This window comes from Thalassophryne amazonica, chromosome 18 (assembly GCF_902500255.1).
Source record: "Thalassophryne amazonica chromosome 18, fThaAma1.1, whole genome shotgun sequence".
NCBI classification, from domain to species: domain Eukaryota; kingdom Metazoa; phylum Chordata; class Actinopteri; order Batrachoidiformes; family Batrachoididae; genus Thalassophryne; species Thalassophryne amazonica.
Window position 1 is genome coordinate 26554014 of NC_047120.1, and position 144179 is coordinate 26698192.

Genomic DNA, 144179 nt, shown 5'->3' on the forward strand with positions numbered 1-144179 from the left:
AAATTTACAAAATGAATATACAGGAAATTTTGCTGGTACACAGGACGGGACGGTTGCAGAAGTAGACACCACACCCATCTCTGGATGGAGCCGCTCCTCAAACAGAGAGAAAAAACAGAATCAGGCATCAGAAAGACAACAAATACAGTATAATTTGTCAGCATTAAGCAACAAGAAAAACAGAAGAAATACTAAGATGATTGTCAGCCACTAGCCCAAAGCTTCACTAAAAGACCCAAACTTTAGGTAAAGCTGAGGCTGCGGCAGTTCACTCTGTTTCCTAATTAAATGAATTTAAAAGGGTAAAAAGCATAGTAACCTGACTCTGTTAATAAAATCAAGCACACCCTCTCTTCTTCTATGGCGTTTAATGGCAGCTAGCATCCTTATTGTTGCATTGCTGCCACCTTCTGCATCAGTCTGTTATAGCAGTACTAAATCCTCTCCATCCGCGTTTCCCGCAAAACCTCTGAGAGGTCGCCGCGTTGCGAGATGTCAGTAACATTGAGAACTGCATTGAGACACTCTGATCACGCTGCACTTTAACCGCTGCACACGGACAACAGCGTTAACATCGCAACATAAAACTATTTTTATATTGTGCCTAAAACTCTCATGAATATATTCTCTGGGTTTATAGACATTGTTATTGCGTTTGTTTTATGTAAACATGCGACAATCACAGGCTGTCTCTCTGTTATTTTCAGTGGGAGCTGCTGTGAGCGACGCTCGCTTCCTGTTCATGTTCTGGGGGAAAGTGAAGTTTCCTCTTTAACGTCTTGATTATTGTTCTTTACAACACTATTTGTCCTCTTTGTTCCAGACTAATATATATAATATGTCTGAAATTCGGTTTGCGTTTATTAAATTCCACGCAGATTAAACGTAGCAGACACAGATTATTTGTTATAATTGTTTTAGCAAGTTTTCATGGTATCATGCAGCAGTCTCTTATTAATGTGATGAAAAGCAAATAAATAAATAAAAACATTTTTGTAGTATAATATTCATTTACAATTGTCATCATGTGGATTCTCTATGTTGTTTTGACTGCAGCGACTCTCTGGCGCGCAAGGGATTATGGGATACATGAAAACCCTGGATGAGTCCAGGGTCTTTTAAGTATTTAAAAAGCCAACACGTCCCCCTCTCACTTGACCTTATGGCTAAAAAACTTCCTACAGAAACTTCTTTCAGGCCTTACAATTGATTTCCTTCAATTTTTACTCTTTATTAGATAAACCATTCAAAATGACAAGATATAGTTTGTAAAACATCATTGTTTTAAACACTGCTGTATTTTTTTAAAGTGCTATATTATACAAATAATGAATGTTTATGAATTCAATGGTATTAATATTTCATGAGGTGAAAGCTGGAACATACCATTCATCCAGACTCTGGAAGCTATTGGAAGCGTTTAGAGGCTGTTATTTCTGCAAAAGGAGGATCTACTAAATATTAATGTATTTTTTCTGTTGGGGTGCCCAAATTTATACACCTGCCCAATTTTGCTTAAATAATTATTGCACACTTTCTGTAAATACTAGAAAGTTCGTTTCACTTCTCAAATATCAGTGTGTTCGTCTGCTATATATTTAACCCCTTAACGCTTGAATTTATATAGCTGTATATAAAAAAAATGTTTTGTGTGTGTTTTTGCCTTTAAGTAGATGGTAAATAATGTTGAGATTATCAATTTCACTTTTGCACAAAAAATAGATAGTAATTTTGGTATTTTGGTAATAATTTATGTTATAATGTTATAATAATAGTAATGGTATGTTGCAAATTTGCGACAACAGGCATACTGGTCAATTTGGTATGTTGCATATTTGAGTCAAATATTGCAGCATATATGCGACAATATGTGTTAAGGGGTTAACTGAAATTTCTGATCCAGACAACCAATGATTTAGAAAGGAACATCATGCAAATTATCAGGGGTGCCCAAACGTTTACATACACCTACCTGTACGTGCTTCCAAAAAAAAAAACTTTGTGTAGTTCCTCAGTCCAGTGAAAAATCATGTCAGTGTTTCAGTTTTACAAACCATGTTTGTTTTAACATCAGAAATTAGCCATTTTTTCATTCTAACTTGCTCCTAACAGGTCTTAATGCCTCCAGACGGCTTACAGCACAGTTGATTTGTTTTGTGTGTGTGTGTGTGTGTGTGTGTGTGTGTGTGTGTGTGTGTGTGCGCGCGTGTGTGCACAAGTGCTTGTGCACACGAGTGTGTGTGTGTGTCCGCACACAGAGTGCAATGGTACCGAACGTATGGAACCAAATTTGCATTCTAAATGCAATGCAGCACAAATGGGACGAATAATCCATGTCACATCACATACAAAGCACCAATCAAATGACAAGGATCCACTCAGCCGTTATATAAAACTAAATCTTGTTTGGATTGTTGTTTCAGTATTTTAGATGGATGTATACTGCCAAACCAGAGGGGGTCTGGTTTGGGAACCACAGAATCTCATCTCTGCTGTTTGCGGACGATGTGGTTCTGTTGGCTTCATCAAATCAGGACCTTCAGCGTGCACTGGGGCGGTTTGCAGCCGAGTGTGAAGCATCCGGGATGAAAATCAGCACCTCCAAATCTGAGGCCATGGTTCTCAACCGAAAAAAGGTGCTTTGCCCTCTTCAGGTCGGTGGAGTGTCCTTGCCTCAAGTGGAGGAGTTTAAGTATCTCGGGGTCTTGTTCACGAGTGAGGGACGGATGGAGCGTGAGATCGATAGACGGATTGGTGCAGCATCTGCAGTGATGCGGTCGCTGTATCAGACCATCGTGGTGAAGACAGAGCTGCGTAGGGGGGCAAAGCTCTCAATTTACCGATCGATCTACGTTCCGATCCTCACCTATGGTCATGAGATTTGGCTCATGACCGAAAGAACGAGATCACGAGTACAAGCGGCCGAGATGAGTTTCCTACGCAGGGTGGCTGGGCGCTCCCTTAGAGATAGGGTGAGGAGCTCAGTCACTCGGGAGGAGCTCGGAGTCGAGCCGCTGCTCCTCCACATCGAAAGGAGTCAGTTGAGGTGGCTCGGGCATCTTTAACGGATGCCCCCTGGACACCTCGCTGGAGAGGTGTTCCGGGCACGTCCCATTGGGAGGAAGCCCCGGGGAAGACCCAGCACACGCTGGAGGGACTACATGTCTCGGCTGGCTTGGGAATGCCTTGGGGTTCCCCCAGAGGAGCTGGGGGAGGTGTGTGTGGATCAGGAGGTCTGGCGGCTTTGCTTGAGCTGCTGCCCCCGCGACCCGACTCCGGATAAAGCGGAAGAAAATGGATGGATGGATGGATGGATGTATACTGCATGAATTAACGGCTAAAGAGTCAAGCTGCTATATTATACATTGTTCTCATACATCGTCTAACTGGCTGACACCATTTCAAATATACATGTGGCTTTTTATCCCGTACACAACCCCAAATCCTGTGTGGATCGCGCAGCGCTAATCAGAAAGCTGTCCACTTGTAAATCAATAATGATACAGCTAAGTCATACAAGGCTGCAGTGGTGGAGGGATTACGGTAGAAAGAAAGAGTGAAAATAAGCTCTAAGAGGGATTTCATGCATAAATCTCTCTCTCTCTGCAACTTAGTACAAATTGAATTCAGGCACACTGTTCAAAAAAATTAATTCAGCTTTACAAAGCGGAGAGAGGTTAAACACTTTATGTGCTGCTCAGTGATCCAAATCATGGCGAAAACATTCAGAGGCATTCTCACTGCAGCGCCACGTACAATGTGATCTTTATACCCGAAAAGGAAACACATTTATCTCAAAGCAGCCTCATTAAGTGAGTGGAATTGTTTAGGAATATTTTTATTTCAACACTCTTTTTCCACCCAGGCTGAGCTGGTGTCTCGAAGTCTTAAATTGATTTGTTATTCCCTCTGCCAAGGAGGTTTTGGTTTTGCCCTCATCTGCTGTTTAGGATTCTTTGCAGAATTACTCTAAAACAGATTTTTACTATTTTATACAACCAACTTTGTGATCACTAGTATGCTGCAGTTAGTAATGAGGCTTGATTTGAGAGGCTTGTTTGTCTTTATTTTATGTTATAATCATTGTGAATGTTAAATTAGACCATCATGGACCAAAATAGGAGGTTCACTGGTCCTCACCTGTAGGTACCATAATCCAAACTTTTGCTGAAGATGAAGCAGTTTTCATGAAGTTACTGAAAAGTTGCAGCCTCTTATTGACACCATTAATTCTATGTTTGCTGCTGCGAATGGCAGTGAAAATGATTGGTATTTACACTGAAAAAATATGTGGAAAATGTGTTTGCCATATTTGCCTTTGTCCTTGCCCTTTTTAACCTCTTGTGTGTAGTTTGTCTGTTTTCCCTCCAGGTGGCGCACTGCAGAGCCGAGGAACACCTGGCGCTCATCTTCTCCTCACAGCTGACACTCATGAGCTCCTGATCATGGGCCGAGTACTTAAAGCTCAGTCTTTGCCAGAGTTTTCCGTGACTCCGTGAGCCTTCCATGATCAATCCGAGACCTTAACCATGCCAAATTCTACGTCGTCATTCCTGCCGCTTCCATGCGCTCTGATGTCTGAGCTTCCCGCAGCTCATTTCCAGGTAACCTGGCCAACTCTAATTTCCGTATTAAAGCTTGTTGATGTTTTGGTGTTTCCAGATACTTTCCTGCGCGGCTCCCATGCTGCATGCTCCTAGCTCCCACGCCACTCTCTGCACAAAGTCACTTTGTAACTCATCTACTCTCTGCCTCAGAACGCATAGCTCTGCCAATGTTCAGCTAAGTTCCTGCATGTTTTTAAAATCTCGTTCTCACGCTGCTCCTGTTTGTGACTGTGCATGACTAAGAACTGTTTCCAAGAACTAGTACCAAGAACTATTTCCAAAAACTGTTTTCCAAGAACTGTATGACCTCTGTTGCTGAATTACTAAGAACTTTCCAAGTTGTTTCTGAAGCCAAGTCCTGCTTTGTTGGAACTGCGTCATAAGATGCGCAACATCTGACCTCTGACCTGTGAGGACAATTCATGAACTGTGAACGTTCCTGCCTAAAGCCTCCAGTGAACTGTTTTTGGTTAAAGGCTTCCAGTGTTATGAGTGCAATCACTCACTTCTGTTCTCCTCCGTCCCCCTCGTTCCTCGTCCTCAGCTCTCTGCATCCCACCTGGCTCCCGTTGCAGCTCCATATACTTCAGGACTCCAGCTCATTCTCAGACTCCAAAGTCTGGCCCTGGCCCTGTGGCTCCCGAACCACCACCACTATATGTGGGCCCGGTCTCGGCTCAGCAGGCTTCCTCCAGCTCAGTTCAAACCGAGCATCAGAATATGGTAGAAAGGGGATTTAGGTGACTTTGTTGGCATGGTTGCTGGTGCCAGATGGGCTGGTCTAAGAATTTACGAAAATGCTGATCTACTGGGATTTTCACGCACAACCTTCTCTAGGATTCACCAAGAATGGTCAGAGAAAGAGAAGATATCCAGTGAGTGGCAGCTGTGTGGAGCAAAATGCCTTGTTGATGTTGGAGATCAGAGGAGAATGAGCAGATGATTGAATGGGCGATTGTGTGATGGTATCATGTCAATATGGACCAACATCTCGATGTTTCCAACATTTTGTTAAATGTATGCCACAATGAATTAAGGCAATTTTAAAGGCAAAAGGTGTCCAACCCGGTACTAGCAAGGTGTACCTAATAAAGTGACAGGTGAGTATGTGTAGAGAGAGAGAGAGAGAGAGAGAAAGACAGAGACGCAGAGAGAGAGAGAGAGAAAGACAGAGACACAGAGAGAGAGAGAGAGAGAGAGAGAGCCCAGAAAGGGCACATACTTAGAAACTGCTCAGTGCGGCTAAAAGGCCAGCGCTCACCAGTAGATTTTGGATTACTTGTGAGCACAGTGGCCAATTTTGGGTCATCCAGAATACAAATCCTATACAAACCAAGGACTAAACTTTTCAGACCTCTGCATTAATTGATTCCAGGACTGACGCCAGCTTCCTTAACCAACATGTTGCTTCACAACTACCCACTCCATTGGAGAAACTGCCATCACCAGTTGGTGTTAAAGCCTTGGATGACACCAGCATTACCACTATCACTCACAGAACTATCCCCATTCAATTGATAACCTTGGGTAATGATCATGAGAATATACAGTTTTTTGTATTTGATGCTGTCATTCTGGTTGTGTTGGGTTTCTTGGCTCCTTCAGCACAACCCAGTTATTGACTGGTCCGCTGCATGTATCTCCCAGTGGAGTGACAGTGTGTAGGATCCACGTTTCCATCTGCCAGGGGCGTTACATTGTCTCGGCCCGTGGAACCTATTACTTTGTCGTCCGTGCCTCAGAGTTATCATGACTTATGTCATGATACTACTCATGTTATTGTGAGGTCTTTAGTAAGGACTGGGCTAAGTCCTTATCCCTGCACCGACCTTACAACTTCTGCATTGATTCCCTGCCAGACACACCTTTGCCCACCAGATGGTTGTACAATCTTAGCTGTCCAGAGCACAAGGCAATGGTGCATTACATTCAAGAGTCCCTTGTTTGTGGGATCATTCCACCCTTGTAAGCTTTGTTGGGTACCAGCTTGTTCTTTATTGGGAAGAAGGATGGCACCCTTCGTCTGTGTATTGATTATTGCATCAAGTCCTTCACTGACTTTGGGTTAACAAATTATTTGTTAAAGCTGAGAAGTGCCATTTTCATCAGTCCTCTGGGTCATTCCTTGGGTTCATTATAGAACAAGGACAAATAAAGGCTGACATTGAGAAGATTTGGGTGGTCAGTGAGTGGTCCATACCATCGTTCCACAAACAGCTGACAACAGGCAGCATCCCTGTGCATTCTTTTCCAGATTTCTGTTTCCTTCTGCTGAGGCCAATTATGATGTGGGCAATAGAGAGCTGTTGGCTGTCAAGGAGTGGCAGCTCTGTAGGGTACCTTTGTCCTGTTCATAATCTGGACTGACCATAAAAAACCTAGCCTACTTGAGAACAGCTAAACACTTAAATCCACGCCAAGCCAGGTAGGCTCTGTTCTTCACAAAGTTCAACTTCACCATCACCTAGTGGTCTGGTTCCAAAAATACAAAGCTGGACTCCTTATCCAGACAATTTACTGTGGATTACAAACAAACTTCCTCAGATACCATTCTCCCTCCTCACACACCTCACCTGGGACACTGAGAATCAAATCAAGGAGTCAAAGAAGGCTTGTCCTAACCTGGGTGGGGGTTTGCCAGGCTAGTTATTTGTTCCCTCGCTCATTATTTTCCCAGTTCTTCAGTTCTGTCACGCCTCAATTTTCTTGTCACCCAGGTATTCATTGGACCACTGTAACAGGCCATAAGCACTTCTGGTAGCCTTCATTGGCTGCAGACTACAGGGCATATATCCTGGCCTGCTTTGTTTGCACCAGGAACAAAGGCTTTTATCAGCCTTCCAACAGCTTCCTCTGTCTTCTCCCCGTGCCTCAACATCCCTGGTCTCATATTTGTATAGACATGTCTAATGGCCACAACACTATTATGATGGTGACCGACAAAGCACACTTTGTCCCCCTCAAGACACTGCCAATGGCCCTGGAGACCACAAACCTCCTGGTCCACTATGTTTCCATTTGCATGCCATCCAATTGGACATAGTGTCTGACTGGGGGCCCCAATTTACATGCCAGGTTTTGGAAGGTCTTTTGTGATTCCCTGGGGGCCATGGTCAGCTTATCTTCTGTGTTCCACCCCTAGTCTAATGGGCAGGCAGAATGGCTCAACCAGGAACTCCAGTCGACTCTGCGGTGTGTCACGGCCAATCATCCAGCCTCCTGAAGTGACCATTTGTCCTGTGGGTAGAATACTCACAATTCTTAGGTGAGGGCAGCAACTAGCCTCACCCCCTTTGAGTGTTCACGAGGCTACCAGCCACTGCTGTTCCTACCCCAGGAGGAGGAGTTGGCCATCCTTTCAGTCCAGGCACATCTTTGTTGATGCTGCAGAGTGTACTTTTCTGCATCAATGCTGTCATCATGGAAGTGTAAATTACCTTTGTTAAGGAGACTGACACAATCTCATACCCTTGCAAACTCTGACATTTGCCCACAATCTCAATTCTCTTTTGTACCCCTTCCCCTTCCCCTTGGCCCTACCCCTACCCCTATGCCTACCCCTTTAAAACAAGGGGTAAGGCGAAGGGGTATGCCTCTAGCCCTATGAATTGAGACACCCCTCCGCCTTAGGAGAAAAAAAAAAAAACTGCCGGTGTCAAACTGCCATCTTCATTGTTTGTTAACATGGCAACCGAAATGCAACTTGTTGCAGTAGCCTGTTTACTCTTTGTATTTTCTCGCCTTTCTGCATAAATGCAAAGAAATAGAAGTCGCAGATTTCTTTGACGCATCGCAATCATGTCCTGTTAATTAATTTAATTAATTTGTAATTTATAATAATAATAATAATTAATAGTATTAATAATTAATTGATTAGTAATTTATTAATGTTAATGATACTAGTAATTAATCAATAATAATAATTAATATTCTTTGATTAATCATTAATTGATTGATTAGTAATTAATTAATTAGTAATTAAAATAATTTATGATAATAATTTATTAATTTATATAGCGACAAATCACGACTAATCGCCTCAAGGCGCTTCACAAACATCATTTAAAAGCAGAATAAAATGAAATAAGATTAAAACAAAAAATTTTAAAACATAAATAAGTAAAAGAAGTAAAATAATAAAAAAGACACACAGTCATATAAAATACTGATAAAACAGGAAAAGTTTATTTATTTAAAATAAATAAACATGAAATATATCAGTCTATGTGCAATGAATGTATACATTATACAAGTTTCACTTTTTGAATGGAATTACTGAAATAAATCAACTTTTTCATGATATTCTAATTATATGACCAGCACCTGTATATATGTTTTGGGCTGCATCTCGTTCGGTTAATATTTCTTTTTCAAATTCTCCCATTTTTTGCATCCAGCTCTATTTCCTTTAGAAATTTCCTTGACAAGTAATAGCAGTACACATATACATGTGTGTCTGTATATATTTTCCAACTTATTTCCATTGATGAAACTTCTCCTCATTTTCTGCCTGAAAGTTTATTAGGAGTCGAGTGTGTTCAGGGCTCCTGTTTGTTTACTAAATACACACACGTGTTACAGACCTTGAAATCCAACAGCAGGGGTTGATATTATATAAAGATTTATGAACATACAAATTAACGTGCTCATCCTTTCTCATGATTTTCTCCATTGTGAGATATAAAAGTCTCTTATCGTAGCGTTCGTGTGTATGTGCATTATAACGCCTCAGCGCACAAGCGACGTTACAATATTCTTCAGAACGACAATATTCGCAACATGCATCCAGCAGCATACATGTTGCTGTCACAGACAACTGCCTGTCAAGTTTTTTGGCAAGTTCTAACTTTCTAAACAGCGTAATTTGTAATGAAAGCCGCTTCATTTGTGTGGCTCTTTCGGCGCCATGTTTGTTTTTCCGGAGAGAGCAGTATGCTCCTCCTACCCCTCCAAACGGAGTGTGCATCCAGAATCACTCCAAACGGAGGGGTTTGTAGCCCTTCGCCTACCCCTCCGCCTTGCTACTAAAAGAGAATTGAGACACCCCTCTGTCTCTCGTGCCCACGCAAAACGGAGGGGAAGGGGTAAGGGGAAGGGACAAGGGGTAGAATTGAGACTCAGCCTTGGTCTTCTTGATGAGAGCAGTCTAGATACTTTTTGTGTTTTGGCCAAAACACACGGTATCCATTCTTTCCAGATATGATCTAGAATACTGATTCATCTGACCACAGTACATGTTTTCTCTATGTGATGGTCCAACCCAGATACTTCTGAGCCTAGCAAAGTCGACGCTGCTTCTGCACAAGGTTAAACATTAGGCTTCTTGACTGCACAGTTAAGTTTTATGTTGCATTTGTGAATGCAACTCTGTACTGCAGTGCTTGATAAAAGTTTTCCAAAGTTATCCCTTCCACATGTGGTTATATCAACTATTGTGTATCAAAATCCAACCCCACGTCCATGTCATGACACCTGGGTAATGGATCAAGTAGGGGATTGCCTGTTGGGGGTGAAATGCTGTGGAGACCTTGTGTGCTACCATGGCTGCTATGGTAACCATGAAGGACCAACAGGAACCTTGAACATGAGATGGCTATCAGAATCTGATGAAACAAGAAGTCCTCAGTGGTGAATCAGGGAGAGGAGGTGATGGCATATAACCCAATGGCTGTGAAGGTGGATGAAGGCTGCAGCAGGTCCTCAGAACACGATGATCTGGGATTTCCCAGCCATTGGTACAGGCTAAGGATCTGTCAAGCACTGTGTGTTTGTTGGTGCGCATTGACATTCCCACATTAAACAAATCCACAGACAGGTGTCTCTTGATTATGGATGGGTATTGATAAGATTTGATTGATATCAATGCCATTATCGATTCCGCTTATCAATCTAATTCTGTATCGATTCCCTTATCAGTACCTCTTGTGAATTTTCTGTGTACTAAAAGTAGGCTTTACAGGTTTTCTATGTCAGCAACATTTTACTGAGTCTTGAAGTAAATAAATATAAAATTAGTCACTGAGTGATTATTTCACTCAAATAGAAATAAACAAAATCTGTAGTTTTTGTCAAAAGCATTTCCTTTCAGATATTAATGACACAAATGTAACTCCATAGCCTCTGAGCTAAGCTCTTGCAGCCAGCTGCACTTCACGTTAACATCAATGTTTCATAAAGAACGGAGGTCTTATTTTGGGAGAAAAAACAACACTTTGGTTGGCTGTAGTTTATTGTTTGTATTACAACATTTGAAAAGATGTGTCGTTGATTTCAAATGGCGATTTGCTTTGAAGTTATTAATTATGACCAAAATCTGCGCGACAGTGAGCTGCGCAGCGTTTGGAGCTGTTCCTTAGTCCCACAAAACAGTAACGGAATGGAGGACGGTTCTCCTTAGTGACTTTAGTCCACACAAAGGTGACTCATGATTGACTCATCTTTAAATGGCTTTGAGAGAGTATAGTGAAAAAATTGCGAGAGCCAGCGAAGCAGAGGGTTGCAGCACTGCTTCAAGGTTCAAGCAGAGCCACTGCAGAAGCAGCGGGTCTCCAATCAACATAGAGAAATTATCATTTTCCCGATAAACACCCTCAAAAACAGTGGCCGCTCAGGTGTAATGTGAACTGAAGGACTGACAAGGGAATCGTTACGTAAAAAGGCGATTGATTTCAGTGGATCGAACAATTTCTTAACAGTTCTTAAAAGGAACCGGTTTTTGATACCCATCCCTACTCTTGATTGACCCTGGATGTAGATTTTCTCCAGATCCGCCATCCTATTACAGAATCAATGAAGTGACAATCTTCCTCACCACCAATGGACTGCCACAACTATATCAGCTATTGATGAATGATGGGTCTTGATGCAATGCCATCTAAGGTATCGGAGAGTATGGGTGTTCAGCTTTAGCTTTCACCCTCCAGATTCCTTGAATCATTTAATGACATGATTCACTGTGGAGGAGGAAATATGTAAATCCCTTCCAATCCTTCTTTGAGGAACATTGTTTTTAAACATTTCAACAATTTTTTCACTCATTTGTTAACATACTGAAGTTTCTCTGCCCATCTTTGCTTCTCAGAGACATGAATACTGCTTTTGTATGTTATCAAGATTACAATCACCTGTTAGCATCACCTGTTTAATTAAAATGTTTTTTATTTATTTCACCTCATTACTAGTACCAAATTACCCCATCCCAACTTTTTTGGAATGTTACACAAAACATGAATTATCTTCAGTCATTCTGTCTGCAATGAAATAGAAGTCAATGTAAATGTAACCTGGTGCTTCACTTTCCAAGCATATCCTTGTGTTCTTGCAACAAAACTGAAATGGAAACACATCGTAGACTTCAGTGCTGACTGACATCCTGAACATACATGAAGTACCTGATTGTATGGTTTGCCAGTTATGAACTATAACACACTATGAAATATTAGACTTCGAAAGATAGCTAGTCTTGCTACCACTGTCCACATTTCACCAAGGCTCAGCTATGTCTGCAAAGCTCAAGTTAATGTTAAGATGAATGACAAGCACACTTGAATCGTGAGCTAGACGCCGCTAACCCTATGGTCACATTAGCTACGCTCGTATAAATGACGCTGATGCACATTTGTTGCTTGATGGGCGTTCGCGGGGCATGTCCACTACATCTCTGTAAGATATCTTGTATATCACTTTAGTGGTGTTATCTGGTAACAAAAATGGCATTTTAAGATTTAGAAGTGTTTATTTCTTGCTAACATTTACAAAATATATGAGAAACATATTAGAGTTATACAGAAACACAATTGTTTCAGAGCATAGTCTGCCATCTTGGATTATTTTGTTCAAGAGAACAACCAGCTGACATTCTGCTGCCTATTCACTTGGATTGGCAGTTGTTGTGTCTCATCGCTCAGTATTTGCATTAAATAGACTTAAGGTCTGTTTTATGCAAATAGAGCAAATGTTGTCTCTTGCTACAACAAAACGCCCACTCTGATTGAAAACGAATGGCAAGTTGACACTTTGCCTCTGTTGCTTGCTATTGCTTGTAGCTAATGTGACCGTAGCTTTAGTTTAATCCAATGTCTATTATAAACAGTACAATATAGTGGCTAGAAGAGTACCATCTGAGTCCATGCTGTTAGCTGCACAAGCCTCGCTGGCTCCATTGTACAGGAAAAGGAACTCATAAGCATGCATTAACTTAGAGTTGACATACAATTTCAGTTTATTTCAATTTATTTCAATTATATAGCGCCAAATCACAACAAAGTTACCCGAAGGTGCTTCACACAAGTAAGGTCTAACCTTACCGACCTCCAGAGAATGCACACAGGCGACAGTGGTAAGGAAGAAACCTCAAGGGGTGACCCTCTGCTTGGGTCATGCTACTGAGGCAGCATGAATTGATTTCCCACCTTAGTCGGCTTGCGTCCTTTTTGAAAACAGAACGGTAGGGAATTGAATGAGTTCCATCATATTGCCTTAAAGTTAGGGTTATGGCTTTTATTTTATTTTATTTTTGAAAAACATAAAAATCTTTGAACATTTGAGCAATACCTCCAGATCTATGCAACGCACAGTCAAAATTTTATGCCCTTTAGAACATCTTTAGAATACCTCTGCAGTGAATTAAATCCAGTTGCAGTCAGAAACACAACACAAGCGTTTTGCGTAAAACATTTCAGACACTTTTATTATTGTACAGGTGAGATCAGCATAATGAAAGTGATAATACCCATGAATATGAAGGACATTTTTTCTTACTGTATTTACAGTGTCTTCACATCACACGCAAAAAGAAACAAAAAAAATTCTACAAATGAACAATTTGCAAATAACATAACATTAAATAAACTCCACCTACCTTTAGGTTTACAGCTGAATATGCATACGATGACCATTTCTGCTCTGCATAGAATTTATACATATAACCTCATAAACAATGTGAATTTTCCTAATAATACTGCTCTCATGATGCATCTAGGCAGCCTGTAAATAAATGAGAACTAAGTCTTTGGCAAATGCAAATACATTCAAATGACAGATGAAGAACCTAGAATTCCAGTTTGTCATTTTAAAAGAATGAATTAAAGTCTCAGCCAAACATGAGGGAGCCGACACTGGAAGGGAAACGTGTTTAAGGCATTTAGCTGAAATCATCGCCCTTTTTACTGAACTCTTCGATCTTATTGACGCTGTCCAATGAGCCAACTTGAATTTGACAATGAACTTCAGCAGATGAGATAAATTCAAATATTGGTTTGACTTGAGGTGTCATAATGCCAAAGACTTGTGTCAACTTAAAACAAATATACAGTGTTTATAAAAAGTACTTACCCTTTTGGGTTTTAAATATTTTTTAAATTTCACGACATTCAAAAAAAAGTTGTCCAAATTGAATAAATATATGAAACTCAAAATAAATAATGCTTGATCATCACTTTTATAGTCACTTGGCTTTAGACAAGTAAGGACATTGATATAGAAGCATTTCCAAGTCACTGAATATCTCTTGGAGTTTAGTTACATTAGTTAAGTCATTTAAAATTTTTTTTGCATTGTGGCAAATCTGCCTGAAATAGGTTGGTCTCAAAAACGTACTGAGCTTCCACAAAGGAGAAAATTAGCGAGGGAAGCCACCAGTGTTACATGACAACTCTAAATTGGAGTCTTGGTATTTTCCCTCACTAGTTGCTTAAAGCTGTGGCTGTTGAAGCAACTGGCTCATATTCTTGAATGCACTCTCTCCAGTCACAGCCAGTACATCTTTAACGCCATCAGAGTTATAATGTGCATCTTGATAGCTTCCCTCACTAGTGTCTTAGAGCTGTGACTGTTGAAGCAAAAAGTCTAAGTTGTTATATGCAGTCTTGTCAATCAGTCAGTGAGGCTTTAATGCCTTCAGAGTTCTAATAGTTGTCTTGGTAGCTTCCCTCACTAGTCTCTTAAAGGTGTGACTGTTGAACTAATATATTCTCACTTCCACCTCATCACATTTTTATACTTGTTCAGTGTCCCTTTCCACAACAGGGTATCCGACTCATCAGATTGATGTTCAGTCAAAATGAGCTGATTTCGTTAAAATGTGAGTACATGGGTGAGGTAAGACTCAAGTACCTATTTTCACACTGTTTCTCAACCACAGTGACATTTAATTTAACAAAAAAGTAGAAACTGATTACGTAAAGAATTGTATTATTATTATTATCATTACTATTTTATTAAATTAACTGTTATAAAGCGTGTCTTGACAGCTTCCCTCACTTGTGGCCTTCATGCATGGCCACTTATTTTTTGAGTACCGTCTGCTCCAGACAGGTTCACCAAACTATGTCATGATCTTTTACTTCAATTTGTGTTTTACTTGAACACCAAAATCTATCCATTAAACTGGAAATGTTCTGGTTTTCACATGCTGGCTTGCATAAAATCATCTGTTTGTAAATGTGACAAATTAAATATGCAATTACTGTGTGTGTCTTTATTTGTATTTAATTTAGATGGTTTGGTTAACTTTAAGAATAAAGACCACATTTTTAAATCATCATCTAAAGAAGCTTTGAATTTTTGATATTATAAAACAATAAAAACGTAACGGAGTACTTTTATAGACACTGTAAGTTATGATAAAATGATGCTCGTCAAGGCAGCAATATGATAAAGAAATCCCAATAACAGAAGAGGAAAATAGAAACTGTAAGTGGCTTTTGTGACTGAGAATGAATACACCATCTGCTATAACTCAAATATGCGTCATTTTTCTGCATAATAACACTCCAGATCTGCAAACCTCCAAAATAGTGCAAACTTAAGAAAAACAACAAAGGTTTCGCCTGATGACCTCTTGTCCTGACAATAAGAAATAGTAAAACACTCGTCAAGCAGTCTGCAGTTTAGTAAGACGTTATTATGAATTATAAAAGTCAAATAAAAAAATTATTTTAAGAATATATTTACTAGCTTCTTGTAATCTTGCAAACAGCGAGCCATGGCTTGCTCTATTGTCAAACCAATGTTTCTTTATGTAATTTATTCCATTTTTATGATTTTTTTTTTTTTTTACTTTGATTGTGTATCACAGAGGAAATGTCCTAATCTTGTCATGGCATCAAAGCGATCATTTTAGTCATGCTGAATGTTTGGTCGACGGCTGTCGGGGTGATACAAGGACTTTATACCGCCGCAACCTTGTGTCGTCGCTAATCGTCTCTGCCGTTGGACTTGAGAAGAATAAAGGGGTAAAAAAAACAAACAAACAAAAAAAACAAAAAGGGGAAAAGGCTGCTGCTACATTTGAAGCTCTGGACACCATCCCTGCTGAGATTCATCAGTAAAGGAATGTACAGTATTGATCCGTGATGGGATATTGACTCCGCAGTAGGGGGGAAAACAAAATTATGGATTTTTAAAAAAATTATTTTTAAAAGTCCAAGTTTTCTTCCCTCACTCTCTCCGACGATGTTGCGTGCCTTGTTGATGTACAGATTTTGTTTGTAGTTTGGCTTTGAAATGCCCCCCCCCCCACAAAAAAAGATGAAGCTGGGATGAGTGTTTGGAATTCCAAAAGAAATGTTTTGTGTGCACTTGCTCAGTGTCCAGTGGAGGGTACCGTTCACACCGGGGCAATATGGAGGCTGAGGCCATGGTCCTGCAGGTTGATTTGGTTTCCATGGTAACTAGTGACGGTCATAGGCAGTGGCAGCAGTGGGAGGGCCGGAGCCTCTCGATGCGGCACTATAATAATAAGGGGAACCTGAAAGTTAACAAAAAGAATGAACCATTTGAAACAACAAATACAGTATTTACTACTATTTAGCAAAACATATTATTACATCACGATGACTGCTGATCATGCTACTACTACATCTAGAGAGATGTGGTGATTAATTGATTGTTATTCATCTATTAAATTAATCAACAACCATTTAGACAATCAACTGATTTGAGCCAATTAAAAAAAAACAACTATATCCAAATGGTCAGATTTCAGCTTCTTAAATGTGACTATTTTCTAGATTATTTCTTTATGACACTCGCAGTAAAACAGGCATCATCTTGGGCTCTAGAAAACACAGATTAGCATTTTATTGCACGTAGCAATTAATCAATTCATTGAGATAATAACTAATCTATGAATCGATAATGAAAATGATCCTTAATTGAGGCCTTTTACCACAACTACTAATACAAACATTACTGCGATAATGATTTTTGCTGATAGTAGAGGTAACAGAAGTAGGAGATGCAGCAGAAGTAGTCATATTATTTGTTTGAATAGAATACACAGGCCCAGTAGTAGTAGTTGTTAGTATTGGTAGTGATAACAGCAGTAATATCTCCAGTCATAGTAGCTGCAGGACAAGGAGGCATAATAACAGTAAAAGGTATGTTATTATCGTACTACAGCAGTTCTGAATACAAGACAAAGTTTCTTATTTTCTTAGAAATACTTCTGAAATAATTGGGCTAATCTTACATTCAGGGTCAAAAGTTTTAACTATCATATATTCTCACAAAAGTAGGTGGTGCCAAATATACTTGAACCCCTTACTAGCGTACAGTGTTGCATGACAGAAAGAAACAATGATTGTCTTGAAAAGAACATGCATCAGAAGTTGGGTAAATTAATCAACAATTGAAGAAATGTTATCATGCAAACGTTAATTCATGGTGATGAATGCAGTCATCAATCAACGATCAAGCAGCCCAGAAATACAAGTGTGAGCATGTAATCGCAGAAGATAGTGACTCTACAAAGACTTAAGAATCCTACCAGTCAGAAAAGTTAAGAGTTGTCCTAAAAGCTGCAGTGTCTCAGCATGTGGTTAAAACAAGAAATACTAGGCTGCTTGTAAAATGTGCTTTTGTTGGCATTTATTTAAAATAAAAGCCTTTTCTTCAGGACATCTTTTTTCAAAAACATGTCTTAAAAAAGTGTGGCCTGTTTTGTAATCCATTAATGCTGTAACTGTATGTTCATTATGTATTCATTGTACATGATTATATCATTGTGAATTCACTCTGTCATTATGTGTTCACTCACTTGTTGTGCATTCACTCTCATTATTCACCCTGTCACTGGGCATTATCCCTGTCATTGTATTCACTCAGTCACTGCTCATTCCATCTGCCATTGCACAGTCACTCCGTCTGGATTCACTGTCATTGTGTTTTGATCTTGTCACTGAGCATTCACTGTTATTATGTACCGTCACTGTGAATTCACCCTGTCATTGTGCAATCACCATATCTTGGGTTCCCTCTGTCAGTGATCATTCTGTCATCATGCTTTCACTGTGTCACTGTGCATTCACCTTATTTTGCATTCATTCTTTCACTGGGCATTCACCCTATTATTGTGTGTTCAGTCTTGTGCATTCACTGTCATTACTCACCCTGTCACTGTGTTAGGGTTTAGGCTTTCCCTTTCCCTTTCCTTGGGTGTCTTGTCCTGTTCCCTCTCTGGTGTGTCATGGTTGTCTCAGTGTGTCTCTGTATTGCTGGGCGTGGACTCTGGGTTCCCCCCTTTGGCCTTCCCATCTGATCCTCTGCAGCTGCTGAGTCTGCTCACCTGCATCCTATCTCCAATCAAGCCACTGCAGTGTTTAACATCCAGATGCCATCAGATCTTTCAGTCTCCATTGTGATCCTCCATACCTGATCCATTGGAGTCCTGGTTGCCATCTGCCTGGTTTCAGTCTTCAGCTGCCTGTTTAATTCACTCATATTCAACTCCTCTGCCTGCCCTACCCAGCTATTCCTGTCCTCTGCTGTCGGTCCATTCCAGCCAAGCCTGCCTACGTCTCACCTCAATAAACTGTAAAAACCATTCTCCTTCTTCAGGTTGCGTCCACACCCTCTCTGTCCATTCCTGGGTAAACCATAACAGAAATATCTGGCCAGCATGCAGGTCACGTCCTGGGTTAACAATGTCCGCCACCGGTGCTATTGCCCAACAGGGTGCTGGTGGAAATTGGGCTACTGCTGGGCGAAGACGACGAAGAAGAGGAGGAAAACGTTGCCACGAACAGCGGGAGAAGAAGTAAACTAGAAGGGTGGAAATGAGAGTGGGGACTTTGAATGTTGGTAGTATGACTGGTAAAGGGAGAGAGCTGGCTGATATGATGGAGAGGAGAAAGGTAGACATATTGTGTGTGCAAGAGACCAAGTGGAAGGGAAGTAAGAGCAGGAGCATCGGCAGTGGGTACAAGTTGTTGTACCATGGTGAGGACAGGAAGAGAAATGGTGTTGGGGTCATTTTAAAGGAAGAGTATGTTAAAAGTGTGTTGGAGGTTAAGCGAGTGTCTGACAGGGTGATGAGTGTGAAGTTGGAAATTGAAGGGGTGATGATGAATATCATCAGTGCATATGTCCCACAGGTAGGTTGTGAGATGAAGGAGAAAGAAGATTTCTGGAGTGTGTTAGATGAGGTGGTGGAGAGTGTGCCCAAGCATGAAAGAGTGGTGAAAGGAGCAGACTTCAATGGGCATGTTGGTGAAGGGAACAGAGGTGATGAGGAAGTAATGGGTAGATATGGTATCAAGGATAGGAATGGGGAAGGACAGATGGTAGTTGATTTTGCAAAAAGGATGGAAATGGCTGTGGTGAATACCTACTTTAAGAAAAGGGAGGAGCACAGGGTAACATATAAGAGTGGAGGAAGGTGCACACAGGTGGACTACATTCTTTATAGGAGATGCAAGCTAAAAGAAATCACAGACTGTAAGGTGGTAGCAGGAGAGAGTGTCACTAGACAGCATAGGATGGTTGTTTGTAGGATGACTTTAGAGGTAAAGAAGAAGAAGAAGAGAGTGAGAGCTCAACAAAGGATCAGATGGTGGAAGCTGTTGTGTGAAATTTAGCGAGCAGGTGAGAGAAGCACTAGTTGGAGAGGAAGCAATTTTGGACAACTGGAAAAGTACTGCTGATGTGGTGAGGGAGACAGCTAGGGCAGTACTGGGTATGACATCTGGACAGTGGAAGGAAGACAAGGAGACTTGGTGGTGGAATGAAGAGGTCCAGGAAAGCATAAGGAGAAAGAGGTTGGCGAAAAAGTTTTGGGATAGTCGGAGAGATGAAGAAAGTAGACAGGAGTACAAGGAGATGCGGCGTAAGGCGAGAAGAGAAGTGGCAAAAGCAAAGGAAAAGGCATATTGCGAGCTCTACAAGAAGTTGAATAGTAAGGAAGGAGAAAAGGACTTGTACCGATTGGCCAGACAAAGGGACAGAGCTGGAAAGGATGTGCAGCAGGTTAGGGTGGTAAAAGATGCACATGGTAATGTGCTGACAAGTGAGGAGTGTGTGCTGAGAAGGTGGAGGGAATATTTTGAAGAGTTGATGAATAAAGAAAATGAGCGAGAGAAAAGGCTGGATGATGTGGTGAGAGTAAATCAGGAAGTAAAAGAGATTAGCAAGGAAGAAGTGAGGGCTGCTATGAAGAGGATGAAGAGTGGAAAGGCAGTTGGTCCAGATGACATTCCAATGGAGGCATGGAAATGTCTAGGAGAGATGGCAGTAGAGTTTCTAACCAGATTGTTTAATAAAATCTTGGAAAGTGAGAGGATGCCTGAGGAGTGAAGACGAAGTGTTCTGGTTCCTATTTTCAAGAACAAGGGTGATGTGCAGAGCTGCAGTAACTACAGAGGCATAAAGCTGATCAGCCACAGCATGAAGTTATGGGAAAGAGTAGTAGAAGCTAGGCTTAGAAAACAGGTGAAGATCTGTGAGCAGCAATATGGTTTCATGCTGAGAAAGAGCACTACAGATGCAATGTTTACTCTGAGAATACTGTTGGAAAAGTACAGAGGAGGACAGAAAGAGTTACATTGTGTGTTTGTGGACTTAGAAAAAGCTTATGATAGGGTGCCAAGAGAAGAGCTGTGGCATTGTATGAGGAAGTCTGGAGTGGCAGAGAAGTATGTTAGGGTAGTGCAGGACATGTACAAAAATAGTGTGACAGCGGTGAGATGCGCAGTCGGAATGACAGACTCATTCAAGGTGGAGGTGGGATTACACCAAGGATCAGCTCTGAGTCCTTTCTTGTTTGCAGTGGTGATGGACAGGTTGACAGATGAGATCAGACAGGAGTCCCCATGGACTATGATGTTTGCAGATGACATTGTGATCTGTAGTGAGAGTAGAGAGCAAGTTGAGTCTAGTCTGGAGAAGTGGAGATATGCTTTGGAGAGAAGGGGAATGAAAGTCAGTAGAAGCAAGACTGAGTACATGTGTGTGAATGAGATGGAGCCCAGTGGAATAGTGCAGTTACAAGGAGTAGAAGTGGTGAAAGTAGATGAGTTTAAATATTTGGGGTCAACTGTTCAAAGTAATGGAGAGTGTGGTAGAGAGGTGAAGAAGAGAGTGCAGGCAGGGTGGAGTGGGTGGAGAAAGGTGGCAGGAGTGATTTGTGACTGAAGAATATCAGCAAGAGTGAAGGGGAAAGTTTACAAGACAGTAGTGAGACCAGCTATGTTGTATGGTTTAGAGACAGTGGCACTAACAAAAGACAGGAGGCAGAGCTGGAGGTGGCAGAGCTGAAGATGTTGAGATTCTCTTTGGGAGTGACAAGAATGGACAAGATTAGGAATGAACATATCAGAGGGACAGCTCAGGTGGGACGGTTTGGAGACAAAGTCAGAGAGGCCAGATTGAGATGGTTTGGACATGTGCAGTAGGGAGAAGGATGCTGAGGATGGAGCCACCAGGCAGGAGGAGAAGAGGGAGATGAAAGAGGAGGTTCATGGATGTGCTGAGAGAGGACATGCAGGTGGTTGGTGTGACAGAGGAAGATATAGAGGACAGGGTGAGATGGAAACGATTGATCTGCTGTGGCGACCCCTAACGGGAACAGCCGAAAGACAAAGAAGAAGAATGCAGCCAGTAGACACAGCTTCTGAAACCACAAATTCACAGAAATCCATCTCCAGTCATGGACAGTTATTAGGACAACATGAGCAACTTCTCCGAGCTCTCTCTCAGAAATTAGCCAAGAACTGGTAAATCAAATATCTGAACTTAAACATCAAATGTCTGTATTTATGTCTCTGCTCACTCCCTCAGTCCACCCAACTCATCCTGCACAGTCCTTTCCACCTGCTGCTGCCCCTGTGTCACCTCCGCCTTGAGTTTCTCATGCCACTGACCCAGAGCCTTTTCCGGACAAATGGATAAATGCCAAGGTTTCCTCCTGCAATGTTCCATGGTGTTCCAGCAACGGCCTCAAACATTACAGATATTTACTAGGATAACTAAGGGGACGAGCTTTGGTTTGGGAAGAGGCAAATTATTAAAGTCAGTCGATGGGAACCTGGTGCATTCCCCTGTCATAGTGTCCACCCTGTCATTGTGCAGTCAATCTGTTGTATTCACTGTGTCATTGTGTAATCCATCTGTCATTTTACATTCACTCTATCCGCATTCACCCTGTCACTGTGCATTATCACTCCTATTGTATTCACCCTTTCATTTTTTGTTTGCCCTGTCATTGTGCATTAACCCCTTCATTGTATTTATCCTTTCATTTTGTGTTTGCCCTGCCATTGTGCATTCATCGTGTCATTGTGTTCACTCTGCCAGTGTGCATTCTCCCTGTAATTGTGCATTAACCCCATCATTGTATTTATCCTTTCATTTTGTTTGCCCTGCCATTGTGCATTCATCTTGTCATTGTGTTCACTCTGCCATTGTGCATTAACCCTGTCATTGTATTCATCCTTTCATTTTGTGTTTGCCCTGTCATTGTGCATTCATCATGTCATTGTGTTCACGCTACCATTGTGTATTCACCCTGTCATTGTGCATCCCCGATCAATGTCATTGTGCATTCATCGTGTCATAGTGCATTGCCTCTGTTATTGTGGTCACCTTGTTGCTGTGTTCATGCTGTCAATGTGCATTCACCCTGTCATTGTGCGTACACTCACTTAGTAGCGCTGGGTTGCTGAATCGCCAGGCTTCGTTGTAGGTTGTGTACTGTGGATGACTGTAGGGGTTCCCCGAAAACTCGCTCCCTGCGACACAAAACAACAAATCAATTAGCATGTGAATGGATGAAGCCATTAAGTCGTCCACATGCAGTCATTTCTCATCATTGCAACAGGACAAGGTCTGAGCGAGGAGCGATCGCCGTGAGGCCAGTCAACCAAGTAATTTATTTCTTTTTCATTTTGCTGAAGTTATGCAGCAGTGAGCAACACAGGCTGCGACACTGAAGGCGGCTTTCCTGTCCTGTTTATGGATGTGTGCGCCACAGCCTTTTCCTCCACTAGTTTCAGGGCGGGGCTAATAAATACTGTTGCGTGCATACATTTTTCATACCCTGCAATAAATCCTGCAGCTGCATGTGGAAGAATCTTACCATCCCCAGTGTGAGCGCTGCTGCATGGCGCCACGGAGTTTGGAGCGTATCAGCAGACACTGCTATTGGTTCAACACGTTTCTTTCTTTTATGACACAATAAAGGTAAGATTTTATACGAAGCTGGTGAGAAATGGCTTTGCTTTAAGAGTATTTTGTGCCTGTCACTAAATCTTTGTGGTTGTGTACAGGACAAATGGGTTAGAAGACAAAACCACAAGCCGTGGGATGAAGGCCATCATCTTTTGCTTTGTGCCACGTGAGAATAAATGGTTAGCTGAAACATGTTTGACTTGATGCTTTTCTAAAACCACGGGTTAACAGTTTTATTAGTTAGTGGTCTGACTCATTTGAATGCAGAAGAAGGTCAAATCCTGATGTTAGGACTTTCTTTTTTAAAATCCATACGAGTAAACTTTGAGATGGCAAAGCTTGATTGAGAAAAGTTGTGTGTAAAATCTTTATGGTAAGAACAGAAAATTTTTAGAAAATCATTAAAATATTCTTAAGATAATAATAGAACCACAGACCCTAATGGTTTCACACAGTCAATGAAACTATAAAAATATTTATCACCTCAGACCTTAATTTGTTACTTTAATATCAAATCAAATGAAAAACAACAAACAAACCAAAAAAAAAAAACAAATTTGACTTAATTTTATATTTTTAAGAATTGTGCTCTTCAGACTTCATGCAAAAAAAAAAAAAAAAAAAAATCTACGCATTTGAAAATATATAAAAATATAAAGTCAACAATAATAAACCCCATAAGGATTTATACTTTACAATATAATAAAAAAAAATATCGCCACTTGTACAGTCAGCGGAATTCAGAAATCACACAATCATAAAATAGCTTTTCTGCGTTTGTAATACAAAGTAGCTCTTTTCTGTTCATGGTGCTGTGGCAAAGCCATGAAAAAAGAAAGAGCACTTCAAACATCTCTGTGAAAAGGTGTTTGAAAAGTACAAGGCAGTTGATGGTTTAAAATGAACACATCCTGCATGCTGTAAAAAAAAAAAAAAAATCAGTTCTTATGTGTTTTTATGGTTAAAAAATAAAACCGGTGCTGTGGTTGCCAGAATGAGTCTGTAAAAAAAGATATAGTAAAAACACAGAAATTCCTTTACAGAACAACCTGTAAATTTTATGGTAAAAAGTTTAATTAAAAATGTAAACCACTAAATCTAAGATATTTTTTTTTTTTTTTTTTTTGCCAAAATAACATTATAATGGTGTTTTAAGCGTAATTATTCCCTCAATGAGATATTTTAATTATATTTTTATAGAATATTCCAACAACCACACCTGCGGTCTCACCACCTGTAAAAATAATGGAAATTTTTGATTTTTTTGAAGCATGTAAATTTATGAAAAGTAATCAAGTAGCTATGACTATGAAGCAGAGCACACCCCCCCCCCCCCCCTTAATCATTAATGAATAAGCAAAAACAAAAGTAAAAAAAAAAAAAAGTTAAAAGAAAACAACAAAACAAAAAAACAAGTAAAAATCCAAATTGCTTCCAATGTCCATTGTAATTTTGTCAGGAACAGTCAAAGTGTCAGGTGGGGACGACAACAACAACAACAACAACTACAGCTTGTCTTGCCAGACAGCTTTTCAATGGAACGATTCAACATTGTGTCCATTCTATTAGTTCCAGACAAAAAAAAAAGAGAAAAAAAAGTGAATTTACAGGATTTTAGTCCTAACTTTGACAACAATACTCATCACAAATTTAGAGCCATAACAAGTACAAGAAAATACTTATAAAATAAATAACTATGGAAAAAAACAAACAATTTTTAAAGTAACTGATTGAAAAATGCTCAGTTTGCCAAATCAAAATCATATTCTTGTGAGAATTGAGCCAAGCCAAGCATTTTGTAAACTTACGTGTTCTAGTTAAGGGTCATGGGGGGCTGGAGCCTAGTCATGGGGTGAGAGACGGGTGTTAACCCTGGACAGGCGACACGTTTAGACAGAAAAACACATTCACACTCGCACCTACAGACAATTCAGAGCTACACATTCACCAAACTTGATGAATGTGTTAATAAATATTAAAATTTAGAATGAATAAACAACTTTATTAAAAAAACATATTAATTACATTAAAATAATAAAATATATACAAAAACCCCCCATTTATAACAAACTCATAACTGAATATAAATAGAGTAATATACCTGAATCTATTAAATATACAATTTTTTTTCTGCTCAGAAATCTAATCCCTTTTTAATCAGCAGTTGGAATAAATGTATAAAATACATAATATATGAAATATTTCTGGGTTTTCAACAAAGAAATGGGACAGGAATCCTCCTTGACTGTTGATGACAGCGAAACATGTCGTGGCAGCCGAAGGTAAGGTAGAAACGATGTGAACAGCGGCGTGTGATCGCTCAGTGATATGCTAACACAGAGCACACTCCGCTGGTTTCCCCATCCCACTGATTTTAATCACATGGAAGCCAAACATGGGTGTCGGTGTGTGTCTGGTGAAAATGTTGATGCTGGAGCTCATCGCCAAAATAGGTTACATCCATCCAAATGTCTGAGATATGCTGATTACAATATTTACCAGAATCCTCTTCTGCCTTTTGAGCCAAAACCATTTGCTGTGAACCTGAACGGCAGGTTTAATGGGAGGGGGGAGGGGCGTTCATCTCACTTTTTGATGACTGTTGAGATAATGTGCGACCAATAAGACCAAAAAGAAAGTAAGACCCTGTTCAGACTGGGGTTGGCAATCTGGTCTGAGGTGGATTCGTGCAGAATTCAACTTAAACTCCAAACTGCCGGACGTTATGGACGATGCCAGTCACCCTCTGCACACCGTCATCAGCAACCAGAGGAGCCTCTTTATCCACAGACTGCTCCTTCCCAAGTGCAGGACCAATAGACTAAAAACTCCTTTGTCCCTCAGGCCATCAGACTGTACAACTCCTTACTCAGCAGGAGGAGGAGTAACAGGAAAACAGAGGATGGGAATGAGAGGAACAGTAGTAGCCAGCAAGGGATCAATAAAGTTCTATCTAATCTAATCTAATCAATAAACCAGATAGGTATTTTCTGAATGTGAATAGCGCTATTCAGATTTGAGCCAGAGTTGACGAGGTCTGAACGCAAATGTGGCTTGAATCCAGAGAGCTTGGTGATCATAACGTCATACTTCCGGGTTGTGGGGTCAGCTTTCAGATCGTGTGCACAAACTCCCACCACATTCTGAAGTTAACTTTTCCCAAACTTTGTCTAGTGTCTTGTTTGTCTTTGGCAGTAGCTGGTGATGGCTGTGAAAAAAACCTCCACTTTGAGTTCATTCTGGTTAAAACTCCTCGTACCACTGTTTGGAGATCAGGCAAGGCAAAACAAGTTGGGCAAAATGTATCGTAATCAGAACATATTCAAGAACACCACTGCCGCACGACAAGTACATCAAGCCAGTGCAGCGGCGAGAAAAAGAACTTCAACACCAAGTACAAAAAAAGGCGAAGGATCACAATGCAAGAAGCAGAAGAGTTTGGCTTGAGCCAGATTGATTTGAATGTGTGTGTACGGCGAGTCAGAAAGCAATCCAGATGGACTCTGACTCCAGATGGATTGCAACCCCAATCTCAATGGGTTCTAAGACGTACACGATTGGCATCTGATAACTTTTTTATCCTGGCTGAACTTATCTGACACACATGTAAAATGAAAATGTCTGTAAATGTGAAGGAGTAAATACTCATTGTCTTCCTGTTTGGCACTAAGTGCCATTGCCCTACTTCCTTTCCTACACTTTTTAAAAATGTCATCCGTTTGAGTAGACTGCAGTGGCAAAACAAACCAATGAGTCAATCTCTTGCCAATTATTCCATGTGGTTAATGGTAGTACTGGTATCACATGGAGAAATCTGAGACAAGATAAAGGGGATAAAGAAACCCCTGTTTCAGAAAGTAAAAGTCCTACCATGTATGTTCCATCCTGCTAATACACCAGCTGATTGTAATTGCTGGTATATTAGCTAATTCCTGAAATCACCTGTTTTAGGTATACAGGTGGAAACAATACACGGTAGAATGTTTACTTTCTGAAACCAGGGCTTTCCACTTCTTGGGATCTGATATGAAATTTGGCTGGGAATGTACAGTCAGGAAAAAGTACATCTTCCTGACCTGATATCAGGCCATTTGGGTTTAGTCATGGAGTTTTGGGCTTGTTTGAAGCCCCAGAGTTATCGTGTCTCGCTGGCTAAGCTCATCTGGAACAGGAGATATCCGGGTAGACTTTATTATGAACAACATTCTTTTTCAGCTTAACGATCACTCACATAATATCCATAGTCTGGATGTGCACAAATCCAGAGTCCAAAAAAAAATTTTCTTTTTTTTTTTTTTAAACGAGGGCTACTCTGATGGTGACCTGTATTTACTGTGGTTATTTTCATGTTTCATATTTTTATGTTTTCATTTGCCTCAGTTTCATGATATCCTGACACACATGCGCTAAGAGCATCCAGAACAAACTGACATGTCCTGATCATGGCATGATGTGTTGGATGCAGTGGACACACATCCAGTAGCAAAGCCTTTTGCTTTCCACATCTTTTTACACGTATAGTTGCCAAGTCCCTAACCCAAACCTCAGAGATCCCACAAATCAAGAAAAACTGAACAAGTTTCACAAAGTTTAAGTAGTTCTACAAGTGTCTCTGCAGCTCTTACAACTCAACACACACAAAACCCACAAAATAAATACATGAATGATAATAATGTAAGTACTTTGTTATCTGTAGCTTTTACAATTATTTTTATTTCATATTTATTTATTTTGTTGGAAAAATACACTATACTGCAATGTTGATGAAAATCTAAGGAAAATAATTCATAGACAGAACCTTTTATGCTTCACCAAGTTTCAGTGTAACTGTTTCAATACTTTATTTTAATAATCCTGCTAACAGATAAACATAAATAAATAAGGTAAAAGATGTCTGAATTCTTCAGGGATAAGGAAATTTCCTACATATTACTGAGGTATATAATTTTGCAGCAACAAATTCCTGCAGCATATCAACCATGCAGCAGAGAATGTGATCGACTGCAGTCTGCCATCCCTACAGGACCTGTATGCCTCCAGGGCCCTGAGTCAAGCAAGGAAGATTGTGGCCGATCCCTCTCACCCAGGTCACAAACTTTTTGTCACCCTCCCCTCTGGCGTGAGACTGAGGTCCATCAGGACCAAAACCTCAAGACACAAAAACAGCTTTTTACCATCCACAGCTAGACTCACAAACAATGCCAGAGACCCCCACTTACCCCCCATCCCCACTACCACAACATACAGACTGGTCATCACTGCACTGAAAGGTACTGTACATTTCTATTCCAATCAGCTGTTTTTGCACTGTCCCATTCCATTCTGTTATTTATATCTATTCAACAGTGAATATCATTTTGCCTGACTCTTTTACTACTTACAGAACTGTTTTTTGTCTTCTCTTTCTTATTGTTTATGCACCAATAACATCAGACCAAATTCCTTGTAGTATGTGATTCTGATTCCGATTCTTTTTTTCCCCTCCAAAAACAACAAAATGTCAAACGCTGTTCAGTTTCAGCTGGTATCAGAACATTCTCCTTTAAAATGTCTCATAAGGTTTTTATTAGAAGGGCATTTCAAAACACAAAGAAGGGACTAGATTGTTAATTTTTTAAAATGATAAATGATCTGATATTCATAACCCATTCACAGATCATATATAAGCTGCTCTCAAAGTGCAGTCTATATAGAGAGCCACAGATGGTGAGATTTGGGCACAACTCAGTCTTTCTACCAGGTATCCCCAGTGGTCAAGCACAGAACTGCTACAAAGACAGACATTTATCACAGCCTAGCTGTGGGTACATAAAACAAATTTACACGATTTATTTGGAAACATTTTATGAATTTTTAAGTATCAGTAAGAGTTACAGGGACTTGAAAAGACTCCTTTTATGTGTGTTGCATCACCTCAATGTGACCATGTCTATATTAGGCAAATGATGCAGGACAAAATAAAGAAGAATGTGGATGTACTGCCAGACAATACAAGAGCAAATTAAGAAGAAGAACATTTTATCTTATATAGAGGTGACACATTTCTTACTGAAGAGAAGTCCACTATTTAGTTCTTCTAATAGATCCATGCACAATAAAAATATAACGCAATGCTAAAATACTCTCGGTCGTATGGGCATTGCGTTCTTTATAATTTGCACACAATTTGCACATGTTCAATAAAGTCCCTCTATCAATCAATCATAAACAATATTTAAGTATTAAGAGCAGAAGTTGTGCAAATCAAGGAATATTTGTACATAAGTGGTAAATGGACTGCATTTATATAGCACTTTTACATCTGCATCAGATGCTCAAATTAAGCGCTTTACATTTATGCCTCACATTCACCTATTCATACAGACACACTCACACACTGATGTCAGGGTGTTGCCATGCAAGGCACCCTCTGTGCATTTGCAAGTATTAATCAGACAAATTTAACTCCATAGGTAGTTAGCTTTGAGTTAGTGGAAGATAGCATGCACGCTAGCATGTGCAAAATGTCTTGTAAAAGATTCCAGAGGTATTATCAGGTTACAAAAACAGTGTTTTCAGTTTTAGAAGTGTTTATTTCGCACTGGTTTTTACATACTATACGACAAAGAGGATATATTCACACACAAACAAAACAGTTTTGCAGCTAGCTATCAGCTTGTGATGTCACCATGCTAACGTCTGTGAAATGTCTTGTAAATAAGTTCAGAGGTGTTATTAGGTTCCAAAAACAGTGTTTTCTGTTTTAGAAGTGTTTATTTATCACTAGCTTTTACATAATATATGAGAGACATGTATATAAACACAGAAAACGAAGTGATTTTGGAGAGACAGCCACTGATGTTACAGTGCAGCTCTACTCTGATTGGATGTCATGTCCGCCAGTCAAAAACAAAACAAAACAGATTGAAACAGAATGTGACTTTTTAACTTCTTAAAATAGGACAAGGTTAGCCATCTTTGAACTTGTCAAAGGTCTGTGTCCTAAGAATGTTCCCTGTCAATCTGAAGACCCTGGCAGTAATAGGACTGGACTTATCCTGAACGGACAGACAGACGGACGGGTGAAAAGCCTTCGCAATACCCGATGGCTATATTTGATGGCCTCTGGTAAAATGGAAAAAAAAAAGTTGAGAACATTTTAAAAACTTTAAGCAACAAGATTCACAGACTTTTTCTCTTTCTTAATTTTAAGTTAAGGAAATGACTTTATTCAAGTTAAGTTTTGACACAGTGAATGTTTTTAAACTGAGTAAACTCATAAAGTCTGCACAACTGGTTAAGTAAAATGTTGTCATTTTCTCAACTTTTTTTTTTTTTTTTTAACAATGCAGGAATCATTGATGTCCTCATGTCACTCACCAGGAACCATTCCAGCGAGCGTGGAAGTCGGGTAGCTGCCCTGGCCTGTAGGGGGAACGTGAGGGGGATACCCGGGTAAGGTTGTGTTGGCCATGTCCCGACCTGCAATCACACAAAACAAACAAAAACACAACATCAGTGATTCTAGTCAGTGCTGGAACAGTTTACAGACACATGGTTACTGTCATTGTCATTCACATGCCAAACAGTGCCCAGTGCCAGTGTGTCATTGTTTATGTGTTGTTTCATTGTTTCAAAATAACAACAATATCAGAAAGATAAAAAGTTACATTTAGCTCTGACGTTTTGCAGTTCAACAACTATAAAGTAGCGCCTATAAAAATACACTCATCAAAAATATAAACACAACACTTTTGGTTTTGCTCCCATTTTGTATGAGATGAACTCAAAGATCTAAAACTTTTTCCACATACACAATATCACCATTTCCCTCAAATATTGTTCACAAACCAGTCTAAATCTGTGATAGTGAGCACTTCTCCTTTGCTGAGATAATCCATCCCACCTCACAGGTGTGCCATATCAAGATGCTGATTAGACACCATGATTAGTGCACAGGTGTGCCTTAGACTGCCCACAATAAAAGGCCACTCTGAAAGGTGCAGTTTTGTTTTATTGGGGGGGGATACCAGTCAGTATCTGGTGTGACCACCATTTGCCTCATGCAGTGCAACACATCTCCTTCGCATAGAGTTGTTCAGGTTGTCAATTGTGGCCTGTGGAATGTTGGTCCACTCCTCTTCAATGGCTGTGCGAAGTTGCTGGATATTGGCAGGAACTGGTACACGCTGTCGTATATGCCGGTCCAGAGCATCCCAAACATGCTCAATGGGTGACATGTCCGGTGAGTATGCCGGCCATGCAAGAACTGGGACATTTTCAACTTCCAAGAATTGTGTCCAGATCCTTGCAACATGGGGCCGTGCATTATCCTGCTGCAACATGAGGTGATGTTCTTGGATGTATGGCACAACAATGGGCCTCAGGATCTCGTCACGGTATCTCTGTGCATTCAAAATGCCATCAATAAATGCACCTGTGTTCTTCGTCCATAACAGACGCCTGCCCATACCATAACCCCACCGCCACCATGGGCCACTCGAGCCACAACGTTGACATCAGAACACCGCTCACCCACACGATGCCACACACGCTGTCTGCCATCTGCCCTGGACAGTGTGATCTGGGATTCTTCCGTGAAGAGAACACATCTCCAACATGCCAAACGCCAACAAATGTGAGCATTTGCCCACTCAAGTTTTGCAGTTCAACAACTATAAAGTAGCGCCTATAAAAATACACTCATCAAAAATATAAACACAACACTTTTGGTTTTGCTCCCATTTTGTATGAGATGAACTCAAAGATCTAAAACTTTTTCCACATACACAATATCACCATTTCCCTCAAATATTGTTCACAAACCAGTCTAAATCTGTGATAGTGAGCACTTCTCCTTTGCTGAGATAATCCATCCCACCTCACAGGTGTGCCATATCAAGATGCTGATTAGACACCATGATTAGTGCACAGGTGTGCCTTAGACTGCCCACAATAAAAGGCCACTCTGAAAGGTGCAGTTTTGTTTTATTGGGGGGGATACCAGTCAGTATCTGGTGTGACCACCATTTGCCTCATGCAGTGCAACACATCTCCTTCGCATAGAGTTGATCAGGTTGTCAATTGTGGCCTGTGGAATGTTGGTCCACTCCTCTTCAATGGCTGTGCGAAGTTGCTGGATATTGGCAGGAACTGGTACACGCTGTCGTATATGCCGGTCCAGAGCATCCCAAACATGCTCAATGGGTGACATGTCCGGTGAGTATGCCGGCCATGCAAGAACTGGGACATTTTCAGCTTCCAAGAATTGTGTCCAGATCCTTGCAACATGGGGCCGTGCATTATCCTGCTGCAACATGAGGTGATGTTCTTGGATGTATGGCACAACAATGGGCCTCAGGATCTCGTCACGGTATCTCTGTGCATTCAAAATGCCATCAATAAAATGCACCTGTGTTCTTCGTCCATAACAGACGCCTGCCCATACCATAACCCCACCGCCACCATGGGCCACTCGAGCCACAACGTTGACATCAGAACACCGCTCACCCACACGATGCCACACACGCTGTCTGCCATCTGCCCTGGACAGTGTGATCTGGGATTCTTCCGTGAAGAGAACACATCTCCAACATGCCAAACGCCAACAAATGTGAGCATTTGCCCACTCAAGTCGGTTACAACGACGAACTGGAGTCAGGTCGAGACCCCGATGAGGACGATGAGCATGCAGATGAGCTTCCCTGAGACGGTTTCTGACAGTTTGTGCAGAAATTCTTTGGTTATGCAAACCGATTGTTTCAGCAGCTGTCCGAGTGGCTGGTCTCAGACGATCTTGGAGGTGAACATGCTGGATGTGGAGGTCCTGGGCTGGTGTGGTTACACGTGGTCTGCGGTTGTGAGGCTGGTTGGATGTACTGCCAAATTCTCTGAAACGCCTTTGGAGACGGCTTATGGTAGAGAAATGAACATTCAATACACGAGCAACAGCTCTGGTTGACATTCCTGCTGTCAGCATGCCAACTGCACGCTCCCTCAAATCTTGCGACATCTGTGACATTGTGCTGTGTGATAAAACTGCACCTTTCAGAGTGGCCTTTTATTGTGGGCAGTCTAAGGCACACCTGTGCACTAATCATGGTGTCTAATCAGCATCTTGATATGGCACACCTGTGAGGTGGGATGGATTATCTCAGCAAAGGAGAAGTGCTCACTATCACACATTTAGACTGGTTTGTGAACAATATTTGAGGGAAATGGTGATATTGTGTATGTGGAAAAAGTTTTAGATCTTTGAGTTCATCTCATACAAAATGGGAGCAAAACCAAAAGTGTTGCGTTTATATTTTTGTTGAGTGTAAATGTCACAAAAATCCAGTGCTTTATTACATCATAAATAAAAGGGTTTTGTTGTTGCTGTGGTAATTTTTAAATCAAACTTTAAGTCAACTTTGAACTTTAATTAAATTTTTGCTTGGGTTGGTGAGGGGCACTAGACCTAACCCTTGTGGAGTGCCTTGGCATGACTTATGTTGTGATTTGCTGCGCTATAAATAAAATGAATTGAATTAAGTGGCCATTGTGGAGTTTTGTATTACAGAGCACCTCTTACATTTAAATTTTTGGTGTATTAAAAGGGACGTTCCCTGAACAAAACAAGCATTTCCAGTCTGGTGTTGGTGGGCCTGACCATTGACAATGCATTGCAGCCCACCTTCCTCCAATCACAAATGTTTCTCTACAAATCAACTGTGAATGTGGTTTTATATAAATAAAATTTAATATTATAAAATTATATTACAGCAAAAATATTTATATTTATTATATGTTTAAAATATTTTTGTTCATATAGAATGGGATGTTTTCAGACAAATATTAAAATACATATAAGGTTATCTGTATTCTGACCAATTAGCTTCCCTGTTTACATTCTTGGTACATTTCTGACAATGTAAGTGAACTAGCTTGCCAAAAAGATACTGTCTTTCTTTAATGTTAATGTTAAACCTGAAAGTGGGAAATACGACAGAATAAACTGCAGAAACAGGCTTAAAACAAAACACCATGGCTGATAAATAAAGTGGGTGCTCCTGACAGTGATAGCCTATGTCTAGTAATGGCATTGCTAATACTAGCCCAAATGCCAGTGTTAGGGCCCCTTCACACATAGTGCGATTTTGGAAGATTTGTGCATAAAGTGCACATGAAGCAGGAATCGTGTGCAAAATCGTAAAATCGTAGCTGCCTCGCACACCTGTTTCTACAACTGTTTGTGCACATCAGCAGATGAAAGACAGAGTGTGCGCTGTGCGAACCCATCGATCCCTCTCACGTCAGGTGTTGGCCAGATTCGAGGTGACACACACGAACATCTAACACCACTCGTTTGGCACTTAGAAAATGTGTTGCCATTCGTACTATTAACACAACAACGTCAGCAGAAAATCAAGGGCTGCTGGCACTGTGTTCCCGTGTGCACGAACCATTGCACCGGCATTGTGCACACCTGCCCATCAGCGCAATGTTTCGTGGTGCGCTCATATGAACTCTACCACCGTGAGTCGTCCTGCAGATGTACATATCCGCACTATGTGTGAAGGGGCCCTTAACATTAACATTAGCAGATCACTGTGAATGGCACAATTAGGCAGCAAAGTTAACACTTAATTTTAGTGCTGGTGTTGAAGCTGACAGTGTTGGAGCTTCAATAATAAAAAAAATAAAAGGCTCTCCTTTGACGTTGGACTGGCATCATTTCAAGGCTTGAGGCTTATTTTTCAATGCTTTCACTCATGACAAGAAATATATTCAAAATGTTTGTTACTATGGCAGCCAAATTATAAATTAAACCTTCCAAAAGCAATCTGAAGATCAAGTACCCCAGTAGTAATAGGCTTGGATGAGATAGGATTAGAAATGTATAGTAGACAGTGTTGCCACAGCTACTTTAGTTACTTTAGTTACATTCAGCAGCTGCCCAAAATTTGTCAGCAGCTGCTGAATGTAACTAATAAAGTAATAATTAGTAATCAAACTTAGGTACTGCTGTATAATTGGGGATACAAAATGAAAAACATGCACAATGCACAATTTCTCCAATCACAGCCAGAGAGGCCTGTAACGTCTTCTGGGTTGTCTGGGTATCTTGGTGGCTTTCCTCACTCTTCTCCTTCTTGCACAGTCACTCAGTTTTTGAGAACTGTCTACTCCATGTAGATTTACCATTGAGTGCCATACTGTTTGTATTTCTTCATAACTGAGGTAAATAAAGTTCAAGACATACTCAGTGACTTGGAAATGTTCATGTATCCATCCCCTGACTTGTCTGAAGAAAACTGGCAATTAAACTGATTATTTACAGGTATTATACCAAAGGGGCTGATTACTTATGCAACCCATCATCTTGGATTTTATACTTTTAATTAATTTATATCACGTTGTAGAGATTTACTTTCACTTTGAGTCTAAGGAAGATAATTTTAGAAATTTTTATATTGAGAAGCCTGATTTACTTATTGTATTTGAAATGCCATAAACAAATTAAAATACATGAAATACCATATATATATATATATATATATATATATATATATATATATATATATATATATATATATATATATATATATATATATATATATATATATATATGTCATTTACAGTGATCTTCAAATGTCATTTTATGAAGACAACATATCCTAGTTTTTACAAAGTCTTCCTATGTATTATTCAGTCTTTATGCTGCTAGTGTTAACCATCAAACTACAAACCATCCCTTGCAAATAAATCATTGAAGAATAAGTACTGCTGACTGTATAAGTCACCAACACAACAACCGTCTGTGACAACATGGTTTTTCCACTGTCCAACCTGTGTTAATAATGATAAAATAAAAATAATCTTTTTGGCTAAAACCACAAACCAGAAAACACCTGTCAGCCTCAAACAGACAATTAAACATCATCTGTCTGCAAGTTGAATTCAGTGCTTTAAAAAAAAACAAAAAACAAAAAAACAAAACTCCATAATCCCCCTCTGGTTCCCACTGTAGTTGTAAAAGTTGAGCGCATTGGCCATTTTGCAGTGTGCCACTTGTTACTTGCTCCGCATGCAGCTTTGTAATTGGGAGTGATGGTTGGGGTAGTCATCACTGGCAACATGGACATTTGGACTGTGGCACGTAGCCTGAATCTGCACGGGGGCCCCTGATGTGCTGTCAGCATGAGGGTCACATGCACCCAAAACAGAACTCATTCCCCTTTATGAAAACACATTTATAATTATAATAATAATAATTCATAATTCATTTTATTGTGTTAAAAAGTATACACATTTGTATATATTGACACATCATAACAACAGCAACAACAAAAAGATGGAAAAAATACATTACAACAAAGAGGTTCTGCTATAATACAAATCATAATTTGTTTTAAAAGCATCCACACTAGGCGAGGAAACCACATACCAAGGGAAACTATTCCACAACATAAAAACTCTATTTTTTCCCCTTATATTCAATCTAGACCTTTCAACCTCAAGGCTCAGCCTTGAGGTTGAAAGCTAAGCCTCTAAGGCCAGTATATCTTCTCATTTCAAAGAAATTTCAAAATTAATATTTTCATGTCCATGTAAGATTTTGTACATTTCAATTAAATCACCAATGGTGCGTCTGTCTTCGAAAGTAGTTAAACTGAGTCCGGCAAGTCTATCCATATAGGACATATGTAGCAACTCTGGTACCAACTTAGTGGTCTTCTTTGAACCTTTTCCAATACATTTATATCTTTCTGAAGATACAGTGCCCAAGCCTGTACACAATACTCAAATTGGGGCCTTACAAAACTATTGCATACTAAAAGAAAAGATTCTTTATCTATAAAAGATCTCGCGCCAAGATCTCTTTCCTCTGTAGCAGTCTTTAAATTTTTCCTTTCATAACATAACTGTAACAGGGATTTTTCTTTCCCTTTCATAACATAATTGTAACAGGGATTTTTCTTTCCCATAGAAAGAACTGACATTTTTGTTCATTAAAACCCAACAGCCAATTCTCAGACCATGCAACAAGATTATTAATATCATCTGACACTCCTTCCACATCAAGAAGAAAAGTAATGGGGTGATACACTTTAGTGTTGTCCGCAAATATCTTACACTTTGATTTGATTAATAAATAATAAAAACAAAATTGGTCCAATGACTGATCCCTGAGGGACGCCACTAGTAACTTGCATCGATGTAGAACTAACACCATTCATACAGAACTCGTTGTTTTCTATCACTAAGAAAATCTTCAGTCCAGTTACAAAGCTTTCCCCCAATGCCATACTTGCGTAATTTATACACCAATCTACCATGCAGCACAGACTCGAAGGCTTTTTGAAAATCTAAAGAAAGAACATCAGAGGGTAGGCCATCGTCATACAGAGTTGTCCATTCCTCTAAAGTGACAAGTAAATTCATAAGACAAGATCTGCCTCTTCAAAACCTGTGTTGTTAATTTTGGATAGTATTTTCTCAGTAATACTCACAACTGTGTCCCCAACAAGTTTTTCACATAATTTTCAAACAGACTCACCGGTCTGTAGTTACCTGTAGTTTTCTCCCCCTTCTTATAAATAGGGGTAACATTTGCACACTTCCAAATATCAGGCAATTTGCACTGGTCTCACGACAACCTCAAAATACAGTACAAAGGAAAATAAATAACCTCAGCCAATTCTTTAAGTACTTGAGGGTGAACTTCATCAGGACCCATCAGTTTGTTAGGATTTAACAGTAACAGTAGTTTTTTTTACAACTTCAGGAGAGAAAAATATGTCATCTAATACAATATTGTCACACATTAAACCATCAAAGTTGAAAGTTTCACACGCTTCCTCACTGTAAATGCAGAACGTAAAATCATTAAACCAAATCAAACTTTTATCATCTTCTTCATCCTCTCTGGCTGAAAAAAGTTCATCAGCAATATCTTGGTCCTCATTAATGTCAACACCATTTTGACCTTTAAGTTTAAAGTATGTGGTGTAATGTGGTGTTGTCTTCTTATTTCCAACCACAGGAGGTTACAGCCTAATTCCAAAACCATAGACTTTGAATACTGAACATAGGGCTTTGTACCTTATAAATGTTAGTGCTAGACATCAACTTCATCAATGTTTGATGGTCAGGCTAATATGTAAAGTGAACATAGAAAATATAACCCCAATTCCAATGAAGTTGGGACGTTGTGTGAAATGTAAATAAAAGCAGAATACAATGATTTGCAAATCCTCTTCAATCTATATTCAATTGAATACACCACAAAGACAAGATACTTAATGTTCAAACTGTTAAACTTTATTGTTTTTGTGCAAATATTTGCTCATTGTGAAATGGATGCCTGCAACACGTTTCAAAAAAGTTGGGACGGGGTAACAAAAGACTGGGAAAGTTGATGAATGCTCAAAGAACACCTAATTGGAAACTGGTGAGTGTCATGAATGGGTATAAAAGGAGCATCCCCAAAAGGCTCAGCCGTTCACAAGCAAAGATGGAGCGAGGATCACCACTTTGTAACCAACTGCATGAACAAATAGTCCAACTTTCTAAGAACAATGTTTCTCAACGTTCAATTGCAAGGAATTTAGGGATTCCATCATCTACAGTCCATAATATAATCAGAAGATTCAGAGAATGTGGAGAACTTTGTACACGTAAACGGCAAGGCCAAAAACCAACATTGAATGCCTGTGACCTTCGCTTCCTCAGGCGGCACTGCATTAAAAATTGACATCATTGTGTAAAGGATCTTATCGTGTGGGCTCAGGAACACTTCAGTAAACCATTGTCAGTTAACACAGTTTGTCGCTACATCTACAGGTGCAAGTTAAAACTCTACCATGCAAAGCAAAAGCCATACATCAACAACATCCAGAAATGCTGCCACCTTCTCTGGGCCCGGGCTCATTTGAAATGGACAGACGCAAAGTGGAAAAGTGTGAGTCCACATTTCAAATTGTTTTTGGAAATCATGGACATCGTGTCCTCTGGACATAAGAGGAAAAAGACCATCCAAATTGTTACCAGTGCAAAGTTCAAAAGCCAGCATCTGTGATGGTATGGGGGTGTGTTAGTGACCATGGCATGGACAACTTACACATCTGTGATGGCACCATCAATGCTGAAAGGTACATCCAGCTTTTGGAGCAACACATGCTGCCATCCAAGCAACGTCTTTTTCAGGGATGTCCCTGCTTATTTCAGCAAGACAATGCCAAACCACTTTCTGCACATGTTACAACAGCGTGGCTTCGTAGTAAAAGAGTGCGGGTACTAGACTGGCCTGCCTGCAGTCCAGACCTGTTGCCCATTGAAAATGTGTGGCGCATTATGAAGTGTAAAATACAACAATGGAGACCCTGGACTGTTGAACAACTGAAGAACGGAAAAGAATTCCACCTACAAAGCTTCAACAATTAGTGTCCTCAGTTCCCAAATGCTTATTGAGTGTTGTTAGAAGGAAAGGTGATGTAACACAGTGGCAAACATACCACTGTCCCAGCTTTTTTGAAACTTGTTGCAGGCATCCATTTCAAAATGAGCAAATATTTGCACAAAAACAATAAAGTTGATCAGTTTGAACGTTTGCAAATCATTGTATTCTGTCTTTATTTACATTTTACACAATGTCCCAACTTCATTGGAATTGGGGTTGTAGTCAGCCAGTTCTATTTAGGCTAAACAATGCGTTCAGCATAGCCTGTTAACTGCAACGTTACCAAACAGTAAGCCCCTTCGGCTGCTCCCTTGTTTTCACTCAGGGTTACCACAGCAGAATTGAAGTGGATCTACATGTTGATTTGGCACAAGTTTTACACTGCATGCCCTTCCTGACGCAACTCCACATTACATGGAAAGACGCCAGGGGTGGGGTTTGAACCGTGAAACTTCTGCACTGAAACCAAGCATACTAATCACTTGGCCACCACCATAGCCAAAATCATATAGAACATCTGAAAGACACGTATTGCTTTATCACACAACTTTACATGGAATGTTATTATCTGATATTACTTTGTGGTGGAATACAAATCCAGAAATGTTAAAATGCATATTCTAATTTAAAATAAATAAATTAATAAATCTTATCTTGATCAACATATAAGTAAGTAAAATGTGCTTTTGAAAAATGTCTATTTTTTTTATCAATGATTTTTTTTTATTTATAAATGGGTGTGTTTTTATTTCATTTTGTTTAAAGACTATTTTATTTAGATTATAAATACAAAAAAACTTGAAAACAGATTTTCTGTAGACCCACTTTTGAAGAAAAAAAAATACCCCCAACAAATATAATATTTTTAAATCAAAATATGAGGACATTTTATTTTATTTTTATAAAAGCAACAGATTATTTAAGTTGTATCATTTGCTCTGTGTGCAACGGAACCTACTGTGTTGTAAGTCACTGCAAAATCTTGACAAAATTTATGGGTGATTGACTTGACTAATTGTTCACTTAATTACCTCAAACACATGAACTGTTTGTGCACTTTGCCTCACAAAACACCTTTATTGGGCCAAATATTGAAAACTGGCCTCTGCTGTCAATTAAAAGGGCTAATGAGAGGGTAAACCACAGGCACGTTTAGCTATTGACTTAAAAATCCAATTTCTATGTATGGAACATCACGAACAAACTTTTCTTTTACTGAAAAAGCCATCAGGGAGGGACAGATATTGATGGAGAAAGGAGCCGTGGAGGCTATGACTTTTTCGTTCGTGAAGAAAGTTGATGAGGATGAAGGCCTCATTTAAAATGAAATAAATCTGGATGGATGCAAACAGTTACACACCAATCATGGAATCAATTATCAGGAAAGAAAATGTCAACAATTTTGCTCTTTGGTTCATTATTTAGAGTAAGACTGTTTTCATGTAAAAATCACAAAATCTCCATGATTTAAATATTTCAGACACAACATTTTTTTAAGTCGGCTACAAACATTTGCATTAAATATAATTTGGTTTTGGACTGCTGACATGATACAGGAATAATAAAAAAGGAAAATTCAAATCTTTTTTTTTTTCAAATACTTGCAAATTCGGAACTTTCTAGCTTCAATACAAAATCAATCTCTACAAATTCCAACCCTTAATCCCCTAGAAGAGTTTACTACAAAAAGTTGCACAAAGAAAGGGTTGATTTCATCGTTTTATAACTGGCTTTAAAATTAATACAATATAATTGGATAATGCAAACATATGTAACCCTGGTGAAACTGAATAAATACAATTGTAGAATTCCTAACATATGTTTCAAGTGTGCAGAAGCTAGAGCGACATTTGTGCATTGTATTTGGGAATGTGAAAGGATTCAGGACTTCTGGCAGGAGGTGATGACTATAACTAGCCAAATTGTTGGCATGCGCATCCCTTTTGATGCCAAGATGATCATATTTCATTTACATTCAAAACATGCTAAACTGAGACCATCAACTTAAACTGGTAAATTACGCTATTTTGCAGGCTAAACGTTTGATATCATTAAATTGGAAAATGTCTCACCCTCCTGCTATTGGAGCTTGGATTAAGTACATGGCAGACTGTATGGCTATGGAAAAAATTACATATTTTCTTTAAAACAGACTGGATTCATATGAGGACATTGGGAAACCATTTGCAGAATTTATCAAAAAAGAAAATATTGGACAATTCCTACAGAAGTAAATTTTAATTTGTTTTTATTTACAAGGTGTGTCTTCATCAATGTACACAAGATGTCATGTAGCCTCTATTTGTGTGTGGTTAATATATATATATATATATATATATATATATATATATATATATATATATAGTACTATCTATATGTTGAATTGAGAGCGCGGGGGGTGGGAGGGATCGGGTATAATTTGTGTAGCAATATGTTATTTTAACCCAATATGTATCCTAGAATTTGTATGCATTTATTTTATGGCTTTATGACATTTTATTAGCCTAAATGGAAGAAGGATAAGATGTAAAAACTGACATGTTCCCTACAATTAGCGGGACATGCATTACTGCACCGGAGTCTAGTAAGTGAGGCAGAGAGTGAGTGGGTCTATAAAATAACACCCAATAACGCCATAAAAACAACTGCATATTCAGCTTTGAAATTTTGGATTCTGATCAGTACAGGTGAGAACCAGTGAACCTTGTATTTTGTGCCATGTTGGCATCTTTTAAGATAACTTAGATTAGTTTAGATTCGATAGAACTTTATTAATCCCTTGATAATACTCCCTCAGGGAAATTGAGGTTCCAGCAGCATTGGACAGTAGCACACAGGGTAAGAAGTACACAAGTAGAACATTTGTTAGTGTTCTTTAAGATATGTTTAAATAGGATTGCTGGAACAATGGCACATATATGGGCTTGTTCAGACAAGTGCATGTAAAGTAGGCCTTTAATTTTCATGCAATTTAAGAAGCACTGAAATAAGACTACACAAGCAACTTGGTAGGCCTATGTGCATTTATTTTATTTTTCATGTTAAAAGATTCATAATTCACCAGTCCTCGCCCATATCTATCAGAACCCAATTTCAGAGTTGAATATGCTGTTGTTTTTTTATGCTACATAAATTTACTGACTCGCTGACTGACTCCATGAATCCTATGTTTATCATTGTGTAGTGTGCAATACACCCTCTGCTTGTAACAACCCAATCTCATGGCAAGTTTGTGATGGCGTCATGAAAAGTGATTTAATCTATTAGTTTGTGATACCATCACAAAAATGTAACATGTTGTGACAGTATCACATTACTATTTGATGGTATCACAAAATTTGAGTTTGACATGGGTGGGTGGGGGGGGGGGGCTTGGGGTTATGGTAAGGGTTGTGGTTAAAATAGCAACTGAAACTTTACCACGTCACGAAAATGTGACGCATTTCGTGATAGTATCATGACAAAAAACAAACAAAAAACAAAATCCGTGTCTTGGCTGGGTTGTGATTAAACACCACAAAACTGAATTCATAAAAAAATACAAAACTCCGCCGTACTGCTTCACTTTAAGGACCATTTTTGGTCACTGCTTGCATGCTCTGGCCGTTCTGACATTCTCCCTTAACTTGCCAGAAAACCTCTCTCTTTAGCCCTCTTTCTGAATGGCAATGCACTCGCCTGCTCAAAATATGTCCATGAATAATTAAGAAGTAATTCCTACCACTTTGACAACTCATGTTAGTAAGATTGGTGTGGACACGCCTCTTGCACCGTACATCTTAGACCATGTGCCTTAAACTGTCAGTGTAAAGCTCTTGGACACTGACTAGTGATGTGAGACCAAGAATGGATGTATTTGGCGCCAAGTGCATCTGAAGTATTCTTTGGTACTGCTGGAATGAGTTTGTCTCAAATGAACACTGAGTTACAGGGACTAAGATAACCAGTCTCACACCATTAGGTGATGGCAAATTAATCTATTAATTTGGGATACTGTTACGAAAGTGGCCCATTTTCGTGATTGGAGCATGAATTAATTTCATGACGGGTGCATGAAATGTGGGGTGATGGGGGAGGGGAGAGGGTCTGGGGGCTATGGTTAAGGTTAGGGGAAGGGAGAGGGCTAGGTTATGGTTAAGGTTAGGCCAATCACTGGGTTTGTGGGCAGGACTTGAGGGCTGGTTAATTTCCTTCTATCAGGGAGCGGGCAAAGATGCATATTCAAGGTTTTCTCACCAGTTCATTGAAAACAAATTCAATAAGAAAGCAACATAAAATGATATGTTATTTGAAAAAGATTATTTTCTTCCATCTTCAAATGGAGATGGAGAAAATCTTTAAAACCAAGACCGAGTATATGATAACAAAAAATATGCAAGTGAGTGCTTTTTGTTTTGGATTCTCCCATAAAACGCTAAAAAGAACATTTCCAATTGTGAACATTGATTGTGTGACAAAGAAATGATTAAATCCGTCGTGGGCAGCAGCTTTCTATTATTTGCTAATCTTGGCGTACTGAATTTTGTATTGTACAAGACCTGGTAAGATGTGTCTTTTTGATAAAAGCGCAGAGAGTTAATAGCTTTGGAGAGACGGGTGAGGTCATGTCGGACCTTTCATTTATAATAAGAATTAGTTAGCCACAAGCCAGTGCACACAAGTAAAAAGGAGCCGTGGGAGTACTGTAGGTGGGGGGTCCAGCAGGGGTGATGCCATTGTCTATGTGTGTGTGTGCATGCGAGGACAGCAGCAAGTATTAAAAAAAAAAGCTCAGCATAGACTGACCCAATCTGTCTTCATTGTCACTGCAGCTCTTACAGTCTGGATGGTAAATCAGTCACAGATCTTTTATCTTATAATTTAACAGATTAAATGCATAATGATTACAGGATCCCCGTCTGTTCTTAACAGTCATAAAGGACATTTTTGTGGCATCATTTTTGTTTTAAGTGACAGATTCTAATAGTTAAATTTAGATTTTTATCCCCTACCTGAGGTAAAAAATATGTGTATCAAGGCTCGGTTTCCTAAAGCAGTCTAATCTTTTAGTCTACTACGCTTACTTAGTCGACTAAGATTAGTCACCCAACGTTATCTGTCTAACCTCCATTTCACATCGACGGCTAAACTTGTAGATTAACCATTTTACGTTAGTCGACAGTTTTCACAGTCATAGCGGCCTCGCGAGTGCCTATGCCAAGAAATGCCTCCAATGCGCGACAGTTTTCTTTACATCCAGGTTGGTCCAATTGCTACAAACATGGCCGTCCTCCACAGCAGAGGAGAAGTGCTTCCGGTCTCCATATCCGTAAACATCTCCAATGGATTATTCCGATCCCAGAACACCTGCTCCTGCCGCAAGTCTCCCCTTCCTTCCTCCTTCATCAAGTGCTGGTACATGATAGTTGCCTTTTTTGAGATAAGACACTGAAGTTTTGCCAACTAAAATAAGATTAGCGTCCAGGCTAAAAACTTCAATTGGCTAATGCGAAACTTTAGCCGACTAAGCGCTTTGCGCAATGACTGTCTAAAAATTAGTCAACTAAGTGAGTTTAGTTGACTAAACAAGATTAACAAGACCGCTTTATGAAACCGGGCCCAGAAATCAAACTTTGGCTCTTTTCAGACACCTACGAGCAAAATCTTTAGGGTTCCAATTAGGGGTGTCGATCTGATATTTTGGATCGATATCTGCCTGATATCTCAACTGTTTGTCAGTGTGCAAACACCCATCAAAGGAAAATGATAGATGTAGCATCAGTTGCCAAAGACATGGAAAGAGCGTCCCTTTAGTGGTAGAGGCATGGGGAAAGAAAGGAGGAGGACAGAATTTCCAAAATGTCTTCTGCTTCAGACCACAAGGGAAATGCTCACCAGGCAGGCCTAGGAAAAGATGACGTGACAATATTCAAGAATATTTTACAAAATACAGAGTCAGTAAATTGAATAAATTATGAGAAGGAGTCTTCCTGGGCCCTGATGAGTGGAGATATTCTTGGCTAGTTGGAGAAGATGCAAGACCTGTCTGATATTGGTCAAAATTAATGGACTGGATGTTGGATATTTTAAAACAAAAAAATCTTATCCAGTCTGGGTTTTCTATCGCACATCTGAGTCATGTTGTTGAATATTAGATTATTTGTTTCACAGTCTGAGTTGATGTTTTGTTAGATGGCTAGGTTACCAAGCTACATACAGCCAAGTACAGATGTATTCATGAACAGTTTAATTGTTTTAACGCATGGAAACTGGTACTGGATTGTTGAAGGTTCCAGTATTGGTATTGTATGAGCAAGATTGGGTAGGATTACTTTGAAATGTAATCCAAAAGTAATCAGATTACAGGTAATCCAAATGTATGTACATACATACATGTAATCCACATGTAGTCTTTCAAAGTAATCCTACCCAACCTTGTGTATGAGACAAAAAAGTGGTATTGTGCCAACCCTTTTTCCAATGCCAGCACTTTGGATCCTGTCTGTTCTTGTGGTGTTCAATCAATATTCATAAAACAAACAAACCACAACAAAAAACAAAACTGTACTGCCACATGGAAAAAAATGTAACAGTAACCCGATACCCATTATGGATTTAAGATACAAATGTGCTTGGAGACCAATAAATAAATTCAAAACAAACAAATAAATAAATAGGCAAACCTGTACAATGTATGCAAAGTGCAGTACCAAATTCCTGCAAGTAAATCTAGTAATTTATGTGTTCATCAAATTTTGAAAAACATTGTTTAGGCTTGACTTGTATATAGATGTCATATTGGTCAACCATTGTTTGTCCAACTTATCTACCAACCCAGTCTCACGTTTTTTTTTATCCTCCTGTCACGAAATGATTCATATTTTTGTGACAGGATTTTTTTTAACTCAGTATTACTAATCATACTCCTACCCCCCAACCCTAACCTTAACCATATCCTAACCCTCCTCCTTCCCCTAACCCTAACCATAAACACCCGACCCCCCCCCCCGCTGCACTTTTAATTACGTGCAGCCATCACGAAATTAAAATGAATTTGTGCTCCCATGACAAAAATTCTGCACTTTTTGTGACAATATGATGAAACAATAGCTTAATGTATATTTTGTGCTGTTGAATCATGATCACGACAATCTGTGAGACTGGGTTGTATCTACACATATGAAAAAGCTAAATATACCAAAAGAAGTATGTTATAATTTAGGCAACTGATAATGACAAAGAATTCAGCTTGCAAAAATGACTGTAGGGCAGAATAACTTGAACACAGTGGCAACAAATGAAGTTATGGATATTATAAAGTCATTGCTTTAAAATTGACTCAAACCTTCAATGAACACTAAAATGCGTATGTAATGGACCATCTCTGTTACCAATGCATTTAGAATGATCTTTTACAGATGGAAAAGTACCAAATTTCTGCACAGTGGGGAGATTTTAGCATTTAGCATTAGCAAGTATTTAGCATTAGCATGTCCACTTTTGTATGAAGGGAAACAAAACATGTGGACATAATCTTTCCATCAGTACATATAAGTCAAGATAAATACCCAAAGTATCTTTCAACAGTTTCTGCAAACAACAATTTTCCTCCAAGCAAACAAACTGAACAATGTCATTTTTTTCAACACCAGCTCAGGATATCTCTCCGCTGATGTGGAGAAAAATAAAATAAAAACCAACTGTATAATTTGTAAATATCACGGGGTTGATATAAATAATAAATAAAAGGGGACACAATACAGAACCCTGCGGTTAAATAACCCTGGTTAAATAAAAAAATAAATGCCACTCACAGGATTCGAACCTGCAATTTACAAAAGCTCTGATTACCAGACAGAAATGTTACCACTGTGCTACAATCAATGTCAGGAGCGTGACATTGACTAAAATCAGCAAGGACATAAATGTATTTTTTTTAAAAAGAGAAAAAAGCATTGTGATAACTGACCAAGCAGTGTTTGTTACGGCGTATTTCTGATGATACGTAACTGAAAGTGGCGTATTTGTCGCACTGTTGGCTTGTTATATAGTCCTACAGCGCTCCACTCACAGGACACGCGTGTCAAGCCAAACACATGCATCTGTTATGATCGTCTGTGTTTCAACTGCTAGTGTGTGCAAACGTTTGTAGCAACAGGTGTGCGAGGTGTTGGAGGCAGCTGTGTGCGCTCTTCAGCCTGTTGTAAAAGTGATATATGTTTTTATGTATTTCCATATGAGGATTCCAAGCGCACACACGTACGTGTTCTGCAGCTGTGATGTCCAGGACCAGAGATAGCCACACCCCCTGTCCGTTCAGCGCACAGAACAAGGTGTCACTCTGTGGTCAGATGAGAGGCGCCTTACCTGCAGGGTGGGGGCGTGATCCACATGTACGCCATGTGTTGGGGGGAGCAGGGTGGGGCGTGCAATACACACGTACACGTGTTGTGGGGGAGCTGACACTGCGGCACACCACATGTGCACTTGGTGACTCCACAGTTGTGGGGGCACTTAGACAAATTTCACATTCAGCTCAAAAGTGATTGTCTGCTGACTGTTTTTGTGCTAACAGCACAAATGGCCACACATTTTCTAAGTGCCAAACGAGTGGTGTTGGATGTACATGGGATGTGTCACCTGGAATTTGGCCGACACCTGCCACAAGAGGGATCAAATGGACTCTCACAGTGCACACTCTGTCTTTCAGGCGCTGGTGTGTGCCTTACAGTTTGAAAACCACTGGTATAAATAATATGAGTTTGGTCCTTCCCGCCTGCTTATATGATTAGTTTTGATCAGCTATGGGGTAAAGTCAGGACCACACACACTCCACATTATCGCTTTACTGTGAGGAGGAATAATCAACTAATTTTCATAAAATTTGCAAAAAAGAAAAAAAAAGGGTCTAAAAGCAAATTTAAATTATTGTGGCCTTACATTTTGCACAACGCATTAGTCAACTCCAAAAATAGAGCATCAGTGACACTATAAGATATTTTTTCTGCTGTATTTACATTTCTAAACGTTGCTATTATTAACCATGCAACTAGCTTGCCAACATTAGCTACATATATTTATAATTTTAAACTTTTTGTAACATACATCACAGCTGAATGAGAAATTTCACATTTGCCCATGCAGATTAGTGAATTTTATTTTTCTTTGGTCTCAATGGGAAACTAACTTGATGTTGCATAATTATGAAAATTCTGACACACATGTGATTAGGTTCTCCTGTGTTGTGCGTAAAGTCACCATTCTATTCTGCCAGTATTGGCTCTGTGGTCAGAACAGTGCAAAATTCAACAAGTTTTAACTTTCAGTTAAAACCTGATTTTGTGGTACAAATTTCATTCATTCACTATGATGAAGACTTGCAAAATATAATTTATCACAATAATTTAAGCACATCTTAGCATGGGATAGAAATCATTAAAGAGACAGAATTACAAGATAATCATCATGAAATAAAAAACCTTGATTGGATTAAGTGGGTATAGAAAATGAAGGAATGAATGAATAAAATTGACAACGAATGCTAGCACAAGGAATATTTAGGAAACAAAAGAACAAATGAAATTAATGGAACAGATTCCATTGAAATGATCTGGATAAAGGGCCAGGTCATTTTTATTTATGTCTAACATTAAAACATTTTTTTGCACAGGAATTTAGTGTCATGACAGGCATACCGGGTTGGGTCTAACATGGGCCATCCATCCATCCATACATTTTCTATAGCCTATCCCAGCAGTCATAGGGAGAGGACACCTGTCTATTGCAGGGCCACATATAGAAAGACAAACACCTGCATGCATGCCTATGGTCAATTTAAATTTTCCAATTCACCTAACATGAAAAAGTCTTTGGATGTGGGAGGAACCCGGAGTACCCGGAGGGAACCCATGCAAACACAAGAACAACATGCAAACTCAAAACAGAAATGCCGCAGGTGGGATGCGAACCCATGATCTTCTTGCTGTGAGGCAACATTGCCCCGGATTCTGTAGCACAAAGCAGATGACAGTCTATGACTCCCCCTGGATGGGACTGGGATAATACAGATTAAGCATGTTGTCCAAGAAGACCGACAGGTTGCTTTAACTGGACTCAAACCCCGGTCTAGATATTGGTAGAGTTATCCCACTGAGCTACTACCTGGTCTACAAAACAACAACACTAGCATCATCTCTTGAGTTGTGTTTTTGTATATTTGAAGTTCCAGTCAACAGTCCCAGCTAGCAGCTCTGTGACTGTTGCTTTATGTCCCATTTAAAGGCCTCGTTCCGAGAGGCGCCGGCTGGGGGAACTCTGTGTACAGCGATGATAGCCTCATTAGCTGCTTCCTAGCTTTTGTTGTTTTTTCAACTGAGATGTGTCCAGATTCTCATTAAAAGATGGGCTTCTTTATATTGTCTGCTCTCTCTGACAGTCCCCTTAGATTGAATGCCAGCAAATCAAGCTATTTATTCTCCTCTTCCCTCTTTTCTCTCCTTGCAAAAATCAATTCAAAGATTTTTTTTTTGTTTGTTTGTTTCTTTTTAGGCTTGCAGCTGCAAAAGTGGGTTGATTTCGGTCTTAATTTGAGAAATAGCTGGTCGCAGTCAAACCTGAATCAGAAATAAGCTTTTCCCCACTGTCAGGTTTTAATATTGCGTTATTATTTAAAAGATTTTCTCAGATTGTTTGGGATAAAAATGTATGAAGTGCACATTACATTTAATTTCTTTGGACAAAATGCCAACTTCAGCAGCCCACTAATTTGCTAGCCTTTTAATGCTCAAGTGACCAAGTGGGGTCATTTATGATTGATTTATGAATTTTTATCAGAAAACGTTTCCTACCATAAATTTGTTAATCTATTTGTCCCGCATTTCTTCATAGAATTTTTTTTAAGGATCAGCAGATACGTGTGGCAAGTAGGGGAAACCGGGGCACAGTGGATCAGAAATGTTTTGTGATAGCATAAACACATTATGCATAGGTTTACATCATTCTATTGTGGATTTAATACAGCAAGTTATTGTTTATAGGCTGTGTTATTTATTTCTCCCCAAGTGTAATTTACAGGTGTTTAAAATCAATTTAAAAATTTTTGATTCACTGTGCCCCGGACACTAATTCACGGGGCACAGTGAATCAACTTAGAATATAATGAAAAAACACATGACTATAAAGATTTCCTCAAAATTATTAAATATATGTTGATGCATATACAAACTATAATCCAGCAAATCAGCTATGTAATGTGTGAGTGAATTATATAGTGATATAAGTCCTTTAGAAACTATTATAAATACAACTGTCATAATTTCTGTTCAAATGTGAAAACAGTTGTTTATATCAATCAATTAATCAATCAATTTTATTTATATAGCACCAAATCACAACAAATAGTTGCCCCAAGGCGCTTTATATTGTAAGGCAAGGCCATACAATAATTACGTAAAAAACCCCAACGGTCAAACCGACCCCCTGTGAGCAAGCACTTGGCGACAGTGGGAAGGAAAAACTCCCTTTTAACAGGAAGAAACCTCCAGCAGAACCAGGCTCAGGGAGGGGCAGTCTTCTGCTGGGACTGGTTGGGGCTGAGGGAGAGAACCAGGAAAAAGACATGCTGTGGAGGGGAGCAGAGATCAGTCACTAATGATTAAATGCAGAGTGGTGCATACAGAGCAAAAAGAGAAAGAAACACTCAGTGCATCATGGGAACCCCCCAGCAGTCTAAGTCTATAGCAGCATAACTAAGGGATGGTTCAGGGTCACCTGATCCAGCCCTAACTATAAGCTTTAGCAAAAAGGAAAGTTTTAAGCCTAATCTTAAAAGTAGAGAGGGTGTCTGTCTCCCTGATCTGAATTGGGAGCTGGTTCCACAGGAGAGGAGCCTGAAAGCTGAAGGCTCTGCCTCCCATTCTACTCTTACAAACCCTAGGAACTACAAGTAAGTCTGCAGTGTATATACAAAAATTATAGAAATAATTTATGGAAAATACATGTATAAGCTTCAACAAGTAATATTTGTCATCCACTTGATACTGGGGCTTAGTAAATCACTTTCTACACTGATTCACTGTGCCACGGGTGCATGTGACACACATGAGTCATGTTATCAAATAGCTGATAGTCTGGAGAAGACATAACACATACTCATCAGTTGGACGGGGTAGTCTTCTAATGAATGATAATTTTAGGCCACCTTTCCTCTGTTGTGAGAAATAAATACAAAGACACTGACATCCACAAAATTTACTTTTGATAGGAAAAAAAAAAGACTTTACTTGCCAGTTAGTTTTGCCCTTAATGTATCCAAAAACAAAACACTATTTTATAAAGGGGATGTCCTTATGCATAAAAATATGGCATAACTGCTGCAAATATGTAGTTTTGCAGATATAGCAACTGATTCATTGTGCCCATTGATTCACTGTGCCCGGGTTTCCCCTATAATCCAAACTTGAACAGGGTCACTTATAATCCCGGGAAGATCTATGAAATTGTAAACATTATAGCTTCAGATGGTATTGTAATTTGCCAACTCTATTATATTTTACTGTTTTGCAGGGAAGCCAACAGACCTAGAATAGCAAGATCTATAGCTGCACAAGCATTGAGACTGATTCTTGATGTCCAGACTGAGGATGAAACGGATGATGGACAAATATATTAGAGAGTGAAATAAATATGAAGAACCCTAAAACAATCATTTATATAGAAATATTCCAATATAAAGTCAATAGGGTCATAAATAACCCACTTGGTCATATTAGTTGCTAAAATAGCTTCCTCGTTTGAGGGTTATTATAATGTATGTCAGTGGTACATCTCTTGACCCTGCAGTTGCCTTGACATCCCTTCAGGAATTAAAGCCCCAGTTATATTATAAGGGATCAAAGCAACATATGAGGAACTGATTCTATATGTTCGTGTTTGTTTTTGTCTGAAAAAAGTAATTTTCCTATTCGCAAAATCTGCACCTTCTCAGATGGAGAACTTTGCAGCTGTTTGTGCATGTTTTTGCTGTTTTGCCATTTATTTTTCCTGTTATCCAATTGCTCATTCTGGTGTTCTGATTCGTCAAAATTCCAGCAAGTGGAGAAAGGACAGACACAGTAAGTGCAACTCCATGTCTGGAAGAAACAGACAGCCTGCTCTCTCTGCTCTCGATGTTCAAGTGAAGACACATGACGTCCTGCTTTCAGAGCTCCAAACTCTGCTCAAATGCAGCATATTTTCTGTAAACTCGGAAAAATGCTTCTGCTCAGTGCCGAACTTTGTGGAAATGCAACGTCATCTGTCCATTAGTGGCCAAACTCCACAGGAGACTGACGTATTTGCCAACAGCTAAAATAATTAAATACTTAACTAATCCTTTTGCTCTTTCCGTCAAAGTGTGACTGGGCCTTTACATTCGCAATTTCATTCCCTTTCAGTGCTGTAACTCATACAGTACAAAAGAAACAACATCAACCAGGTAAACATAATGATGCCCCACATACAGGCAGCCATCATGTTAGCTAGCCATGATATAGTAGATCACCTAAAATTATGTCATACCAATTTTTAAAAAAATTCTTAAAAACTAACTAAAGAATATAATAATACATTTATTATAAATAATTTATAAATGAATAGTGGCTGTACTACACTACAATGCTCTCCAAGCTAGCTTGTGGCAGCGATCATGTTAGCTAGTTTTGACCCATTATCTTATCTGGCAAAATTCTGCCTTAAAAAAACAAACAAACAAACAAACAAAAAAAACCATAATTTTCTAAAATCAGACTGGTGTCATTTTTATCAGTTGTAAGACAATGCAAATAGCCATGGTCATACATTAGCTAATGTTATGTTATGAAGTTGTTTTTCTACCTGAGTAAAAACTGTTTTAGAAACAGATCAATATCATTTGGAGTCTGACATAAGACCATGCTTGATAGTACAAATACACTACTTCATGCAAATTCTAATTTAATATTGCATTGTGGCTGTGCTATATACTAGCTAGCATCTGTGGCATATTTACCACAAGCTAGCTTGCGACAGCTATTATATTAGCTAGCTATGATACATCCTTCATCTGACAGATGTAAAGGCCTTTTTATGCTTCTGCTATTCCATAACTTTGTTGCCACACACTCGCTTCCATGCAGTTCTTTGTTAGGGTTGGTGGGTGTCGCAATGCGATTCACCACCAGAAAAGTAGGGGGTGCAACATCATGAAGATTGGCCTACTATACCATAAAAGTCATTTATTGTGAAACCAGAAAAGGGAGATTCCAGAAATTGTGTAGTTAGTAGACTAATCACAGCCCGTGTGGTCTCCTTCATCTCAATGTGTAGTTTCAATTTTTGGGAGGCATACGTTAGGCTATGGAGAGAGGCTCAGAGGGGGTTTGCAATGACGCAGAGAACTCAGCATGACTACAGAGCTGGAGATACGGAGCAGCATAAATTGGGCTCAAGTCAATGCTTAATACAAATAGGTGTGATACTTAAAGTTATAACATTGGTTTCCCATCTGAGTACAAATAATCGTACAAATATTTATCATATACCTTTTGGCTTTTAGAACCGTTAGTTCTAAAAGCCATCATAATTATTCATAGGAAAACATTTTATTTTTTTTCTACTAAGGTTTGAACTTTGAATGTTTACACAGGAGAGAAAAGTGAGAAAATGTTAATGCCTGTTTGAGGAAAGTGTATAAAGTGTGTAGTGAGGGGTTTTACAGCCTTAAAACATCGATAATAATTGTAAAAAATAACGCTGACTACTTTGTGGATTTCGCCTATCGCAGGTTATTTTTAGAACGTAACTCCCGCGATAAACAAGGGACCACTGTATATGATAAAATCGTTATCAAGTTGTTCACCAATGAATATGGCTTTTTACACCCTTCAGAAAACCATACAACATTTATCATTTATAGGTATGATAAAATCGTTATCAAGTTGTGAACAACTTGATAACTGATAGTATCATGCAGTTTATTTCTTATGCAATCTTTATCTTCATGTAATTTCTTTCTTATAACTTCTTTCCTATGGCAGCTATCATGTTATCTAGTTACAATACATCATCTAATGTTATAAAATTGTTTCCAATCTAACCAAAAACAGTTCCAAAAATGTCATTATGACTCAGGTGTAAGACAGTACTGGGTAGTACAAATACACTAACTTTATGTAATTGTTAATTTGTTATCCATCTGGGTAGCTAGCAGGTTCTCAAGCAAATAGCTGGCTCAAAAATGATCCTGTTGGGTTTCTGAGTAAATAATGTAATTTAGTGAGAGATACTAATCTATTGACCTCAGTCTGCTACCCAGGCAGTGAGATTTTGTTTTAAACTTGCAGTTGTAAAATTACATATTTGTGTATGATTATCACCACATAACAACACAATAGTTCCAGCACTAAGCTTCCACCCATCAATAGTATAAGTGACTAAAAATACAGCCGACATCCCATAATATGACCACTCCATTAATCAAACCATAAAAGTATGGAAGGAATATTCCTGAAAATTATAACAAGCATATTTCTGATGTCTGCCAATCTGGATCCGGATCACCTCCAAAATTTAATGGAGTCTTCCATGGCCTAATATGTATCTGTGTTGAAAATTTCATCAAAATCCGTGCAGTAGTTTTGACATAATCCTGCAAACAGTAATTCTTCAAAGCCGATATAAAGTGAAACTTGATTCAGAATTTGGACCACCTTCTTCCATGGTCTAATATCTATCTGTGGTGCAAATTTTGTCATAATCTGTGTAGTAATAAACACCGGTGATTTAATTACGTCCTTGGCGGATGTAATAAGAAGAAATCAGAAAAAATACAGTGACATCTGATTGGTGTTCTTCTGGGCAAGAGATAATTTGCAACCAAATATGATACAATCATTTCTTAAATGTTTTTATAAAACTCTTTTTTATCCAAATGCAACCAGACGACACAACTTTATGGCCACAGTGGGGTTTAAACACCAGATCACTCATACTTGAGAGCAAGGCTCTACCCGCTCTGCCAAAGGGGTAATCCCCAAGATTCAAGCTCGTAGGAACATATTTTCAATCTGGACTTCACCTTCACAAATATGATGCAACAACACTCATCAGTACATTTATATAAAAATTTGGGTAACGCTTTATTTTACAGTACCTTTAATACATAGTACCTACCACCCTATATGTACGTATGTACATGTATGTATGTACATTGTATGTACATCATATAACACTGTGTACTTACAATAAAGAACATGCACCTGTTGTGGCCCTACCTCTTGGTACATGTCCTCAATTTTCAGATTTGGTTGGGTTATCACATTACCATCACTCAACATGTACTGTAGTCATTTATTACTTTTATATACAATGGACCTAGTACTGTAAAATAAAGTGTATCCTCTCTGTAATTACATCTGTAATTACAAAATTTGTAATGAATCACGTTCCGATTTGGGACAAATGTACGAGTTTTGAATTATTTTTACTGCTATTGAGACTTGGTTACAGAGCAGAAAGACAAAGTCGTGGGTTTTCTCTCAGTCTTACAACGTGACAGGAAACATAATGTGCACCAGCACTGTTTCTTGAAGCACAAACTGAAGATGAGGGTGACCTTCTTTTTTATTTGGCACAGAAACAAAGTCATTTGTGAACGACTCTTTTGCTTGCAAGAGTATTAAATTTAGCATGACAGGGACACCTTCGTGTTTGCTACAACAACAAGCAAAAAAAAAAATGTTTGACCTCCATTTTCTGGGCTATATGCAGAATGGGCCAATTTATCACAAGCCCAAAAATCTCAGCAACCTAATTAATTACAACTAAGCAAAGAATGTTTGGAGAGCCAAATTGCTTTAATTCCCCAAACGCCGCCTGAAAGTCATCCATTATCAAATGTGTGCTCAAAGGTTAGTTTGCTTTTTTGTGTGTGTGTGAGAAGATGGAATAGGTATTAATTTCATAGCCTGGACTGAGTTTTTGTCCCTTCGGGAAGACGGGCAACGGGTTTGAGAGGAGGCCACATATCACTGACGGCGGGATCGCCGTCTACGTCGCCGCTCAGCAGTCGCTGGCAACTCTTGGTACTCTTGGTAAAGTTCACCCTGAGAGTTCTCGTTGCGTTCCTTTAATTGAATCTTCAGTTTCAGGCCAAACTTTCATCTCGTGTGAATACCAGAAAGAGAAGGGAGTTTACCAAAGCAGCTGCTTGAGGTCCTTGAGGAGAAAAAGTGTCATTGACACAGGGGCTTTACGCCTGCTGATGCTTCCATTAACAAGCCCAGCAGGGAATTTGTTTAAAGAGTCTTCAGTATGCAGAGATGGGTTAAAAAAAAACTCCCATTGAATGCTCAGGGGGGAATCGACGCAGCACTCGAGATGCCTCCAAAGCGCCATTGAGAAAACAGGTGGGCCGACTAATTTCAGGAACTACTGAAACTCTCTTTAGAAACGGCGGACAATCGGCCGTATCGAAGTCATCGCGCCGTTTAGTTCTCAAAATACACAAAAAGTTCTCAACTCCTCCTTCTGCTATTCACACATTCACCCAAAGCTCGCACCATCTGAATTTTAAGCAGTTTGACTGAACAAGAATAAGAAGCTTATGAGATGAAATCCATCACTTGAAGGGAATTCATCAAAGAAATGACTTCCCATATCAACAATAGAAATTACCTCACTGTATGCAATTGTCCCATCCACATATTCATGGAACCCTTTGGTGTTTTTTTATGGGGTAAGAGGGACTATTTAGCAGGTAATACAGCATTAATGTGGAGGAGAGGGACAGAATAAAATGTTTTAATGGAAGTGGCTTCTTGCCTCTGAATTTCGTTGATGTGCACAATGCCCTTAAATCCCTTTCTTATTTGGAGCCTGCTTTGCAGGTACTTTTCAGCCTTAATAGGATAAGCAGAGGACACAAAAGATTCTTATCTGTCACCTCTTTCAGTTCAGTGAGAATCCTGATCTCTGGCAACGAGTGCCTCATGAATCATTCATTTTTAATACTTTATGCAAATTCAAGGACATAAAATCAACAAGATCAATAACTGCAGCCGTTTTAATTGGCGTCAGAAAGCATTTTAAGGATGAAGATAATCTGAGGTTCTTTCCCCCGTAAAGACACAATTAATTTGAATTTGGATGTCGGCCTAAATGCTGTGGGTAATTTACTACTTTTTGCATGGCTTAAAATTCCTCTGGTCGGCTTATCGCTGGCAAGTAAACTGTAATACCCAGCCATTAGAGACACCATACACCTGAATATCAGCCATTATCCACACAGGCACTGAGGGAAAACCAAGCAGAAGAGCCACTAACCAAATACTAATTACCAAGTGGAAGTCAGAGCCGTGTTTGTTCCATGGGTTTGACCTCTGCATGCTTCATTTCTCTGCCTGCAGTGAGATCTGGCAGTTAGAAAATGCACAGACAAAACCTACTGCCAAAGTAAAACTCAAATCAAAAGTGTTCAGAGAATGAAAAAAAACCTACTGCCAAAGTAAAACTCAAATCAGAAGTGTTCAGAGAACACATAGTTGACACTATACCCACATTTCAAAAGGCCTCCAGGTCAGGTCTGAGAACAAGCACTGGAACCACCATTGGTACTGGATGGCAATCGCTCAGGCAGAGAACTAGTCCATCCCCAACTCTCAAAAGTAGCCATCTATCTGCCGTAGCCAGGGCTAACATGGGCACCCCTTGGTCTTCTCCACAGGGTTTTCAACACTGGTGTCCTCAACACTGAGGGACCTACATGCTGGACCATACCCAGAGAAACACATATCATGGCCACGATGTCTTTTCTGATGTTCCCTTACAATGCAAGGGGTACTCCTTAGGAAAGTGTCAGGCATGTACAAGTAGTCAGGTCCATCATGTTATTTTGTTGGATTTTCGTAGGGATGTGTAAAACTATATATTTTTGGAAAGTTCATGCAATAAAATAGCCAATCAGAAAAGTGGATGATTCCATTTCAGCAGAAACCACCATGGCGATTAACTTGGATTTGTAAAAATGCCAACTGAGAATGGGAGTTTTCAGCTTCGAGATGACTTTGGAGCTTTTTTTCCAGTATTGAAGTACACATTGTCTGAGCCAGTGAGTCCACACGTGTGTGCAAAGTCACATTTATCAATGACCATCTTAGATTTGTTTTTTTATGACTTGAACTTTATTTAAGTTTTAACAAAATAAAACATACAAATTATATCATGTCGCACCTTAAGCCAGTTATGTATGCAAAACACTGAAAACATGGACAATATAAAACAAATCAAAACATAAAACAAAAAAATTAAAAAGTTGCCAGCCATATACATTTACCAGGTTACAGCAGACGTAACTAATAAAGATCAACCTCCTGAGCTGGAAACGTCATTGACCTGTGTAGGAGAAGTATGGGGCCCATTTGACCATCTTGGATTTGTACATGTGATGAAGATCCTAGATCCTCGAAGCCAATATATTGAAAACCTCCAATGTTAAGGTGTAATTTTTAGAAATTTTAATTTTAATTTATTTTCATTTATATAGCGCTAAAGCACAACAAAGTTGCCTCAAGGTACTTCACACAAGTAAGGTCTAATCTTACCAAACCCCAGAGCAAGCATACAGGTGACAGTGGTAAGCAAAAACTCCCTTTAATGATTTGAGGAAGAAACCTCAAACAGACCAGACTCAAAGGGGCAACCCTCTGCTTGGGCTGTGCTACCAACACAATTTACAAAACGAATATACAGGAAATTTTGCCAGTGCACGGGATGGGAGGGTTGCAGAAGTAGACACCACACCCATCTCTGGATGGAGCAGTGCCTCAAACAGAGAGAAAAAATAGAATCAGGCATCAGAAAGACAACAAATACAGTATAATTCATCAGCATTAAGCAACAAGAAAAACAGAAGAAATACTAAGGTAATCGCCGGCCACTAGCCCTAAGCGTCACTAACAGACCCAGAATTTAGATAAAGTTGAGGCTGCGGATTTAAAAGGGTTAAAAGCATAGTAACATACTATGCCAGTATGCTAGCCATACGAAAGGGAAAATAAGTGGGTCTTAAGTCTAATCTGAGATGGCCACCGTAACAGCTTCCAGGGAAATGAAATTATCATTTTCTCATGTGCTATTGTATTCACTTTTCAGGGTGTATACTTTTTCAAATAGCTAAAAACAAATTCCAACAAAATCTAGTGTCTGAACATTGTGAACCTGATGAATGGAAATAAATGTTACATGGGCTTTTAATCAGTGAAGTTGAGTCACAATAAAATAACTTCTTGACTATTGATTGATTATTGATTATTGATCAAGCCCAATGATCTATGCCCAATGTATCTGCCAACTTTGATCTACATAGGTACATGCAATATAGAGACCGAGGTAGTTACAAACATCCATGCAATCCCTTTCAAGTCTATGCACCTAAAAGATACTGCAAAGGGCATCTCTGCAGAGACATGCATGCATGTCAAAAACAGTGACCTCAAAGACAAATTAGATAGCTTGGTCTCTTGTGTCCGCTTAAACAAACAAAGGAGACCCTTTCATGACATTATAAGTGGACACATTTCGCATGTTCTGATGAAATTTCTTCCTGGAAAGCTCAATGCTGGTGGTGCCATAAGCCCTTCCATCTAAAATGCATTAATGCATTCCGACTTAAACCTACACTGTGCAGGATTTAAGGGCGATTATGAGCAGAAATTGAATATAACATTCATAACCATGAGTTTATTGGTGTATAATTACCTGCAACAATGAATCAATGTGTTCATAATGAACACTTCATATCTACATGTGAGAGGGTCCCCTCATGGATGCTGCTATGTTGATACAGTAGCCTAAAAGTGACATACCTACTCTACCATTTGCATTTTTCCGATACAAATGGAGGACTGCGGAAAAATGAGGGATGGAGTTCTATTTCCCAGCTGGCTTGGGAACACCTCGGGATCCCCCAGGAAGAGTTAGGGGAATTTGCCGAGGCTAAGGAAGTGTGAGATGAACTGTTTGGATTACTGCCACTGTGATGCAGACCCGGATGAGTGGCAGAAAATTAATGACTGGTTGCTCCCCTATAGAGTGTCTAATAGTTTCTTTTCCTGGATGATGGTAAGAAATTTTACAGTGAGTACCACAGTTAAATGGTGCTCCTCCTATGGTAGTGATACCAACCCAATCTTACGCCATTTTGTGATAGCATCATGAAAATTAAATTAATCTATTGGTTTGTGATACTGTTACGAAAATGTGATGCTTTTCATGGAGCACAAATGGTGAATGGACTGCATTTATATAGCGCTTTTCTATCTGCATCAGATGCTCAAAGCGCTTTACAGTAATGCCTCACATTCACCCCGATGTGAGGGTGCTGCCATACAAGGTGCTCAGTATACACCAGGAGAACCTAGGGGATTAAGGACCTTGTCTAAGGGCCCTTAGTGATTTTCCCGGCAGGCTGGGATTTGAACCGAGGATCCTCTGGTGTCAAGGCCAATGCTTAACCACTAGCATAAATGACGGTATCACGAAATGTGGGATGACGCGGAGATGGGGCGGGTCTGTGGGGGTTATGGTTAAAGTTAGTGGAAGGTAGAAGGTGGGTGAGGTTATGGTTAGTGTTAGGGTAAGGGGTAGCATTAGCCATCGTAAAATAATATAAAAAAACACGTCACAAAAATATGACTCATTTCATGAGAGGAGCACAAAAAAAACAAAAAACAGTGTGAGACTGGGCTGACTGATCCCACAGTACATTAATGATAAATTCAACTTCTGCACTTCTTTCCATGATATTAGCCATTTTCCCATATCATAGATGAAACTGATCACTGACCAAGCCTCGTCAATATCAAATCACTTCTTTGCATCTTCATGACCAGTGTACCTGTGAAGTTTGATCAAAATATTATTCTGCATTCTTTAAGTTGTCTTGCTAAAGTGCATACAGCGGGTAAAATAAGTATTGAACACATCACCATTTTTCTCAGTAAATATATTTTTAAAGGTGCCATTGACATGAAATTTTCACCAGACGTCAGTAACAACTCAAGTAATCCATAATACTCAATAAAATAGAATATAAATATAATAGTCATCCCGTGGTATTGGTAACATAGGAGGAATATTTTTGACAATACCCTGATTCGTACAATGCTACTATCTGAAGTACCATCGTATGTACCACAGTGATTTTTGAGGTGTTGTTGTAGTATTGTGGTACTGTAATAGTATACCGTGGTAGGTACTATAGCTTACATGTCAAAATTTCTTGTGAGTAACGCATTTGAGAATGGGATGACCATATTGCTCATCACAAAAGAAGGCAAGAGAGCGAGAACTCCTATCAAAGAAACAAAAACTTGAAGGGAACCAAAGTCACAATCAGTGACAACATAATGCAGTCTGCAATGTCACAGTAGATCACTGGTTTCCAAACTGTGGGGCTGCTCCCCCGGGGGGCACCAGAGATCTTTGGGAGGGAGGTCACAAAAAATAACTGTAAACACTATTAACCAAAAAAAAAAAAAAAAAAAGAAGGGGGAAAAAGAAAAAGAAAACATTGTTAGCTAATATGCCAGGAGAAAAATGGATAACATTTTTTAAAAAATGTTTTTTTTCCTTGCATCAGCTGCCTGTACGCGTCAAAGACCAGACTCATTGCTCGCACTAAACAAGAGGTGAGGCGAGATGAGAGGCTAAATATGTATAAAAGTTTAATTAATATTATTTATGTTAAAATGTGTTAGTTACGTCCAAGACATTTAAAAACACACAGAGATGTTTAAATGTTTAAAAAAAATGATATTTAAAATATGACAAAAGGTAAAAATAGAAGAATAGAAACTTTCTTAAAAATATATTTAAAATGTTTGAAAAGGGTGTAAAATGTGTGAAAGAATAGAAAGTTCTTTAAAACATGTTTAAAATGTTTGAAAAGGGTGTAAAATATGTAAATGCATAGACGGATCGTTAAAAACACATTTAAAATGTTTGAAATGGGTATAAAATGTATGAAAGAATAGAAAGGTCTTTAAAACACATTTAAAATGTTTATAAAGGGTGTAAAATGTATGAAAGAATAGAAAGGTCTTTAAAAACATGTTTAAAATGTTTGAAAAGGGTGTAAATGTGTAAATGCATAGACAGTTCCTTCAAACACGTTTAAAATGTTTAAAAAGGGTGTAAAATGTATGAAAGAATAGAAGGGTCTTTAAAAACATGTTTAAAATGTTTGAAAAGGGTGTAAATGTGTAAATGCATAGACAGTTCCTTAAAAACACATTTAAAATATTTAAAAAGGGTGTAAAATGTATAAAAGAATAGAAAGGTCTTTAAAACACATTTAAAATGTTTGAAAAGGGTGTAAAATGTGTAAATGCATAGACAGTTCCTTAAAAACACATTTAAAATGTTTGAAAAGGGTATAAAATGTATGAAAGAATAGAAGGGTCTTTAAAAACATGTTTAAAATGTTTGAAAAGGGTGTAAATGTGTAAATGCATAGACAGTTCCTTAAAAACATGTTTAAAATGTTTGAAAAGGGTGTAAAATGTGTAAATGCATAGACAGTTCCTTAAAAACATGTTTAAAATGTTTGAAAAGGGTGTAAATGTGTAAATGCATAGACAGTTCCTTAAAAACACGTTTAAAATGTTTAAAAAGGGTGTAAAATGTATAAAAGAATAGAAAGGTCTTTAAAACACATTTAAAATGTTTGAAAAGGGTGTAAAATTATGAAAGAATAGAAAGGTCTTTAAAAACATGTTTAAAATGTTTGAAAAGGGTGTAAAATGTGTAAATGCATAGACAGTTCCTTAAAAACATGTTTAAAATGTTTGAAAAGGGTGTAAATGTGTAAATGCATAGACAGTTCCTTCAAACACGTTTAAAATGTTTAAAAAGGGTGTAAAATGTATAAAAGAATAGAAAGGTCTTTAAAACACATTTAAAATGTTTGAAAAGGGTGTCAAATTATGAAAGAATAGAAAGGTCTTTAAAAACATGTTTAAAATGTTTGAAAAGGGTGTAAAATGTGTAAATGCATAGACAGTTCCTTAAAAACATGTTTAAAATGTTTGAAAAGGGTGTAAATGTGTAAATGCATAGACAGTTCCTTAAAAACACGTTTAAAATGTTTAAAAAGGGTGTAAAATGTATAAAAGAATAGAAAGGTCTTTAAAACACATTTAAAATGTTTGAAAAGGGTGTAAAATTATGAAAGAATAGAAAGGTCTTTAAAAACATGTTTAAAATGTTTGAAAAGGGTGTAAAATGTGTAAATGCATAGACAGTTCCTTAAAAACACATTTAAAATGCTTGAAAAGGGTATAAAATGTATGAAAGAATAGAAGGGTCTTTAAAAACATGTTTAAAATGTTTGAAAAGGGTGTAAATGTGTAAATGCATAGACAGTTCCTTAAAAACACATCAATATATTTAAAATGTGTTTAATGTGTAAAAGAATAAAAAGAATCACACGAAGATGTTGAAATTGTGTGTAAGTGTGTCGGTGGGGGTGGGGGGGCGGGCAGCTATTCATTTGTTCTCTGGGGTGGGGGAGCTCACTCTCCCACACTTTGAAAACCCCTGCACTAGATGACACAAAATCAAACATACTTTACCTCTAATTTATTTACGGAGTTCTTGCTGAGACATAATTCACTTAAAATCCAAAACAAAGTAAAACATTTCATCTTTGAGTTTTCTCTGAATGAGGCAGAAGTCTATTTTTTCCCATTCTGTCATTGCCGGGGCACAACACGCTCATCCCATCCTTATATACACAGTGTTAGCTACAAATGCTGTTCCAAAGTGCTTTAAAATGTTCCATGTGGGCACAAGATAAACCATCCTCAGTCATGCCGGTGAATCTTTGATACAGCATGTTGCCGCCCACACTCGGCTAAGCTCATCGCACATGGCTCAAAGCAACTCAGGAGAGGCTGTGCGAATCACACAATCGACCCGGCGTGCACTCAGTACAGACCTTTGCCAAGGCTGCCAGCAGTTTATTGGGTTGTTTTTCTGCATGACACCTATAGATCTGTGTGACATCATAAAGCATGCTCAGTTACAATATTATACTATAGATACTCTGTAGTGCTGTTTTAATATGACAAATATGACATCAATATTATATTGTGTTGCACAAAATTGCTCATTCCTAAAAACAAGGCCACTATCTGATCCCTTATTGAAAAAGAGCAAAGGAATCAGTTCACAAGCTCAGCCAGCCACCCATGTGATTGGCCTGTACTGATGAGAAACTCAGATTTCAGACACGTGCAAAGAACCATCCTTCAACAAGAAGATATGTAATGAAAAGGATCAGGGATTTTTTTTTTTAGGGAACAATGAAAACAAGCAACAGTGGCCTCGGTGGCTACAAGATGCACGGTTTGAAATGAAAGAAACTGACAAACAAGCACATTTCAAGCTACTAACTGCAAATCCACACATATCTTCAGAGAGCTAGATAGAGAAAGAAGAAGCGTCTGCTTCGGCTATATTCATACAAAACCGTTTCTGCAGGATTGTGTTGCATTACATTATTTTAGTTTTGCAACATAAATGCTATGAAAAATCAGAAAATAAATGATTTTTTTTTTCTTTTTGCAGCTATATTTACACAAAATCCTTTCCGCTGGGAGGTATGACTGTGTTATTTACGTTTTCACAACGTAACCTTTGTCTGATTTAGTACATTTCTACACTAAAACAGTCTCTGTCTCTTTGAATGACAACCGCACCTGCTCCTAATCCATCATCAAGCTTATATCCATCAACCATCCAGCAGACTGCTTACACGTCTCAGAGGTATTACACAGGCAAAACAAAGATGGGTTTTTGGATTGACCTGGTGTACCAAAAACCCATCTGGTTTTGAAAGCTTGTCATCATGATACACCATTTTAACCTTCTGGGCTCAAGTGTATAATTACCTGTTTTTGACTACTTTTGGTTTTACCTTCTTAATTTACTTTAAAAACTGTTTACTTTCCCTTGCTTAGTGTATTTTTTCCAGCACAACCTCACCTGTGTGACTTTACAGCTTTTCTTTCATTCTGACATACTTTATTAACACAACAGACCTAAATTCACACAAAAACATAAAATCCAAATAGAAAAAAGTTTGTTTTTTAGTGTGAAAATTCACAAACAAACAAACAAACAAACAAACAAACAAACAAACAAACAAACCATTTTTTAACTTAGAATGCAAATATAAATTGTAAATTTCAAAAATGTATGTACAAACAAGGTTATATACAACTATTTACATTAAAATGCAGGAAATGCTTCAGACGTTTTTGTACAAGTATTTTCAAAACAATAAGATGCCACACAAATTATTTGTGCCACTCAAAAAGCAATTCCTGTCCAACACAAGACAGAGGCGACACAGGCCTGGCCAGGTGAACAACAGGAGGCATGTCACTGCTTCTGTTGTCCACCTGGAGGCAGTGTTGGCACTTCAGCCTGCCTTTGGTGGCTTTTTGGTCAGAATCTCCTCAGCAACCAAATACATGGGATGGTGATCATTTTTGATTGGTTTAGGTCATGCATTTTTCCACCTATGATAAAGGGAAAGTTGTGTTTTTTCCCTGCAACCACTGCAGCAAGCAAGAGCAGAACAACAAAGTGAAAGTCCCATTTGGTACACATTTCTAAAAAAACCATGCTCACCAAGAATGACCATAATATTCAGGAAAGGCATAATGTAAATTATTAAACACGATTCAAGTTATACTAAACCTATCAACACAATTTAAAATCTGGCATATAGTTTGAAGTCGGCAATTTCAACACACATTCAAATGGAGACTCAGACTGCAGTGTGTTGGATGGTATGTCCGCTTAATTTGGTCATGTGACTTTGACGTGTCTCCGCATCAGATGACTCCAGAGGATTAATTTTGTGGTTACAAGATGATAGCATTGAATGTTTTTGAGTTATAAGTTGAAGTTATATTTTAACTGGTGGGGCTGAACTCATCTATCCATCCATCAATCTAGATGCCTAGGCTTTTCCAAAGCCTTGTAATTTTACAATCACTTTCCCTTACCCAGTCACCATCTCTCAACACAATTTCATCACAATCCAACCATCACTTTTTGAGATATTTTGTCCAAAGGCAAAAACAACAGTACACTCAGTAAACAGTCACCGTCAGTTGGTGGATGAACAAAACCACAGGTGTTGTGAGTAACTGCCAACAACTGGTTTGACATCCGGTACACAAAAAATATTTATTTATAATTACATGCAATAATTCTTGCTGCTAACCAAAATCTCTTCATTCAGGGGGGATCCGGCCTATGACCCACCAGATTAAGACCCCTGATCTAAAATATGTCACTTGAAAACTAAGTTGGACTCTTTGCAGCTGATAGGTTGAACCTGGCCGTCAGTGAACAAAGGACAAACACACACCTTTCTTCTCCTGAGGCCTGCCTTACAGGGAAATCTACCTCCCACATATTAATGAGAAAAGGGCTTTTTCTTTTCTCATAAGACTGCTTGGCTATCACTTTAGAAAGGGGGGAAAGGGGGTGGAGGGGACAGTAATTTTCAATCACCTTGTCCTCCCCATGCAGAACTCTTTGCCTTTGATGGCTGCTGCATAATTATATGAATTTTAATAAAAGCTCCCTATATTAATCTCAGGCCCGCCGACAGTCATCGTAAACTTTCAGTAAACTTAACCTTCTTCTTGGTAATAACATGGCAACAATGAAGCCATATTTCAATTAGCCAGGCAGTCATTAAGTGTGACAGGGAGGGACAGAGAGGATGAGCGCGATCGGAGTCTGAAATAAACGATGGCAGCATGGCAGAAATGCCACGGCGTATTTACCGAGGCAGCTTTGCACACAGCATCTCCCATCGAACAAATCACCGTGGGCTTTTGTGTGTGCGCGTGTGTGTGTGTGTGAGGCCTTGCTATGACACATGGTCATAGATGTGATGTGCTGACACCCAAAGGTCCTTGTCCCTCCTCGCTTCTCTTGCTTGTTCAGCAAAAAAAATAAAATAAAATAAAATAAAAAAACGACATGGCTGTGACAGTGGCTCAGTCACATCATCGCTCTATGTCTCATCTCGCAGTTATTGAAAAAGTCTTCACACTTAACTTTTTGGGGTGCTTTTATTTTCGTTTCTCATTGATTTTTGTTTCTACATGGGTCGAATTCCCCCCTCAGCTGAAGCAGCATAAAGACATAGCGTGCGCGGGGGCGACACTTGATCTTACCTACAGGGTAGCTTTGTGACACGCTGGGGCCCAGGTCTGGGTTGGCGCTGGAGGATAAACTGGGCTTGACTTCATCCAGGCTGGAATTCAGGGCAGGGAGGGAGTACTCATTAGCCTGGGAAAAGGACAGTTGAATCATTACACAACCAAACAATACCTAGATGGAAATCCTCCCTTCTCCTCCTCCATTAAGTGGCGCGCGCAGGCCGGTGCGGGGATAAATTTGTATGAGAGCATTGTGTGTGTGTTCACGCTGCAGGGTGGCAGTTCAAGCATATCATGAATGCATTTCGGTATTGTCTGAGAGGAAGTGGGATTTTGAGATGAGTGAAAAGGCAGAGGCGTCAGCTGGCCCTTTGTGCCTCGTTGCAGTTCTACCCCTGATCAGCCAAGGGAGAAAGCAGTTTTGCTTCGTGGCAGACGCGCCATGTGGCCCTGTTTGAGGAGCGCCATTCACCTTTTTCTTTGTGCTTTTAATTTGAAGTGCAAAGCACCTTTAAATATCACTGGTCCTTATCTCTGAAAAGAATCGCTTGTAAAACCTGCACATTTTGTCTGTTTAACTGACAAAGGAAGGGACGTCCGCTGTTGTGTGTGTGTGCACTTACGTAGAAGTGCTATGTTAAAGGAGGAGTTCACTCAATACACAAACTATGTGTGTCCAATCTTATGCCAGTTTGTGATGGCGTCACAAAAAGTGATTTAATCTATTATTTGTGATTCCGTCAAGAACTGTTTTACAATTTTGTGATGATATCACAAAATTTGAGGTGATTGGGGGGGGGGCATGTGGTATGGTTAGGGTTAAAAATAGAGAACAAAACGTGATCAAATGTGACACATTTCGAGACGGTATCACAAAGAAAAAAAAGGTGTGAGAGAGTGGTGTTATCTAATTTTAGCCATGCAGTGGCATTTGGATCTTTCACACTGTAACATGTTTGCAACAGGACTTCAAAGTAATTTTATTATTTTTTTTATGAGTTTGTTCCAAGCAATTTTTTTTTCCACGGTTCCGTTTTGGGTTCCACCTTAAAATGATTGTTCCTCAACATACCAGTTAATAACATCCCACATAATATAATATATTTATAACCAAAGAGTATTTCTCTTTTGGATGTTATAACAATATCCATTGATATAGGTTATATTATATAAGGGCGGAGTGGATCTTTGTCATTTGATTGGTGGGTTGTATGTCATGTGACATGGATTATTCGTACCATTTGCCGTTGTGTTTCATTGGCCGTGCAATAGTTCTTTTTCAGCGTGTAATTTTGGTGCTATATACAGTAAAATGTGCTATTGCGCACCCCAACCACAGTGCACGCTCACATTACCGGGGGTGGTGTTTAGCTAAACATTGCAGAGTTCTTTGTTTTTTTTTTTGCTGGCGGATGATTTGACATACACAAAAAACAAATCCTCTACGCTGTAAACCATCTGGAGGCAAGAAGAGTTGTTAGGATGAAAAGCTGGACACGTTTCTGACATGATTTTTCACTGGACTGAGGAACTACACAAAGTCTTTTTTTTTTGGAAGCACACAAAGTCAGTGCATGGCATCATGGACTACATCGTCGCAATTTTGGACTCTAATTTAAAGTTCATGTTGGACGGTTAAGTAGCAGTGTAACACCAAAATGTAAGTCCCTTTTCTGTTGTTTAGAAATTAATAAATATCAAATGACAAAGATCTATTTTAGCCGTTATATAAAACAAATAATATTTTTTAATTATTTCAGTGGTATGAATATTTAATTTTGTGAAAGATGGTCTTTCACTGATTTAAATATTCATACTAGGCATGTAGAGATTAAATGACACGAATCGGTATCTAGATACAAACGTGCGCAATGCGAGTAAATCGATTCATTCAGTGTGCATCGATTCAATTGATGGGTTGAATCGTGTTGCATCGCTCACTGCCTGCTTGCATTGATTTTTTCCGAGGCACATTGAATGCACCACGGACGGTTCGGATCACCGGAGCAGCCATTGTTTTTGAGGGTGTTTATCGAGAAAATGATCATTTCTCTAGTTGATTGCAGACTGCAACACGTCTGCTTAAAGCTTGACGCAACAAAACAGTGCTTTGACCCACTGTTCGCTGGTTCTCTGCTTTACTGGTTTTCAGAAGTGGCAAGTCCACTCGTGTGAGCACCAGCCAGTAAAGTTGTCCAACAGGTAAAGGAAATAATAATAATAATAATAATAATAATAATAATAATAATAATAATAATAATATCCTCTGTTTTGTGGGACTAAGTGCACAGCTCCAAAGAGTCGCACAGATTTCCGTCGGAATTAATAACTTCAGAGTGAATCGCTGTTTTAAATCAAATGACACCTCTTTCCAAACACTATAATACAAACAATAAACTGCAACCGACCAAAACCGGGGTATTTTTTTCCCCAAAATGAGACGTCCTGTGTTCTTTATGAATTACGTACATCCTGACGTGCAGCGCAGCCGGCTGAAGAGCTCAGAGTCTATGCAGTTACATTTGTGTCAGTATTTGAAAGGAAATTAAATAATCAAAAACTACAGATTTTGTTTATTTCTATTTCTGTCCAGAGATCAAGGATCCATCATGTACATCAAGGATCCAGTGACCATGTACAGGTTTTATTGACTTTTATTTATGTCCAGAAATCAAGGATCCAGTGGCAATTTCTTATTTATTTACTTTAACGCTCAATAAAATGTTGTTGACATAGAAAACCTGTAAAGCCTACTTTTAGTACACAGAATATTCACAATAGGTATTGATAAGGGAATTGATAAAGAATCAGATCGATAAGCAGACTCGATAATGGTATCAATATCAATAAAATCTTATCAATACCCATCCCTAATCATATTGCACCAAATTGCATCGTATCGCATTGTGAAGAATTGAATCGCCATCAAATATATATCAAATCGGATTGAATAGGGGTGAATCGTATTGCATCGTATCGTCATGTATCACAATATGTATCGTATCGCTGGTAGTGTATCGAGGTACTTATCGAATTGTTGTCAGTGATGACATTCACATGCCTAATTCGTACCACTGAAAGAATGAAAAACATTCATTAATTGTACATTATTCCCTATAGTCAGTTGCTAATGCTGTAGGTAACAACCTAAGCTATGCTGGGCTCATTGTTTAGTCTAACTGGATTTAGCAAATTAATTCCAACGTTGTTTGTCTTTACACATTCACCAAACACTGATGAAGTTGATGTTTAAGACCAACATTTATAAAAGTACGTAACACAATATTTATCTCCTCTGGTTGGAAATGGGGAAACAACACCACATTTTACTTTAATTGGCTGCTGCTGCTATATTCCTCTCCACCATTTAAAGGCAAACATGACAAAGGTATACAAGAAACAAGTTATTGTACATATAAAATACCTTTGTTTGTAATAAAAGAATGACACCCCCCCAATTAATGTACAGGTACCAGTTTCTGTTCTGGAACATTTAAAAAGTTAATTGGTTTTGGTTTTTAAGACTTGGAACCTGTCCAAAGCCTTGGTTTGCAGTCCTTTAAGCACCTTGTTACCTTCACCACTCACCAGAAGATGTCAGTTATTATGTTACCACTGTCTGTTTTCTTGCCTGTATACGAGGTGTATTAGATAAGAAACCAACACTTTTATTTTTTTTTTTTAACTATATGGATTTGAATGACGTGCGATTACACCAATCATGCTTGAACCCTCGTGTGCACGCGTGAGTTTTTTCACGCGTGTCGGTGATGTCATTTCCCTGTGGGCAGGCCTTGAGTGAGATGTGGTTCAGCCCTCTCGGCTGAATTCCTTTGTTTCACACGCTGCTCAAGACGGCGCGCGTTGCTTTATCAAAATTTTTTCTGGACCTGTGAGGAATATCGGAGTGGACACTATTCGAGAAATTTAGCTGGTTTTCGGTGAAAAGTTTAACGGCTGATGAGAGATTATGGGGTGTTTCTGTCGGTGTAAGGACTTCCCACGGAGCGGGACGTCGTGCAGCGCTTCCAGGCAACATCGTCGGCCTGTTTCGACCTGAAAACATCCTAATTTAAGGCTTAATTCACCCAGGATGTCGTGAGAGAACAGAGAAGATTCAGAAGAGGCTGGCATGAGGACTTTATGCGGACATTCCACTGTTTAAGGACATTTTGTAATGAAAAACGTGCGCGCAAATTCGCCGAGTCGTTTCCGTGACGACTCGGCAAATCTGTGTGCGCTGCGACAGGAAAAACACCTCCGTGTTGAAAACCATTTGTAAAATTCAGGCGGCTTTTGATGGCTTTCAACAAGTGACTAACTGAGAAATTGTTTAACAGCTTGGGCATGTTCCAACTTGCCCGTTAAGGTTTCCAATGGAGGTGTTTTTCCTGTCGCGACCCCCCACGGTCGGGTCCAGCCCGACTTGCGACTCTGCCCGCACGTTCCTACATTACAAAATGTCCGTTCACAATGGAATGTCCGAATAAACTCCTCATGCCGACTTCTTCTGAAGGTTCTCTGTTCTCTGATGACTTACTGGGTCAACAGAGCCTGAAATGTGGAAGTTTTCAACTTGAAATGGCGAGACGCTGCCGCCTCGAAGCGCAGATCGCCGTCAGGCACCATGGGCCGTCCTTAAAGCGACACTACCAGACCAAAATCTCTCATCAGCTGTTAAAATTTTTACCGAAAACCAGCTGAATTTATTGAATGGTGTCCACTCAGTTGTGCCTTACAGTTTTTGAAAAAATTTTGATCAAACAAAGCAGCAGTCTCTGAGCCATTCCTAAACAATGAAAAAATGACGAGAGGGTGGGCGACTCCTCACTCAAAGACTGCCCACAGGCGAATGACGTAACTGACAGGCGTGAAAAAACTCTCGCATGCCCACGAGGGTTCAAGCATGTCTGATGTAATCACACGTGATTCAAATCCATATGGTTTTTGAAAAAAATAATAAGGTCGGATACTTTTCTAACAGACCTCGTATTTGTGTATAAGATCACTAAAAAGCAGTGATTTCAACAAATGTTTTTGTTGGGAGATGGACCTTGGTTCAGAAACCAGGTGACTATATGGTGTATTGTAGAATCCTTCCTGACTTTTAAAAAAAATGTGATACATGGTATTTCTTTTACCTCTGAATTTGCCTTACAACATCACAAGAGTGAACATAATATAATATAACATAATAAGATAACCTACCGGTATTAACAAACAAACACATAAACTAGGAGAGTACTCAGGGTATACACACCAGATCTACCACTGCTACAACAGACTAAGGCAGTCATAGTTTTGAGGGGTTTTTTTTGTATCTCCCCCCAAAAGAGCTTTGTGATGACATAAAGAATGGAAGAAAGGAAAAAACACAGTTTGCAAAGACAAGCATTTGAGAAAATTGACATTACTGTCAAGTTTCATCATCTTCTTCCTGATCCAAAACCCATTTCTACAAAATTTTGTTGAAATCTGTTCTCTGGGTTTTGAGAATGGATATGTGATTTCACAGCATCCCTCCATCCTATGAGGTCATGACATCTGCTGCTGATTTACCATTGGGAGAGCTGTGCATGCTTTTTGATAGAATTTTTTTGAAGGAACTTCAATTGAAAAACAAACGCAAATACAAACATAAGTGTCATGCTTTAAAGTAATTAAATTTTCTTTGAAAATTTTCAAATAATGACAAAAAATCCTTCATATTATTTAAGTGATTTAAAACGAGGCATACTAGTCAGCACAAGTTTTCTTGCATGGAGTTTTTCCAACAGATTTTAGGTAATTTTGCGGCACTGAATCGGAATCCAGTGTTAGTTTTTGCCAAACACATCACGTTTTTGAGATATGAAAACATATTTCTCGTATCAAGCATTGAAGTAAAAGTTTCAGTCTCGCACACGTCTTTGGTGTCAACCGATATTACAACTCTTTGTTTACGTTTTGCAAACCTGGTTTAAAAACTGTGCTTTCGAGGCTGATTTTGATTAGTGGCATCAAACTCGTGAGTGAATGAGCAACTTTTGCATAATCCATCAAAACGGAACATGGAGATGGCAAAAACAAAAAAAACAAACAAACAAAAAAAAAACAACATGATGTGATAGAAGAAATCTAAGCTCAGATTCGGATTCAGCACCACAAAATAACCCTAAATCAGATAAAGTCCATGCAGGAAAATTATACATTTTTTTGACCAATATCTAAATATATTTATAACCAATATATATATAATTATTATTATTTTGTTTTTGATGGTTAAGAATGTTGTCACTATTCCACTGATTTCAATGCCATAAAATTCTTCTGACATCCATTTGCACTGAGGTGAAGACAAAAATCACTGAAGTTCAAAAAGTTACCAATTTTCTAGTTTGGGTTCCATAAAATGCAATTAAAAACTCATTTAGCTCAATATAAAATTATTTTTGCTTGGTGTCCGTTTGTCTTTTACCATCATTTCCTTTGTACTCATCGCAGATGTTCACAGATCTTTTTTTAATGAGATGAGACTTCCGGAGTCTGAGTGTTGACAGTGTTTACCCAGAAGTCCGCGGTGCGTCCCGGAGTGGCTCAGTGGGCCGCGCTCCCACAGGGGGGCTAACGCCTGTGACCTCGCTCTTGTCTGCCTCTCTCACCGATAAACTCTAATTGTCTGCTACAACTGTTCGCCGGCACAATGTCGGATGTTTTCCTCTATTCTCGCCGGCCTCGGACGCCAAACAGACGTTTTATCATGCAGATAAAGGGCGGGGGGAGGGGTGGGGGGCCCTGAAAAGATAGGTTTGAAAAGGATGACCACATGGCTGGCAGAAGTGTGGGAGGGCTGAATCCATTGAGTTTTGCATCTTCCGAATGGCTTTTTAATGCCTCGCTGCAGAGCCCAGACACCCGCTAATAGGGCTACGTTTTCCAGAGGAGGGGAGGTGGGGGGGCGAAACCGCAAGGCAGCCGCGAAAGGGAAAGTGCTCTGATTAATATTGCATTAAATTAAAGCTGATTTTTCTGGACTGTTCCTGACCTCCTCCTTCTCCTTGCCCCCTGTTTTTTTTTCCCTGTCCGACTCCTTTCCCTCTGCCTCTTTAATACTCTCCCTGACGCTCTTTGTGATTGCAAGTCATTTCCAATTCGTTTTGGTATTGATCTTCCAGTAGAAATCAGTTTTGTAATTAGCTGCAAATTAGGCCCTCTTCTGGAGGTTAGGCCTGTCCCACTGATTTATCACCTACGTAATTCGCCAGGATTGGAGAGAAATTAAAATGAACTCAATTAGGCGACTGCTTTTGCTTTATGGGTCTGACTTGTAGTTTCGCGGGTGAAATTAATAGTCTCTTGATGTTTAATAGTATGAAAGTAAATAAAGGTTATCCATTGTGATAAGACGGGAGCTTTTAATAATGAGGAGTTGTTGTTTTTGCCACGAGTTCCTCCGAATGCCTCTTCATTTTTAAGGTGGGGATGGATGCTGCGTACGCTTTTATTATGGGGAAAAGAAAGCGGGTTCATATTTGATGTCCACTTCATGAATACATGTTGCTGTACAGCCGACACGCCACACCAAATCGGAAAAGCAAAAAGGTGGGAAATATAGACGTTGATTAATTTTATGTTGCTTCACTGGTTTTTTTTCCCCTCAATTATAAGGGACACAAGAAATGTTTTTCATCACAAAATCAATAGTGGGTGGAAGTTTTCCTGGTGATCCCTCCAGCATTATAATCCCACACGTTTAATTAGCTTTCTCTTCGGAAAATGGTTTGGGAATGTTTGTGACGTGAATTGCATGTTTAGTTTGGATGCATTTATGTGAAGAAGAAGAAGAAGAAGAAGAAGAAGAAGAAGAACATGCAGAGGATCTACTGACCTGTTCGGGTTTGATATGCTCCGACGTTGGGAAGACGTCTGGGTACGACGGGCGTTCAAAGACTCGGTCCAACGCCTCCAGCTGCTGCTGAGTGAAGGCATCAGCCCTCAGGTGTTTCCGTAAACTCTCCACACTACCCTGAGAATCACTGTTTGGGCCAGAACCATCTGAACCATCTACAAGAAGAAAGAGCAACAATCGAAACACTGACCCCGGCAAGCTGGCCTCTGGTTTTTTTTTTTTTGTGCACAAAATAACTTGGAAATGGGTGAACAGCTTTTCACCAAACTTGGTATGACTATTCCTTGGGTGAGTGTCTCTAGGTGATTAGCTCCTGGAGCAGACTGGTCAAAGGTCAAGGTCACGAATGTCACTAATAACTTCAGAAGGACACATTTTCCAGTATATCTCTACAACCAGTATGGATAGAGGGACCATATCGAGCTTATATCAATCAGAATATTACTTCTAATCAAATGGCTTTATCAAGTGACTTTATGACATTGTCACAAACACATCAAGAAATGAGATAATACTCTGAAAACCACATTTTCCAGGATATCTCTACAACTCATAAGGCTTCGAGGGGTGATCCAATGTTTATATTGATCAACTGACCATTTCTAATTACACTGCATAAACTCAATGTAATTAGATAACATCAGGAAATCACACAGTTATATTGCGTACACAGTGTATGCATTGTCCCTCTGATGCCTTTCATTATTCACTGTGATTAGCCAGTACAGGGATAATGGAGTCAGTCAGTGAGCAAGTGAACAACAAGTGAGTCCACCAAATTTATGTCAGTAACTTCTTAACTACTGCATATTCAGCTTTGAAATTTGGATTCTGATAGATACAGATTACAGATACAGATACAGACTATTTTGGTCCATGTGGCCATCTTTTAATGTAATAATTTGCTATTATTCTTTGATATATTCTTTTAAATGGAAATAGTTGCACAGTGGGACACGTGTGAGCTTGTTCAGACAGGCTGTTTGTTTGCATGTGATTGATGAAGCCTTGTTGCAAATTGTCACATCCTGGTGGCCACAAAGGCCACTGTACCTTGCTGCTGTTATTATTATCTATATTATAATCGCCAAGTGTCTGGTGTGTGTGTGCATGTGTTTGGCTTTGATCATGCAAAAACTGGGGAGAGCTGACATGTGCCGTTTGGTATGCTTATGCATTTTGGGTCAAGGATGAATGCTGCAAAAACAGAAAGTTGATAGGACAATTTTTTTGGGAGAAATTAGCTATTTTAGCTAACCAATAAACAATGGATCCTGTGCTGCAATGCACCATGGGAGTTTGGGGTTGTGAGGTTTTAAATGTTGTCATTGTGGTTTATGTGAGTTTAACAGTGTTGTTAGTGTTATTGATTTATTGTGTTTTGGAAGTTCAATTGGTTTTGTCAGTTTACATAAGTCTCATGTTGCTATTATCGTGATTGATTTGTTTTATGTTGGTACCATGAGTGAAATGCAGAAGTGTTGCACGCAGTGGTTTCAATTTGACAATTGAAACCAACTACCAACTACTAACTACTTTCTCGACTCACGCCATTCAAGCAGGGGGCGTTAAGTCATCTTTATATTAAAAGCGTGAGTGTGGTAAGTGATTTTAAGTTCAATGTAGGTACATAGTAAGTACATAATTGTAAAGACGTTAAAAATACATGGATGACACAAGAAACTGAAAACACTTATTTTCATTGTGGTCCATTTAAAAATCAAATGACAAAATAGAAGTAGAAATAAAATAATAATAGACAACAATTTACAAGCACATTAATACAGTTAAAGTAACATAAAAAAAATTACATAATTATCAGGAAATAAAAGGGTTGAGTTCTTCTTCCAAAAACTGTTGAGGTTCTAAAAACATTATGGACTCACACACCATTCCAACTCATTATATGAGATTTCCTTAATTTATTACCACTCTTACCACAAAAATGTCAGCTACCTATTTTATAAACACTACCCAATCTAGAGCCCATGGATCCCCACGGGCAACACACTAATTATTATTATTATTATTATTTCAAATTCTTCACTTTAAATTCTCCTCATGGCATTTCTGAGCCACTGTGGGGAAGTGACGAGGAGATTGGACTTTTCAACACATCTCAGCGGTTGTGGTGAGTCGCCAACTATACCGCGCACCCACCCCCACCCCCACAGTATTAACACCTTGATGATGTCAGAGCTCTCTGGTTATTAATGGATTACCATCACTTGCAAATACATATTTACATACATGTAGCAGCAAATGCACATTCTAATGCAAACAGCAGCAGGATATTATAGTACCTTTGCATTCCAACCTTTTTTTTTCTTTCTTTCCATCCTGGCTCCCTCTCACAAACTCTACCAATCCACCCTGGATTCAGGATTTGTTTATTTAAAAGCACAATTTACCCTCAACAACAAAATACCATTTTACATTCTGTTTAAATATGGTTCCATCTGGCAACGGTAACAGAAGACAAAAGGCTGAATAAAACCATGCAGTCCAGTTCAATCATCATTTTTCAAATCATCCCACCAAACCTCTGTGACTCTTTCACTCCAAATCAAAGGTTGTCATAGTTTGATGTGTAGATATATGTTATGACACCAAGAATAATGAGGGTGAAAAATAGATTGAGAAAAGTGTAAATGCTTTTCTTTGAATTAATTTGCCCCATGATATGAATAAACACCGTGGTTCAGCTGGTTGTCATAGTAATGGAGAGGCACGTGACTTTTTTTTTCCCCTTTTTTGACAAAGTTTTGAAATCAGTCGAACTACACAGGAGCCTAGCTACTTTTAGCTTGGCATTAGTGTCATAGGGGATCCATTTTTAACTCTTTTTAACACTTCTGCATTGTACACTTGGTGGATTCACGACTGCAAGCTCAGCGCTGAGTCCTCCAGAGCAGGCACACCCCTCGGAAAAACTCAAGTAAAACCATTTTCAAGAACTCTGTGACGTCCTAGCCACCGCAGCCCTGCCCACACTTGGGCGGAGGATCGCCCGGAAAAACATGGTATCTTGGGGTAGTTTTTTCCATGACTGACCAAATCGTGAGCTTTAACAGTTCCAATTGAAGCCCACTTGGAACTACAGAAAATTGCAGTTCTTGATTGGTCACTTGAAACCGGCTCCAAAAGCAAGCAGCTTCACATAGCAGCCCATGTTAAAATGCAAATTTTAAAAGAGTAAAAAGCATGTTTACAAACTGTTAGTTTCTCCAGCTTGTTTTCACTCCATGACAACTGTACGTGGGAGAATTTTTTGAACTTCTTAGTTTACATTTTAAGCCATAAAGTTATACATAATTAGAGTGTAGCCACTTTGAGTGACAGCTAGTGTGCCATGAGTTGTGTTCATAGCTTTGGTGGCACAGAGACCGCTGGACTGCAACTGCTAGCTGTTGTGAATGACTGCCGTTTTGAGCATTTTATTACTAATATCTCTAATAATAATATGGCTTGTTGTGTGGTAAATTCTCCTAACAGATCATCTAAGATATCTGTGCATCAGTATTTACACTGAGTTAAATTACAGTGCAATTTAATTTTGGATGCTGACAGCTTTCACACTTTTAGCAGCTATCGGTAGCTTACACGGACTACATATATAAGTTAGCTTGATCCAATCCAGTTAATCCATGATTACTGAGGAAATATGGGGGTCATAATTTTAATGCCCACACCAAAGAAAAACCGCTAGAGAAACACTGCTCAGTCCCCCAAAATATGATTTAAAAACACCTGAACCAAGGTTAACCTGTTTGGTTAGCTTGTTCAATAACTCAAACATGGGGGGGAGTCCATCTTCGGTTCAAACCCCAGCCTGACCGGAAAATCACTAAGGTCCTTAATTCCCAGGTTGCTCTTGGTGTGTAGTGAGCACCTTGCATGGTAGCACCCTGACATCAGGGTGTGAGTGTGTGTGTGTGAATGGGTGAATGTGAGGCATCATTGTAAAGCGGTTTGAGCATCTGATGCAGATGGAAAAGCGCTATATAAATGCAGTCCATTTACCATTTACTAAATCCTTCACACTATAGCTTTGGACTCATCATAACTTTCCTGGTGGTCTTATTGTTTGCTGGTTCTGTTTAGAATTTGATGACACATATGCTTTTTTGGGGGAGGGGAGGGGCCTTGAACAGCTGATGACATTTCAGTATTGCAGTAGAGAAAAGAAGCACCCAAACAACATTATTGGGTCAAGATAGAAGGTAGCATCAATATAAGTGGCTCTAAAAGTGGTGCTGGAGCCAATAATTCTGTTTTAATCCCAGATATCCATCAGCAAAAGGAATCCCAATACCCGCAACAATAATCCGCATGTTGCTGTTCAAGTTGTGCCAAAAATATGGATTGCATGCCGAACTGCGAGCACTGTATCATGCATCTAACTGGAATGTAAGCCGACTATATGGTTACTGCCATATCTGACTGACTCCCCCAACGTCTCCCGGCTGTAGTGGCTCCGTCTGCAGGTCTACTCCCCGGATCCCAGAAAGCTTCAGCTCACTTACAAATGTGCCATTCTAAATTTGCAGCAGATTATGTTCTCCCCTCAGTGGGAGACTGCTGATATATGATATGCAAGGCCCCTATTGATTGCCTGATCTGGTGGCAAGAGAGAGCTGAAATGAACTTGAAATGAACATCATGCCTCAACTCATTGTGCGTATAATACTCTACTTAATCCCACATTTTTCTCTGCCACGGAATTCAATTGATCAATCATGTCTCTGTGATAGTACCATTTGGGAGGGTTATTGCCGTTCTATTCTGTGGCTTGACCTTTTTTTACTGGCTGAGGCCGAAGGATGAACCTGAAGGAGCTATAAAAGTGACTCACGGGTGCACACGGATGTGCGTTGAGCACGTGTTCCAGTGCTGGTGATGGCAAAAATGTTAAACAATGAGTTGTTACCTGGTTAATCAACTGTAACCGTAAAAACTGCTTTGCGTTATTAGTTTTGTTGTTTCATTTTTTTCATTTAAGGGACAAAAAAACACAGTAAGACAACAAGCTATGTAACTGTAATTTTGGTTATTTTTCAGTGGCCACGTGGACATGACAAAAATTCTTTGTTCCCCTATCAAGTTCGTCCTGATGGCCACTATGGCCACTATTGTTTGTTATACCAAGCTAAGTCCTTTAACCTTTAGAGAGGTTCTACTCTTCTGCATCCTGGTTAACTTTTCATCATACATCTATGAAGATATCATATCTTCACACAGTTTTCTAGATAAATACAGTATACATCTCATATTTGGAAATATGAGTGTTTTGAATATTTTGATATGCAACACATAGGTATTATACCAAAAAGAAATTACCTTAAAACAGGAAATTTCTTAAGGTATGTTAAAATCAAGAAAAGATCATTTGGGCTGTAAGGGTTAAGGTCCCCCTAAAATATTAAAGTTTGACTGACATGCTACTGAAAGGTTGTGCATTGGCTTATCTGGTTGAGTGGGTTAAGCTATACATTTGGGCATTTACTGTTTTGTTAGGTTTGCTGTCTACACCTGGTGGGATTGGGAAGAAGTTGGGTGGTCACACAAGGAGGAATGGTTGCTGAATGAGGTGCCCAAATGCTTGATTTCATGGAGTTCTGGTGGATGATTGCTGCTCCCATCAATAAGCCGCTTGCGGGCTTTGAGGCACATACTGTGCAGTCAATGAACCTCACCTCTCCACAACCAAAGATGTTCTAGGAACAGCTACAAGAGACCTTTAGGTCTTAACCTTGTTCGAGTGTCATCCTCCAATACCAAGGTTATAAATTCAAGTCCAGCATGGGATCAAGCAGGGTTGGGTAGGATTACTTTGAAATGTAATCCAAAAGTAATCAGATTACAAGTAATCCAAATGTTTGTACATACATACATACATGTAATTCACATGTGTTCTTTCAAAGTAATCCTACCCAACCTTGGGATCAAAACAGGCACAATGGCAGTTACGCTGATGCCATGAGCCAGATGGGAGTGAGGTTTACTGGGGTGAGTGTACCAGTAACCAGCAGGTACCAAAAGACATTCTAGCTACAGATGCTCAAGCCCTTGGGCTTTAGCCTACATGTTACAGAATTCCCCTCCCATAACTGAGGTTACGGGTTTGTATCAAGAGCAGGACAGAGAATATACAGTTTACAGTGGTGTCATGACCTGGACAGAAGTGAGGCTCAGTGGGGTGAGTGTAATAGTAACCAGCAGGCACCAAAAGATGTTCTAGTGACAGATGCTTGAGTCCTTGGGTTTTAGCCTACTTCTTACAGCATCCACCTCCCATACCTGAGATCATGAGTTTGAGTCCAGTGAAAAAAATAAGCACAACACAGTTTATAGTGGTGCTGTGATCTGGATGGGACTGAGGTTTATAAGAATAGGTGTAATGGTATCCAGCAGGAGCTCTACTGTGAACAAACCACACCCCCTAACATCAAAAGACATTCTAGCGACAGCTGCTGAAGGCGTTGGGTTTTAATCTCTTTTTTACAGTGTATACTACTACCCAGTCCAGGGCAAACACAATGCAGATTACACATGCAGAACTGTTTCCTACTCAGAAAACCTCTCATTTCTGAGTTTGCCATCTAAATAGCAATGATCCAGATGTTGGTGAATGTGTTCTTAAAATGGAATGACAGATTACAATCTGGTTATAATATGACCAAAATACACCCATCATCGATCAAGAAATCCAACTGGTTTTCACATTGTAGCTTGGTTTTTCACTCAGATTATGGGGTATGTAACTAGCAAAGTTGATCACTCAAAAAACTGACTCATTGGACTGGATTTCCATTTAATAAATATAGGAGGTCTGTTAGAAAAGTATCCGACCTTATTATTTTTTTCAAAAACCATATGGATTTGAATCACGTGTGATTACATCAGACATGCTTGAACCCTCGTGGGCATGCGAGAGTTTTTTCACGCCTGTCGGTTACGTCAATCGCCTGTGGGCAGTCTTTGAGTGAGGAGTCGTCCACCCTCTCGTCGCTTTTTCATTGTGTAGGAATGGCTCAGAGACTGCTGCTTTGTTTGATAAAAATTTTTTCAAAAACTGTAAGGCACAACTGAGTGGACACCATTCCATAAATTCAGCTGGTTTTCGGTAAAAATTTTAACGGCTGATGAGAGATTTTGGTCTGGTAGTGTCGCTTTAAGGATGGCCCATGGCGCCTGATGGCGATATGCGCTTCGAGGCGGCAGCGTCTCGCCGTTTCAAGTTGAAAGCTTCCACATTTCAGGCTCTGTTGACCCAGTAAGTCATCAGAGAACAGAAAGAAGTCGGCATGAGGAGTTTATTCAGACATTCCATTGTTAACGGACATTTTGTAATGAAAGAACGTGCGGGCAGAGTCGCATGTCGGGCCGGACCCGACCGCGGGGGGTCGTGACAAGAAAAACACCTAAGTTGGAAACCTTAACGGACAAGTTGGAACATGCCCAAGCTGTTAAACAATTTCTCAGTTACTCACTTGTTGAAAGCCATCAAAATCCACCTGAATTTTACAAATGGTTTTCAACACGGAGGTGTTTTTCCTGTCACGGCGCACACAGAATTTGTGCGCACGTCTTTCATTACAAAATGTCCTTAAACAGTGGACTGTCCGCATAAAGTCCTCATGCCGGCCTCTTCTGAATCTTCTCTGTTCTCTCACGACGTCCTGGGTGAATTAAGCCTTACATTAGGATGTTTTCAGGTCGAAACAGGCCGACAACAGCGCCTGGAAGCGCTGCGCAACGTCCCGCTCCGTGGGCTGAACCACATCTCACTCAAGGCCTGCCCACAGGGAAATGACGTCACCGACGCGTGAAAAAAACTCACGTATGCGCACAAGGGTTCAAGCATGGTTGGTGTAATCGCACGTCATTCAAATCCATCAAATCCATCAAATTCAAATGACACCTCTTTCTGTAATGGCAAACTAGGTACAACTGACCAAAACCTTTTTTTTTTTTTTACCAAAATGAGACATCCTCCATTCTTTATGAATTACATTGATCTTGATGTGTCTCATTTATATCTGAAAGGAAATGCTTTTCACAAAAATACCGATTTCATTTATTTTTATTTATTTCCAGAGATCAAGGATCCAGTGACCAATTTCATATTTATTTACTTTAAGACTCAAAAATGTTGTTGATATAGAAAACCTATAAAGCCTACTTTTAGTACACAGAAAATTCACAAGCAGTATTGATAAGGGAATCGATAAAGAATTGGATCAATCAGCAGAATCGATAATGGCATCAATATCGATAAAATTTTATCAATACTCATCCCTAGCTATGACTTTTGGACATGTGGCACATTTCTCTGGGTTTGATCCACCACACAGGTGCCTCAGTGTCGAGGACCCCAGTGGCTGGAGAAGGCCAAAGGGAAGCCCGTGTTTCACCTGGCTGAGGCAGATGGATGGTTCCTATGTGTTTACTGACCTGGACCCAATGCAGTTCCACAGTGTGACTCGTGGCATGAGCCCGTACACTTAGACCTGACCTCATTATTTGGAAGATCATTTTCACCAGATGGAAGGGAGCTTTAATGTCATGTTTTGCTGTGAATAGAACAATACTTATTTTAAACTGACTTTCCTCAAGTATTACCAAAAATATTGTTTGTATTTTGTAACCACTGGATCCTAAAATGATTTTGCAATAGCTTTATAGATTCACACATTAGCCCACAATGCCAAACATATATATAAAAATTACCTCTTGATGAGTCAATTACCATTAAAAAAATTAAAAAAATCATCCTCATTGTAGCTGCAGGTTGTCACTATGTCAAACTTAATTGTTCTCTTTGCTTCCAAAGCAAATAGACTCATCAATTACTTTCCATCAGCTGGCTCAAGCCACAGCACATGATCAATATCCCCCCGTATTTGTCATTCACCACTGTGGATTACACTTCCCACACACAAGACAAACCATCCTGGGTCAAACTGCGCACTTGTCCACCTACTCATTCTGAAGACAGCCCACAGCGTCCCCCTGGAGAGCATGTGATGGAGTGCACGTTGTATTTTTACTGTACAGTAAGTCATGCACAACAAAGCCACAAGCTAAAATAAATAGGCACTTTTGGACTCCTTCACACATACAGTTGTGCTCAAAAGTTTACATACCCCGGCAGAATTTTTGCTTTTTTGGCCATTTTTAAGAGAATATGAATGACAACACAAAAACTTTTTTTCACTCATGGTTAGTGGTTGAGTGAAGCCATTTATTGTCAAACAACTGTGTTTCCTCTTTTTAAATCAAAATGACAAGATAACTACCCAAATGAACCTGATCAAATGTTTACATACTAATACTAATACTGTGTATTGCCCCCTTTAACATCAGTGCCAGCTTGGAGTCTTTTGTGGTAGTTGTGGACGAGGCTCTCTGATGGTAAAGCTGCCAACTCTATGGTAAATCTGCATGAAGTCGACAGTTCTCAAGAACTGAGTGACTGTGCAAGAAGGAGAAGAGTGAGGAAAGCCACCAAGACACCCAGACAACCCAAAGCTTGCACTCTGCACAATTTTCTCCAATCACAGCCACAGAAGCCCATAACTTCTCCTGGGTTGTCTGGATGTCTTTCCTCACTCTGTGTCGGTGACGTCATTTCCCTGTGGGCAGGCCTTGAGTGAGATGTGGTCCCGCCCTCTCGGCTGAATTCCTTTGTTTCACATGCTGCTCGAGACGGCGCGCGTTGCTTTATCAAAATTTTTTCCGTACCTGTGAGGAATATCCGAGTGGACACTATTCGAGAAATTAAGCTTGTTTTCGGTGAAAAGTTTAACGGCTGATGAGAGATTATGGGGTGTTTCTGTCGCTGTAAGGACTTCCCACGGAGCGGGACGTCGCGCAGCGCTTCCAGGCGCCGTCGTCGGCCTGTTTCGACCTGAAAACATCCTAATTTAAGGCTTAATTCACCCAGGACGTAGTGAGAGAACAGAGAAGATTCAGAAGAGGCTGGCATGAGGACTTTATGCGGACAGTCCACTGTTTAAGGACATTTTGTAATGAAAGACAGGCGCGCAAATTCTGTGTGCGCCGCGACAGGAAAAACACCTCCGTGTTGAAAACCATTTGTAAAATTCAGGCGGCTTTTGATGGCTTTCAACAAGTGAGTAACTGAGAAATTGTTTAACAGCTTGGGCATGTTCCAACTTGTCCGTTAAGGTTTCCAACAGAGGTGTTTTTCCTGTCGCGACCCCCGCGGTCGGGTCCGGCCCGACATGCAACTCTGCCCGCACGTTCTTTCATTACAAAATGTCCGTTAACAATGGAATGTCCGAATAAACTCCTCATGCCGACTTCTTCTGAAAGTTCTCTGTTCTGTGACGACTTACTGGGTCAACAGAGCCTGAAATGTGGACGCTTTCAACTTGAAACGGTGAGACGCTGCCGCCTCGAAGCGCAGATCGCCGTCAGGCACCATGGGCCGTCCTTACGGCGACACTACCAGACCAAAATCTCTCATCAGCCGTTAAAATTTTTTACAGAAAACCAGCTGAATTTATCAAATGGTGTCCACTCAGTTGTGCCTTACAGTTTTGAAAAATTTTGATCAAACAAAGCAGCAGTCTCTGAGCCATTCCTAAAAAATGAAAAAAACGACGAGAGGGTGGGCGACTCCTTACTCAAAGACTGCCCACAGGCGAATGACGTAACCGACAGGCGTGAAAAAAACTCTCCCATGCCCACGAGGGTTCAAGCACGTCTGATGTAATCATTGAAAAAAATAATAAGGTCGGATACTTTTCTAATAACCTCGTATATATATATATATATATATATATACTCAACAAAAATATAAACGCAACACTTTTGGTTTTGCTCCCATTTTGTATGAGATGAACTCAAAGATCTAAAACTTTTTCCACATACACAATATCACCATTTCCCTCAAATATTGTTCACAAACCAGTCTAAATCTGTGATAGTGAGCACTTCTCCTTTGCTGAGATAATCCATCCCACCTCACAGGTGTGCCATATCAAGATGCTGATTAGACACCATGATTAGTGCACAGGTGTGCCTTAGACTGCCCACAATAAAAGGCCACTCTGAAAGGTGCAGTTTTATCACACAGCACAATGCCACAGATGTCGCAAGATTTGAGGGAGCGTGCAACTGGCATGCTGACAGCAGGAATGTCAACCAGAGCTGTGCTCGTGTATTGAATGTTCATTTCTCTACCATAAGCCGTCTCCAAAGGCGTTTCAGAGAATTTGGCAGTACATCCAACCAGCCTCACAACCGCAGACCACGTGTAACCACACCAGCCCAGGACCTCCACATCCAGCATGTTCACCTCCAAGATCGTCTCAGACCAGCCACTCAGACAGCTGCTGAAACAATCGGTTTGCATAACCAAAGAATTTCTGCACAAACTGTCAGAAACCGTCTCAGGGAAAAGCTCATCTGCATGCTCGTCGTCCTCATCGGGGTCTCGACCTGACTCCAGTTCGTTGTCGTAAACCGATTTGAGTGGGCAAATGCTCACATTCGCTGGCGTTTGGCACGTTGGAGAGGTGTTCTCTTCACGGATGATGCGAAGGAGATGTGTTGCACTGCATGAGGCAAATGGTGGTCACACCAGATACTGACTGGTATCCCCCCCAATAAAACAAAACTGCACCTTTCAGAGTGGCCTTTTATTGTGGGCAGTCTAAGGCACACCTGTGCACTAATCATGGTGTCTAATCAGTATCTTGATATGGCACACCTGTGAGGTGGGATGGATTATCTCAGCAAAGGAGAAGTGCTCACTATCACAGATTTAGACTGGTTTGTGAACAATATTTGAGGGAAATGGTGATATTGTGTATGTGGAAAAAGTTTTAGATCTTTGAGTTCATCTCATACAAAATGGAGCAAAACCAAAAGTGTTGCGTTTATATTTTTGTTGAGTATATATTCATACATTCATTTTCTGCCACTTATCTGGATAAAAATATGAAACATCAATTACACATCCCCAAAATGCTGATTTTACTGTTTTCCTGAAAGGTGAACAAGAAGTCTGCAGGACACAGGTCTTTCTCCAATCAACCTCTTTTTCTGTGGAACAGTCTGTCATCTGCAACTATACTAAAATACGAAATGGATGAAATGGAGTGGAATGGAGCCTGATAATCACGAAATGGGGTAAAATGTAAAGAAATGGAGCAGACTGACCCAGACTGAGTCTAAATATGATTAAATATGATGGGACTGATAACAACAGAATGGGAGTAAAAATGTAGCGAAATGATGCAGACTGACTCCAATATGATTGAATTAAGTACTTTTATTTAAATTTTTTTAGCGGAATGGGGCAAAATGGGGACTGATAATAGCTAAATGGGGTAACGTAACGAAATGGAACAGACTGACCCACTGACTGAAGTTTCATCTCTTGAACGCCAGATGGCACACCTGCCCTGCTACATGTACTGAGCGCATCTCACAAAAAACACAAAAGCCAAACAATTACGTAATAGTACTTATTTGGAGTCAGTCTGGTTCACTCTGCTCCATTTCATCACATTTTACCCCCATTTCGTGATTATCAATCCCCATTTCACTCCATTTCAGATTTTAGTATGGCCCTGTCATCTGAGTCTCCAAGTTGAGTCTTAAATTGAGAATTAGAACACACCTATTTTCAGTTATCTACAACTGTCTTATTTCCATATCACAATTTGTATGTGTGTGTGTGTGTGTGTGTAAGTGTGTGTGTAATTTAATCAATATTGTTTTAATTTTGTTCATACTTACTTTCTATTTTATCATTTTCTTTTCTGTTTGTATTTTATTGTAAAGAACTTAACAATAAATCTCCAATGAGAATGTAACAGCAACAACAACTGAAAGAGTATAACAGCAGCATGTTACATGTTTGATGCCACTTCATACAATTCTTAAGCATACCAATATGTTATATTACAAGAATAGAGCCGCTTCATAAACTGATGCAGGTTTTCCTCTCTCCCTTTCAGTTTATTTTAATATAAGCGTATCACTGTGTTTTGGAATTTCCTTTTATGACCCTGTTAATTAAACATATTTATCAAGATACTAATTAAGTATCAGTGTTACAGGTAAAATGTAACTGTGTGTTAAGCATTTCTAACTTATAATCTTTAACCAGTTCCTCAAAATTCCATTCTAAATATCCCCTTTACCTCAGCCTGCAACCTTAACTTTTATCCAATTTTTCTCCAAATAAAATTGCTTTATCCCTCTCTGACCCTCAGTCTTTCCATCTAGTTTGGACCAAATAAAATTAAAACTCTTTGAACACACAATACTCCCTCACGTGCTACAGCTCGCTACACAACAGGCTACATAAAGCCACACAAGAACCTACAAACCCTCACCTGGACATGCAAAATATTGTTGACATTTAGTTGAAATCGGATCTTTTGTTAACTCGAAGCAATTCATTTTCTATACTCGCTTACTCCAATCAAAGGTCACGGGGGGGGGTTGTTCTGGAATTTTCCCAGAAGTCACTGGCCGAGAGGTGGGGTACACCCTGGACAGGAAGCAAGTCTATCACACAGTCACACCTAGGGTCAACTTAAATTTTGAAATCACCTAACTTGCATGTCTTTGGAAGTGAGAGGAAACCACAGCACCCAGAGGAAACTCACTCAAACATGGGGAGAACATGCAAACCTTCCCAGGCAACAATGCCAACCACAAACACACCATGCCACCTAACTCGACAGTGACACTTCTGAATTTTTTGAATTATTTGAATAATAAAGTTATCACATTCTTTTGGACACAGTTCAAGAGACATTCACAACATGTGACCCATGGATGTGTAAGGTATGGCAATAAAAGTCTCTCCGTAGGTGGCAGTAATTAAACCATTACTTAAAAAGCCATCACTTGACCCAGCTATCTTAGCTAATTATAGGCCAATCTCCAATCTTCCTTTCTCTCCAAAATTCTTGAAAGGGTAGTTGTAAAACAGCTAACTGATCATCTGCAGAGGGAATGATCTATTTGAATAGTTTCAGTCAGGTTTAGAATTCATCACAGTACAGAAACAGCATTAGTGAAGGTGTACAAATGATCTTCTTATGGCCTCAGGACAGTGAACTCATCTCTGTGCTTGTTCTGTTAGACCTCAGTGCTGCTTTTGATACTGTTGACCATAAAATTTTATTACAGAGATTAGAGCATGCCATAGGTATTAAAGGCACTGTGCTGTGGTGGGTTTGAATCAATATTTATCTAATAGATTACAATTTGTTCATGTAAATGGGGAATCTTCTTCACAGACTAAGGTTAATTATTGAGTTCCACAAGGTTCTGTGCTAGGACCAATTTATTCACTTTATTTTTAAGTATTAAGCAGTATTATTAGAAAGCATTGCTTAAATTTCATTGTTACGCAGATGTAACCCAGCTTATCTATCCATGAAGCCAGAGGACACACACCAATTAGCTAAACTGCAGGATTGTCTTACAGACATAAGACACGGATGACCTCTAATTTCCTGCTTTTAAACTCAGATAAAACTGAAGTTATTGTACTTGGCCCCACAAATCTAGAAACATGGTGTCTAACCAGATCCTTACTCTGGATGGCATTACCCTGACCTCTAGTAATACTGTGAGAAATCTTGGAGTCATTTTTGATCAGGATAGGTCATTCAATGCGCATATTAAACAAATTATGTAGGACTGTTTTTTTTTTTTTTGCATTTGCGCAATATCTCTAAAATTGGAAAGGTTCTTGTCTCAGAGTGATGCTGAAAAACTAATTCATGCATTATTTCCTCTAGGCTGGACTATTGTAATTCATTATTACCAGGTTGTCCTAAAAGTTCCCTGAAAGCCTTCAGTTAATTCAAATGCTGCAGCTAGAGTACTGACAGGGACTAGAAGGAGAGAGCATATCTCACCCATATTGGCCTCTCTTCATTGGCTTCCGTTAATTCTAGAATAGAATTTAAAATTCTTCTTCTTACTTATAAGGTTTTGAATAATCAGGTCCCATCTTATCTTAGGACCTCATAGTACCATATCACCCCAAATAGAGCGCTTCGCTCTCAGACTGCAGGCTTAACTTGTAGTTCCTAGGGTTTGTAAGAGTAGAATGGGAGGCAGAGCCTTCAGCTTTCAGGCTCCTCTCCTCTGGAACCAGCTCCCAATTCGGATCAGGGAGACAGACACCCTCTCTACTTTTAAGATTAGGCTTAAAACTTTCCTTTTTGCTAAAGCTTATAGTTAGGGCTGGATCAGGTGACCCTGAACCATCCCTTAGTTATGCTGCTATAGACTTAGACTGCTGGGGGGTTCCCATGATGCACTGAGTGTTTCTTTCTCTTTTTGCTCTGTATGCACCACTCTACATTTAATCATTAGTGATTGATCTCTGCTCCCCTCCACAGCATGTCTTTTTTCCTGGTTCTCTCCCTCAGCGCCCAACCAGTCCCAGCAGAAGACTGTCCCTCCCTGAGCCTGGTTCTGCTGGAGGTTTCTTCCTGTTAAAAGGGAGTTTTTCCTTCCCACTGTCGCCAAGTGCTTGCTCACAGGGGGTCGTTTTGACCGTTGGGTTTTTCCGTAATTATTGTATGGCTTGGCCTTACAATATAAAGCGCCTTGGGGCAACTGTTTGTTGTGATTTGGCGCTATATAATAAAATTGATTTGATTTGATTCATATACTGTACCTTCTGCTTACAATCACGGTTATGTCAAGGACTCTGGGAGCCCCAGGAAATGGTGCCTTGCCCGCACCCCAACTAGCCAGAGAGTGAACATCTTTCTGCTCTTGAAACTAATGTTTTATTCTCAAAAGAATAACAAAGTGCAAACTTTGCCCACATATGAACACAAAACACCACAACAAGAATGCATTCTTGGAGGCCACCATCCAATTGGGGCTGAGGCAATTGCTTACTTGGACTACCCTGTTGCGACATCCCTTTTTACAAAGCGACACAATGTCATAAGTACTATATTGTTAATGCTCTGCAGACTCATGGGTGAGTCAGTGATGCCACAGTAGTTGGCATTGATGCTTCACAACAAGATAGTTGTGGGATCACTTCCCACCTGGTCCTATCTGTGTGGAATTTGCATGACTCAAAAAATTGACTCATTGGATTGGATTTCCATCTAATAAATATATGTAGTCCCAACTAAATTTAATTAAGTAAACTTGCATGGATGTGCTTTATTTGAGTTGGGGCTACATATATTTATTAGATGGAAATCCTGCTCATAATTGAGTTGAGTTTATCCAGTGAGTCATTTTTGAGTGTGTTCTCCCTGTGTCTGTGTGGGGTTTCTCCACAAACCATGCATATTTAGGGGTCTGCTCCTTGCTCTGTTCTTGACCAAGGCAGCGTCTCTACATCTGGAGTGCCGGACTGTGGCTGCTCACTGCTCCTAGTGGTTGGATTGTGTATAACTGTAATTAGGATGGCTTAAATGCAGAGAAGTTTAATTGTATGTATGTATGTTTGTATATGTACAATGACAATAAGGCCCGTCGATGTCTTCTTGACTTCAGTTCTTCAGCATTTTATATAATACAAATAATGATTATGTGAATGCAATGGTAAGAATATTTGCATGAGCTGAACGACTGAACATACTACTCAACAGGTTCAATCTCCAATGAATGAGAATATGGAAATGTCAGATGTAATTTGACATTTTGCTCAAAATTACACAGGTGTTTCTTCTTGAAGCAGGACGTGGACAGCAGCAGAGAACAGAGCTGCCTGTGTCTCCCCGGCATGTGAATTGCCCCGCAGGCAACTAACCAATACACTGCACACTGCTGAGCTTAGCAAACACATGCAGAAACACATGTCTGAGAACACTGCAGCTAATGGCTTTTGCTTCTTTGTATCATGGACTCATTTTGAAAACCTCACGAAGGGAAACGTATGGAACAAAAATGCACAGTCACTCATACAATGTGACAATTAATGAATGTCACGTTACATACAATCTACAAAGAGCCATTTGTTTGTCATACAAATTCAAAATAGTTGTAATGCAAAGTGGTGCTTTGAGAAAATCAAAATGAAGCAGCATGGATTTATATCCTTTGCTCTAATTTGACATAATCTCCTTAAAGCTTAAATCACATAAATGGCCTATATTTATATACCACTTTTCCATCTGCATCAGAAGCTTAAATCACTTTACAATTATGCCTCACATTCACCCCACCAATGTCAGGGTGCTGCCATGCAAGGCTCTCACAACACACAGGGAGCAACTAGGGGATTAAAGACTTGTGCAAGGCCCCTTAGAAATTTTCTGTTTGGCTGTGTTTTGAGCTGAGGATCTTCTGTCTGAAGCCCAACGCTTAACCACTGGACCATCACTTCTCCCCATTGCATGAACATGTCTAGAAAATAGACTGCAGGAACCATATTTTGTCTTCAGAATATCTCACTTGTACTTGGAATGAAACTTTTCAGATCTCACTGAATTCTGTGTCATTGCGTATTTGGTAGTAAATATTTTACTTCCCTGTAAAAATGAGAAAAAGCTTCCAAGTGTTTTCGGCCCGCGCTGTCATTTTCGATTCTGATCACCCGTAGCTGTCCATTATGATGATCAGAATCTGTACAGGCTCTGCGGCCGTTTATTGATCACCGCTGGAGCTGACTGCATTTGTCCTTGACACCGGTCTTCATTAACACTTTGGTAACGAGCGAGACCTTCATCAGATCAGATAACCAGGTCTATAGCTGACTCCTCTCTGCAGGTTTGGCACCCAGAGGTCATGACCCCTAGCATGAGGCTTAGCAAACGCAGCTCCGGGAGAGGAGTAAGTCACTGCGGAAATAATACACTCAGAACTTAACAAAAAGACTTTATTGTTTTTTTTGGAAATTAAAAATATCCCAAATGAATGTAAAATTTGAGCTGCTACATTCTTGTTAAAAGCCAGAGAGATGAGATCAAAGCATGTTTCCCTGCCTCTGTACTCTTTGTTTAAATAACACATTGACACATATACACGCTTGTTCCCACCACATATTGCTGTACTTCTCACAATAACACAATATACATTCCCGCATGTTCAGTCCTCCTCCAAATGAAATCAAATTAAACATAATTTGCATCAATTGAATGAACTCAGTTGGATTTCTTTTTCTAATTGAATGCTTGAGAGAGCAAACAATATTAGAGGCATCACTGGAATATCATTTGTCTGAAGGCACAGACGCAAATGGCAACGAGCTGAGAATATTCAAAATATTCAGACAAGAAAACGTGGGTGGGACAGGGAAGTATTTGATTTTAATTTGTGGAGATAGCTGGTATCTTATAGATGGATATTACGGTATGCAAAATACCACATACACACTGAAAAGAACGTATCCTAAAACAAAATATAGCAGTTGTGACACTTTGCCAGAATTGTGCACCATTTGTTGCATAGCAGGCACCGATATAACTTGGTAGGTACACCTCAGCTGATTATCCAAAGCATCCTCTGCCTGTATGTAATTGGCACCAAATGCTTAACACAAGCACACCACTAGGCAATAGTCAGGAAAAGTCTTTTTTTCCTCAGAGCTTGTGGACACTCAGCCACCCTTAGTCCTGCTTGTGCTCGGCTCAGAATGGCCCAGCGCAACTTGATATAACTGCTATGTATATAATAATCAGTATACACACACCATCCTCAAGCTAATATCTGAGGGTGCATTGGACATGGACTGGTAAAAAAAACTTGGACAAGTCCACTCAGAGTGAAGTGCAAAGAGGCCAAGCTCATGAAATTTGAAAATTGCACGAGTTAACTGACCTTTCCCCGTGTCGAAGACCAAACAGTTCCCCTAAACATCGGTCCCCCCTCGATGACGTGGTTCACGGATTAACACCCTCGTTCTTCTGCTTCAAACTGCTCTCCCGGTCATCAGCTGTCTCAGTGACAGATATCTGAAGCTTTAGTACAACAATCATTTCAACATGAATTCAGCATTATTTCACATCGTAAAAGGCGACAGAAGCAATCAGAGCTAAACGAGCTGTGTGTGTCAGACATTTCAAAGCCTCACGGAATTTCACCTCATTTTTGCTTATAAACTGACTTTAGAATGATTTAACAGGCTTTACCCTTTATATCTGTGGTTAATATCCCATTAATCCATTTGATTGCTTTGTGTGAAGAGACATCCGGCTCAGACGTGCAAAATGATGCATGCACAGAATGCAAAAGGTTGGACCAATTTTAGGGGCGGACCGTTCAGTCTGCGGTCACCGGCTTGTGCTGATCTTTGACAAGCACCATACCAACTTCTTTTTGGAATCTCACAAGCTGTGCCAAACAGTGCTCAAGAAAACTTGTTGCGAAAGCAGCTTATTTCTGTAGCTGCTACTTTAAATGAAAAGAAGCTGTGGCTTGTCATGCTTCCTCTCCAAAAGGAGGATAACAACCATTTCTGTTTTCTCTGGGTTGATGTATAGACTATTTCTTGACATCACCATTATCAGTAAACCTCACAATGTGATTTCTGGGGTGTTTCATTGAGCCTTTGTGGACCATCAGTGTGTTGAGGAGATTGGGGATGAGAACCTGTGTTCTCCTGACTGACTGAGGTAGTTTTTGTTAGACGTCCCATACCCATTCATTCAAAGATATAACAGCTTCACTGTGAGTGGCGGAGGGATGATCATGTTAAAATGGAGTGAAATCCAGGAACAGCAGTCCTGATATAGTCTTCCTGGATTCCACATGTGTGAGGTAGAGATACACAGGCAAGTGTATGACATTAGCACCGGGGGAATGGTGGGGGTCCGATTGTCACATGGATGGATTCTTCAAAGTGAATCTCAACTGGCCATTTGTATGACTTCATGAATATGGTTTCGCGGCCACAGATACAGTCGTTTCGGTGTTGCAGTCACGGCGTGCTTCAGGATCAGAATGATGGTGGGGTCATTTAAAACATGCCAGAATAGTGTCCCGTAAACTAAATGCCCTGAAATGTTGTGAGCACATCTGTGAGCTGGTGTAACATTTCTCCGAGAGCTCAGCCTGAGATGTTATCAGGCTCTTGAACACAGCAAGGTTCTCCTCGTGTCTTCTGTAGCCACACTGAGGGACTGTTCATTTGAATCTTGATGGCTGATGGCGTTACCAGCCTCAAACAGTGCAAAAGGTGTTATAAGAGTATTGGGGGGGGGGGGGGGGGGGTGTACTGTCTTTCCTGCCATTTCTCCTGGTGTAATCTGTGATGTGTTAGTTCCTTCCACATGCTTCTGGCTTCATGGTAGAAAACGTGTGTCTGTGTTTGTGGGCATGTACTGTTGTTGCTATCTGCCAGCAGTTTGTGGCATGCTGGCTAAATGATTAGCATTGTTGCCTCACAGCAAGAAGGTCCTGGGCAGTGTTGTATAAAGTATCGGAAAATCACACTTAAGTAAAAGTACAGATGCCCTTTAAAAAAATGATTTTGGCAGAAGTTCAAGTAACCGATTGAAATGCTACTCAAGTAAAAATCTTAAAGTATCTAGTATTTATTGTACTTAAGTATGACAAGTAATGTACAACTAAATGTACTCAAGTATGAAAGTAAAAGTACAAGTAAATGTTAATAATCATAAATGGACTGATTTGTTTTATATTATAAAATTTATCTAGGCTTGTAAATGACTAGTAATATTAGTCAAAGTACTGAACATTGTGGACATCACCAAAAACACTTCAGAAACAAGGTTTCAAAACCTAAATGAGGCTACTCACTAGGTGTTCACAAAACAGTTATTTATTTCTATATGTATTTATTTATTTTCATTGTTACATGGTTTTATCTTTTCTGTTGTGTTTTTGTTTCATTAGGTTCTTTTTGTCTCTTTCTCTAAAATTGTATTGTAATATTATTAGTCTGTTATTATTGACTATTATTGTCTATTATGTAGACTATTATTGTTGTTGCAATTATTAATATATGAATAAAAATAAATTTAAAAAAATTACAATTTGACTCTTTTACGACAATGAACGCTGAGCCATTAATGATACAGAAAACAAATCAACACAAACGTGCTGATGCGAAGAGCTTAATGCTAACTTTAACATTGAAAACGCCATAGACATGCTAACACGTTAGCATCGGTCCCATTTTTAAGTTATAAAATACATTTATCAACTGTTTCAGAAGACCATAACAGGTCGGTTTAACATAAAAATATTAAATATTACTCACAGACACATGCTCTTCAGGGTTTTAGTGGGGAAATTTTAGGATAAAGTGAAATAAACAATGAATCCACGAATCGTAGATGGAAGCACTGCTTCAATCTGTATCACTTCTTCGATTGGTTCAAGGTTCAAAGCAAAGCCAAGCTGCAGAAAAGTTGATTACAGACCCACTGCAGGTCTGTAATCAATGTAGAGAAATGATCATTTTCCTGACAAACAAGTGCGCAACTGCAAAAAAGCCTATTGGACATGCCTCATGACAAATCGGCCTGACTTCGTTGCAGTCACTATTAATCAGTAGTGTCTCTGGGTGAAAACATGACTTTTTTCGTGTGTGTGTTTTTTTTTTTGTAACGAGTAACGGCATGGCACATAGAAAATGTATCGGAGTAGAAGTATGCAATTAAGGTCGGAATGTAGTGAAAAGTGAAAGTAAGCTGAATTAAAAAACTCAAGTAAAGTACAAAGTCTCCCAAAACGTACTTAAGTACGTAGTGACGTATTTTTACTTCGTTACTATACAAACACTGGTCCTGGGTTCACTTCCCGCCTGGTCCTTTCTGTGTAGTTTGCATGTTCTCTTCTGTGTTCATGTAGGTTCCCTCTGGGTGCTCCAGCTTCTTCCCACTTCCAAAGACACGGCAGGTTAGGTGAAATGGAAACTTTAAATTAGCTGTGTGCATGGGTGTGAATGTGTTATGAATGAATATGAGTGAGGACGCCATTGGAAAGCGGAACATAGGATTACAATACTTCACTGTGAATCTACATAATGGACTACCCTAAATAAAGAAATTAGATTATTATTATTTCAAGTCTAACGTATTTTTTATAACGTCTTTTAAGTCAAAACGTCTATGGTGTGTGTCTCCATTCAGGAGCCGCATCCACTGAAGGCTACGTTTCTTGACTGCATGCATCATAGTGCCATGACCATTTGAAGGCTCCTCCGAATGTGGATACGGATACAGCCTTTTTCTTCCCGAAAATGAGGATACAACAGGTTGTACCCATCATAGCCCAAACAATCCCAAGAATCGATGCACATTTTTTTCCGAAGACAAAATAGTTGGTAAAATTTGGGGAAAAAAGAACAACTACACTTGCAAACAAGCAAGTATAAATAAGCATTGAAAAAATTATTACTCAGCTACAGGTGATGCCCACCATGCTAGCTTGCAGTTGTCAATGTTGCTTGGTAATAGCAGTGGGATAAGCTAATCACAAAAAATGCTCCATCAGGTAGCCAGTATCATTGAAAGAGGTAGTCTCATTACAAGAGAGTAACACCTTCCTTTACCCACTTAAGCCCCGGTCACAACCCACCGTGCGTTTTTTTTTCGCCGTACGTTTTTCTGTGGATGCCACGGCCACTACGTTTTTGTGAAAACGTACGGAGGCAGTAGCAAGAGGAGGGAGGGAGTACGTTCAACGCACGTCTCTAGGAATGTAACGATAAAGAGAGTTGACAATAAAGCCCCGGTCACAACCCACTGTGCGTTTTTTTTCGCCGTACGTTTTCTGCGGATGCCACGGCCACTACGTTTTTGTGAAAACGTACGGAGGCAGTAGCAAGAGGAGGGAGGGAGTACGTTCAACGCACGTCTCTAGGAGCGTAACGATAAAGAGAGATGACAATAAAGCAGTGTGTGTGTGTGTGTGTGTGTGTGTGTGTGTGGGGTCGCTTTTCTTTTTTTATGAGCGGGACCGGAGCGGCTGGTGTTTTTCAGCGTCGGCGATGCATGAGCATATCCAGCCTGCAGTGGTCAGTTGTACGAGTGTTTACTTGCCTCGAAAAGTTACAGCTAGTTAACAGACTGAAGCTGTGGAGTGTGTGTTGTTGACGTTTGGAAATAAAGTCCAAGTTCAAGTGAGAAGCTGCGTTGTGCATGCAAGTCTGTCGGCCTCCAAATCCGTACTGCCTACGTACGGATTTGGTTAATTCAATAGTAATTGAATGAAAATGTGCTGTTTTGAATCCGTACTGAGGCAAATACTCACAACGTGCGTCATCTGCACTGCTGGTGAATCCGCAGCCTGACCGCAGCGAAAGTTCCTGCATGCACTAAAACCTCTACGGCGTGTCTGCGTGTGTCTGCGTGCTCCTAAATTCGTACTGAGGCAGTATTTATGACATACGGGATCTCCAAATTTAGCCCACGGTTTTGCAAGTAGACTGCACGCACGTGCAAGTACGCCGGGTTGTGACCACAGCTTTACTGTTGTAGCTGGTGATGGATGAAGCATACACATCAAAATCCAGAACACTACCTGTAGTTGCAGATTCATTGGTTATGTCCTTGTTGTCTCACTCCAAGCCGTTCTACAGAGTTGGCATCTGCATCGGGCCACACAGTTATTGTTTTGTGACATGAATTTCCCTTCTTAAAGCTGGCCTTTTTTCAGCCCCCTTCACAAAATACATGATTTAACATCTGTCTACGATACACCTCAAAGTTCTGGTGAATCGGACCACAATCTGCCAATCACAAGACCTGTCCAAGACAACACCATGGACCTTACAATGAGGTAGAAGGTGATTCTCCACAACTTAATCAGACCCTCCTTCAAAACTCATTAAACATCTGATATGCTACAATCTTGCGGCACAATTTTATGCAAATATCCAAGAATGTCTGGGATTGCCTTCAAGATGGAGGCCAAGACAAAGTAAGACTCCAGGAAAATGGTAAGAGGATTTGTAAAAAGTCCACAGTGGTTACAACTGTTTAAAAACTGGTGCAACTGTTATGGTGGCATCTTGTAACATCAGGATTTGTCACAAGTGTGAGAGACTCACCCCCAAACTATCCCCAGGACCCAACACAATTTAATTGTTATTTGGTAATAGTCCAGGATCACTATAAGAAAAATGTGGTCTGAGAGTCTGAGGTGAGGACGGCGAGCAGACTCCATAAGCCCCGTTGTTTGTATTATGCAATCAAGCACCAGTATTATCCTGTGAGTTGCCGTGGTGAACATAAGTATCCAGTACGCTGATGTGATTGAAGTCGCCAGAAGTTCTGAAAATTCTGAAAAATTTTACGGGAAATTATGGTGTTGGTGACTGATGGCGTCTTCCATATTAGCGCACTAGGAGGAATGGAAATGGCTGTAATCAGCACAGCTGCAAACTCTCAAATTGTTAAAAGTTCTTTGCCTCAGTGCAGTTCCTGATGATTACTAGAAAGTTTGTGCACCAACATTCGTTCCTCCTCCCCTTGTCTTCCCCTGATAAGGGCATAATGTTTTCATGAGATAAAAACATACAGTTAACATACTATTAAGCCACCTTTCCATGAAGACCAATGACAGCAGTTTTTTTCAGTTCCAGTCTGTTTATTCTGAATAATTAAGGGGGGAAGACCAGGAGACGAGGCTTAAGTGTTGATCTTCTGAGGAGGTTTTATCACAGCGACCTTGAAGTGCAGCTGTATTTGGGGAAGCCAAATGAATAGCCAGATTAGCAGACGCCTGAAAGATTCCACAGTTCTGAGAACAGAGTGGCTCTCAATGCATCTGAATGTAGAATTGTGGTCTTTCACAGACGGTCACTAGCGGGTTTTCAGGGCCGCAATCCTGCTCGAGATGTTTTCCAACGTGCGGGTTAAACCCCCGCCGGACTGCGCAAGCAACTGCCTTCCCAATCGAATCAATCATGTAGGGCAGCCTGGAAGGACCAATCAAAGATGCTTTCACTTTCTTGATTTTCCGGTAACCAGCAAAGTGCCCGCTCCACACATCAGAAAGCCGGTCACCACCAAGCCGAATATGTACACATCTTCAACGTCTCCACAGGAAAGCATGTAAAGGCACATGACCTGCCATCTCCTCCACGAGTCCATCACGTAACCCATCACATGCGTCCCGGCAGGACAGGTCGGGTCCTCCGCCCCCGACTGTCTTGTAGAAAAAATACGTGTCAATTGCGTTCAGAGACCACTTTAACAGATCCATTTTTGTCGTTTTCCCGAAGAAGTAAAGCTGCAGCCTCACAGACAACACGCCACAGAAGCAGGAGAGATAAGGAGGGAGGGAGAAGAGAAAAGTGCGTCCGTCTCGGTCGAGTGCAAGCTGGCAAAAAACAAAACAAAAAAAAAACAAACCTTTGACTTATATGGAGTTTGTGGAGAACAGTGATGACAATGGAAGAAGGCTAAGGTAAGTCGTGGTACCTGTATATGTTTGGTTTTGAATCATTTCTTTATATTTACTGAAGTAACATGCACATATGTAGCTCTGAAGGGATCCTGTCCATGCTGCCAGTCATTTCTAAAGTAATTTGTTGCTTTTTCAGTGGTGACAAAAAGTGGTTTACTTTCCCGGTTTACACTTATCCCAAAGTCTTATATTATGTGCTCTTTAGCCCATGACGGTGTTAGTATTCTGACTCAATACTGGGTTCAAATTATTAATGTTTTTGTCGATGTGAACGGCTCTGAATTCAGAAACATGTAAAAATTCTGGTCAGGTTTGAAAAATCCAAGAGTTTCCCTTTATTCTGATATACTACGCTAACAGTGATGATTCGAAGGCTATCCAGTGATCTCACATTTGACAATGAACAAATTCCCTTAACAGTACTCAGTATCCCATCTTCCTGCTCCATCACTCAACTCCACATCCCAATTCAGTCCTCATGATGCTCAGGCAATAATTAATTCAACGACTATGCAGCACAGCAATCAATTCTTTGAGTACCTCGGCTATTGCTGTTGGTTTTTTCAAATTCAAGATGGAAATAGAGATGAATGGCTCACGCGAAGCAAAAAGAGGTCCAAATGGCTCAAATTAAAAATCAGCTGCATGTTTTTGATTGTGGTGTGAAAGGATGAGACTCAAAACTCAGACATACTTCATGGACCCAACATTCTATCCAAAAGAACCCAACGAAACCGTCTGTCGACGGTCACGTGACAACAAAAACATCCACATCTACTCTACGTTCAGACGCTTGTATGAAAGATTTTCGTTCAAACAGAGAGAAGAGGATTCCTTTGTCTTTCTCGAAGCAGTGAGGGTTTGGGGGGGTTGTGGGGAGGCGGGGTGGCGGACCACCAGGATGTTAATCTGTGAGGTAATAGCTTTTCTGTGCAGAATTACAAATTCTAATATATGTCACTGTAAAGTGTGCGGACAGCCGTGGTCACTAAAGGCACAGTCTCTCTCTCTCTCTCTCTCTCTCTCTCTCTCTGCAACATGGCTGCCAAGTGTAACATGCTACTTTTAATTTGCAATAACACGTGACAATAGCAGATTAATGGGTCTTATGACACCTGTGTCCCTGAAGCTCCTCTTGCTGAGACCCAGTGTACATAACGTGTGTCACACTACATTATCTCTACATCCCGCCTGTAATGGGGACCTTTTTTTTTTAGAGCACTGCTGACTTGGAAACTTAGGAGCTATCTGCCGGCTTGGCGCAGAGCCACGGCACTGTTTAAAACAAATACTCCGGGCTGCACAGTCAATCTGTGTCACCGGGGGCCCGTGTGACCTCCCTCCTCCTTTCCTTTGCTTTCCGTAGCTCATTTTTGCTGCTGTTTTTTAGCTGCTGGATAATGACTGCTTGTGCTATAATCATCATCAGGCCTACCGAGTTAAATAGGGCTCCTCAACTACTGTGCTGTGGGGGAACTTTAATCTCAGCATTACCAGGTGATAAACCGCTTCCTATGGAGTGAGGCAAAATGCATCTGAATGGCAAACAAGTGACACAAGCTAAAGTTCACTTTCAGCTGCCCCTGGATGCTCAGGTTCACTGCCAGCGGATCCAGTAGAGATCAGCATTGGGATTTGGCATGAACTTTGCACACAGAGGTGCAGCTGCATGAAGAATGTTGCTCAGTAACAGCTGCAAAAGTAAGAAATAATTGGAAAATGCTATTTATCAAATGAGTGTTTGTAAGGCAGTTTACCTTATAAGCAAACAAATGAAAAATATCACCCAAATGACACCATTTAACAAACTGTCAAACTGTCAAAAGAGAAATGATCAGATTTTCAAGTTCCCCTCAGTGCATCAACCAGCCGTGTGAAATGAACACTTCCACCAGCAATGCAACAAAGCCAAGCTTAAATACGTGAAAATTATTTTATGCTACATCTCATTTTAAAATCCGCCAAACCAAAAACAATTTAGACTCCTCAATGCGGCTGGGAAGCCTTGAATGATTCTGCAGAGCCAAACAGTCACATGACAAAAGCAGAAAGGAGAGAACAGAAATGGAAGCATTTATAGTGTGTCGGTAGCAATTGTGAAGATTTTTGTCTGTAGATTTCCTATTTTTTTTTTCAGTTTTTGTAAAGTAATAAATTCATCTCACATTTTTGGATTCTTTTATGATTTATGACATTATCATGTTATGGTGCACAAAACACATTTTTGAATTCTACAAATCGATTGTGCCATTTTTCACAGAGGTACAGGACTTGCAGGTGCAGTGAAAAATGAGCCCAGAGTGAGTAAAATGTTAACAGAGGTGGGATTGGGGGGTTACAGCTATAGGCTTGATGTGGTCAAAGTCCCACGAGTTTATAATTGTTCAAATATCAACCAACCCCCACCCCAAGACATTGTTTTCATCACCACGTCAAGACCCACAAGTGTTTTTGTGCAATGACATAACCAACAGTAAAGGGTTACTTCTCTAAACATATATTCAATTATTTCAGTTTCAATTTATTTTCATTTATACATATAGCGCCAAATCACAACAAAGTTGCCTCAAGGTGCTTCACACAACTAAGGTCTAACCTTACCAACCCCCAGAGCAAGCACACAGGTGACAGTGGTAAGGAAAAACTCCTCTGATGATTTGAGGAAGAAAACCTCAAGCAGACCAGACTCAAAGGGGTGACCCACTGCTTGGCCCATGCTACAGACACAAATTGCAAAACAATTCACAAAATGTTGCTGGTGCACAGGACAGGAGGATTACAGAAACAGACACCCACCCATCTCTGGATGGAGCCACACCTCAAACAGAGAGAAAAAACTGATCAGAATCAGGCATTATCATTATATAATATGATAATATATGTTATCATATACCTATAAATGATACGCCAATATGATTGCATAAAACACTAAAGAATAAATCGCAATACACCCTTTTCGCGGACGGGTCAATCCAGACAGCAGAGCGGCACCACGACAAAGAGGCGCGGTCAGAGGAACTGGGAAATACTGGTGAGTCACTATTAATAATTTCTTACCATGTCCATCCTCATAGGTTGATTATTATAAGAAAACGTTCTATTTTTTTTCTACTAAGGTTTGAACTTTGAGTGTTTACACAGGAGAGAAAAGTGAGAAAATCTTAATGCATGTTTGAGAAAAGTGTATAAAGTGTGTAGTGAGGGGTTTTACAGCCTTAAAACATCTATAATAATTGTAAAAAATAACGCTGACTACTTTGCGGATTTCGCCTGTTGCGGGTTATGTTTAGAATGTAACTTCCACGATAAACGAGGGATTTTATATGATAAAATCGTTGTTCACCAATAAATATGGCTTTATACAGCCTTCAGAAAACCATACAACATTTATCATTTATAGGTATATGATAAAATCGATATCAAGTTGTTTACGTTTTCTGAAGGGTGTATAAAGTCGTATTCATGGTGAACAGCTTGATAACTGATAATATTGTACTTTTTACAAAGTGACAGAGACCTTTTAAAATTTCAACAAACTGAGTTTGCATCAATGTTAGACATGCTCACATACAATGATGTTAAAAACAAATCTAAACATGACCCATGCTCATTCCCCCTGTAGTTGTATCAGGATGGGTATCCATTGTTAAAAACTGTGCTAAAACAACACAGATTTATACTGACTCTGGTGCAGTGGTCCCCAAATAAAAATCAGAGAAGACAAAAGTATTATATAGTCATTCAGTAGCGCTTCAAGTAATTTGGTCACTTTGAGAATTTTCCAGGATCTTTCTTTTATAGCAGTCTTCATTCTTATCCTGAATTAGTTGATTTCCTCAAAAATTTAATAGAAATTGCAACCTGTTAAGTTTTATCAGCCAAAACACATAACTAGTTTAAGGTAACGGGTTTACACGCAATTTTTGAGTAAAGCCAGGCTCCCACTGCAGATAGCAGGCAAAATTCATGTTTCCTACCACTATTGCTGAATACACTCAAGTAAGGATGAGTCCCATGACACAAGTGCTTGTCCACATACCCCACACAACACCGCTCCACAGTCTATGGTATTCCACGGTTATTACACACTTTTAAACATGTCAAAACAGTCTTCTGCTGAAGAACGTGGCACGCTTTTCATGGTATTTATGCTATGGATTTAGTTACAGAGAAAAATCAGGAGGCTTTGCTCACAGAATGGCAGACCCCACTTTCTGCATGTTTTACCCACATGTCCACTGTCACCTACTTTTGCCACATAGATATGATACATGATGATGCTTTTACCAGAGCAATGTGTGGAGCAGTGCAGATTTCTCACGGCGCTATATGCCTCCCACTGTTCCCCCTGCAGCTGCAGTCATGATCACTCCCCACTCCAGTCAGTTTCATCCTACACCAATGAAATCACTCACCACTCACTCCAAAACAGAAAACAGTCTGCACTGCATTTTCATTTTACCTTAAACTGTGGCCTGGCATCAAAATAACTGAGCAGCCCAATCCCATTCAAGCAGAAATGATTTAATTCTCAATGCACCCATGAAATAAAAAAACAACACCATCAGTAAAATAAAGTAAAACGCATGATGTCTGTGGGTCTGGTATGTGAAAGTGGCTTAAGAGGCATATCAGGCTTGACACACCAGTTACGCTGCGCCAACCTTGACAGTACCTGTCTTCTCTCCATCTGTTCATGTTTTGGGATCACAAATGCTTCATCACAAATTTTGCATGTTTAAAACTTTCCAATTGCTCACAATGTTCTACAAAAATCCTTTACCAGAGATTACACCCTATCAGGTCCTGATTAGTTATGATTTTGTTGTTGTTGTTGTTGTTGTTTTACTCCAAAACCTACATGATATAGTGACAAATATCCGCAGTGGGAGCATGGCTTAAATAAAGTATGTCAGGATGAGAGTGTGGTGTATATAAACCTTTGATATGAACTGCGGAACTACTGAATAAATAATAATAATAATAATAATAATAATAATATAAAACTGAAATAAATCAGTCTGGTAGCTAACATAAAAAAAAACTCACATGGAAATAATGAAGACATTCTAACTGACTTGCCACACTTATTTCATAAAACATTTGCATAAACAATTGAGTTTGAGCATTTTTAGCAATGTGTATGTAAACATATGACCTTGATTGTAAAACCACGATCATTTTAATGAATGCCTTAACTGTGATGCTTTTGGGAAACATCTCGTTAATTTAAAGAGCTTTGTGAAAACAGTCTTTGAACATTGTTTTTATGATATGAAGATCCATAACATACGTCACAGAAGCTAAAATGAAGTGGTTCTCCTTTAGAGTTTGTTTAACGCAGGAGGGTTTCTAAATGTAAAAACGTAGAAACATGGAACTTTGTGTATGTGTCACAGGAATCCTCTCTCATACAGTGAGATAAAAGTAATTTTGAACAATACGGCCTCTTTAAGAGAAGATGACAGAGAGTCGTGGCTGCACAGTAACATTGGCTATAATATACTAGTCTTCCAAACTGTAGCTTGAGGCGAGGTGGTGCTTTTGTCATGGTGTTCTGATGTGACACGTGCAGCATCGGCCTGGGGTTTATGTTTTAGAAAGATAAAGCGCTCCTGACCCTGTGGATCCGGGTAGCTGCCAGCTGGCCCATAGAGGTTCAGAGAGTGTGTAAGAACCACAGCTCTCCCCATCAGTGCCTGTCCTGTCTGATACAAAGCCACACACACAGCTTCCTCCTGTGTCGCCGTAACGACGGCTGAGCACCTAAATCACACAAATGGCAGCACATCAGGGGAATCATTTGAGAGCAATAGTCGTAGAAACATGACGTTGTCACCTGGAAGACCTCCACCAAAGGCCCCCCTCCTCCTGGCTTGCTCGCTCGCTCCTCCACATGCCCTTTAATACCTCTTTGCCCTTCAGTGGCAATCTGCATAGAAATGTGTGCATTCGATCACCCAGCGACGAGACATTACATGGCGGCTAATACGAGAGGGTCCTCGTATGATTGGAAATGAAGTCTCGGAAACACCAGACGTTTGCATTATGCCTCTGACGATTGCGTCTCGTACGGGGGGGGAAGACTTGATTATGTCATTTGCCATGTCCACGTCATGCTGGTTTTTATATCTTTGCCAGGAAATCTACCTCTGACAGGTCATTAGTCACCTCTCCCCCTCCTCCTCCCTGCACACCCACAAAGCATCAATTCCTCTCAATATCCCGCAAACCCGGCGCCCTCCTCAACAAACGCCAGAACAAAAGGAGAGACGCCGTGTAAACTGCTGCTTTGATTAGCTCTCATTCCGGAGCTCTGCAGAAATAAGGCGCTCATTCCCCGCCCTGTTTGAGCTAACTGCCCCCTTTTCAGCGGCCAAAGCCATTCAGGGCTCCATAAGACGGTGAGGCGGCGAGGCTGTGAGCGCGTCTGTTTAGCTATTCTCATCAGCTGCTTATGTAGTGACATTAAGGAGGCCTATTGCTTACAGAACCAATAATCTATATGGCCTCAGGCCTCCTCCTGATACGCACCACTTCAGCGCGGAGAAGTGGCTTTTGCGGGGGGGGGGGGGGGGGGAGCCTCCCTCCACACAGCTCCAGCACTTTCTTGACTGACCTGGATGGCTGGCTACATCATCTTGACATGTAATTATCTAAAGCCCTTTAATCACTTCCATAAAGATTAATTGCAGGAGACAACAGCGGAGGTCGTGTCTTCAAATCAAAAGAGTCCCCAGCAGATTGACACGGGGGTGTAACACAGTTCAGGTTTAGGTGTTTTATAGGGGTCATCTGCAGGGGCAGCGGCAAATTTTGACACTGTAATTACACCTTCAGCAAAGTGGGATCTATGGCACTGAGCTAAAAGAAAGCTGCTCAGTTTGCAACGTTTCTTTCCAGTTATTCTATCACGGGACTCGTGTTGGTCCTACCTTCATCTCTTTTCCTTTTCTCGCCATTGGATCGTGGAATACCTAGAATCCCATTGATGGAGTATGACCCGGCGGGGTCATTGGAGGCGCTTGTTACAGGAGGAGAAGCTGTGCTTGGTACTAGAGAGAGAAAAGAGAGAACATTTCACATCCACTTTGTATTTACACTCAGCAATGATTTTAATGAAAGGCATCAGGGGGCTTCTTACTATGTATGACTTCACATTCACCCCGGACATCGGGGTGAATGTGAAGCATTATTGCAAAGCACTTGGAGCATCTGCTGCAGATGGAAAAGCGCTATATAAATGCAGTCATTTACCATTTCATATTTTGACTTTGTTGCGTCAGTTATCCCAATCAGTCATAAATATTACATGCTTTGCTTGTGTTTTGTCTTACTTGACCTTGACTGCTGACTGACATGTGCCAAAAATTTAATCATCAAGAGACACTGACCACAGTAATATACCCACCCAGCAATTTATTTAATTTACTTATATATATATATATATATATATATATATATATATATATATATATATATATATATATATATATATATATATATATATATATATATATACGAGGGCTGTCAATAAAGTTACGGTCCTTTTTATTTTTTTCAAAAACTATATGGATTCATTCATATGTTTTTACGTCAGACATGCTTGAACCCTCGTGCGCATGCGTGAGTTTTTCCACGCCTGTCGGTGACGTCATTCACCTGTGAGCACTCCTTGTGGGAGGAGTCGTCCAGCCCCTCGTCGGAATTCCTTTGTCTGAGAAGTTGCTGAGAGAGTGGCGCGTTGTTTGATCAAACTTTTTTCTAAACCTGTGAGACACATCGAAGTGGACACGGTTCGAAAAATTAAGCTGGTTTTCAGTGAAAATTTTAACGGCTGATGAGAGATTTTGAGGTGATTCTGTCGCTTTAAGGACTTTTCACGGTGCGAGACATCGCTCAGCGCTCTCAGGCAGCGTCATCAGCCTGTTCAAGCTGAAAACCTCCACATTTCAGGCTCTATTGATCCAGGACGTCGTGAGAGAACAGAGAAGTTTCAGAAGAAGTCGGTTTCAGCATTTTATCCGGATATTCCACTGTTAAAGGAGATTTTTTTTAATGAAAGACGTGCGGACGGGTCCGCGCGTCGGGACGCAGCCGCCGCGACGCTCCGCCACAGGAAAAACACCTCTGTTGAAAGCCTTAAGGACAAGTTGGAACATGTCCTGCCTGTTAAACAATTTCTCATATACTCAACTCCACTGAAAGCCATCAAAAGCCGCCTGGATTTTACAAATGGTTATCAACACGGAGGTGTTTTTCCTGTGCCGCCGCACCGCGTCGGCTGCGTCCCGACGCGCGGATCCGTCCGCACGTCTTTCATTAAAAAAATCTCCTTTAACAGTGGAATATCCGGATAAAATGCTGAAACCGACTTCTTCTGAAACTTCTCTGTTCTCTCACGACGTCCTGGATCAATAGAGCCTGAATGTGGAGGTTTTCAGCTTGAAACAGGCTGATGATGGCGCCTGAGAGCGCAGCGCGACGTCTCGCACCGTGGGAAGTCCTTAAAGCGACAGAATCACCTCAAAATCTCTCATCAGCTGTTAAAATTTTCACTGAAAATCAGCTTAATTTTTCGAACCGTGTCCACTTCGATGTGTCTCACAGGTTTAGAAAAAATTTTGATCAAACAAAGCGCCAGTCTCTCAGCAACTTCTCAGACAAAGGAATTCCGACGAGGGGCTGGACGACTCCTCCCACAAGGAGTGCTCACAGGCGAATGACGTCACCGACAGGCATGGAAAAACTCACGCATGCGCACGAGGGTTCAAGCATGTCTGACGTAAAAACATATGAATGAATCCATATAGTTTTTGAAAAATAAAAAGGACCGTTAATTTATTGACAGCCCTCGTATATATATATATATATATATATATATATATATATATATATATATATATAGATAGATAGATAGATAGATAGATAGATAGATAGATAGATAGATAGATAGATAGATAGCTATTTACAGACATCATTTTTAGTCATTTTTATTTTTTTTACATTTCATTTTTATGTTTTTTTTCTAAATAATGATAATAATAATAATTAAATTTATTTCATTTATATAGCACCAAATCACAACAATACTTCCTCAAGGCGCTTCACACAAGCAAGGTCTAACGTCTAACCTTACCAAACCATACCCATAATCATCATCATCATCATCATCATCATCATCATAATAACAATAATAAGCAAGTAAAATCACAAAAACATCAAAGTCAGTGTTGCAGCTATAATTACACACATATTGGACCACTAATATCGATCAAATGTATCAATACAGATTATTTAAAAAAGAAACAGTTTTTGAAATGAGGACATGTTTCAACTCAAAATGTTAAGTCGTAACAAAACTAATTTAGATGTGGAGTTTACTCGCATTTTCAGGCAGCAACTAAACTTAAGTTTTTTGTAGAACCACTTGATTTTTTTACAGTGTACCTGCATGTATACATATGTTCAAATCCCCAACATGACCACAGTACAGTTGAATATGAGAGTTCATTATCACAGCACCTGAACGCAGTGCCAGGAACCAATTGTCACACATCTAGAGGTATAGTTTTATTGCACAAAATGCTAGAAATGTGCAACATCAATGGCTAAACTAATGTGGGATGACCTATCCCAAAAATGACACAAGTTCAGTTTAATAGCAAAAGATTGAATGGGAAATAGGACTCGAGAAACAGGAAAAAAAAATTCCCTGGTTCAGTTATACTGTATGTTATAGAAAATGTTTGCTCAAAACATATCTGCCTGTTTTATAAAATCAGCAGTGGCCTTTGTGGCTGGTGCAAGTCTGTCTCTATTTCATTTACTTTATTTTTTTAATCTTTTGGTCATTGTGCATGACAACAGACACCAACATTTACCAAAATAAGAGAATCACTGGTCCAAAGTTTGATTGATTTGATTCAGTAAAACGTGTGCCACTGTGATTGTTTTCCTGTGTCACTGGTTAGCATGCTAACGTCTCTGTAACATGTCTCATGGATCACCTCAGAGGCATTATCAGGTTACAAAAACAGCAATTTTAGGTTTAGAAATGTTTACTTCTCTCTACCATTTACAAAATGTTCAAGAAAAATGGCAAATATATGAGATTAATACAGAAATACAGCCATTTCTGAGTATATTCCGCCATCTTGGATCACGTTATTCAGGCGAGCAACCAATATATGTCACGCTGATGTCATTCTGCCTTCGCTCAGATTGGTAGTTGCAGTATTCTGACACTCAGTTGTCTATTTTTGCTGTAAAACACCCACTCTGACAGAAACTGAATGGCAGCTTGTCGCTTTGCCACTGTCTCTTGTAGCTAATGTGACCAAGGTGTAAATGCCAAAGTGGATTAACACGAGACTGCCAACACTGCTGTGCATGCCAGTGAGTCTTACCAATGGTGTGGCCTGGCGTCAGGGACGTCCCATCAGGAGACGGGTGGAATGGCTGCTGGACTTTAGTTCGGATAATCCTGGTGACAAAAGGAAAAGCAGATGTCACTGATGACATGAGCTGTGGAGGGATGTGGTCAGCGGCGGTCGCGTTAAGGCCACAGGAAAATCCTCGTTGCACTTTTGGTCAGCTTTGCAAACAAAGTATGAAATCACATCAATTCACCTCAATGATCAGCTTCACTGACTCTACCTGGCTCACACTAATTAGCTCTCCCCCCCCCCACTGTGGAGAGGTGACTGGTTCTGTGCTTCGGATAAAACATCTCTGTAGAACCATGTGCCAGTGCCGATGAGGCTCTATTGATCGGCGCTCGGGGAGAAAAAGTTGGGGATTAGTCACATGGGCAAACAGATGCAAATAGAAAGCTATAAATTATATGACAGGAAAGCAATAGTTCCTTATTGCCTTGCACAAGCTCATGCCAGGATTAGATTCCTTTAATCGGAATGGCACTTTGAGAAAAAAACTTTAAAATTTTCCATCACGTGCAGAACTGTTTGTGCGCTTAGTGTGATTCAAAGCATTTATTTGCTCTGATAAGACTGCTGGAATACATCAGATGGTCTTGGTGCAGGAATATATCCAACACCGTCACCACCAAAAAAAAAAAAAAAAAAAAAAACACTCCCCTCACAGGCAACAACTTCTCAGTGAGCGCATATTGATGTTTTAATTTTTTCCACTTCTCTCCATAACAGTTATTCGACCTCTTGACTCGTGCACGCTGCATAAATTCAAAAGGCTTTATTTGGTATCCGTGTTCTTGATATTGAATAAGCAATTTGTGAGAATGAATTAATGAGCTGGCTGTTGCTGAAAATCCCCTGAAGAAATATTAAAATTGCTTTACTTCAGAATCAATACTATCGAGCGCCATTGAGGACTGTTTTTTTTCATGTCTCCCAGCAGGGTGGCGGTGTTACCTGTTGGCAGAACCTCGATGTGGCTCAGACGCAGAGTAAAACACGTCTCTGTAGCTTTTCATAAAACATGCAGGAGGAGGGCGTTTAAATAAAACATCCTCTTTTGTCAACACTTCTGGGGTCACGTTGTTGCCACAGAAGGCGTCCATCTGGAAAACGCCGCGGCCCCGCGACCTTTGACATTATTTTACAGGGCAACATATTTCAAGCAAATACTGTAATGTGCAAAAGTTTTAGGTGCCACAGAATTTCGAAACGTGTCCTCTTGTGTTTTTCTTCCTAAATTGGTGAGAAATTAAATTTGAAATTTCCAAGTATTCTTAATCCATGCCAACCCACCCCCCCACCCCCATTTCATCAAATAACTTTCACATTCCAAACCTCAGTCAAAATATATACATAAAAATAAAGAGATGCATTGATTTCTTTGTGGGTGCACTATCTGTTCCACGACAACACAAAGAGTGTTTTTCAATAAATGGCAAGTGAAAGGTTTTTGGAAAATTATATGTATTTCTAGTGAATTCATGTGTGCAAAGAGAATTTATTGATTCATAAAATGTGAAGAATTTTTTATCTTGTTACAAAGTGTTTTCCTTTGCACAGACACATGGCAAACAATATGTGCAAATTATTTGGAGGAAAAACAAAAACAGTATTCTTATTATATAATGTTGTGTACAACTTTTAGGCATGTCAAAATTTTAACTAAAATGATGCATTTGATTTTTATTTTTGCCTGCAGAGTATCACAGAAATTAAAAAGTACAAAAAACTAAAAAAAAAAGAAGAAATGAAATTTAAGATTTTCCAAATGTTCTTATTCAATATTTTTAAGTTAAAAAAAATGTCAAACTAAAATATCAAGTTACAAACAAAATATGAATTAATAAATAGGTGTACTACTCTGTACATAGTGCAAAGGCATCACTCTAATTTTCTTATGAATTACAAGAATCCACCAAAAAATATTTTTCAATTTTGTCACCTCATAAATTATGGATACTTAAAGCATTATTTTCAAATCCTTTTCACCACACTGCACATAAATGTACAGTCATTTAAAGCATGCATGTACATATTCTTAGATTTCTTTTGGTAAAAAAAAAAAAAAATCAGCAATACTCAGCAATACAGAAGAATAGCAAAGTGGCTCATATTAGGCAAATAGAATAACTTCCTTATACTTCCAATTTAATTTTCTGCACAAACAAAGACACATAAGTGCCAAATAGAAAGCGTTAATTGGAATTGAATTTTTTTATAAGGCTCTTTTAATTATATTAATGTACATTTTTGAATTGATCACATACATGTGTCTGAGCCTCCTTAAATGGGCCTTTTTAAGCGACCATGAACCATGAAATGAATTTTCTTCAGCCTTCATCTATTTAAAAGATGTCTTGTGTGGAACTGTCCATGGTTCTGCCATCAGCTCATTAAAATGTAATGCTCATGCTGACTCTATGGAACAGTGCGTCTTAACCAAAGTTCACCACCAGAGAGATCAGATCTGTGCTGGGGGAGAACCATACATATATATATATATATATATATATATATATATATATATATATATATATATATATATATATATATATATATATATATATTCATCGGACACTGTTTTGTCTCGATTTCTTAAATTATTTCAAGCAATTTTCACTAAAAATCAAAGCCTGGAGCAGACAGCTTGTGCTTCTGCTGTTCAGCTCAACACATTATGTGTGCTAAAGAAAATTGGCCTGCTTTATAGCACCACGGGACCTGGTCACCGAATATTGATCGGTTTTCATCTCGACAGATTCACTCAGTCCTGGATGTACTGCTGATTGTTGGGTGGTGGTGGTGGTGTGTGTGTGTGTGTGTGTGTGTGTGTGTGTGTGTGTGTGTGTGTGTGTGTGTGTGTGTGTGTGTGTGTGTGTGTGTGTGTGTGTGTGTGTGTGTGTGTGTGTGTGTGTCCTGCTGTGAAAGATTGAAGTGCGCCTCTGAGAGCTGCACAAAGTTCTTTAAAGGATCAACTATCTGTGAGCATGTAAGCAAATGGATTCTTCGTCTCAAAGACCACCAGGAGAATTTTGCAAAATAAATAAAATAAAAGTTTTTTTTAAATAAATATATTTGGATGAAATAAAATTGATTATTTAATTTAATTTACAATATAGGAATACATTTTCATAAAATAAAATAAAATAAAATGCATTTTAATACATTTACATAAAAATATTTAGGTATGGAAATTAAAAAACAAAAAACAAAACATTTATTACCTGTTAATTGATGACACGCTGGGGACAGTGTCGTTGTCACAGATGCCCTCTGCCAGCAGTCTGTCTCTGATCTCCCACGCAAACATGGTTGGATTTTGTCTTTTATAATCTGCTATTTTTTCCACCACTTTTGGCGTGGCCACTTTGGGTTTCGACCCACCGATCACTCCTGGTTTGATGCTACCTGTCTCGTAATATCTGAAGGAAAGGGGGGGGGGGGGGGGGGGGGAGGAAATGTCAACTCTCCAATTAAGTGTCGATGTGTATATATGGTGCGTTTATAAATTGCAAGCTGCGGGATGTTTTTAAAGTTTATGCACATCTGAAATATGCACATAGCAGTTCTGGTTTTTTTTGTTTTTGTTTTTTGTTTTTTAGAGTAAAACACCTGAGAGATTAAAACGCACATTGACATTTAAAATGGAATCAAATCAACATCCACATCAATGGGCAAAAAATGCGTAAAAATCCATTTTAAACCAACCAAAAACACAATTACAAAAATCCGACACTCCTCCACTTTTTTTTTTTTTTTTTTTTTTACACGGACCGGCGTGGTTCCGTGGGTCGGACCTACCTGCCCAGGATCTTGCTGACGCAGCCGTGGCTGACGCGCAGCTGTCTGGAGATGTCACATGGTCGAACGCCCTGGTGGGCCAACTCCACGATCCGCTGGCGCACCACGTCCGGGAGGGGTCTGCCGTTCACAAACACCCCGCCGAGCTGGTTCACACCTCCGTGCCCTGCGTGGGACACAACAGCCGCACGTGGAACCGTAACATTACATAAAGGCGCACAGGTGCGAAGCCTCAAGCACATAATGAGATTAGCGCAAAATCTGCGCCTTGAAAATCCATCTTGATATTTTTTTTTTTTATCAAATTAGGTTCGACAACCTTGTGGTCTAAACACGTTTACACCTCACACGTGAGCAAATCCAATTAATGTTTTTTTTTTTTTTAAATCGATTAAAAATATTTCGTGTAATTTACAGAATATAGGATCTTGAGAAAATCAGAATACTCGAGATGTTTGATGACATTATTATTTAACTATATATCAAATTTTAATGTTGTTACTAAATAATAGCGTCTGTGATCTATTTCTTCTTCCTTCTTTGCATTTATCTTCAATTTCTTTTAAAAATAACATTTTAAAAATGCTTAATAAATTACACGAGGCAACATTATGATGCACACAAACGACAAGTCTGAGTGAGAATTGACGTCTTCTGTGCATTATTGGAGCCGTTAAGACGTTTTTTTTTTAAACATACATTTTATTTTATGTATTTATATATTAATTTTCCTCGTGCACTGAGATGCATCTTGTATATTTATTTTTTGGCAAATTACTGTGCAGAATTTTCATTTTAAACCTACACTGAGTGAAATGTTATGAATTTATTCATATTTATAGTTGTGCTTTAACTGTTTCATTTTTGTGCGTTTTTATCTGGAACCCTCGTTTTTCTCTTGCACCGAAATGATATTTTGATTTCAATATTTTTGTGCATTATTGTGTGCACGTGTAGCTACAACGTCATTTTCTTTTCACGCTGAGTGATATTTTAATGATTTTAAAAAATTCTGTTGTGTATTAAATTGCAGTTTCGTACAAACGTTTTCATTAACATGTTGAATTATATATATATATATATATATCAAAACACACACACAGCTATAATTTCATTTTCACACAACGTGGTATAATTATTTATATAATTTATTTATTTGGTGTGTGTGTGTGTGTGCGTGTGTGTGTGTGTTTTGATTTGCTAATATGATCAAGTTTCCTTCATATATTTAGTGATATTTGAATTATTTTAGATGCTGTACATTAGTATAACCTTATTTTCTTGACATAATAAGTGGTGTATTCATTATTTTATATTATATATTTTTTTTATTTATGCCTGAATGTGCACTCATAATCAAATTTTTCCCTGCACTGCGACTTATTTTTTATTTTAAGTATTTCATGTTAATTTGCAACTTAAACCTAATTTTCATTCAACCTCGAGTGACATAATAACTACTTTTTATTTAATACTTGCTATTTGGCAGCCTTGAGCTCATTTATTCATATTCTTTCGCAGAAAATTAAATGTGTAGTTATATAATAATAATAATAATAATAATAATAATAATAATAATAATAATAATAATAATAACAACAACAACTCTTTTTTGCCTGCTTTTGGCTCCAGAGCTGGTTCGTTTTCTCCTGCGCGCTCATTTACGAGTTTCGGATGATCACGTGTTATTATTTAGTAAAAGTCGTGAATTATTCACGCTCACGCTTCGAAGCCACGCCACACTGTACGTTGCGTGAACGATTTGAATAATACATGTGTAACTAATGTGTCCTGACTTATTAAACGCCAACACGCGCGCGCCCGAAGCTGCACGTGTGAGTTCCACGGCACCTGCGCGCGTTTTCTCTTATTAAACTGTGGCGCTCTGCGGCGAATACGTCAAAAATAAATAAAGAAAGAAAATCAAGAATATTAGGCAGCAGTGAGGAGATCATTTGTATAATAATCATGATGATGATGATGATGATGATGATGATGAGGGAGTATAAGGTGCGCGGATCGCGCTGCGTACTTACGGTGCATGGCCGTGAACGGGTCCGCTTTGCAGTGAATATCCATCGGATAGCAAAGGAAAGACAGATAATCAACTGAAGTCGCCGTTTCGCCTTCCTGGGGATGAAACCGTGAAGAAAAAAAAAAAATCTACAGTGATTCTGCTCGATGGACGGATTCCGCCTGCGCGCCACCGACCGATCCGACGACAACTTCTTCCTCCAAAAAGTTGCCTTTTTGTCGCCTCTAACAGTCCGGAGCCGGAGCGCAGGTCTGGCAGGTGCAGCGCAGCATGACGGGACGCTTTTGCCCGCGCGCGCGCGTGTGTGTTTGGATTTGCTTTTATATTTATTGACAGACGACAGTTCGCAGAGCGAGTCAGACGTTCGGGGCCCCGGTATGTCCTCGGTCCCGGTGGCCTGGATTCGTGCGCATCGGGGGGTTGTGGGTGTGTGTGTGTGTGGGTGGGTGTGTGTGCGTGTGTATTTGGCGCTGTGGATGCGTCAGGCTGGAATGAAGGCGCTCCGTGTGCCTGTGCTCCTAAAAGCTGCAGCCCTCCTCCTCCACCTCCTCCTCCTCCCCTCCGCTGACTCCCCCCTCCCCCTCTTTGCCGGTATGGATGACTTGTCAGACAAAGGCAATAGATGCCAACACTTTGTGATTCGCCAGCGCAAAACAGGAGGAGAAGAAGAAAAAAGGGGATAAAAGAGGGTCCAAATGAGGAGGTCTGACACAGAGGAAGGGCATAAATAAGGATAAATATCATTATAACACATGCTACAAGTTTTCAATGAATGGCTCTTGTCGAAAAAGAGTTTTTTTTTTTCTTTTGTGTTGAACTTTTTTTTTTCCACAAGTGGGCTTAAAATCCACTTAAAGTGATGTGTGAGTGTTTTTACCTGATGTCCTGGTGACCACCATGGAGGGGCCCGCTGGTGGCGCAGTACCTAAAACCCTCTGTAGATGGCGCTGTAGAGTTTCACAAATTGAGCCCCCCCCCCCCCCCCCCCCCCACCCCCGATATTAAAAAGTAAAAGTTTAGGTGCACTTGGCTGAAACAGAGAATGAGTGGGTTTTGTCAGTCACTTTTCCACACAGATTTAAACATGTTCTCCACACTGTGAAAATCCAATAATAATAATAATAATAATAATAATAATAATAATAATAATAAACTACTACTACCACTACTACATAACCATGACTACTAGTACTAAAATAATATTAAATACTTTAAGGTAACGTAACTTTATATCAAGAAAATTGGAATTAGCTATTATGTATTTAATAATGTCAGGACATTATGTCCTTTGTTATGTAGACAATTAATGAAGTATAAAAAAACAAACAAACAAATAAACTGAATCCATAAAATTCCAATCTTGGATGAATGCACAATTCTTCTTCTTCTTCCTTGTCCTACTTCCTTCTGCATCATCACATCATCATAACCAAATAATAAGTAATATTCTATTATTATTATTAATCATTCTTTTTTCTTTCTTTCTTTCATTTTCTATACCCTCTTGATGAGGCTGGAGCTTATCCCAGCAGTCATAGCACATGAAGCGGGGTACACCCTGAACAGGAAATTGCAATATTATTATTATTATTGTTTTTATTATTATTGTTGTTGTTGTTGTTGTTATGCAGACCGTGAGGGGCTGTATCAAAAGGAAGGAGTCCAGATACGGACTTTCTGCTACATATGTCACAGAAATCTAAAGCAAACTGTTTATGAGAGTCTTCCCGGGCGTGTTCTGGGACTTTTAAAGTTTGTAATATGAAACCTCAAATTGACGTTATAAAAGGTTGATTAAAACTTTTTGCTTTAATAATATTTATCTTATTTGTGCAAGACATCTGTATGGACTGTTTTCTTTTTTTGTGGTGGGGGGCTGTGGTTTGAGGGGGTCTCTTCGTGGCCCTCCCGTGCTCAGCCTCCTGGTCAGGTTATGGGATGATTTCTCTTTTTCGTTACAGTTTTTTTGTGTGAGCTTCTGGTACATTATGTAGCACTATAGGCTGTAATTTCACAGCCCACTGCACATTTCCCTTAAAGCTACCCCCCACCCCACCCCATATAAAACCCCACCACACCCACCACCACGCCACCACACCTCCCTTAGTTTTACCCCCCACCCCCCCATGCCGTCCAGCTCCCACAATTTCATCCACCTTTTGCAAAATAAACAAACAAAAAAAAAAACAATCACTTCTAAATAATAATAATAATAATAATAATAATAATAATAATAATAATAATAATAATAATAATATTAATAATACTGTCGAAACATTAATTTAGCATTTTGCACGTTGCTGTTTTTTTTAATAATAGAAAGAACAGTTGTTTTATATGATTTTGTCCTCAGCTCTTATAGCTGAGTTACGGAGTCAATGTCAAAGCCTCTTAAAGATGTGTTCAGTAAAACTCAGGAAATCTGAGTGTTTGCTCCAATTTGCACATTGGCTTTCAATAAATAAATAAATAAATAAATAAATCCCTTCAGCACTTTATCAAAAGAGTGTGTTCCTCTGCTTCATCCCTCCCTCCCCAGCATAAATAATTGATCTTAAATTTTGAATCTGCTGTGACTCTGATTTCTAACTGTGATGTCAGAGTTTGCAAAATGTTTTCGGAGCGCACGTGCTCCCATTAGGAAAGGTGCAGTGTGCTGACAGGGAGTCATTTGTCTTTGCGCTCCTTTTCCTTGATGGCCTGCAGGAGGAGGAGGAAGAGGAGGAGAAGGTGCAACTCCGCATACGCACAAGAGCGCACTGTGCATGGCGGCCCACTGCACGCACCGTGCGTCCTAGTGCAAGACAAGTCTCTCTCTCTCTCTCTCGATAATTTTACACACACACACACACACACACACACACACACACACACACACACACACACACACACACACACACACACACACACACACACACACACACACACACACACACACACACACACACACACACACACACACACATATATATATATATATATATATGTAAAAGCGGATCCGGTTCGTGATTGGAGGCGCACGCTGCGCCCTGTGTGAACAGATGGAGCATAAATCAGATTCCATCCTCCACACCGTGACGCATTGATTTTTACACTTGCTTTAATTTTGCCCATAATTAATTGGAACATTACAAATGTTTCCCATTGAGTTCATCATTTAATTCTTTAAATAAAGGCTGATCCATAAGCTTCTTCTCTTCATTATTTTTAGTATATATATATATACTATTTTTGTGCACAAAACACATTAAAATGAGATTTTTGCAGTATTGATCGTGATAAATATTGATCGTCACAGGAATTCTGCTGCACCACGTGTTATTTTCCTGTAAAGCTGCTGATGCACTTTAATATATAATTCATAATCCTATTACAGTCTTTTACAACATTTACAGGTACACTCCTCCTTTTCAAAGCTGTTAAACTGTTTACAAAAATAACTTTCATTTAGGGGTTATTTGTTAAACGTGTCTTTTAATTGACTTCCACTGTTTTCACTCTTTTCACTGTTGTTCAGACAGTTGCCAGGATTTTCTGTGAGTGATTTTATAATTTTCAAAATATTTTTCCTTGATCACATTTTGTAACCCTGCTTGTTTAATTTGTATAAAAATTACAGGTTTTTCAGAAGATATCTTAAGTGTGAGATTTTTTTTCTTGTGTGAAATTTCATATTTGATATTCTCTCTCTCTGTGTGTGTGTGTGTGTGTGTGTGGAAATCGTTTTGATAATTTCTTTTCTTCACCAGTGTGTCAATGACAAAAAGTTTGGAATATCATCATTCTTGTTCAAATGAAATTAAAATATGACAGTTATCTCTTGAAGCCACCCTTTTTCCAAATAAACCAAAGGGGTCAGGGAACAAATAAAAAAAGTCAATAAATTAAAAAAAAAATAAAATCAACTCCATGACACCACCAAGACAGTCACCAATCATCACTTAACATTTTATTACAAATTTCAAGTGACCACCAAAACGAAATTGTACACTTTAAATGTGCAAAGTGAAAACACATTCTACTTATTTATATTTATTTATGTATATCAGCAGATTTTAAATGTTTTTTAAGTGATTTTTTTGCACTTTAAATTACAGCCTCTTTGTAGATTAGTTTCATTCTTGATTAAGTGGTCAATTATTTTCACAAATAGTCCTCTTAATTAGTTTATTAATGTCATAAAATTGTTTTAAAATTGTGTTTCACACAACAGAATCCAAGAGGACATTTTACAACAAATTATTTTGACCAAACGACAGTCCAAAATCCAATGTGATTTAGTTTAATCCAGTTTGTCTGAACTTTAATGAATGTACATGCAATTTAAACACAATTATCACTGGGTTTAGAGCTATTTGGGGACACTGAAATGTCTTTTTAACTAAAGCACTTTAAACCATTTGGTCATTATTGCAAAACCATTTAAAAGCAGACAAAAATAAATAAATAAATACTTTTTCTCCCCCCTCAAATTAAGGAGAAAAGCAGCAATTTGTCATATTTGCTAAACTGGAACAAGTCAGCTTTTTTCTTAATGAACAACTTAAAACAATTTAATAAATCGTGAATTAATAGTTTTCCTGTTGATGAACTGGATAAGGGCTGCAGCTTTCATCTAATGCCTTCTTATAGTAGGTTTCCCTAAAATTAAATATTTCACTTTAATGGATAGGATATCGCAAAATATTAAGAAGAGGCGTAAAAGCCGTTGTTACAGAGTTTACAGCAGTTATGGTCATATTTCAGATGATAAAACCCACACAGAGGCATTCTACTGTTCAGTAACTTTGTTCACTCTGGTGTTAATTCATATAGAAAACCATTTGTGTATTTGCTCTGTACCTTCTTTCAACCCATCACATCCACCCACATTTCACTGGTTTTGTGTGCATTGCTTTAAACACCAAAAATACACGAGATGGGGTCATGTTATTTGATTAGTAAACACTTTGTTAAATTACCTTTCGTACCCTGAGCACAAAATTAGTCAGACAGTTGAGTGTAAGAGCTTTTTCACGCCCCAGGTACAACAAATCATTAAGAAAAATTAACATGCTATTTGCATTTAAATATGAATGTAGACCCAAATAACGCAAAGTAATCATCCTCCTCCTCTTATTATTATTATAATTATTATTATACATAGCAGTTATTATTTAAACTGCTACAATATTATTACATAATAATTATTTATTATTGGTATTGGTAATACCATAATATTTATTTATTTATTTATTTATTTATATTATGAATCCATTTCTTATTACATTGTAATTATTATGGTGTAACACTATTAAAATACATTATTATTATTATTATTATTATTATTATTATTATTATTATTATTATTATTAATAATAATAATAATAATAATAATAATAATTTCAAAATTGTTCATGTTCTAATCAGTGTTAGTCATGTTGGTCACATTTTTGCTAATTTTTTGTTTTATCTGTGTTGTATTTTATTAATGTTTTATTTGGAAAGCACTTTCTCAAGTTTGTTGTTCTTTTAAAGTGCTCTATAAATAAAGTTGGATTGGATTGGATAATAAGAATAAGAATAAGAATAGCAGAATATTTTCTTATCCAAAAATGTAACTTTATATGAAGATTGTCATCATCAGACATGCTTTCTTTTAGTGTCTCATAAATTAACACCCTAAGTTCAGGAATAATGCACCAAAGTCCCTAAATTATACTGCCGCTCCTCATCCATTATGCAGATTTCCAAGTAATTGTTAAATATGCCCTGCAGTGCCGGATTAAAAATAGGACTGTATCCTATCTTTTCAAAAGTATTCTCCATGTTGTATTGTACTGGGGGAAAAAAAAAAGATCTTTTCTCTTCATCAAACTTTCCACATGAACAGTTAAATGTGTGCCCCTGTGATTGGAACTTAATAAAGACCCGAGAGACGTTATAGTGCGATCAAAAGGGCATCAGAAACTGACATTAGTCAAATTTACCTGCAGGTGAACATGTTATTAGGTAAAAGTTATACCTTTGCAACAATATAAAAAAGAAAAGTCAGTATTTCCTTCTTCACCTCCACCTGCAGACAGCCACCGGAGCGGCGCTGAAGCTCCTTTTTTCTGCCAGATAAATGCAGTGCACACCATCCAGCCTTCCCAGAAGGCCTTGGAGTGGGGCCCTGAGGGACAAGCTGATGCTGCGCCTGGATCAGCCTGAGGCGGCTCTGAGGCTTCCTGCCAGCTGTCTGCTTGCCCCCCCCCCCCCCCCCCCAAAAAAAAGACAGCCAACAGCTTCCAATCACATGTCTGCAATACGTGCAGCAGAGCTGGTGTCCAGCAGGCCGCTGATGTGCACGTGAATGCATAATGTTGCAGTCACCTCCTGGTGGCAGGCTGCAAAACGCACAAAACATTGACTCATTTGGACTTGTTTTCTTTCACCCCCTCCTCCTTTTGTCTTTTGCGTCTTTGCCAGTTATCTTCATTGGGATGATGGTATGCTAATATGATGGCGGGACGTCAGACGCACAGTGTGATTTACTGATTAGTTTGTGTGTTTGTGGGTGTGTGCATGAGTCTCACACACACACACACACACACACACACACACACACACACACACACACACACACACACACACACACACACACACACACACACACACACACACACACACACACACACACACACACACATGCACTCAGCTCTCCCCAGAAGTGTATGGATGAGCAGTTCCCACATAAGCTCCTGATCACTTCTGTAAATGCTTCCTGTCACCTTCAGCAGCGTAATGATCATGAAAATTGTGACCTTGATCTATGGAAAGCCATAATGTGAGTGAACAGCCTCCTCCCACATACTTTCCCAGCAGGCTCGGAGCACCGAGGTACACTAAAGGACGGCTCCAGAGAAGATTGTTTAGTGGTAATAAAAAGCCACTAGTTTGGCTTGTAATGGTTCAAGCATGCCTCCTCTCCAAGCTATTTGGCTAAATCTCCAGCGTTGGAGGCCTGAATGTAGATGAGAATGTGGGAGATGTTGACGGCTGTCCGCGGGCAGCGTGCACATTTTATTGTCTGAACGAGCAAAACCATCAGAGGCATAACTGTGTTTAGTGGACAGAAGAGTGCAACATTGTTCTTCTGTCCTGTGCACGTCACTCAAGGTGAGGATTTAAAAAGATAGCCACCATCCTGGTGCCACTGCGTCAGTTTACTCAGTGGCGTAGCCAGGAATTCCTGAAAGGGGGGGGGGGGGGTTGATCGGGCAAGTTGTGATGCACACATAAAAATGTTTTATTTAATACAAAACTGTTGTAATTGTGACTTTCCATGTTATCCATGTGACATAAAATGGACACACAAAACAAACATGGTGCTAGATAGCACTAAAAATGATTCTTTTGCTCGCAATTATTGGGGTATGTCTTTTGGTGCTATATAACATCAAAATGAATTTCTTGTTCTTTATGATTAATGAACCAATAAATAAATAAATAAATAAATAAATAAATAAATAAAACACTTTAAGTGCTACTTTGCAACATTTTTGTTTTATGAGCCTTCTGTCCAGTTATTTTGCCTTTTGTCCACAAAATCTTATGCCAAATTTTAATTAATTTCAGTGTCTTTTGGTGCTATATAACACCGAAAGGAATTTCTTATTCTTTATGATTAATGAACCAAAAAACACTTTAAGTGCTATTTTGTAACTTTTTGTTTTATGAGAGTTCTGTCCAATTATTTTGCCTTTTGTCCACAAAAAACTTATGTCAAATTTTAATTCATTTCAGTGTACCTTGTTGCTTTCTTTGCATTTCCTAAGGAGGTGATTTATTCTTTTGAGAAACGTGCTAATATGTGCTAATAGCTAATGGGATCAATTTGGTTCAACTTTTCTAATTTGTATCCGTGTCTAAACACAGTTTGACCTGATACTTCTGATCTGTAAAGATATGGAAACAGCAGTTGAGCAAAATTTGCAAAAGTCCTGAAACAGTAATAAACGTGTTTTGCTTTAAAGCAAAAAAAAAAAAAAAAAAAAAGTATTTAAGCAAAAGACCAAATTAGAATTTTAATGTTAATTAAAAAAAAATATCTATCATCACAATCAACATCACTGTAAAGAATTTTAGATGTTTTATTAATGTTTTATTAGAGAACATAAAACATCTTGTTAGTTTATCAAAAATGTGATTATGACTACAAATATACAACAAACAGTAAACAATAAATAAATAATAACAAAAAATAATGAATAGGTGAACAATTATTTCATTAAAATTGATATGTTACACAACAGTTATATGAGAACCAATCTATACATTGATTTTGTCTTGTATGTAATACTTCATACTCCATATCATGAGTAATACTTCTAAAATTTTGCCAAATATTTTATGATAGTGTTGTATTTATAAACAAAGCAGATGTCCCGCAAATAGATTTTACAAAATCTAATTTTACTGTAGTGTAAAAACATATCAAAACAAATCATTTGTAGTCCATTGGAACAAGACTGGACAGTAAGCACACATTCCCATCACAAATGTGTTGACACATTATCTGTGTCGTGACTAACTATAGATGTAGACAGTTAGATGGTGGACTCCATCACTGAATGGGGCAATTAAAGCTGGTGAACAGCTGAAAGAACGAAAATTCAACAATGAAGTAATAAATTAAGTTATCTTAACAAAATCATGAACTGTACTGATTAAAACACTGTTGTCAAAAAATGTGTTTTGTTACCTTGAATGAACAAGTTAGTGAACAAATGTCCTTGTTCAGCTCTTAGCTGGAGTCACAAACTGGTGCTATGCACTGTATAAACTAGGGATAGGATGATTAGTTGTAATAGTTGTCTATGACTAGCAAATATCCGACAAGCCGACTACTTTTTATTAGTCGACTAGTCGAAAGCCATTTATTAAGATCATTTAAAAGAATAGACCTGCTGGAGCTGCCACCACTCCCTTCACTCAGTGAAAAAAGTGTGAATCTTGGCAGGTGAATTAGTCAGCTCAAACAGGTTGTCTGTGCCTAAGTGAATGCAGGTATTATCTTAATGCTAATGCTGTTTTTTTGTATTTTGATTTTATGCTATTTGTTAAAATAAATATCACATTTGAGTTTCACCATGAAAATTCGAAACTGGCTTAATTCATTCAATGTAAAATTTAGTCGCCGACTAGCATTCTCCAGGTTAAAAATGAATGAAGATGTGGATATCAAATGTTGTCGTTGTCCACTCATAGATGTGATTCAAAATAATAAAGGATTATTAACCAAGCGAGAGGTCTGTACGGAGAAATATCAGACCGAGGTGTTGACAGCATCTCGGTCTGATATTTCCCCGTACAGACCGAGTAAGCAAGGTTAAAAATTCATTTATTATGAGGCTATTATATATATGTAAACACACAAACTTACAGTATTGCCTGAATATGCTGCTGACGGTGTTGGGTTCATTCGCTTTCTTCACCTATACTAGCTAAACAGATGGTCTGTTCGTTAGCTGGTAATGGACAGATGTCCGCTCGATAGCATCTGACCATTTGATGGACCATTGGACTGTGTTTTTTTCGATGCTGTTTAGATATTTATGGAGTACGTTCATGTCTGACTTGGTTTTTCTAATCGTGTTTTTAGCTTCCTGGTTTGTAATGAAAATACAGGTTGCGGACCGACTGTCATGGTAACTGGTCCGATATGCGTAGCGTCACAGCCATATAATAATACTCATTATTCAAGCACATTATTTCCGGAGCTTTGCAGCATGCTGCTGCTGGGTTTACATTCATGCATTACAAGTTATCATTGTGATTATCAGTGCTCCTGCTCATGCTGGTACAGCTTGTCTTTATTTTCTTTAAAAAAGCTTAATTCTCACTTATGGATATTTTAAACCTTTTTTTGGGGGGGCAAAACAACTCCAACATGTACAACTATAAGGAATATCCACAGCAGCAGTGAGACTCAGATACACCATAGGCCAGAATAAGTAATGTAGTACTATAGTAAACAGACAGACAAACTAGTTAAGTCAGTTTCAGTATTGCAGAATGTTGTGCTGACTTGCTGCAAGTTGGCCCATTAGGTGATGGTGGCGCTGGTTCAACCCAGTCTCACGGCAGTTCATGGGGGCATTACAAAAAATACGTTAATCTACGGGATTGTGTCGGGGCAAAAAAAATGGGGAGCTTTTGTGACGGGAGCACGAAAAAAAAACCATGAGACTGAACTGTGCTGGTTCCTTGGTGGCATAAGGTCACATGAGGAGTATGAAATCTAGTTCTACTATCTGTGGTGAAGTTTTGAACCTGACCCAGAAAAAGTAGGGCGTGGTTCTCCATCTTTTGCATTCTGAGAAAAATGGTGACTACTTGTAAGTCCACTTTAAAGTTAGAATTTCACTTCAAAGTGCTGAAATTCATCCCTGAGCAATAACATCTACTGGTTAATTATGGTTTAATATGCATAATAGGTAAAATATTCATTTAAACATATTCAGGACACTGTACGTTGATTGTGTAACTGGTGTGGATACTTTTGCAAATAATTGATTTTTCACAACCAGTTTTGATTGTGAATCAAAAACTTTTCCATGTTTTTGTTTTTGTTTTTCTATTTTACTTTAAAAATTTTTTCCTCAAGTAATGATGAAGAAAAATGAATCTCTGGCACGATGTCACCGGAATTCTCATTTAGTCTGGAAAATCTGGTTTGTGCAACATTGTTGATGATCACACCCTTGCCAGCTTTTCATATTTAAACGAGCAAAGGTTTAATTACCAAATGATGACAGTGTCATATGGTGCCATGATGGCACGGGGCGCGTAATGAATGCAGAGGAGAGGAGGATGCGTACACGACGCTGAGTGACAGTGGGATGCACAGATCAAAACAGAGAGAAAAAAAGAGAGCGAGAGACAGCAAAACATCTGTAATTTGCAATTCACTAATGTTCAATGGTTGTTCATGGATTAAGAATTTTAAACTATTGTTTGCCAGATGGAAGAGGAGAGCGGGGGGGGGGGGGGGGGGCAGAGATGCAGAGATGGAGGAGACAACATATTTACATCTGTATATCAAGCCTGGATTCAGTAATCAGACAAGACGAAAAACCAACTGCCTCCAAAAACACTCTCGGGGCGTTGCATCTATTACCTATTTTCCAGCAGTGCAAACATTACACAACAATTCTTGCGTTAGTTTCCCTGAGCATTATTTAAATTCTAGCAGGGCAGCTTGGAGATAGCGGGTAGTTTTTTGTGTACGCGCTATCTGTCTCTATCTAATCAGACGACAGTTTGAACCCGGGTCCGCTCGCACATCAGAGCTAATTTCACTGTAGCGTTGATGTGCTCTGAAATATTACATGAAAGTAACATCTGTTATTGGGCCGCAAACAAAAAACAAAAACACGTTTAACCAGTTGTGAGACCTTGCAGATTTACAAAGTATTTATACTGATCTCAGATCAGCACTTTTGCTATTAAAATTTGCTCTGTCTGTTTTACGGCTCTGTTTTACTGCGTGCTGTTTGTTCTGATGTGCTGGTGAGCGACCGGCACGTTTCAACCAGTGGTATCATTAAATAACCGCAGTAAGCTTTTAAAGGATGAATTGACATTTTTGCAACTAAAGTCGTATTCATTGTTTGCAAAAAAGCTTCAATGGAAATTGTTTTATAAACGAGAAGTCCCATTTCCAAAACATTAGCTTATGACTGGCGCGGCATTTGCCGACGGAGAGTGAGAAGTTGATTAACATCAACTAGTCTGTCGGTGGACGTCATTTGGACAATGCTGTTGTTCAATGTCATCATGGAAAAAAATTCAGCATGCTTAAAATCTTTGCCATTTTTGCTAAAAAGGCATCAAGAGTTGAGTGGCGCCACCACTGTCACCTCAGCTAATTTCCCGTTACTGCTCCATGCCCCTCCGCTGGCCTTCGCTAGCCTCCGCTAGCCAATGTCAGAGGTTTGACTGGACTTGTATCTCCTCTAGATCCCTTGAACATATGCAGGACATATGGGATATGTAGAACCTGTCTCAATAATGCATGAGTAGAAAGTGCCGCAATCACAGAGTTATGTCGAGTTTATATAGGTTACATTACCTGACGTCACAAACGTGTAGTCGACAATCAGCTTTGCTAAGCTACGTTACGTCTCCATAGAGTGCGGTATCAATGCACCTGCTCTCCAATGTTGTAAGTTGAACTACATCCTGGTGTAAGTCAGTAGACCATTGCCAAACATCGAGCTCAGCCGGTACAACGTCACCCTCAGCTGAGCTACTTCAGCCTGCATTGAAGACAGTAAAGTTGGACTCCTGGAACAAGACGTCTCTGGCGTTTCACAGAGATTCTTGAGAATCTGTTACGACAGACAGCGTTAACCACTTCCTAAGTGAATGAGACTGAACAGGGAAGCCATCTTGGATGTGACCAAAATTCACTTTATGTTCAACATAAGAAGAAATTAAGCAAGCTCAGAGGGGCCCCCAATGCTCCTGCCGCTACGTTCAGTGGAGAGGAACATAAATCAAAGTGGCCATCAAGTTGGCCGCCATTTTGGCCGATAATTTGGGGTTTGGTTTTCGTGTTAACCTCACATCTTGAACCGAGAATAAGAACAAGGCTTTCAATGAACTTTCCTGGACTTGGCCATCAAATGTGTATCTATATAGTGAAAACTTGTGGAGACACTGGCTCATCTTTCATGTGTCTGGGTCCTTGGCCTTTGATGTCAAGAGATGCCTGGGAAGAGTGAATGGAGTCCTGATCCATGGACAGAGGTGTTTTGCAGAGGCAATACCTACACAGGGGAATGAAAGTCCAAGTCTTTAGGTACCTGGTGGTTCCAGTGTTGTTATCTGGGTGTCAGATTTGGATGCTAATCAGTGACTTAAGGTGATGAGTCCATGAAAATTCAGTAAGGTATATCTTATATATTATATTCCACTTCTAAGGTGGAACTATGCTAGTATATAAAGGTATATCTAAATATCTAAAAAGGAAGAGTAAAATAGGAGAGTAGAGTAGAGGCATTTAGGTGCCTGGTCTTGAGAACCAGGGATGGTAGGTTGAAAAGTTTTGTTATCCCATGGGAACTCTCCCTACCCACCCAAGCGGCTCAAGAAAAAGGTATATATAATATAATAAATAATAAGACATAAGAAGGATAAGACGTCACAGGAGAAGATTGTAATATATGTAATTTAATATGTAGACTAGTAGTAAAATTAAATATAGTTAGTAGGCTAAGCTATAAATCTGGTATTTTATTGTAGAAACAGAAGCTATGAGTGTGTGAGTGTACTGGTATCTATCTAAAGTAACTGTTAGCATACTATAGGAAAATAGTATAAAATAGTATAAAAGTAAAAAAGTAAAAAAGTATAATCATTATGCTATCAAATGGAAACCTAAGAACTTAGGTACTATATGTTGATATCTTTAAAGGAACACATAAACTGATGAATCATTAACAATCTACACCATGTAAAATAAAATTGTAAATATTGAAAATAAGCTAGTTATAAGAGCTAAATTAGCCTTAATAAGCCAACCTTACCCAGCAAGCTAACACGATAAACAAAAACGGTAATTAGTGTATAAAGTATAATAGCGTAGTTAAACCTACAGTAACGGTATTAACAAATACATATAAAATAAATGTGGACAAAAGTATGAATTAATGTGGGTTATCAAACACAAAAGAACTAACTATTTTGTAACCTACGATGAACGTTGGTACAGCCTGCTAGATAAGCTAACTTTAGCTGTTAGGTACAACTAATTGTACCCCACTCCTCCAATATTTACTTAAATATAATAATATTAAAAAGCGGGAACAAGAAAAAGTAAAGCGTGTAGAAATGTATATGGAGACATAAGTACATATATTTGCAGAAAAGAGAAAAATGGTGGTCGTTTTAATCACCAAACCTGCAGCTTCCAGCATTACATGTTTTTGGTACTTGGTCTCTCCAGGAGACTCAGATGTGGACATTCTCTTGCATTATAAGGGGTCGTCAGCGAAGACAGTTTAGAAATGTGGTGTGCTTCTCTTTGTATGATCCAGTATACCACTGCTTGAGTGTTAAGGGCTCCAGCTACTGGAAAACACCAAAAAGACATCCATGTGGTTACTTTTGAAGGGTGAGGAAGGACCAGTTGTCTGCTGAGGACTTTGGCATTCTTAACCCAGACCTGACCTGTCAATGCAAAGTGAACACTCACTGGCTTATTCCTGTTGCTGGGACACTCACCAGGTAAACACACTGCGTGACCGTAGTGCCGTGATTGACATTGCCTGCACGTGATGGTTCTTATTAGGGCTCTTTGTGTGGGACTGGAACCCCAGCCACCTTAGACTCTAAGAGCGTGTCCACACAGAGATGAGTTTAGACGTATCCCCAAAAGTTTGGTACAGCAGCAGCATTTCGTACACATGGAACCATTTTCTAAAATGGGTCCCAATGAGGATAAATCTTAAAATGCTGCCTTTGTGTTTTCTTGTGTACAATCAATATACAGGTTTTGTGAAATGATGATGTCATCTTCTTCATATTTTGTGCATGTATATGGCGCACAAGCTTTACGCACATGCTTCACGTCTTTTTACTTTACTATACTACTATAGTAAAGTACTAAAGTACTATAGTTACTTTTTAGTTACTTTTTTAGTTGCTTTATACAGTTACTTTATGCAGTTACTTCATTAGCAGCTTCATGCAATTACTTTATTAGAATCCTCCGAAAACTTGCAACTAATAAGTAATGTAACTAATACAGTAACTAGTAATCTAACTTGGTTACACTTAAGATTGAGCAATCAGCAAAGTAACTAAGCAGTAAAGTAACTAATAGTTACTTTTGTTAGTACTAAATCTTAAAAATAACCAAGTTAATTACATTCAGCAGCTGCCGATAAGATGTCCACAGCTGCTAACGAAGTAACTGTATAAAGAAACTGTAAAATATAACTATATAAAGTAACTAATGAAGTAACTTTTCAAAGTTACTTTGGCAAGACTGCAGGCCTGGCATATATATGACAGCATTTTCAGTGGTTTTCAGTGGTTTCATGTGTACACAAACATTTTCTGAAATGGTACCGTGTTTACGGAACACTTTTTGAAAACAATGAAGAACACGATCGTATGGGGAAAGTTCCATTTCCGTGTGGATTAGGCATAAAACAAAAGAGATTTGTTTCTACCTTCAGTAGGACTACCTCACACACACACACACACACACACACACACACACACACACACACACACACACACACACACACACACACACACACACACACACACACACACACACACACACACACACACACACACACACTAGCTCTGGCATGCCCGAGCAGTTGATGGTCATCGAAGAAGAAGAAGAAGATTGACTTTGTCTCTAAATTTAGAACTATTCTTACCCCTCCAGCGACTTTTGTTTTTCCAAAAAAGCAATTAGCGAGAAATGTAGTGACTTTTCCTGGTGTTATTAGAGACTTTTGGAGACTCTGATGTGAAAGCATATGTTTCTCCTCAAAGAGCAGCGGTGTTGCGTCCCAAAAGCTCACCGGAGACTGACCGCCTTCTCCACTCACACGGAAAAGGAGTCAGCCAGCCAGCAGCGAATTACTCAATTTCACTGGCTGAGAAAACTAAAATTAAAACAAACAACCAAAAGAAAAAAGTAAGTCTGCTAGAGTGTCTCTTTTGGGTCACTTTTGTCGGTTCAAAGACCAAGAATCAACAGAAGAAAGTGCATTTGTATTTCTAAACATATGCACGGTGTTTTTTACTCACTTTTTGTCCCTCCCACAATGTTATTCCTCTCTCTTACAGCGTCACTAACAATTGCAAGCAGATTCACTGTACTGGTTACAATTGTCATTGTAACCAGTACAGTGAAAGTTAAGGTGCAAGCCTTAAACCTGAGTAAACCATGCACAGATTGAAAGGTTTGGAGAAAAAAAAGAAAGAAAAAAAAAGCATAAAATTTAACCAAATGAAAGAGGCATGTCCAGAGCACAAATTAAGGAAAATAAAAGCCAATTCTGCAAATTAGGCGATGACATCATTTGTTATTACAGGCCAATCCTATGCCTACTTGTACTTATTCTTTGGACCATACACATTTACTTCAATAATATATTATTATTGTTAAAACTTTATCTTTGTGCCAAAAATTGTGTTATTATATTGGTACAAAATATATTGTGGCAAAGCTATGGCTTTTGATATGGATTGATAGATCTCAATACACTTTCAACTCTAAAAACGTTAGGACACCCATGCACTATCCAACTGTAGTCCCCATTTACTGAGACTCTGTTCTTCACAGTTTGGATGTATTTTGATATATATATACACACAAGCAACTTCAAACAAAACAAGCTGTGCAATTCTGCAGGCTGCAATTATTTTTCAGTAATAGTTAGCGCAAATAAATATGGACAGACATCAAATTCAAATGACTCTTCTGTGCTTCCTAAATTTCTAAATATTTGGTCTTGACTTTGTATATGAAGTTTATTTTAGTACTGCAGAGCTTCAGTGCCACCACAGATTAACACCGAGGTAAAAAGCTGCCGTTCTGTGAATTATTTCTGTAATTTATGTTTGTCGCATGGCCCAAGCAGAGGGTCACCCCTTTGAGTCTGGTCTGCTTGAGGTTTCTTCCTCAGAGGGAGTTTTTCCTTACCACTGTTGCTCTGGGGATTGGTAAGGTTAGAACTTATCTGTGTGAAGCGCCTTGAGGCAACTCTGTTGTGATTTGGTGCTATATAAAGGAAATAATTTGAAATTGTTCTATTCAGTTATTAAAAAATGTACATTCACTGATGTAAATATGCTCAGGGGTGATGGCCATGTGGTTAGTGCACTTTGTATAAGTGCGGAAGGTTCCCAGTTCAACCCCCAACCCTGCTCAGATCTGCTGTGGCGACCCCGAGTGAAAAACAAAGGAGCAGCAGCCACAGATTTACTTACTGATGTAAATATGCACACGTGCACAGCACCTCTGTAAGGATTTGATGCATGCTTTCCAACAGGTTTAATGATGTTTTAGTCTGTTCAGCAGCCACAAGAAGCATTTTACTGCACTGTTTCCCGCTTGTCCCATATGCTGTATAATCAACAGTGTTGGCAAAGTAACTTTAGAAAGTTACTTCATTAGTTACTTTATACAGTTATAGTTTACAGTTACTTTATACAGTTACTTCATTAGCAGCTGCGGACAACTTGTTTGCAGCTGCTGAATGTAATTAATAAAGTAACTCAATCTAATTTGGTTATTTTTAAGATTTAGTACTCAGAAAAGTAACTATTAGTTACTTTGCTGATGAGTTACTTTGCTGATTGCTCAATCTTAAGAGTAACCAAGTTAGATTACTAGTTACCGTATTAGTTACATTACTTATTAGTTGCAAGTTTTTGGCAGATTCTAATAAAGTTAAATAAAATAAAATAAATTAAAGCTAAAGTAAATAAAATAAAGCTAATGAAGTAACTGCATAAAATAACTGTATAAAGCAACTAAAAAGTAACTAAAAAATTATCTTGTCGAAGTTACTTTCACAACACTGACAATCAAACATGTTGTTCAATTCAAAAAATACGAGTGAAAAGGCTTCCTTGAAATAGTTTTGTTGTAAGTGAAAAGTTGAACCCCAAAACATCAAAAATAGGCTGCAGTTAAAAAAAAACCCTTTAAGCTGTATTATTATAAAAACAAGCCCTGTGATATTTGACTTGTCATGTTGTCTTACATCAAACAGAAATGGGATATTTAGATTATTCAACAAATATTCCTGATCAGACTTTACGTTTGAACAGTGATCTTTCACCTCCTCCCGACGCGGCATCAGACCGCTTCTTTGCCCACCCAGGTGAGATTTGCTTCTCCCGCCGATGCGTTTTGCTGTTGTTTGAAAGGAGAGCTGACGTGGTCATTGCAGACTGGCTGTATGTCGAGGCAGACACATGTTGTAGCAGTTGTTGCCGCCCATATATCTGGGCCCTCTGACTATGGGTCTGTCATGGCTCTCTCCCCAGGCCCGCGGAAACATCTGTCACGGCGGCTGGCGTTTTCCTCTGTGGTCAGAGCGTCAGGTGAAGGTGTTGCCTGCTCGCCTCCTGACATGGTACACATGGGTACCTCCAACAACAGTGCTCATTAACAGGCAAATGGAGCAGGAGCCCCGGCAAATTGAGCAGCGTTACGCCAGGATCGGCCCTGCCAGATTGTTCGGATAGCCAAAGTGACATCACCGAGTGCCAGACCCCCTCTGCTCCTCCCCACACCACCAACACCCCCCCACCCTCCCAAAAATTAACATCCCTAATCATCTGCCAGACTAAACATTATTCTTCATGATTCAGATCAGCCATGCTTGCCCTCCTTGTGCTCGGTATCTCCACTCTCTCCAGGCCAAAGGCAGCCAGCCTTGGACTGATTGCTCAGCCTTTTGTGGCCTTCGTTTGTGAGGATGGCAAATCGATTCAAAAATCATCACCCATGAGCGGCTCTCACGCAGAGCTGGGCGCGTGACTGCTGCAGATATGAAATGGAAATCAGAGAAACAGAGAGTCGGCCCCCTGTTTTTTGGAATAATTATTATTGAGATAAACAAATAGCTGTATTTTTTGTGTTGTGTAGATACTCCCTCAGTGAAAGGTGCGCAAAGTCTGGTGCGCTCAGCCTAGCGCCCCCCCCCCCCCCAAAAAAGAAAAAAAAATCAAATACGACAGTAAAAACTGAACCGACTGGCCTTTTAGAGCACAGATTAATACTGGGCACATAGTGTTTCCTGCAGTCAGGTCCATAAATATTTGGACAGCCCCACATGTTTTTTGGACCTCTGTACACCAACAAAATGGAGCTGAAATAAAACAATCAAGATGTTTTTATAGTCAAGAATTTTAGCTTTAATTCAAAGGGGTTTAACAAAAGTATCACATTAATCATTTGCACTAAAAAAGAACCAAATTTTAAAAGTGCTACAATTGGTAAAACCTGAAGGAATTAAGTTGCTCAAACAACTTAATTCCTTCAGGTCAAAATTTGAATCATTTCATGACAGGAGCACAAAAAAACAAACAAACAAACAAACAAACAAACAAACAAACAAAAGAACGTGAGACTGGGCTGTACTACATGCTCTTCAAATTTAGGGACTTGTGAGATGATAGCATTTATTGTTTTTGAGTCATTATTTTAAAAACCTAGAGGGTATGGATTTGTTTACATATTCATATTGATTTATTCACTCATTGCATTTCAAAGGACACTTTCCTGGGCTTTTTTTTTTTTTTTTTGGCATTCTGGCTGTTGAAAAGTGACCAATAACAAGTGGACTGCAGATGGAAAGATCACCATGAGGAAAGCGAGCTTGGCATATTTAATTAATTACCGTGCATTAGGTTGTTTGTTTACAGAAATGAAGTGCAACAAGAGGTCTGATGTTAATTAATTTAAAATGTACGCCCCCCCCCCCCCCCCCCCCATTCCTTCCACAATGTGTTGATGACTGCTGCTGAGCTACTTTCATGGCAGGTAAGCCTATGTCTCATTGGATTTCCATCAATGGCTCTGAGGTGTGCAGGAACAAAAAAACGCGCCGTGCAGATTAGAAGCGAGTGTTAACATGATTGCTGATTAATAACGCCAATTAGAATTCACAGCAAGGCAACAAGAAGAGCAGATCAGCATGATTACAGAGAGAAAGGTGGGACGAAGAGTCGGAACGTACTCAAAACCTGCTCGGAAGTGGTGTAGCCACCCTAACAGTCATATTTTTAGATTTTGCAGTGTTCTAAGTAAGAAGTGCTTATCCACATGTCCTGTTGACTTTTTTTTTGTGCCACTTCATCAGTGTGTCTGGGAGTGAGGTGCGGCCATGCACACACCGTATAATCACAGTCTCAGGAGGTCTTGCTCATGGACAATGATGTATTTAAGCCCCCTCCAGAGGTCAGATGGACTCTGTCCAGGACATCACCTGCAATCAATAGTGTTGGTAAACCAGGCACAAGTGAGCAGACATGGAGGCTCCTCTTTTAAACACACTGTGAGGGCCCCCGTGCACTACGCCACTAGCCTCTTTGTAGATTAGTTTCATTCTTGATTAAGTGGTCAATTATTTTCACAAATAGTCTCTTAATTAGTTTATTAATGTCATAAAATTTTTAAAATTGTGTTTCACACAACAGAATCCAAGAGGACATTTACAACAAATTATTTTGACCAAACGACAGTCCAAAATCCAATGGTTTAGTTTAATCCGTTTGTCTGAACTTTAATGAATGTACATGCAATTTAAACACACATTATCATGGGTTTAGAGCTTTGGGGACACTGAAATGTCTTTTTAACTAAAGCACTTTAAACCATTTGGTCATTATTGCAAAACCATTTAAAAGCAGACAAAAAAAATAAAAAATACTTTTTCTCCCCCCTCAAATTAAGGAGAAAAGCAGCAATTTGTCATATTTGCTAAACTGGAACAAGTCAGCTTTTTTCTTAATGAACAACTTAAACAATTTAATAAATCGTGAATAGTTTCCTGTTGATGAACTGGTAAGGGCTGCAGCTTTCATCTAATGCCTTCTTATAGTAGGTTTCCCTAAAATTAAATATTTCACTTTAATGGAGAGGATATCGCAAAATATAAGAAGAGGCGTAAAAGCCGTTGTTACAGAGTTTACAGCAGTTATGGTCATATTTCAGATGATAAAAACCCACACAGAGGCATTCTACTGTTCAGTAACTTTGTTCACTCTGGTGTTAATTCATATAGAAAACCATTGTGTATTTGCTCTGTACCTTCTTTCAACCCATCACATCCACCACATTTCACTGGTTTTGTGTGCATTGCTTTAAACACCAAAAATACACGAGATGGGGTCATGTTATTTGATTAGTAAACACTTTGTTAAATTATTTCGTACCCTGAGCACAAAATTAGTCAGACAGTTGAGTGTAAGAGCTTTTTCACGCCCAGGTACAACAATCATTAAGAAAAATTAACATGCTATTTGCATTTAAATATGAATGTAGACCCAAATAACGCAAAGTAATCATCCTCCTCCTCTTATTATTATAAATTATTATACATAGCAGTTAATTTAAACTGCTACAATATATTACATAATAATTATTATTATTGGTATTGGTATACCATAATATTTATTTATTTATTTATTTATTTATTATGAATCCATTTCTTATTACATTGTAAATTATGGTGTAACACTATTAAAATACATTATTATTATTTATTATTTATTATTATTATTATTTATTATTAAAATAATATAATAATAATAATAATAATAATTTCAAAATTGTTCATGTTCTAATCAGTGTAGTCATGTTGGTCATTTTTGCTAATTTTTTGTTTTATCTGTGTGTATTTTTTAATGTTTTATTTGGAAAGCACTTTCTCAAGTTTGTTGTTCTTTTAAGTGCTCTATAAATAAAGTTGGATTGGATTGGATAATAAGAATAAGAATAAGATAGCAGTATTTTCTTATCCAAAAATGTAACTTTATATGAAGATTGTCATCATCAGACATGCTTCTTTTAGTGTCTCATAAATTAACACCCTAAGTTCAGGAATAATGCACCAAAGTCCCTAAATTATACTGCCGCTCCTCATCCATTATGCAGATTTCCAAGTAATTGTTAAATATGCCCTGCAGTGCCGGATTAAAAATAGGACTGTATCCTACTTTTCAAAAGTATTCTCCATGTTGTATTGTACTGGGGAAAAAAAAAAGATCTTTTCTTCATCAAACTTTCCACATGAACAGTTAAATGTGTGCCCCTGTGATTGGAACTTAATAAAGACCCGAGAGACGTTATAGTGCGATCAAAAGGGCATCAGAAACTGACATTAGTCAAATTTACCTGCAGGTGAACATGTTATTAGGTAAAAGTTATACCTTTGCAACAATAAAAAAAGAAAAGTCAGTATTTCCTTCTTCCTCCACCTGCAGACAGCCACCGGAGCGGCGCTGAAGCTCCTTTTTTCTGCCAGATAAATGCAGTGCACACCATCCAGCCTTCCCAGAAGGCCTTGGAGTGGGGCCCTGAGGGACAAGCTGATGCTGCGCCTGGATCAGCCTGAGGCGGCTCTGAGGCTTCCTGCCAGCTGTCTGCTTGCCCCCCCCCCCCCCCCCAAAAAAAGACAGCCAACAGCTTCCAATCACATGTCTGCAATACGTGCAGCAGAGCTGGTGTCCAGCAGGCCGCTGATGTGCACGTGAATGCATATGTTGCAGTCACTCCTGGTGGCAGGCTGCAAAACGCACAAAACATTGACTCATTTGGACTTGTTTTCTTTCACCCCCTCCTCCTTTGTCTTTTGCGTCTTTGCCAGTTATCTTCATTGGGATGATGGTATGCTAATATGATGGCGGGACGTCAGACGCACAGTGTGATTTACTGATTAGTTTGTGTGTTTGTGTGTGTGTGCATGAGTCTCACACACCACACACAACACACACACACACACACCCACACACACACACACACACACACACACAACACCACACACACACACACACCACACACACACACAACACACACACACACACCACACATGCACTCAGCTCTCCCCAGAAGTGTATGGATGAGCAGTTCCCACATAAGCTCCTGATCACTTCTGTAAATGCTTCCTGTCACCTTCAGCAGCGTAATGATCATGAAAATGTGACCTTGATCTATGGAAAGCCATAATGTGAGTGAACAGCCTCCTCCCACATACTTTCCCAGCAGGCTCGGAGCACCGAGGTACACTAAAGGACGGCTCCAGAGAAGATTGTTTAGTGGTAATAAAAAGCCACTAGTTTGGCTTGTAATGGTTCAAGCATGCCTCCTCTCCAAGCTATTTGGCTAAATCTCCAGCGTTGGAGGCCTGAATGTAGATGAGAATGTGGGAGATGTTGACGGCTGTCCGCGGGCAGCGTGCACATTTATTGTCTGAACGAGCAAAACCATCAGAGGCATAACTGTGTTAGTGGACAGAAGAGTGCAACATTGTTCTTCTGTCCTGTGCACGTCACTCAAGGTGAGGATTTAAAAAGATAGCCACCATCCTGGTGCCACTGCGTCAGTTTACTCAGTGGCGTAGCCAGGAATTCCTGAAAGGGGGGGGGGGGGGTTGATCGGGCAAGTTGTGATGCACACATAAAATGTTTATTTAATACAAACTGTTGTAATTGTGACTTTCATGTTATCCATGTGACATAAAATGGACACACAAAACAAACATGGTGCTAGATAGCACTAAAATGATTCTTTGCTCGCAATTATTGGGGTATGTCTTTTGGTGCTATATAACATCAAAATGAATTTCTTGTTCTTTATGATTAATGAACCAATAAATAAATAAATAAATAAATAATAAATAAATAAAACACTTTAAGTGCTACTTTGCAACATTTTTGTTTTATGAGCCTTCTGTCCAGTTATTTTGCCTTTTGTCCACAAAATCTTATGCCAAATTTTAATTAATTTCAGTGTCTTTTGGTGCTATATAACACCGAAAGGAATTTCTTATTCTTTATGATTAATGAACCAAAAAACACTTTAAGTGCTATTTTGTAACTTTTGTTTTATGAGAGTTCTGTCCAATTATTTGCCTTTTGTCCACAAAAAACTTATGTCAAATTTTAATTCATTTCAGTGTACCTTGTTGCTTTCTTTGCATTTCCTAAGGAGGTGATTTATTCTTTTGAGAAACGTGCTAATATGTGCTAATAGCTAATGGGATCAATTTGGTTCAACTTTTCTAATTTGTATCCGTGTCTAAACACAGTTTGACCTGATACTTCTGATCTGTAAAGATATGGAAACAGCAGTTGAGCAAAATTTGCAAAAGTCCTGAAACAGTAATAAACGTGTTTTGCTTTAAAGCAAAAAAAAAAAAAAAAAAAAAGTATTAAGCAAAAGACCAAATTAGAATTTTAATGTTAATTAAAAAAAAATATCTATCATCACAATCAACATCACTGTAAGAATTTTAGATGTTTTATTAATGTTTTATTAGAGAACATAAAACATCTTGTTAGTTTATCAAAAATGTGATTATGACTACAAATATACAACAAACAGTAAACAATAAATAATAATAACAAAAAATAATGAATAGGTGAACAATTATTTCATTAAAATTGATATGTTTACACAACAGTTATATGAGAACCAATCTATACATTGATTTTGTCTTGTATGTAATACTTCATACTCCATATCATGAGTAATACTTCTAAAATTTTGCCAAATATTTTATGATAGTGTTGTATTTATAAACAAAGCAGATGTCCCGCAAATAGATTTTACAAAATCTAATTTTACTGTAGTGTAAAAACATATCAAAACAAATCATTTGTAGTCCATTGGAACAAGACTGGACAGTAAGCACACATTCCCATCACAAATGTGTTGACACATTATCTGTGTCGTGACTAACTATAGATGTAGACAGTTTAGATGGTGGACTCCATCACTGAATGGGGCAATTAAAGCTGGTGAAACAGCTGAAAGAACGAAAAGTCAACAATGAAGTAATAAATTAAGTTATCTTAACAAAATCATGAACTGTACTGATTAAAACACTGTTGTCAAAAAATGTGTTTTGTTACCTTGAATGAACAAGTTAGTGAACAAATGTCCTTGTTCAGCTCTTAGCTGGAGTCACAAACTGGTGCTATGCACTGTATAAACTAGGGATAGGATGATTAGTTGTAATAGTTGTCTATGACTAGCAAATATCCGACAAGCCGACTACTTTTATTAGTCGACTAGTCGAAAGCCATTTATTAAGATCTTAAAAGAATAGACCTGCTGGAGCTGCCACCACTCCCTTCACTCAGTGAAAAAAGTGTGAATCTTGGCAGGTGAATTAGTCAGCTCAAACCAGGTTGTCTGTGCCTAAGTGAATGCAGGTATTATCTTAATGCTAATGCTGTTTTTTGTATTTTGATTTTATGCTATTTGTTAAAATAAATATCACATTTGAGTTTCACCATGAAAATTCGAAACTGGCTTAATTCATTCAATGTAAAATTTAGTCGCCGACTAGCATTCTCCAGGTTAAAATGAATGAAGATGTGGATATCAAATGTGGTCATTGTCCACTCATAGATGTGATTCAAATAATAAAGGATTATTAACCAAGCGAGAGGTCTGTACGGAGAAATATCAGACCCGAGGTGTTGACAGCATCTCGGTCTGATATTTCCCCGTACAGACCGAGTAAGCAAGGTTAAAAATTCATTTATTATGAGGCTATTATATATATGTAAACACACAAACTACAGTATTGCCTGAATATGCTCTGACGGTGTTGGGTTCATTCGCTTTCTTCACCTATACTAGCTAAACAGATGGTCCGTTCGTTAGCTGGTAATGGACAGATGTCCGCTCGATAGCATCTGACCATTTGATGGACCATTTGGACTGTGTTTTTTCGATGCTGTTTAGATATTTATGGAGTACGTTCATGTCTGACTTGGTTTTTCTAATCGTGTTTTTAGCTTCCTGGTTTGTAATGAAAATACAGGTTGCGGACCGACTGTCATGGTACTGGTCCGATATGCGTAGCGTCACAGGCCATATAATAATACTCATTATTCAAGCACATTATTTCCGGAGCTTTGCAGCATGCTGCTGCTGGGTTTACATTCATGCATTACAAGTTATCATTGTGATATCAGTGCTCCTGCTCATGCTGGTACAGCTTGTCTTTATTTTCTTTAAAAAAGCTTAATTCTCACTTATGGATATTTTAAACCTTTTTTGGGGGGGCAAAACAACTCCAACATGTACAACTATAAGGAATATCCACAGCAGCAGTGAGACTCAGATACACCATAGGCCAGAATAAGTATGTAGTACTATAGTAAACAGACAGACAAACTAGTTAAGTCAGTTTCAGTATTGCAGAATGTTGTGCTGACTTGCTGCAAGTTGGCCCATTAGGTGATGGTGGCGCTGGTTCAACCCAGTCTCACGGCAGTTCATGGGGGCATTACAAAAAATACGTTAATCTACGGGATTGTGTCGGGGCAAAAAAAATGGGGAGCTTTTTGTGACGGGAGCACGAAAAAAAAACCATGAGACTGAACTGTGCTGGTTCCTTGGTGGCATAAGGTCACATGAGGAGTATGAAATCTAGTTCTACTATCTGTGGTGAAGTTTTTGAACCTGACCCAGAAAAAGTAGGGCGTGGTTCTCCATCTTTTGCATTCTGAGAAAAATGGTGACTACTTGTAAGTCCACTTTAAAGTTAGAATTTCACTTCAAGTGCTGAAATTCATCCCTGAGCAATAACATCTACTGGTTAATTATGGTTTAATATGCATAATAGGTAAAATATTCATTTAAACATATTCAGGACACTGTACGTTGATTGTGTAACTGGTGTGGATACTTTTGCAAATAATTGATTTTTCACAACCAGTTTTGATTGGTGAATCAAAAACTTTTCCATGTTTTGTTTTTGTTTTTCTATTTTACTTTAAAATTTTTTCCTCAAGTATAGATGAAGAAAATGAATCTCTGGCACGATGTCACCGGAATTCTCATTTAGTCTGGAAAATCTGGTTTGTGCAACATTGTTGATGATCACACCCTTGCCAGCTTTTCATATTTAAACGAGCAAAGGTTTAATTACCAATGATGACAGTGTCCATATGGTGCCATGATGGCACGGGGCGCGTAATGAATGCAGAGGAGAGGAGGATGCGTACACGACGCTGAGTGACAGTGGGATGCACAGATCAAAACAGAGAGAAAAAAGAGAGCGAGAGAGGACAGCAAAACATCTGTAATTTGCAATTCACTAATGTTCAATGGTTGTTCATGGATTAAGAATTTTAAACTATTGTTTGCCAGATGGAAGAGGAGAGCGGGGGGGGGGGGGGGGCAGAGA

At 39.2% G+C, this 144179-nt stretch overlaps 1 protein-coding gene across 1 annotated transcript; it reads right to left on the reverse strand.

Moving 5' to 3' along the window:
* Nucleotides 1-16067: 16067 nt before the first annotated feature.
* LOC117530559 (paired box protein Pax-2a-like) lies at nucleotides 16068-115450 on the reverse strand. The gene is made up of 9 exons (XM_034193451.1): nucleotides 115209-115450; nucleotides 114632-114829; nucleotides 111378-111454; nucleotides 107904-108023; nucleotides 75586-75761; nucleotides 67734-67848; nucleotides 30411-30512; nucleotides 22526-22612; nucleotides 16068-16356 (listed from the first exon to the last, which is right to left on the reverse strand). The coding sequence occupies exons 1-9, from the start codon at nucleotides 115448-115450 to the stop codon at nucleotides 16280-16282; spliced, it is 1194 nt and encodes a 397-aa protein (XP_034049342.1). The 3' UTR covers nucleotides 16068-16279.
* Nucleotides 115451-144179: the final 28729 nt, after the last annotated feature.

Excerpts from the sequence above, each read along its gene's own strand:
- LOC117530559 (XM_034193451.1), bottom strand. The coding sequence starts at position 115,450 with ATGTGCTTGAGGCTTCGCACCTGTGCGCCTTTATGTAATGTTACGGTT. Across the intron at positions 67,849-75,585 it reads AGCATATCAAACCCGAACAG|GCTAATGAGTACTCCCTCCC; the intron begins GTCAGTAGATCC and ends TCCTTTTCCCAG. Across the intron at positions 22,613-30,410 it reads GCTCGCTGGAATGGTTCCTG|GGAGCGAGTTTTCGGGGAAC; the intron begins GTGAGTGACATG and ends TTTGTGTCGCAG.